The following is a 135,403-nucleotide window of genomic DNA, read 5'->3' on the forward strand; positions in this document are numbered from 1 at the left end:
TTTCAGATGTGCTTGGGAAAAAAAAACCTCTGATAAACTACAGAGGCCAGAAGAGCTCCTTCTGTAAGTGCTGCAGTTGTCCTGGTCTTCATTTGGATAGTCAGTGAGCCACAAGGATTGGCATCCCAGCCAAGGGAAGGGCTGAGGGGCAGTGGAGCTTAGTACAACGTTAGAACAGATTCACTCAGCCCCTTCAAATATTTATGACCTTGAAATCCATACACATTTTAAGCATGTTTGACATCCTCCTATTCTGCTTTTGCTTGTGGAGAGAATCTGGAGAGCATCTGCCCAGCCGTGGGGGTGGCTGCAGTGGCCAGGCATCATGGGGGGCAGGTTTATGGCTGGGATTTAGGAAGGATCCATGGAGTCTGTTCCTAGAGAGCTCCTTAGTGTGAGGAGGGGCTTTGCACGGCACTCCAGGTGCTGGTGGCTCGTGCAGCCCATGGATTGGGATGCAGGATACCTGTGGGTGCTGGCTGGGCAAGGGGGGGTTTGGCTGTGGGGGTCATCCTGTCCTTGCCCACGCAGCTGGAATTGTGGGAGGATGCACCAGAGGACCACGGGCCGTGCTGGACCTGGGGCCAGGTCAGCAGGGGTGTCTCACCTGCTCAGGAGGGACGGGAACTTATTTTCAGCAAAAGAAAGTCAGTTGTAGCAAGCCAGTTGCCTTCCTGCCGGAGGGACAATTCCTGTCAATCTGCCACGTTTTACTCTGGTGGGATAAAAATAGAGCACGATTTCCAGGCAGCAACCGCACATCCTGTGGTCGTAATGAGCTCTTAAGGTAATTACCTTTGGTGGGAAAGAGCTGGAGAGGGCGTGTTCGGCTGACACAGGGAGCGTTTGCAAGAAATGGGTCTGTGCTCCCGTGAAAGGGCAGCATCCCACAGCAGGGAAGGCGGAGACGGGTTTGGGACAAGGGCCAGGAGTGACAGGACAAAGGGCAGTGGCTTCCCACTGCCAGAGGGCAGGGTTAGGTGGGATATTGGGAAGGAATCCTTCCCGGTGAGGGTGGGGAGGCCCTTTGCCCTGTGCCAGGGCCTCACTACGCTCACAGGGTAGAGTTTGTTGTAAAAGAATGTTTTAATCCATTTAATTTCTTCAAAGCCTTATTTTGAAGTGCTGTTCCATAGCTGGGGGTTATCTTAACAGAAATGATGATCTGGGATGAGAAAGTGCCCCGTGCCACCCACTGCCAAGCTGTGCCCTACCAGAGGTTGTCCAGGAAGCCACCACTGCCCTGGGCATCCTCTCCTCGCCCCAGCTCTTGGTGCTGGGGGCTGCAGGGGCAGGTTGGACCCACCTTTTCCCCACTGAGGCTTTGCCCTCTCCAGGTCAATAAATAATCTCTTGGAGCACTGTGGTGCCTCCCAGCTCTATATATCAATTTACCCTGTTGCAGAATACCCAGTGCTTGCATGGAATGGGTAAATTACACCTCCCGCTGTTCCATCTTTGTAACGAATTCGATACCATCTTAAGAATATAAACCACGAGAGCGCTTTTGTCTGACTCAATTTGCCTTTGTGCAGCTGAGGGGCTGATCTCCCGAGCAGCGCCTTTCCTGAGCCTCTGGTAATCCTGAGGCTTTTCTTTATCGCAGTCTCCGATGTGTTTCCCCAATTACAGCCAGATTTATGTACCTGCAGCTCCCCTCCTCTGTGATGAGGTGGGATAGGACCTCTCCAGGCCCGGGGCTCCGCAGCCGCTCTCGGTGCGCTCACACCATGTCACACAGAGAGGAGCTTGTCCAGCTGTGACTCCTGCGGTGTGCAGGCAGCATTCCCTCATCCTGCTGGGTGTTTTCCAAGCCTGGCTTCAGCAGTGAAGTGCTCCTATAAACCCACCCGACTCCTGCCCCCATCAGTGGCTGTGGCTGAGAGGTTTCCATCAGACATCAGGGAATTTGCACCAGAGGAGGAGGTGTCACCTGTTCTGTGTGGCACTGCACACGCCGCTCCTTTGGGCTCGTGCCAGAGCTGGGATTTCCTGTCCTGGAATGTCAGACTGGGGAGGATTCTGCAGAACCTTCCTTAATGTAAAATTCCATGTCAGGGATCAGCGTTAACAGCCCCGATGCAGCTGGTGTTCCTTGGGAAGGGGCTGCAAGGGAGGGTAGAGTCAGGAGTGAGGACGGAGAATGGTTCTGGATCAGCAGCTCTGAGGACAAAGCCTCAGCTTTGCCATCCCTGTGGAGCAGCTGGACCCTGGCCCTGCCCTCAGCACCCACTGCAGTGGGTCTGGTGTGATGGGAGCTGTGGGATGGACAGACTGACACCCTGAGGAGCAGGGCCATGGAATGGGAGCACTGGGATGGACAGACTGACACCCTGAGGAGCAGGGTCCTGTGGCAGGGCCAGGCAGGGTCTCCTCCAGACCCACAGTGGGAGGACGAGGTGCTGTCCTGAGGCTGCTGCAGGCACCGAGCAGGGTGTAAATCTCTGGTTGGGAGCCAAGCAGTGCCTTCATGCAATTCAAGCCACTCCTGTGCAATGTAAACATCATCACTGCAATAAAGCCGAAGGTCTGGTGCTGGCAGATAACAACTTGCAGCAGGGTGTCAGCAGGAGCAGAGCCTGCACTGAAGGATGCTCGTGCTCCTCACTCCTTGGGGGACGTGGTGGTGCCTGTGCATGTTCCAGAGTGTGGGGTCACAGGCCAGGACATCAAATTTTTATCTTTTAATTGGTTAATGCCATGTTCCATCACCCTGGCTGGCGTGGGATTTTCACTGTAATTAATACTAATAAACACATTTGTTGGAGAGGGCACTGGAAAGCTTTTCATATAGTGCTGTTTTCTCCCTGAATTATCATTTTGGTTTACACCAGACCCCAAAAACACAGCCTGCCCACAGCTGTGGTGTGCAATGGCACTGGGCCAGGGGTGCTGGTGACACCCTAGAGCTTGGTGTCCCTGTGTGGGGCTGGGTTTGGAGGAGCTGTTGGGGAATGGTCTCCCTGGAGGAACATCTCTCATCGGCGGGGCAGAGTTGAGCCCCCCATCACCCAGCCCGCCCTGGCAGGAGCAGTAGAAGGAGCAGGAGCAGGAGCAGGAGCAGGAGCAGGAGCAGGATCTCACTTAGGCTGGCATTGCTGGATGACAGCCCTGCACTGCCCAGAGCAGGAAATGACCACCAGGGGCTGCCCCAAAGGTGATTGCTCTTTTCCTTCCCTCCTCATCTGAAGTGCCTCTCTGCTGCCTTGTCTGACACTGAGCCCCAGGCATTTTGCTGGAGTATTTGGTGCACTGCGCATTGCTGGGATCAGGGAGGTCCCAGGGGGCTGTGGGTGCTGTGCCCCAAAGCTGAACTGGCCCCCAGACGCTGCTGTGCCCCAGGTGCTCCCCAGGAATGCTGAACCTCAAGATTCCCTGTGGGGAGATGCCGCAGCTCTCAGGGTGCTGCTCCTCTGCTGTGCTCCTGCACCAGGCACAGTCTCGGTGCTGCCAGGCAGGCAACTGCTCTTCCCTCAGTGCTTTCCCCCATCCTCCCCCCCTTTTGCTGGCATTTGTGTCTCCATGTGCACCAAGGGATGCTGCCAAGGATGTGGTCTGTCCATGACTGAGCAGTGGTGCCCCTGGGCATGGTGAAGGGTCTGCCTTGGCACCCTGCTAAAATCTGGGGGTGTTTCTGAAGGTGGCTGAGAAATGTGGGGCTCGAATTCAATTTCTGACAGCCTAGAGCTTCTATTTCCAGTGCTAAACTGCAGGGACTCAGAGATGGACAGGGAGCAGTGGATCCTGGGCTGTTTGGGAGTGTTTCTGTATCAGGCCTGTTACAGCCACTTGCTCACAGGGAAAGGTGCAGCTGGATGCAAGGGAAGATCCCAATTCTTCCAGCTGCCAGGCAGAGCTATTTTCCCTCTCCATCTCCTCTGCATATTCCAGACATGGGATCTGCACTGACCTGCAGCCACCTGAGTTCCTCAGCAGCTCAGAGTGACAGGACCACCCTCCTCTGCCATTTATCCATCAATTTGTGCCAGGCAGGAGCCTAATGGAGCGAGTAACGCCCGAGCTGGGGCTCTGCAGGGCCACGGCACAGCGCCGTGCCTGGGGAGAGCTCAGCATTCTGAGACATTCCTGTCACCTGTGCAGGGAGGGATGGAGGGATGCATGGATGGATGCACGCATGCATGGATGGGTGGATGGGTGTGTGTCCCCAGTCCTGCCAGGGTCCTGTTCCCCAGGGATCTCTGGTGCCCCGTGCAGGGCAGGGGTTGCTGCACACTGGTTTGTTCCCTAGGGACAGGGCCTGTTGGGAGAGAACAAGCGGTGATGGTTTTAAACTGAAAGAGTGTCAGGGTACAAGAGATACAATAAGAGGGTTTTTATGATGAGGGGGGTGAGGCCCTGGCACAGGGTGCCCAGAGAAGCTGTGGCTGCCCCTGGATCCCTGCAAGTGTCCAAGGCCAGGTTGGATGGAGCTTGGAGAAACGTGGGATAGTGGAAGGTGTCTCCTTTTTTGGCCCCAGGGACTGCAGCATCAATTCCTGGCATCAATCCCAGGAGACTGCTCCAGTACAAACATCCCTGTTTCCCCCGGGAAGGGGGTCAGAACCAGGAGCTCTCTGGGTCAGAGCAGTTCTTCAGTGGGATCTTGGCTCAGCACTGGTGCCCTGGAACTCCCGTGGCCTCTCAGCCCCCAGGAGATGTTGAGTGACCCAGCACCTGCTTCCAGACACAAGGGAAGCCCAGATCTTGGCAAACCATGGGAAACCCTCTCTGGCTGAGCACTGAGCCCAGAGGAGCAACTCCTTCTGTAACTTGGCTTAGTTTGTGCTGTGCAAGCTCAGCTCTTGCGCTGGAGAAGTGACATCTCCACCCAGCACCCCCCTCTGTAGCCAAGTGAAATGTGATTGCGTCAGCTGATCAGGGACTGACACAATTTGGGAAGTCCTTGAGGGTTTTTAAAGGTCAGGGATGTGCGATACGTAACCAGCCCCGTGCGAGTCCTGCCGGCAGAGCTGCCTGTGCTGAGGAAGCTTGGTCTGTGCTCTGCCTTTCCTGCTTCTCCAGGAAAAGCAACAGCTGGGAATGGCTCTGTCTTCAAGGTGTGACTGAGGGGCAGAATCTACCTTCCAGAAGGTCACGTAGCGATAAGGCAAGGGGGATACAGGGGATGGGAACAGATGGTGCCTCTCTGCCCTGCCTCTCTCTCTGGAGCAGCACCATGAGCAATCATCACTGCAGGGGTAGGAACTGCTCACAGCTCTGGGACCTCAACATCAGAAGGATGTGGAGCTGTTGGAGCAAGTCCAGAGGAGGTCACGGACATGCTCCAAGGGCTGGAGCCGCTCTGCTCTGGAGCCAGGCTGGGAGAGCTGGGGGTGTTCACCTGGAGAAGAGATGGCTCCAGGGAGATCTTAGAGCTCCTTCCAGTGCCTAAAGGGGAGCTTTGAGCTATTTAAGCCCAAATCCTGCAGAGTTGCAGTGGGGAGGAAGAGCATCCATGCTGCAGTGCATCTCCTTCAGAGGATCACACAGAGCAGCCCGTGGTTGCAGTTTTTTCCTGCTTTGTCAGCAGTAGTGTCTCCTTGTGCAGAACTGCAGCGCCCGGGAATTTTCTGATCCTGGAGTTTAATAAAACCCCCACCAAATCCAGTGACTGTGTGGTGTGCACTGGACCTGAGGGACAGGGGCCCACGGGCCTGGTGTGGGCTTTGGTGTGGCCCTTGGCCACGGACCTGGTGTGGCCCTTGGGTCCAGGTCTGGGGCCAAAGGAGGGAAGGTGCCACCTACAGCAGCATCTCCATCTGGACCAGGCTGCACATGGGATGAGCTCCTCCATGGCACTGGTGGGGTCCTACAGGGATGGACACTGAGGAGGAGCTGGGAGCTGGGAGATCAAAGGCTCTTTTTCCAAGCACTGCCACAGGAGTCTGATGGCCCATGGTTTGTGAGCAGATCAATTACCCCCTCTGAGGTGAGGGATGAGGAACCTTCTTACCTTTATTTCCCTGTCCCGTGTGTGTGCACGTAAATCACACTGCTCTGAGCCCCTTCATGGTTCTGGTAGCACAAATAATACATCAGAGAGAGAAAATGTAGTCAGAATATTTATTTCAGGTTAAAATAATCAGAGAATCGTGGAATGGTTTGAGTTGGGAGGGCCCTTAAAGCTCACCCCTTTCCACCCCTGCCATGGGCAGGGACACCTTCCACTACCCCAGGTTGCACCCAACCCTGTCCAGCCTGGCCTTGGGCACTTCCAGGGATGGAAGTGGGCAGCCACAAACTGGTGCAACAAATCAGTGTGCACACAAATCAGTGCAACTTGCACTGATTTCTCTAAGCCCACAAGTGTCCCATAGGTTTGATTCCATTTGTCTTCCCACAGGTCTCCCGAACCATCCCTTTCCTTTAGCAGGGATGCGCTAATCCCATGTGAAACCTGCTCTGATGTGAGTAAGTGGAACAGACAGGCAGAACCTTTTCTACATTAAACTCAAGGCGTGGAGTCTTGTGCACGCACGGAGTGTTATCACAGACATGATATCCCAGCGTTACACACTCCCGGGATCCTCGGCTGCGCGTCAGGAGCAGCGCCTGGCAGTGAGGAGGATGATCTGCTGCGAGAGGCAAAGGGAGAGCTTCCCTCCCTCTGCTTTGATGTGGCCGTGGAAAAAAACACAGCCTTTTGTCTAATTTGGGTGTCTGATCTGCCCTGAGCTCTCTGGTGTAATGCAGCTCACCCAGGTGGAATTTTTAAGGTGGAATTTTGAACAGGTCCTGTTAAACCCTCGAGCTGACCTGTGGCAGTACTGGGACACCTGGGGAGGTCCCAAGGGGCTGCAGCTTGGGTGGGGCTTGTATCACCCTGTTCTACTGGAAAGTGGACCCATGGTGGGTGTGTTGAGGTGAGGGTGGTCAGGACCCCCATGCAGAGTCCCCAGCACTTCCAAACCCCAGGGGAAAGCACGTGGGAAATGGGAGCAGGGATCCTTCCCGGCTCAATGCCTATCTGGAGAGCTGATCCCATATATCCATGTACTTAGATTTGCTCCACTCTCCTTCCAGGAGATAAACACAGGTGGAAGAAAACATTTAATATGGAATTCTAGGTGTTGTTTTCTCACCTGCAGAATTCCCAGTGAAGATAAACCCAGCAAAAATGGCAGAGGACTTCTGCTCTGGCCATTAGGGCTTCCAGCTCAACTCCCCTCAGGCTTCCAGCTCAGAGTCCCTTGGCCCCTTCAGCATCCTGAGCAGCAGATCTGGGGCCACCATCCAGGACGCACCACCCCAGCTTTCCCAGCAAACCTTTAGAGGCAGGTTTTGGGAACAAAGCCTTGATGGATGCCCACAGCAGCAGCAAACCCAAGATCTCTCAGCTCTGATGTTTTCTGTAACCCCGATGGGGCTGGGGCGGGGGGTGGCTGCAGGTCCCAATGATGCCTGTTCCTGCAGGCTTGGTGAAATAGTCAATGTTTAAGAACTCTGGGCATTTTCAGGAGCTCCTGGAGGGTAAAAGGCTGTCAGCCCAGATAAATATTAGATCAGCAAAGAGAGGAAGGAGAAACCAGAGTGAGCAGGAAGAGCAAGAGAGATGAGGAGATTGCTGCAATTTGTGGGCCCTTGGGACAGTGCCTGAGAGCCGTGTTCACATCCCACCAAGCTCAACAAATACTCCTCCCGTTTCTCTGGCATCCCAGCATGGTGAAATGTTGCACTGACATGTGGTCTGGCTGCCTCCCACTGCCACAGGGCCACTGGTACCACCACTGCCACTGGGGAGATGCTGAGCTGCTCTGGGAGGCTCTGGTAGAGAGGTTTTCCCGGGATGCTTCCAGCAGCCGAGCGGGGCAGGGTCCCCCCTTGCTCCCAGCAATGCTACAGTAACCTGTGCTCCAGCCAGGGAGCACAAACCTGCTGGAAGGCTGGGCATCATCCTGTGCTCCTGGCATGGACAGGGGCATTCCCCAGCAGTGACAGCAGGGTCCCCTGGCACGGGATCTCACTGCCCCAGATGTGTTTGGAGCTCTCGCCTGGGGTCCAGCAGCCCTGCTGCAGCAGGGAACGCTCCTTCTCTGGCTTCCTTCAGAGGGACAGCACGAAATGAGGAGTTAACACAGCAATAACCTTCTCCATCACCAGCAGCAGCTTGAATCATTAAGCCTGAAATAATTTTAATTGGATCCAGGATTCACAAGAGATTTTTTTGTGCCATGGTGGAGCTGGACCAGTTTCTCCGCTACCACCAGCTATTGGAGCAGGGGAGAGGGGAGAGGCTCTGCTTGGCTTCAGGTGCCTCTGCATCATGAGGTGTTTGGTTTATCTCAGCACCAAACTGGGTTTAAAGACAGAGAGATAAATATTTTCTTTGCCTTGGAGTGGATAAGCATCCTTTGGAAAGCTCTAAGTTGTTGATTTAATTCCTTAACAGGAATTCTCCAGTTTATTGCAGTGACAGGCTCCTGACACCTGCTCCCATGGACCAAATGTGGGAATCTGGGGATGATAAACCCCCAGCTCTGTGGGGGTGGTTTGGGGGTAATAATGCAATTAATCATTCATTGTGTCCCAATTAAAAATGAGGCATTTGTCTGTGCAAATGGATGGGGGATCTGTGGCCCTCGCCCACACAGGCTTTCCAGGGAATGTGTCTTCACAGCACATGGACTCTTTCAAACGAGCCAGGAATTAATCTAACTGAGGTGATTCAGTGCAGTGACTGCACAGAGAGGCGAGGTAAAACATAAACATTAAAAATTCAATTTAAATAGAGCGGCCTGGTGGCATTTGCAGCCGGGTACATGGCAACTCCCAATCCCGTGTCCCCTGGCTAAGGAGAGCCAGGAGGCTGCTGCAGCATTTGTGGGGTTACGACAGGACAGGGAATTCCTCTGGCCACAGCCTGATGGGGCCAGGGATGGTTTGCTTCCAGCACAGCAGTAACCAGGGGCCGTTTTAAAATGTAGACAGAAAAGTCCCAGAGGGCATCAGAGATTTAACTGTGTTTGAGGAGGATTCAGGTGCACAAACAGCACTTGGTATTTGCTCCATGGTCCTACTCCTTGTTGAGATTGGATGGTGGTTATAGAATCCTGGAATCGCAGAATCCTGCAATGGTTTGGGTTGGAAGGGACCTTAAGGCCCATCTTGTTCCAGCCCCTGCCATGGGCAGGGACACCTTCCACTATCCCAGCGTGCTCCAAACCCTGTCCAGCCTGGCCTTGGACACTTTCAGGGATCCAGGGGCAGCCACAGCTTCTCTAGGAACCTGTGCCATGGCCTCACCACTCTGATGAGGAAGGATTTATGTTGTGACATAGGAGAGGTATGGCCAAAGCCCTGGAAGGTTAAAACCCGACGTGCTCTGGACCGTGTGAGGTTTTGGAGCACCGCAGGGTGGGAACAAGGAGCGATTTCAGGAGCGGGACAAGGCAGGGGGATTATGGGGAGCAGGGGCTGGAGGGGAGCTCAGGAACGGCAGGAAGGGTGGGCTGGCAGGGAGAGTGGGCTGGAGCTGCTGGCAGAGGAGCCGGGAATGAAGTCCCAGGCTGTGCGTGGTGCCGGCGCCAGCCCAGCCCTGCCCTTGGCCCCGGGCCCTCTCTGTGGGCGTCTGGCGAGCGGCTTTCGAGGAATCGCCGCCACACCTGTGGTGCCACCTGCCCGTCGTGCTCACGCCGAGGGATAAGGGGTGTGGGGAACAAGGGGCAAATGCACGGTGGGAAACTGGCGCCGTTTGTCCCCATGAGCCCCAGTGCCCAGGCACCGCACCCACCGCTCGCCAGGATTGGGCATGGGCCAGGCCATGCCAGGGCGGCAGCGCTGGCACAGCGCGGGCTGAGCTGGGCTGCCCTGGCCTCCGGGAAGGCTCGGAGGACTCTGGCTGTGGTGGTCCATCCTCCAGCCTGCTTGAGCAGTCGGGGAGCTCGGATCCCCGGCACTGAGACCAAGGACGGTTTTCAGGCAGTTGTGCAGCTGGAGAGCTGCTGCTGACGTCCTCCCTGACAGACGCCGGCGATGCCACCGGGTCACCCGCGATTTCAATGTTTAACGAGATGCTTCAATATTTAATCGCACGTTGCTGAGGGGTTGTGCACCTCGAAGACGCGGCACCGCTGGCGCGGTGGCTCAGGGATGCAGAGGTTATTCTGCTCCAGGAGTGTCCCCCGGGGGGGCACAGCTCCGTGGGCTCCCAGCTCTCTCCCAGCCCGGAGCCCTGGGCAGAGCTCGCCTGTGGGAGCCAAGGCTGCTCCTCCGTGGGAGCACGGACAGGAGTTCCATTCCTCTGCCAGGCCCCGTCTGCCGTGGAGCCTCCCGGGAGGGACTGCGCCAGGATCATCCTTCCTGCTGCAGGAGCGAGGATCCTGGCGCTGCTGGCATTTTTCCCGGCCAGTTTCTCCCCATATAAGCTGGACCCCTTGGCACAGGGAGCGCGCCGGTGCTGTTGTGGCCGGGGTTTGTTGTGGGAGCTGTGGCCACAGCTGGGCTGGCAACTGATCCCAAAAACAGGACAAAAACAGCGACCGCAGTCCAGAAAGTTGCAGATGGCCTGGAGAGGGGAATGCTGGAGAGAGGAGCTGCTCCCTGCTCGCGTCCAGCTGCAGAGAGCTCACGGCTCATTAGCGCAGCTCCGAGCCGAGCGCGTCCCGCCGCGGGGCCGGGCACGGCGGCACCCCCGGGACAGCAGCACCGCCGGGAGGTGGCACAGAACGGCACTCGGGGCACAGCGGGAAGGGGGGATGCTGCAGAACTCAGGGAAGAGAATCAAGAGGGGCTTTGAAAACCGGGGCAGCAAGGGGAAATTATATGGGGAAGGTAAACTGGAGGTCTGGGTTTGCTTCTGGAATGGGGAGGGGGAGAAGAAAAGGGCTTGGAGCGCAGGGTCCCGTTCCTGGGGATGAAGGTAGTGAATGTGTGGAGAAGAAGAAGGAAGCATTCCCTGGGTTTGCGTCCTGGATCACTTCCCAGTGCCCCCGGGATGCTGGATGTGAGCAGACTCCGGCTCAGCCTGCCAAGCAGCAGCGCCAGCCTCCAGGCCGGGCCGGGCTGCTGCGAACCCAAATCAGACCAGGAAGCCTCTTCAGCTGCCTTATTTTCCTAGGATTAGGAATCACAATCTTTATTATGAAATACTAACACTTGCAAAAAAAATTCCCAAGGCTGGACTCCTCCATTGCCAATTCCATCAGTGCCAGTGCTCCCGGCTGGCAGCTCCTGCAGAGCTGTTATCTCCAGGAGAAATCATTACACAATCCTCATTCTCATGCTGCAAACAGCTTCATTATGGAACCCGGACTTCAAAGCAGACCCAGAAACAACCAAGTTTCTGTTCAGAATCCAAGATGTTCGGGGAGGATCAGGATTTAGGCTTTGCAAACTGGTCCAGAGAGCAGGTTGGGCTCAATCCCCGAGGATGGAAAGCGGCTCTCATGGTTGTGAGGGGAGAGAAACGTGAAAATCCTTTCCCGACCCAGTAGGTGCAGGGAATTAACTGGGAGTGAATGTGAATCGTGTGGAATAAGTGAACAAGCAGTCTCCATTCTTCTGCCTGGACAGTGGGAAGGAACTGGTCCAGCAGGGCAGGATGCTAGAGTGGGATACTGGAGCAGAATGCTGGAGAGGGGTGCTGGAGCAGAATGCTGGAGCGGGAAGAGCGCTCCCTGCTTGTCTCTCCTCCCTGCATTCCTCCCTCCAACTGACCCGAGGATTCTCCCAGGGCCATTGACTTCCATGGTTCTGAGCTGGGGGAAGCTGCGGGCTGCGGCCGTGCCGGTGCCGGTGCCGGTATCGGCGGGAGGCTTTGCCAGGCTGTCCCCGAGCTGCCCCGCTGTGCTCGGGATGTGTCTCTGTGCCCCGGGGCACAGGGGACGAGGCGGATGCGCAGCGCTCATCCTGCATCATCCTGCTTTAATGAACTGCTTTCCCAGTCCATGGACAGACTAATTTGGCTCCCGTCTCCCGGGGAATGAAGCCGTGGCTCGTGACCCCGCTGGCTCTTGAGCTGCTGGGAAGTCGCTGCGGCTCGGCCGAAGTAACCGCGTTATCCCTGCGGTGCCCATTAGTCCTGATGGGAAGGAATGGCTCTGTAGCTTCCCATTAGAGCTAATGGGCATCAGCGGAGCCGCCTGCCCAGCACAGGGAAGCTGTGCCATTCCGCGCCGTGCCGTGGGAGCAGCGTGGGGAGCGGGAGCAGGAGCAGGAGCTGGAGCAGGAGCAGGAGCGGGGATAGCACTGTGGAGACCTGGTACGGGAGGGCAGGGGCTGATCCCCGCTGAGGGGGGGATGAAGGAGGGATACAGCTTCTTTGAGATGCAGGTACCAAACTCCTGGGGAGTGGGGCTGTACCAGACACTGCAGAAATGGGTCGGAGCCATCAGATCCCCACAATGAGATCCAGGGTTAAGGCACAACAATTCTAGAATTTTCAAAGCAGCTTTTAATTTTGGGGGATCCATGAAAGAAGAGCTAAGCCCACAGATCCTGCCAGGTCTGTAATCTTCGCAACAGCATCAGCACCTCAGCTGCTGGATTAACCTTTGCTTCCTGGTTTTCCCTGAGCAGCCAGTTTGCTTCCCAGCAGCAGGCAGAGATGCAGTGCAAGCACAAAATACAACTACCTGCTCTCTTTTCCTCCAAAATTCAGCATTTTTGATGAAGCAGGAGCCCAATCAAGGTCAACCTTGGCTGGTTTGAGCAAAACCATTTCCTTCAGATTTGGATGAGGCTGAGACTTTCGGAATTACACAGTGGACCCAACATAAGTATTAACAATTTGATGCGTGTTCCCTGACAGAGGGTGGGCTTAGATGGGATATTGAGAAGAAATTGTTCCTTGTGAGGGTGGGGAGGCCCTGGCACAGGTTCCCAGAGAAGCTGTGGCTGCCCCATCCCTGGGAGTGTCCAAAGCCAGGCTGGACGGGGCTTGGAGCAGGCTGGGATAGTGGGAGGTGCCCCTGCCCGTGGCAGGGGCTGGAATGAGATGGGCTTTAAGGTCCTTTCCCACCCAAATTGTTCCAGGATTCTGTGCTTACTAAGTCTCCATCATTTCCTCTCCTCCTCGATGGAGTTGCTGAAGAGAACAGAGGATGAGGGAGGGACTGTAGGTGCTGGCAAGAGGCGCTGATGCCCAAGCAGGGGCAGCTCTCGATGCCGATGTTGCCGGCTCTGCTGACCTGGGCACGGCTGTGAGGGCGAGTGGTCAGAGGACAATGCCCGTGGTGTGCACACCACAAAGGGGCTCTTCTTCCCCCAGAGCATGCCTCGCCACTTGCTTCAGCTCCTCTTTCCCCTCAACAGTGGCAGGAAAATCTTCCTTTGCGCTGGAATTCCCCATGGTCACTCTTGTTGTCTCCCACGCCAGGCAGGCCAGGACTGCACTGTCTCGGCTGAGCTCAGACCTGGGGGCTTCAAAACCTTTAAAACCCACACCAGGTGCCAAGGAGCATCTGGTGACTTTCCACACATCTCTTGGGTGCCCAGATCATGCCATTCTGTGTGTAATGATAGTAATTAACAAAATCACCTTTTCATCTTTAAGCCCATCACTGTTATCCTGATGGGCGCTCTGTGCCCCTCGCTGGATCACCCTGCGCCCAGCACAGGGAGCTGGGCTGGCATCCCACAGCTGCTGTTCCTGCTTGGTCATTCCACTCAGGAGCTCGGCTACTGCAGCCTTTGACAGTCTCCATCTTTATAGCTTATTTCATGTTTTGAAAGATTTATTTGAATAAATTGCCAGATGAAATACTGCTTTCAACTCGCTGACCTGCTGGGCTGTTGTAGCCTTCCAGCAGTGCCATCAGGGAAAATTTCCAGCCTCAGAAGTTCTCCTGGTATAAACGAATTGCCTTGGAGGTGTTTTGATGCAGAGCTGCATTAAGTAGAAAGGGGGTTTAGTGACAGCAGTTGTTGGTTAAAGAAGAAAAGAAAACTTCTGTGTGTGTTTGAAGGGCTGGGTTGTTTGCCGTGGCTGGCGTGGGCTGTTCAGGGAGTGGGAAGCTGGGAATGCTGAGGAGGGATAGCACTCATGGCAGATGCTGAATGGAAACCAGGACTGCTGCTTGGTTCCTGTGCCTGGGAGAGTCACACTGGAATGTGGTGATTGCTAGGATGGGGAGCTGCTTGGAACAGGATGAAATTTGACAGGACAAGAGGACATAGCCTGAAGCTGTGCCAGGGGAGATTCTGGTTGGGCATCAGGAGGAATTTCTTCCTGGAAAGAGTGGCTCTGCCCTGGCAGAGGTGATAAATCCCAGAATTTGTGAGCAGCCAGGCTGTACAGAGGGAAAGTGGCTGCAGAGCTGGGCTTGGCAGTCCCTGCTTCCAGCAGGCTTGGTTTGCTGATCCCTCATCCTCAGGGCTGCAGCAGCCCCTGGGATTTAAAGTGGCAGCACAAAGTGACCACAGCTCCAGCTCAGCCAGGTGGGAGGGAGTGAAATGGGGTGAAAGCATCCCCAGCTCAGCAGCAGCACAGTCCTGAGCTGAACTGGGCATGCCTTCACCCCATTTCCCTCTCCTCCCACCGGAGCCCCCACACTGGGAAGGTGCTGTGAGCGACAGACCTGCAGGGAAAATGGACAACCCCATCCAGGAACCAGCTTCCCTTCTCTGAACATGGATGGGCATGTTCAGTGCTTCAGGGTGGCACCTGTACTCCTGATCAAAGACTAAAGAGATGATGGTTTGGTGATGTTCATCCAACAAAATTAGTTCTGGAAACAGCACAGCACCATAATAAATGCCATCCAATGGCACTGTGAGTGTTGCTTCTGTGCTCAGATGTTCGGAGCTTCCAAAGTGCTGCTGAATCCTTGCCTTTGCCTGCATGGGATTGCTCTGGGCTCCCAGGACATGCTCATGTTGGAGGTCCCTAGTTTCATGCTAGATTTCAGTGGTTTTAATAGCACTGGGATGCCAAAGGGCCAGGGGATTGAATTCACTGGAGCCAGGCCTTACTGGGGCCAGCCAAAGTTTCCTTCTATACAGGAAATAATTTAACAGCACAGTAATAATATCAATGTATTTAATAGAATCATGGAATCATTTTTGTGGGAAAAGACCTCCAAGATCATTGAGTCCAACCATCTGTAAGTAGGAAAGTAATTCCAGGCTTTACTCATGTGGATATGGCGTTATCCTTGAGGGGCACTGGGTAGATTTGTGTGCACACACAGCCGTGCCCTGTCATTCATCATCATCATCATCATCCACCTCAGCTGATCCTCACCCAAGCCGCTGGAATGTGCAGCTCCGGGGCATCAGGCAGTGCCAGGACAGGGCACAACGAGATGGGGGCAACCATCGTGTGTCCCACCTATGGAAAGGTGAGGAGCATCCCCACAGCCACGGCAAGAGCTCTGGGGGCCTCTGGAACAACTGGCACAAACTGGGGCAGAATGTGTGGTTTGTCAGTGCCCTGTTATTAATACTTAATTAGCCTGCTCTGTATTTCAAAGCGTGTGGGCATGGGAGGGAATTGCCAGCAAAGCAAACCACTTAACTCGGAGTCGCGTTTCTGGCGCGGAGCCTCCGAGGAAATGCTCTCCAGGTTTTCCTGGAGAGCTCATTACAGAGACAATAAAGGCCCAGGATAAATAGGATGCAACTGTTATTAACACGCAGTCCCTAGAAACTGGGTTAAAAAATCCTCAGCACTTGGACAATAAAATTGTGTCCTTGATCCGTGTGGTAGTGTGTTCCTCCTGTTGCCATGGCGACGGCATCCTCCAGCAATGCTCCCAGCTGCTCCTCACATTAACGCTCCCTCAGATCCTGGGGCTGGGGTATTTGCATTTGAAACCATCAGCAATGCCTTCCCCGACTGCCATATTCCATCCATTTCACAAAGTATCCCCATTTATTCCTGCCTCCTTTCCCACACGTTGTGATTACTGGGAGCAGAACACCCTTCCCCAAGGCAAACCCATGCTGGCATATGCCACTGTCCTGCTGGGCATGGAGAGCTGGCTCCAGAGAGAAAATTTACTGCAAACTGCATCTTTTGGCTTTGCTTAAAAATTCGTGTCTGTGGAAATCGGTGGTGGAGAGGGCTGGGTACCAGACACCACCTCCTCATCTTTTCACCTCTTCCCCTCTTCAGCTCTTTGCACAGAAGCCACATGTGCCACCACCTGTGCCGGGGATGGTTGTGGAATCCTGGAATGGTTTGTGTGGGAAGGCACCCTAAAGCTCATCCAGTTCCACCCCCTGCCATGGGCAGGGACCCCTTCCACTATCCCAGGTTGCTCCAAGCCCTGTCCAGCCTGGCCTTGGACATGCCCAGGGATGGGGCAGCAGGTCACAATGGAAGCTCTTTCAGAGTCATGGTGCAGATCAGGATATTGAACCCAGGGCTGAGCTGCAGGGAGGTATCTCACCCTGGGACCTGTGCCATGCCAGGGACCATCCCAGTGGTGTCTGGGCTCCTGGACCCCATGCTGCTGCTCCGAGGGCTGTGGGAGCTGGCAGCAGTGTGGGGGCATCCAGGGCCGTGGCTGGAGCCCATGTTGGAGCAGAGCTCTCGACGGCACCGTGAGCTGTGGGATCCACCACCCCGGGGCAGTTTATTCCGCTACTTAATCACTCTTATTTTTAAAAACTGCATCTTGTTTCTAATCCAAGTGCGTCTGCTCCAGCCCCCGGAGGCTGGGTCTGTGCTGCCTCTCTTCACTTGATTGAAGAGCCCTTTAGTAGCTGATATTTTCTCTCTGTGAAGGCATTTAGGGATGATGGTCGTGTCACCTCTCACTCTGCTCTCTGATGGATGAGAGGCTGAGCTCCTCACACTCCCTGCCAGGCAGCTGCTTCCAGACCATTGCTGTCTCTTTGTGCCACATCCCCGGCATTTTCACCTCCCTCACTCCGATGCAGGTATCGGGGCCAGGCTGAGCCTTCCAGCATCCATCCAGGAGGGCTGTGCAGGGCAAACACCTCTGCCCAGAGCACATCCTGTATCCTGGGCTGACCCCCCAGCGTGGGCAGCAGGGGAGGGGGGATTCTGCCCCTCTGCCCTGCTCAGGTGAGACCTCACCTGCAAAGCTGCCTCCAGCCCTGGGGCCAAACATCAGCAGGACGTGGAGCTGCTGGAATGAGTCCAGAGAAGGCCATGGAGATGCTCTGAGGGCTGGATGTGTCTGTACATCCCATGTGCAGGGCTTTGACTGGGGGTTCCTTCTGGAGGGTGTTTTTCCAGTTACCAATTTTGACAGCATCTGCCTATGATTCTGCTGCCGTTTGCCATTAATGCCCATTTGTAGGAATTCCTGACTGTCTGAGTCCTTTGGTGCCTGAGGGAGCTGCCCTGGAGCCTGCCTTGAGCCTTGGAATCAATCCACTTTATTACCTGAATGACAGAGCTCAGTGTAAAGCAAAATCTTGTGGTAATATTTTTTCTGTGTTGCAGAACAGAGAGGAGCTCACAGAACCAACTCCTTCAGCACAGCACACCAAAGATTTACTTTCAAAGAAGAAAAAATAATAGATGGGGTAAATTGAACAAATGAGAAGTGAAAAGGGCAAAGGGCAGGAGCATTGCTGCTGTGGGTGTTTTCACAGCAGAAGGGACCTTAAAGCCCATCTCATTCCATCCCCTGTCATGGGCAGGGACACCTTCTGCTAGACCAGGTGGCTCCAAGCCCTGTCCTATCTAGCCTTGAACACTTCCCTGGTGCAGGGAGCGAGATGCCCTGGGTGCTGGGATGCTCCTGCAGTCGGGAAGCTGATTTCAGAGCTGGGGGCAGCACTGACAGGCTCTGCTGGATCCAGCTGTGGCCCGGTGGTGCATCCCCATGTGCCTGTGCAGGATTTTGCAGCTCCTTGCTCATCCAATGGTTTTTTGCTCAGGAAATCAGTGAAGGTGAAAATTTAAATGCAAACACAAAGAGGCTTTGGAGTGAACAAATTGGAAACCCAAGTCAGTGGAAGAAGGAGAAGAGGCCGTGACATAAAAGAGATTGTGTGGTCAGAAACAGCTCAGCCAAAAATGAGCTCATTGTGGTTTTTTACCCCAGGACAATTAATGGATGCTTAATTCTTCTATTTTTGACGGATTTCTGGGCTACTCTGCCTGTGTTGCTCCCTCTGAATCTGATTTTGAGGTTTTGATTTTAGCAAGGGGCTGCCATGGCAGATCTGGGCTGGTGCCACACCGAGGAAGAAGAGGATGGAGGGAGCAGAGTGGTGCAGATCCACTGCAAACCACCACCCTCTGCAGACCTCAGGCACCCACCAGAAAGGAGGGGACCAGAGATTTTTGGACAAACTCTGCCTCCCACACTCCCTGGCCCTGGGGGCTGTGTGGGGCCACGTGAGGCTGTTTGTGGTCCCCCTGGGCAGGGGCAGATTGCTGTTCCCTGGGAGCGGGGTGGGATCCTGCCCGGACACCGCTGTGACATGCAGCAATGTGACACTCGTGCGTGTGATGTCACACTCATGCTGGAGCACTCGTGGCTTCGTACACCGAATCTGGGGCAGCTGCTGTGCCCAGAGCGCTGCATTTCCATACTGTCATGTGCACTTCATGGCTTTATTCAGCCCAGGCCCTGTGCCCAGGAGAGGCTCCAGCTCCACAGTCATTCGTGGGCAGGCACAGCCCCTGGCTGCGGGCAGGACAAGGTCTGATGGCTCAGGGAACAACAGGATTGAGTCTGACAGTGACTTTGGACAAGGGATGGAGTGACAGGACCAGGGGCAGTGGCTTCAAACTGAACAAGGACAGGGTTAGATGGGATATTCTGGAGAAATTGTTCCCTGGGAGGTGAGGCTTTGGCACAGGATGTCCAGAGAAGCTGTGGCTGCTCCTGGATCCCTGGAAGTGTCCAAGGCCAGGTTGGACAGGACTTGGAGCAGGCTGGGATAGTGGAAGGTGTCCCTGCCCATGGTAGGGGGTGGAATGGGATGGGCCTTAAGGTCCCTTCCCACTCAACCCGACCCGTCCTGTGGTTCTGTGATTCCAACAGCAGAAGCCTTGGAGTCAAACCCCTCCCACTGGGACTCCTGCTCCCCAAGCCTCTCCTGTACCACAAGCTGCCTTCCTCTTCATTTTCCCTGCATTTGGAACATTTTGGAATGGGTGCAGTAAATAATGTGATGAGTAGGTGCTGCAAGGGTTGAGTTAATCCTTGCAGGCACCACTGGAGTGTGAAGGGGCACCATTTCCTCTCAGATGTGTCTCTGTTTCACTCTTGCAGAAGCTGAATAATTCTCTTTGACAGCTTTTTGCTTTTTATAGCAGTAATTAGTCAAAAAGCATCGGCGTGACGAGCGTTGGGAGCACTGCCCTGGCACTACTAGTTGGTGCTCCAGGCACACGGCTTGGGGAGGGCACTGCTGCAGATTTGGGGGTGGTGACAAGGCCAGGGGTGAGCAGGGTGTTGGGCTCTGATGCTAAAATGGGCAAAACCTTGCCCTTTTTTCCTACCTAAATTTGCACTTGTGTTTTAAGGCACCTGGAGGGATCTGGGACGGCTGCTGGAGCCAGGCTGTTCATCCAGCCTGGAGTGACTACTACACAAAACAACAAGAAGTAAAAAATGGAAGACTAGAGACTGTGATTTTACAAGTTCAGTTGAGGTGGAAGGAGGTAGAGGGATTTGGGGCAGAAGCCAGGTGTTAAATGTGGTTTTAATCCCAGTTAGTCCCCAAAATACCACCAGATCTGGTCACGGGGGTGACGTTGGTGTAACGTTGGCAGGATGGAGTGTTACTTTAACAGAAAGTGTTAAAGGTGTGGGAAGAATTTACTAAGGGAAAAGATGGAGGTTTTGTCTCTCTTTGTGTAATTCAAGTTCCCTAAAAGCCACGGGCCTGCTTTATCACACGCTGTTGGTAATGCACGCCTGTCATTTTGTGGGGCTTTTTGGCTTATTTTATTCAAAAGATAAAATTAGAAGTCAGAGTTATCTGGTGACTTCAAAATAGCTGAGTCTGGGTGGAATTGGAGTTGTCTGTGGCTCTTTGCAGAAAGCCAGGATAGAATTAATCAGCTTACTGCAGCCAGTTTAATGCTGTTTATACAGCGTGGAGCTCTGGAAAGGCGCAGCCATGATAATATTTCCATACAATATTCCCAGAGCAGAGAAGATGAGGAGCAGAACAGGTCCATGGCTGTTCCTACAAGCCTGCAGTTGTGATGTGAGCTGGAGGGGTTTAAAGCCATGTGGATGTGGCAGCTGGGGACATAGGCTAGTGCTGGCCTTGGCAGTGCTGGGGGAACATTTGGACACAATGATCTCAGAGGGCCTTTCAGCATAAAGGATTCTGTGATTCCATGATTCTGTGAAGTCCAAGGCAGTGTTTGCAGTGGACAAGGACACTGCCTTTGTGCCACCCTGAGGTCACAGGAGGTGATGGAGGCGCACAGCAGAGAAGCCAGGTCTGTGCTCTCCAAGAATTAACGGTGCTGGGAGCCCCAGGGTCCTTGTCACAATGTCCCAAAGTCACGGGGAAGTGGCTTTGCCACTGCAATCGGCTCCTGCCAGCGGTGTTAATGGTCCCAGGGGACCCGCCAGGACAGGCTCTGCCCCTCCCCAGCGAGGTGGGGCCGGGCAGGATTTATGGGGAGCAGCTGAGGAGCGGGAGCTCTGGGGGCAGTTGTGATTTGTGGCTGTGGGGCCGCTCCCTGTGGCCGGTGCGGTGTCTGTGGCTGCTCCAGGACGCTGCTGTGGTGAGTTCATGCTCTTGCTGTGCCGCTCGTCCTGAGCTCAGTAGGGTGGGAGCCCTTTGTCTTTCCAGGATTCTGTAGGGTATTTTTGGCCCCTCCAGCCCTTCCCCCTGGTTTGGAGTGAGGGCTTAGTGCTGGGACCTGCTCTGGGAGGGGTCCCTGGGCTCAGGGTGAGGCTGGGGCTGGTGCTGAGACAAAGATTTTGTGGAAGAGCTGAGTTTCATGGGGCTTAAGTGGGAGGAAAAAGAAGGAATGATGATTTCTGCAACTGTGGGTGTTTGTTTGGGGTCTTCATCCTTCTTCCCCTTAGCTGAAGTTCAAGCCCTTTGCCTCAATATCATGGATGAGTGTGGAGAAACCCTTGGGGGTGCAGGTGCCAGGTGATGCCTTTCTGGGAGATGGCATAAAATTAATGCTTCCTCCCAAGAAACCTGGAGCAGCTTGTTGGAGGAGCAGCCCTGGATAGAAACTGTGAGCCGAGGACTGGAGAAAAGGCACCAAGCCAAACCCCCAGACTGGTACTGGAATTTATGGGGAAAAGGTGGGTGCTGCACATGCTGCTGCTTTTCCATCTTGCACCTCCGAGGAGCATTTTCCTTTGCTGCAGTTGAAGTCCTGGCAGTGGCCTGGTGGAGGGAGGGTACACACAGCTCTCACACCTGGTGCTTGCAGGGCTCCCACAGCTCCGTGTCCAGGTTTCCCCTGCACTCCTGTCCCTCCCTGAGATGGGAGCCTCTTCCCACCTCAATGATTTGATCAGTCCTACAGGCACAGGCTCCACAGCTGCTGGGTTCCCTGGAGCTGGGGAGGGGTTTCCTCGTGCCCTCAGACTTCTTCAGGTGTGCTTTCCTCTGCTGCTGTTGAAATCTTTGCTCTAACTCTGACCAGAGGAATAATTTGTACTCCTCTCCCCAGTCTGGCACCCTGAAGCTGTAGTGAATCCCTTTTAATTGAGACAAACTGATACAGTTCGGTTTTGTTGTTTAATTTTATCACAGATGTAAATATCCTACAAGTCCAAAGCTATTGGTAACTCCTCAGAGAGCGCCAGAACTGGAATGTGGATTTAAAAACATCTAAGTCCTGATGTCGGTGGGGATGTACATGGGAAATTCATTCTGTAAAGGCAGCTTAAAGTTTTTTCTCCCCTGTCCCTGAGCAGTCGGCTCAGCCTGTGATGAGCACGGACACCTCCCTTGGCAGCATCCCTCCTCCCTCACCCCCATGGCCTGTGCTCTGTCACCACCCCTCCTGCTGTTAATTCCTTGCTCTCAGATGAGGAGCTGGGACATCTCACCTCCTGGAAATGTGCTGCAGAGCCACCTTGGCCTGAATTCCCACCATCTGGAAAGCATCCCTCTCATGAGTCCAGGTGGGATTTTTAATTTAGGGGAAGATTTGCTGTATTTGAGGGAGCAAGGAGATGGATGTACATTCTTCCCATTCCCAGGCATGTGCACTTCGCCTGGCAGAGAGAAAATCACAGAACCCAGAACGCTTTGGGTTGGAAAGGACCTTAAAGCACGCCCAGTCCCACCCCCTGCCATGGGCTGGAACACCTTCCACTATCCCAGGCTGCTCCAAGCCCCCACCATCCTGGCCTGGAATGTTCCAGGGATTGGGCAGCCACAGCTTGGATGCTGATTTTTAACTTGCATTTGATTTACAATTCCAGTTGCTCTGTACCAGTGACCTGGCGCCTTCTTGCTCCCTGTTCTCTGCCAACTGCACAGCACAGCTTTGGCTTCTTGTAGCTTTTTGCTTAAAATCTTGGGAATTGGAACTGTTTTCCCAAGGATCCCTGTTAAACCACCCAGCAGTTCCAGCATCCTAATTGTGTTGCAGTCAGCTTTTAATCCTGTTAGTGCGTGTCATGTTGCTCTTGTATCTTTCTAATTTTTAATCAAAATGTCATGCAATAACAGGTTAAGTGCCTGCCAGGGTCTAAATCTATTAAATTGGCACTGTTGCCTTTATGAACCAATTTTTAAACTCATCAAAAGCTCAAACTGATTTGACAGGGTTCATTTTTCACCAATTTTGGTGCCTGTTCTCTGCTATCAGTGGACCCTTCATTGAATCAGGGTCAAAGGATGGGGTTTGCCCATGCAGACACTCATCCTTTCTATTTATTGGCAGAATCCTGTTTTCCATCAGGTTTTTGGAGCCCTCTCCTGTAGAGGTATAATATGAGTTTCTGCATGACCCTGAAGTGCCCGAAGTCCCTGTCCCAAAGAAATTCCAATTCAAATGCTTAAACCTGGTCTTTGCTAAGAGTTTTGCCTTTCTGAATGCAAATATTTGAATCCTGCCATTGGATGCTGACTGGGAGCTGGGTCCTTGCTCCATAGGGCAGCAGAAAACTAATTAGGCACTGACTGATTATTTCAGGTTTGGCCACCTTGAAATCCACAACTGAGAGTGGGAATGGGAGGCAGGAAAGTGTTTATTTATTGTGTTGAAGGAGGTGCCAGTGTTTGGTTCTCCTGTCAGATGGAGCAGATACGAGTCAGGCACGTGGCTTTTCCTCAAAAATCTGTCAGAAGGCGCTTCCCCCCCCACCTGGGGGCTTCCAGCCTACCTGAGCCTAATTTATGATAATTATTTTTAATATTGCTTTTATGTGGCAATATATTGTTTGAATTCCATAACAATGCAGCAGCAGATATGAAGTGTTTCCAGGCTGGCTCTGGGCTCCCTGAGGCAGCATTTATTAAAATCTCCTTTTGTCCATATTTCATGTTTATTGCTGCCATCTTTAATTAAGGGAGGTAAATATTGCCGAGGGGGGCTGAGAGGCCTTTTTAACATGAATAATTGGAGATGCACTCGGAGGCACAAGATGTTGTGGGAGGGGGAAGGAGCTCCAGGGTGCTACTGCTGCCTCTTCCTACTCTGGAATGGGGCAGCTGGGTGGGGAAAGGGTCTCTGCTCCCAGGGACTGGTGATTGTTTAAAATTAACAATGAGGGAGGAGTTGAGCTTAGTTGGAACTGGATTTTTTTTTTACAGATTTCCTACAGAATGGTTTGTGTGGGAAGGGATCTTAAAGCCCATCTTGTCTGGGGCAGGGACACCTTCCACTATCCCAGGCTGCTCCAAGCCCTGTCCAGCCTGGCCTGGGACACTTCCAGGGATCCAGGGGCAGCCACAGCTGCTCTAGGCACCCTGTGCCAGGGCCTCACCACCCTCCCAGGGAACAATTCCTTCCCAATATCCCATCTATCCCTGCCCTCTGGTAGTGGGAAGCCATTCCCTGTGTCCTGTCCCTCCAGCCCTTGTCCAAAGTCCTTCTCCAGCTTTCTAAGGTCTCCCCAGAGCCTTCTCTGAACTGAATTCAGGTGTTGTCCCACTGGTTTGGCTGCTCCAGTGGGTAAAAATTCATAATCAACTGCTGGCACAGCTGCTGGTCTGAGCTCTGCAGATCCCAGCCAGGAGAGGTTTAATTCAGGAAAACATCCTCTGGGGAGGGCTCAGATGTCTCAGCTGTGAAGACATCCAGGATGGAGCCATGCTGGGAAGCTTCTGAGATACTCCTGCTTGCCTGTGCCTAAAGGAGAGGGTTTTCTTTGGTGTTTTCCCTTCGTTAGGGCTCCTGTTTCCCCCACGTCCGTCACGCTGTGGATGTGGAGCTGCTTGGTCAGAGCTGAGTCACTGCTCACTCATTCCCCTCCTTCCCGTCTCCCCTTGCTCTAGAGAAGCTCAGGCTGGAGCTCTCCTGGGAGTCCTTGTGGTGGCTGAGGCCTGGGACAGGAGGATTTTTCCCCTCTGGCAGCTCAGCCATGCTGGAGGTGCTGTCTCACTTTTCCTTGTCGCTGGCAGAGTAGATGGAGTGGGGAGCACCCTGGTTTGGGACAGAGGAGCTGGGCTGGGGCTGGCACAGCAGTCCTGGGGCTGGAGAGTCCCATGCAGCTGGCACAGTGCCCTTTGGAGAGAAACCAGAGGCTCTTTGGACTTGGTGACAGCTGGGATAGAGGAGCAGCTGGCAGCAGGGAAGCTGGAAAAAGGGCATTTCTGCAGCACGTGGGGCAGGAGCCTTGTACAGGGAGAGGGTGGCACAGGGAGAGGGGCCTCTGCCCACAGCGATGGGCTCCATCACCGGGGGAAAGGAATGTTTCTAATGGAGCTTCCATGGTGGCAGGGAGCCCAGCAGTGATGAGGGGCTGTGCTGACCCTGATGGTGCCCAGGCTGTCCTGGCAGCACTCCTGACTCACTGAGTGAAGGGAGACTTTTCCTCGGGGACTCATCTTCTGTCAGGCCTGAGATAATCCGATGTGATAGTGCAGGCACAATGACTTCATTACTGTAATTATTTTTATTGCCTCTGTAGGCTTCTGTTTTAAAATAAACTTAGGATCCAGATTATTCAATTCCATCCCAGTACTGGGGGAAGGGTTGGACTTGATGCTCTTGGAGGGCTTTTCCAACATAAATGTTTGCATGGTTCTACAGTCTCCATCTCCTTTATTTCATTGTACCTAAAGGCCTGAATGTTCAGTTATCCCCAGCGCCAGATTCACCCAGCTTTTCTTGCTCTTTCCCCTCTCCAGGTTACTGGGTGGGCCCAGGTGTTGCCACATGGGTCACACCAGGGGTTTTAAACTTGGGCTTTAAGGAAGGGAAATGTTCCCTCCGAAGCTGGGACCCATTGTGACCTTGGGACAACGGACAGTACTCACAGATGGGACACTTCAGTCCTGGTTTCTCTTGACAAGGTAAAACCTCCTGGCAAGGTCCTGCTTCCAGTCCATCTCCAGCTGCCCATCCTGGTTCTCCAGTGCTCATCCACCGTTGAGCTGCCCAGACCTTGCTGGGCTCCCACCTCATTCCAAAGGTTTTCTGTAGGGAATATTCAGTTCCCAGACATCCAAACTGGCTCCTCAGAATGTGTGCCCTGTGGATACAGGGGGAGGGTGCTCTGGGGGATAACAGAGCAGGAGAAGCTCTGTGCTCCCCGTGGAGCTGTGGCTGCTGGGTGTGCAGCGTTCCCTGTTTGGATGCCCAGCTCGCATCAGCTCCAGTCACGCGCTCCAGCAGAGCCTCCTTCCGTTAATCTGTGCCGTTCCCATCGGCTGATCCGGGCTCGGGGGAGCTTACGAGGCCATCTGGGCTTGGAACAAAGACTTTCCCCATCAACACGAGTAATCCTGTGCCAGACTCGTGTAATCAAGGTTTGCTCTGAGTCCACACCGGGCGGGGGGGGGGCTGTGTTCCCGAAGTGCTCCTGCTGGGAAGGGACAATCCCTGGAACAAGGGCCCGGTGAGGGTCAGTGGTCAGAGCGTTTGTCCTGCTCTGGGGTCATGTGGGCAGGGGGTGCTGAGGTCCCATGGGATGGGGGGCTCAGGTGGCTGCCCCCTGTCCTGGGGAGATGCAGCAGGGTCAGGAACTGCTGCTGTCAGTGGAGATCTGTCCCGAAACTCACGCTGGGAACAAGCTCAGCTGCTTCTGGGCCCCGGGAAGAGCCCTGGGCCATGTTTCTGTGGATTATTTTTATCTCTAAATATAAAATTCTCTCTAAGCAGTATTTAAAGGAGTGTCACTGCCCTGGCTGGGATGGCTGTCTGGGACACTGACACAGACGTGGAATTCAGACAGTTTCTTTTCATGTCTCTGATTTTTAGCATTGCCAGGAGTTGATTTTTAGTAGTGATAAAGGAATTTGAACTTGCTGGGGTCTGTTTAATGAGCTGGCCAAGCTTGACAGGGCTGGTGGTGTTCTGTCCGTCTGCAATTCCCACATTCTTTCCATCAGCAGAAATACTCCAACTCCTCCGGGTGGGGGGCTGCATTTTGGACCTCCCTGGAGCACTCCCAGGGATTGCCCTGTCATTCACTGATGATTTTGGGAGTGGGAATGGTTTGGATTTCAGTTTAAAATGAAAGTGCAGTGAGAGTTAAAACTCTTCTGTTTGCCCTTGGTTGTGCCCACTGGCAGCACTTCCCTGGCTGTCCCTTGGCCCCCTGCCTGCAGCAAGGACAGGTTTTGGGGGTCAGCCACACCGGGCAGGGGCTCAGACTGCTGAGCCCTGGGATGTGCCCAGCCGGATTGGTGGGGCAGAGAGGGCATCTTTAATTTGAATATAAATTGATGGGCAGCTGGCTGTGCTGATCAGGGAACAGCTGCTGCTGGAGCCTCCTGCTCTGCAGGCAGGGAATGGGCACAGGAGCCGTGTGCTGGCCCCCTGCCTTGCCCACCACCCACACTGTGCGGGGAGGGGTCGGAATGGGCTTTGTGAGCCTCCAGAGCACCAGGAACTGGTGGCTTTGTCCTCTGCAGGCCATGGGCCTGTTTTGCCACTGGAGGTTTATCCAACAGTGTGGCATTGCCCTTGGTCCCTCCTTGGCTTCAGTGTCTGTGGCAGGGATGGGTTTGGCACATGGTTATGGGGGCTCTGGTGGGTCCCCCTCCCTTGGGGACACTCCTGGTTCCTCTCTGACATGTCTGTGGAGCCGCAGCCGCCCCTCCAGCGACTCCTCTCCAGACGTGGTGCTTTGTCAAACATGTTTTTGTGGAGTGGAGCTGAAATCCTTTATTCTGTCGGGTTTGATATGGAAAGTAAACATGTTAACATCAAGGCAGCTTTCCAGCCGCATCTGGGATTTCGTTCCTGCTCTGCCGCCCTCGGAAGCCGCACGGGGTTCGGCGTTGGGGGTGCTGTTCCCGAGGAATGGGATTGCTCAGAGCGATGAAAGCTCTGCCTGCGGGGTTGGATCACTTACTCACAGAGTATAACGTGGGAAATGGCTTTGCTGATAGAAATCCAGGCTGGGCGTGTGGGCTGCTCCCCTGCTCCTCCCATTCACCACCAGGGAGGGGTGCAGGGGGTGCCAAGAGGCTCTTGTTCCCTTACCAGGCTTTTCTGTGCCTTTCCCGTGAGGTGAGGGTGCATCACTGCTGGGGGGGAAGGGGAAGCCCTGGGTGACCTGGGGCTGGACTCAGCCCTTGCAGCCCCTGCTCAGTTCTGGGCTGGGCTGGGCTGGAGCTTATACAACCGTCGGGGCTTGAAACAGCATCTTCCCACAGAACACAAGCATCCTGGTGCCTGGCAGCAGGGGACAGTCCCCAGCCCTCCAGTGTCCCCTGCCAGGGACTGTGATGCAGCCAAGGCGGGGATGTGCCAGCGCTCAGGACAGAACACAGAAATAAGGTCACTCGTTTCTGTTTGGAAAAACCAACAAAGCAAGTAATCCTGCTTCTGGCTTTTTGTGGGTGGCTGGATCCTGCTGGACAGTTTGGGAAATGGATGGAATAACAGTTTTCCTTCCACTCCTGCAAGACTTTGCCATGGAGGATGGCACATCCTTCTTGCAGATGTTACTGCAGATCCTGCCTAAATCCAGAACTTTGCCTGCCAAACTCCTCGTGTGCTCCCGTGTGGTGTGAAGGGATGGTCCCCAGCTGGGGGCTGAGCTGGGCTCAACCATGGCCTTGTGCTGCCCAGGCACCTCTGGCTGAGGAGGGGAGGTGGGGGACACCCTGGAGGTGGCACTGGGGGTAGTATTGCCTGCTCTGAGTGAAAGGCCCTGAAGTTCCGTGCCGCGTTCCCTGCAGAATCCCAGTGCTGTGTCCTGTGGGTGTTTGCAGGGAGATGTCAGCCCACATCGAATCATGGCACCCGAAGAATGCTTTGTGCTCTCTCGGGTTAATCTGAAAAGGTCGTGTGTTACACTGGCATGTGACTGGAAGGACAGAGGCCTTTTGGGGGCTTTTCTTTAAAAATAGAACAGCGGAGCGAGGCCCCATCCCTTTGCAGCCGGAATGGTCCTGCTGGCACCGGGCACTGGTCCGTGGGCTCGCTCCTCCTGGCACCCTGCCGTCCCTGTGGCCAGGGCTGTTCATCCCTCGGGGGCCTGGGGGTCCTGGGGCTGCAGGGACCAAGCAGGATGCAGGTTCAGCAGGATGGCATCTTGCAGACCCCTGTTCCTGCAGCTTGTCCCCACAACAGAGCCACCAGCTCTCCCTGGGGAGCGAGGGGGTGGTGGGGGCTGTGCAGCCCCTTTCAGCCCGGACCATTCCAGGGTTCTGTGGGTCGGCAATTACTGGCAGGGTGCTGCTTTCTTCCTGGCAAGGTCACCGGTCCTGGCCGTCTTCACAGGCTTTGACGTGCCGGAGAAGGCAGGGAGCGATAGACAAGCACGGGAAAGGTCAGTGTTCACTTCACAGTGCTTTTGTTGGGTCTCAGGTGAAACCAGACATTTGCATTTAAATGAATATGTATTTTGAGACATTAAACCCAGTGGCAAAACAAAGGCCTTGCTGAGATGACAAATACATCGCTCCTTGTGCCTGTTCCCGATATCTCCGCAGCAGCCTTTAGAAATAAACCCACGTCAGCCAAAGCAGTTTTTCTTCCTTTCCTTTCCCCAAAACCACAGCCTGCTGTAAATACTCTGTGTGGACCTGAGCGGCTGAAACCTTAAATGAGAAAAGAGCTGGTGGATTTGCAGGGTCTGTGATGTGCGGGAGAATGATCTCAGCACCGTTCTGCTGTTTCAGGTCAGCTTCTCTTTCAACCTAAATCCTCATTAAGAGAGAAAAATCTGCCCGGCAAGGGGGGGAGAACAAGTCGGCTCTGAGTCGTCTGGGAAGCAAAGTGGGGCTTTTTGGCTTGGATGCTGGAGGTTTTTTAGTCTGGCTGAGGGGTGAGCCAGGACTCCTGTGGCCCCTCGATGGAGCGAGTGGAACTGTCACTGGGGTGGGACTGAGCATGGCAGCCCTGGGGCTGTGATGCCTCGGGCTGAGGGCAGCAGGAGCCCTGGTTGGCATCTTCTGCGCTGAGTTGGCGCTGTGTCAGGGTGCTTTGGGCAACCAGGGAGATGGGAGGTGGCCTGTCACCTGTCATGCTCCTGGCGGGAGCTCCAGGCTGTGGCACAGCACGGGGAGGCAGCGGGCAGGGTCGTGTACAGCCAGAGGGATGGGCACCGTGAAACACCAGTTCCAGGCTCCGCCGCCGTTCCAGGCTCCCATCCGAGCGTGCTTCTGTCTCAGACTTGTGATGAATAAAACACAGGCTCTCTGAAGTCGACACCCAGCTGCTCAACAAGCTTGTAGTGCGTTTAGTGCAGGAGCCGGGCTATGATCAGAGCTGCTCGCTCGCTCGCTCGCTCCCGGCCCGGGCTGGCAGCCGGGAATGCTCAGCTCCCTGCTGGGCGGAGGGGATCTGTGCCGGGCAGCCCCTGCCTGCTCCCCTGGGCCACGGCTTCCCGGGAAAAGGGGCCGGGGCTGGTGGCCTTTCCCTCAGAGAGCTCTTGCTTGCCGTGGGGCCGGCCGTGCTACTGTGTCCCTGCAGGGACGTGGCCCTCGGTGCCTTGGAGGTGATCTTGGATGCAGCTCCCCCTCCGAAAGGTCTCTCCGCTTCCCTTTCCATATTCCAGCGCTGTGCAGAAGTGCCTGGGTGAGTTTCCCGGCTGCCTTTGGCCAGGCTGCCCTGGTGGTGGCGGTGGGGACGCGCTGGCAGCAGGGCACGGGCTGGGCGTGTTTCCCTCTGCCCGTCCCAATTGCCCGAGCTGAGCTCGGGAGGCAAAGCGTCCCTTCGGGGGGAAGGGGAGCCGGGAGCAACACGGCTCTTGCTGAGGGACACCGATTTCTGGGCAGCATCCCTGGCTCCCCCAGCATCCCCAGCCGGCAAGGGACTGCCCAGAGCACCCCGGAGCTGGCGCAGCCTTGCCAGCCCCGCTTTGGAAGCAGTGCAGCAGCATTTTCTCCAATATAAGGTTTTCCAGCCCTGCGAGGCTGCTCTCCCCAAGGCTGGGCTCTGCCCCTCTCACCTGTGCGGGTGTTCCCTGTGCAGTGCCCAGCGTGTTACCCAGTGACACGCCCGGGGTTGCTGATAACAGAACGTTGTTGTGATGCAGGTTTCCATCCCCCAGCGCTGTCTGTGTCTCATCTGCTGTTCAAGGCACTGTCAGATTTATTGGGAAGTTTCTGCTCTCTGCCCCTCTATTAGTGTGGATCATTTACACCTTAAAACGGCTCGCCAGCCTCTCTCTGGAAATCACCTCCTGTGAGGATGAGCCCTCTTGCAGCCCAGTGCTGTCTCTGGCTATAAAAAACCAAGTGCTCGTTGTTAATATTCAGGGAGCAGTGCCACTTCTCCCAGGACAAAGATCTTGCCGTGGCTGGGCAAATCAGAGTTCATTATCATGTTAATCTGACTGATTGCAGTCTCCCAGAAGGATTCCACATATGGTCATTCTTGTAGCACAAATAAAAGCTGTTTTGCCTCACTCACGAGGCTCAAGCTCCTCTCTTGGCACATGACGGTCTTTATTCTTGAGGTGCAGTTCTGGGAGATGGAAATACTAATTATTTTTGAACCTGTTCTTAATTTGGAGTCTGAATTGGGGTTTTGAACGTCTGCCTTGTGTTTGTAGGCAGGATTTTCCCTTGGTTTTGTTGTCTTATTTTGGCTCCGGTTTTAAATCTGGAAGTGTGAGCTGAGCACCCCACACACTCCCCCACTCCATTCAGGAGCCTGCAGGGATCCACGTCTTTTCCGGGAAATAATTTGGGGAAAGCTGTAATCCCTGGCACTGGTTCTGGTGGAGGCATGGGGTGCAGGGCACCCCTCACATGGGATTTAGCTGCTTGCCTAAGGTCTGACTGACACAGCTGGCCTAGGGCTTCAGTCTAACAGATCATACTGAACTATTCCAGTGGTTTTTGTAATACAAAAACAAGGGTTTGGGGACATTTGTGGAGTACTAGCCAATTAAATGGCTCATTCCACCCTGCTGGCACCCTGGGATGCTCAGCATCCCCTGTAGCCCCACCCCCAGGATGTGGTCCAGGGTGGTTGGTCCAGCGTGGCTGCAGGGACCCTGAGGTTGGTTTGGGGACACGTTTGTGGGAGCAGCCGTGTCCCACCCGCTGCCAGGACCGGGGAGGGCTAAGGAGGAGTTGGACTGTGGCTTCATTGGGCATCAGTGCATCCCTCACCCCCGTGCTTCTTCCAGCACCACACTTCGCTTTCATGAAAAGTAAATTTTTTATGAAGCATTTATAGTTTCTTTCTTCCCTCCCCTGAGCCCTGTGCTGCAGTCGGCCGCTGGAGGGAAGCGAACGGCTCGGCAGGAGCGCTGCCAAGAGAGCTGGGGGTGCCTGCTGCTCTGAGTGCCAGGGGCACACACAGATTTATATTTTTGTTTGGTTTATTTTCTGTTTCCTCGGCTGTGTGTACAGCAGCGCTGAGCACAGACTGCAGGGCTCGTTCCTGCATGGTCTGGAAGAGGATGCTGCTCCCACAGCACAATTCCCCCAGAACGTTGAAAACCTCTGCCCCAGAGGGCCTCCCCAGCACCTCTTGGAGCTCTCCAGGGGTTACAGGGGTGGAAAGAGAAGGTGTGAGCCTGCCCTGCCTTGCACAGCTCTCCGTGGTTGTCCTGTCTTCTGCAAGCAGCTTGCTGGTTTCAGGTCTGATCCAGCTTTGCTGGAGTGGAAGATGCTAAGCCAGGCTGGCAGCTCTGGGATCCCCCGGGAATATGGAACTCAGGTCCATGGAACAGTTACCACCTTGCACAGGCCCTGGAGCTCCTGGACAGACAGCAGGACCCCTGGGTACAAATGCAAAAGCTCAGGTACAGCACGACTTGACACCAACCCTGTGGCATAGAATTGTTAAGATTGGAAAATAACTCTGAGATCATCAAGGCCACGCTAACCCATGTCGCCAGGTGCCACATTTATAGTCCTTTAAATTGCCTTAGGGATGGGGACTCTGCCCCTGCCCTGGGCAGCTGTGCCAGGGCTGGACAGCCCTTTCCACAAAGAAATTTTCCCCAATGTCCATCCTGACCCTCCCCTGGCACAGCCTGAGGCCGTTCCCTCTCCTCCTGTCCCCATTCCCTGGGAGCAGAACCCGATCCCCTGGCTGCCCCCTCCTGTCAGGAACTTGTGCAGAGCCACAAGGTCCCCCCTGAGCTCCTTTGCTCCAGGCTGAGGCTCCCCCCCTGCTCCCTCAGCTGCTCCTGGGGCTCCAGCCCCTTCCCCAGCTCCGTACCAAAGTGTTTCTGGTTCCCACATGCTCCAGACAGCCCAGCCTGCAGGAGCAGAACCTTTCTTGCACGCAGCAGGTAGGGCTGACTTCCTGAGACAGTATTCATTGTGATGATCTCTCTGTGTATTGGCCTCTAAACGATACATACCAGAGCTGGTTGTGCGAGAGTCTTTTGCATGCTAATAGCAGGGGAGTGCCAAATTCAACAAGAGCCACATGGAGCCACTCCAGCCTGTGTGAATGAAAAAAGCGAGTTTGAGTTATTGGAAAAACCAAATTGGCTTTATGGAGAGAGACTTTCAGTGCCTCTCAATTATAGACTTATAAATTCTAAGTGTAATTCATAAAAGCTACGTGGTACCAGAATGTGAGGTGACATGTCATCAGTCACTGGGAGGGGAGGTCTGGATTGCTGGAGAGCTGTCAGGGCTTGAGAATATTCCGTGCATCCTCTGTAAGTCTCTGTGCAGGATCCAGGCTGGTGCAAGCCAGGAGCTTGTCCCGGACATGATTTGGAGATGGGGATATCCTGCCTTGCACCGATGAATGTTGGGATGGATGGAGGGGTGAGGGACCTGCTGTCCTGGGAGAGGTGGGGCTCAGCAGAGAGAGGCCTTTTGCCCAGCCAGGGTCTCTCCCAGCCCCTGGGACTGGTGCTGGGGAGGACAGGGAGCAGCTGTGCAGCATCAATCCCACCTGCTACCACCTCTGGCAAAGGTGCAGGGACAAAGTGCCCATCTGGGGAAGTGGGATGGGGGAGGATAGTGTGGCTTTGCTCTGCTCTGTTCCCAACAAGATCCTGCTCCGTGCTGGAAGATGCCAGAGCTGTGGCATTGTGCCTGGAGAGCTGCAGTGCTGCGCTGGGTAAGCTCAGGGGAAAGCACAGACTAAGTTTTCTAAAGCCCTTGGAAGCTGTCAAGAAAACTCATCAAACAAGGCGATAAAACCTCCCCAGATGCTGCTGAGAGCCTGGCAAGTGCTCTGGGCACAAGTTCCTGATCATGAATGGATTTAAAAATGTGCTCAACTGCTGTCCCACTGCAGACTTTCCTAAATGAGGATGTCAGTGGCTGAAATTCCATGATGGAGAGCCATGAAGAACCTTCTGCATACGCCAGCATGTCAAAGGTTTGAAAACCTGCAGAGGATTAAGACAGGAATTGATAATCTGGAGTTTAAGGCTCCATGGGTCCCTTCATTAGGAACTTTCCTCCTCAAAAGCTTTATAAACTTCTGGATCAAACTGCCCAGATAAGTCTTGAAGACAGAAATTACTGTGTCAGTGAGGAGGAAGGATTAGAGATAACAGGGAATTAATACTGAAGTGCATGTGCTATAAATATAACAGGATTACACTGGAGTTATGTAAAACCCCTTTTCCTTCCTCCGAGTCTCCTCGGGTAGGCAGGGCTCTGGTGGGCAGGTGGGCAATCCCCTGAAGTTCTGGCTTCACCTATGGCTCCCAGAGCATCTTTTCTTGTCATCTTAATAGGACAAGGGGGAATGGCTTCAAACTGACAGTGTTTGATGGGATATGGGGAAGGAATTGTTCCCTGGGAGGGTGTGAGGCCCTGGCACAGGTTGCCCCGAGCAGCTGTGGCTGCCCCTGCATCCCTGGAAGTGTCCAAGGCCAGGCTGAACAGGGCTTGGAGCAGCCAGGGATAATGGGAGGTGTCCCTGCCCATGGCAGGGGATGGGATGAGCTGGTCTCCGAGGTCCCTTCCCACCCAACTGCGCTCCCCTCTGTCCAGGATCTCAGGGCACCTCTCTCCTGCCCCACGTCACCAGGACATCTCGGCACCAGCCCAGGAGCAGAAGGCACAGCCTGGAGCCCTGTCCTGGCAGGGAGCGTGTCCTACCCCTTGGGGACACCTCCCCTGCACTGGGGGGAGCCTCCAGCCCTCCTGCCCCCCCACAGCCCCTCCCTGGGGATCCTGGGGAGAGGAAGTGCAGGAAGTGCATCCCTTCAGAGGCTGGAGCGCTCTGCTCCAGCCATCCTCATGGATTTCTGGGCTGCTTATTCCTTGCCTGGAAATGAATATTCTCAGGCCTATTTTTGCCCATTTCCTCCTCATTCCAGAGCTTAACAGAGGCTCTGGCTCACTGTGAGGGCTGAGAGCTGTCAGTCAGGAGGACTTGGCCCTGCCTGCAGAGCCAACATTAACTTTGTCCGAGGGATGATAAATCCTGAACTCGTACAGCACAATGCCAAACTTGGAAAATGGAGCATTTAAACCACAATATTGCAGTCAAATTGCTGGTGAAAATCTCTTCATGTTGGCAGTGGAATTGGAGGGTCTTTGATCTCTCCCAGCTCAGATGTTGCTGCCAAAGAGACTTAAGCTTAAACTTCACTTTGTAAAATAGACTTTTTTTGACAGTTTCCTTTAAAAAAATAATCTCCTCCTAAGCTCAGGAAGCAGGGACGAGTGGGCAGCCCACAAGGAGATTTCCAACCCAAATAATGCAGGAAGGAGCTGCTTTCAGCTGCTTCTGTTGCTTCTGTAAATCCTGGGCTTAATCCATGGAGTGGCTGGGGGGGAACGCAGCATTTGAGCCCCAGGAGTGCAAATGCTATGGTGGGGCTGGGGTCTGGCACCGTGGGGATGGTGAAGGGGGTGGTTGTGCTCACCCTTGTCATGGAACTGGCTGTGCTGAGCTGGTGGTGTCGTGGAGGTGGCAGGTTTGGGTGGCAGCGGTGCTCGGGCCAGGGTGGGCAGTGAAGACATTTATATGGCTTTGGGTTTGGTGCTGTGCAACACCTGACTGAGAAGCTGGAGTGAAACAACCCTGTCGTGGCGTGTGGTAAATGGTTTGAAAAATAGCCGTGCCACCAACCTCTGCAGCCAAGATTTTGGGACAGAGCCGGGGCTTATCCTGCAGTGCAGTGCTGTCCCTGCCCCCAGCGAGTTCACAGCTCCAGGGTGGGATGGGAAGGCTCCTGCCTGAATTGAGCCCTCTGTTCATTTTCAGATGAGCTGCTATTTTTAAACCTCTCCTTTTTTTTCCGTTTATTTTTCTATCTGTGGATGACCCTAATTTTGGCTGAGGAGCTTAGAAAAGCAAAGAATGCAAGGTTACTTTAATCTTCTTAAAGTTTAGAAGTCCCCTGGGACTCTGTGTTTGACAGTGCTGCGGGCGCCCATCGCCCCGCAGAGCCCTGGTTCTGTTTTGCAGCACATCAGGCAAGGCTCTTGCAGAAACTGGTGCCAAATTTCAGCATTCTGCAGGTTTGTCCTGTGGGTCTTCCCAGAGGCCGGTGCTCAGTGTGGTGAGTGCTCCGGGGTCCTTGCACTGGAAGGGGACTGGGATGCTGGTCAAGGGCCAGGTGGGTCCCAAATGGAGTTTACTGAGCTCTGTTGAAAAGCTGAGGATGCTTGAGACCCCACGTCCCTGGCACAGGGATTCCCATCACCTGCATCGTGCAGGGTGCGTTTCCTACTGGAAAATCCCAGCGGGATCTCCCTACGGCCAACAGAGCACTGCCCTGTTTCCCTCATAAAAAGGGGATCATAAAACTCTCTGGAAGAGCTCGTTCCCGAGGCCACTGGGAACCCGAGCAGGGTGCAGTAAATCTCAGGATGAAGCTGTTGCTCACAGGTTAATGCTCCTCAGGTACCTGGTGAAGGCGCTGTGGGGCCAGACCGCTCCGAAGGGCTTTGCGAAGGAGCGGGTGGTGACGGACCCTGTCCCCAGCAGTGTCCCCCTCGGCAGGGTTTGTCCCTCAGCCCCCCAGTCTCGCCACAGCAGCAGGTAGCAACAGTGACATGGGCCTGGGGCTCGGTGGCCCTGGCAGGTGCCCAGGGGCTCCACGTGTGCCACCCGGGGGTGTGGGGAGGGTGGCAGGGTGGGTGCTGTGATGCTGTGGCCACTGCCACGAGCCATATCTGAGGCAACACATCCCTCCCAACCCCAAAGCAATCTGGTCCCACAGTCTGTCCCCATCCCACATGCTGCCCTAATGAGCTCAGCCAGTCTGCAGAGGTGAACTGGGGCACTGGGATGTGCTGGGGTCTCCGGACATCCCACAGAGATGGGGAGTGCCGTGAGATCTGCTCCCAGTCAAACCCAGTGCCCTTGGCCAAGGTCGGGCGTGAGGGGGGCCGCGGGAGCTGAGCTGGGGGTCACAGCCCTGCGGGTGCTGCCCTGCAGTGCATCAGGGTGTTGGAGCTGAGAGCACAGCTCTGCAGCTTTGCAGCCGCCTGTGCCACGATGCAGCTCCTCCGGCGGCGGCACAGCCTCACTCAGCTCCCGCTGGAGCGGGGAATCAGGGGTGCTGTGAACCAGAACATTCGGGGCGGTGTGTCAGGAGTCACCGGTGATCCCAGCTGTCCCCTGCAGCCCAGCCTGCCCCTGGAACGCTCCATATCCTGCTCCACTGTGATTAATAGCAGTGACACAGCACCCTACGGCAGCCAGATGTGTCTGGCATGGTGCTTGGCTTGGCTGCACTTCCTCAAGGGCTTGTAAGTTCTAAGTCAGAATCACTGAATCCCAGACTGGTTTGGGTGGAAAAGGACCTTAAATCTCCTCCCATTCCACCCCCTGCCAGGGCAGGGACACCTTCCACTATCCCAGCCTGCTCCAAGCCCTGCCCAGCCTGGCCTTGGACACTTCCAGGGATGGAGCAGCCACGGCTTCTCTGGGCACCCTGTGCCAGGGCCTCCCCACCCTCACAGGGAACAATTCCTTCCCCATATCCCATCCAACCCTGCCCTCTGGCAGTGGGAAGCCATTCCCCCTTCTCTGTCACTACGGTTCCTGATGAAGAGTTCCTCCCTGGCTTCTTGTAGGCACCTTCAGATTCTGAAAGTCCTTGGCAGGTGTTGGCATTCGGAGCAAGCCCTCGGTGCTAGCCTGGCACGAGGCATCTCAGCATGTGCCCGTGGTCTCCCCATCAGCCTGGGCACCCCAGAAGGCTGACCTCAAAAGCCTTCAGACAGACAGGAGTCTCATTTTATAAGAACATACAAAGATCCAAACATGGAATATTTAAGCTGGTGTTATGCAATGGGAGCTCTTTTAAGTCGTGATTTGTAAAGGCAGTTCAGATAATTTCCTGAAAGACATTCTGCTAATGATTAATTTAGAATATGTTTAATTCAAGTTAGAGAGATCAAAGAGGGAGCATTTTCCCTGTAATGCCATCCGTGGTTTCACACTTTCACCAGATTCCAGGCACTAGGGGGTGTCTGGTTTGTCCTTCCCTGCAATTCCTCTGTGAAAATTGCAGAGGAAAGCATTCTGCAGGCTCCGTGCTGGTTTGGGGCAGGGCAAGGGAGCGGAGCCTCAAGCACATCCCTGTGAAATTTGCTCTGAGAGGTGTGGAGGGACAGGATACTGGGGGGGGGGGGGGGGGGGGAATCCACCCCTGCCCTCCTGCAGCAGTGGCTCCGGGTGGGTCTGATAGTCCTTCAGCTCTAGCTGGGGATGATTTAGGAGTATGTCTTGTTTATGCATTTTCTGTCGTTAGTTGTTTTAACCTCCGTGTCTGTGCCAAATGTCCCTTTAGTTCAGCCTGCAGGGTAACTTTTTGTGGGGGACGAGAACAAACCCAGCATGTATTACTGTTTTCTGTGAGGGAAGGGGTCCAGCCTTCCCAGGGCAGGTAACAGCTGGGCTGGGAAAGTGATCCCGTGCCTGACAGGTGAGCAGGGCTCCGAGTTTGTCCATCTGTTCCAAAGGAAAGTAACTTGTTCTGGCTCAGGAAAAGGGGTCTGGGTTCAGGTGTCGCTGTGCCCCTGTGCCCGGGCCGGGCAGTACTGGTGACGGTGATGGATGCTGCTCACAGAGCACCGTTTGCCATTAATAAAGCACGATGCAGGCCGTGGCTTTCCAAGTTCAGCACCTAAATCCATACTGTGGCCTGCGGGGAGCTCTGGTTGTTGACGGTCCCGGCTCTCCCAGCGCTTGTCAGGAGCGCTGCCCGCACAGCCCCGGCCCCTCTCCGGCGGTGCCGCGGCTGCAGAGCTCCCCCGCTGCCGGCGCCCTCCCCTCTGCCCAGACAGCAGCCTCGGGCTCCGCTTCCGCACCGAGGAGAGCTCCTGGAAAACCGGGCGCTAGGCTGGGGAAGAGCGTGCTCAGCCGAGCTCTGCGGATCCTCTGCAGGGCCGGGCCAGCAGCTGCAAGCGCTGCGGGCAGGAGTGGGGCTGCTCTGCCGAGGTTTAGCAGCAGCTCCAACGCCCCAGTGCTTGCTCCAAGAAAGACGTGGAGGTGCTGCACTGTGTCTAGAGAAGAGCGACGGAACTGGGCAAGAGTCTGGAGAAAAGGAGGCTCAGGGGACCCCTTTTCGCTGTCTCCAACTCCTGACAGGAGGAGGGACCCCCGAGGGGGTCGGGCTCTGCTCCCAGGGAACAAGGGACAGGATGAGAGGAAACGGCCTCAAGCTGTGCCAGAGGAGCGTCAGGTTGGATATTGGGAAAACTTCTTCGCAGAAAGGGCTGTCCAGCCCTGGCACAGCTGCCCGGGGCGGGGGTGGAGTCCCCATCCCTGGAGGGATTTAAAGCCTTGTGGATGTGGCACTTGGGGACATGGATTAGTGGTGTCCTTGGCAGTGCTGGGGGATGGTTGGACTCGATGGTCTTGGAAGGCTTTTCCACACTCAGTTTCTGAGATTTACTTCGGCACGGGCCAGGCGCCAGGCTACGAGCTCGGGCTTCTCCAGGAGAGCGCCAGGGCCCTCCCTGACTTCTCTGTGCGGTTGCTCCCTCTCCCGGTGCCGCTGCCGAGCCGGGAGAGCAGGACGGGCTGTCCCCGGGCAGGGTTTGCACCCGGGTCCGGCACAGCCCCGGCACGGCCGGGTCTCCGCATCGCACGCCCTTGGTGTTGCCAGCCCGGGCCCCGAGGGCACGGCGTGTCAGCGGCAGCATCGCTGCCGGTGTGAAACCCTCTTTATTTACAACACAAACACATTTCTCATGCGGCACCAAGCCCCAGGAACGGGTTAATGCCGTCCCGTGGGGATCCCCCTCTGCAGTCTGTGTCTGCAGAGAGACTGTTTGATCAGATAATGCACTTATTTGATCAGATAACGCATGTGTTCCATGTATTTGTCAGGAAGCAATGTATTCACGGTGTTTGTGGGAAGGAAGGAGGCAGCGCGGGTGTCACGAGCAGCCTTTGATCCGCGGAGATGCGCGAAGTGCAGCAGGAACCCGATCCTGCCAAGCGCAGCAGCTCCTCAAAGATCCGGGGCTGCCGGCGGTGCGAATCACATGGGCATTCTGGCTGTGGGAGAACTGAAATGCTAAGCGTTGATGACTCAAACGATGGGCCATTTGCAAAGCATCAGGGGCTTTGCAACCCCCAGTCGAAGGGGAGGAAGAGGAGAGTTTTTGGGGCTGCGGTGGCCGAATGTTTGCATAAGAGCAGCCCAGGGGCAGAGGGGACGAGCGCCCACCGCCGGGGGATTGGCCGCATAAACTGACCTTTGTTTAGCAACAAGCTGGGTTTGGAGACAGATAAGGAAAGAGGCCGATAAGAAGCAGATCCTGCAGGCGGGATAATGGTTTTTTATCGATGTCCTCCCTTACACAGCTGGCTCAGGTGTGAAACTTCTCCCCGGGGAGGTATCGGGGCATTCCCACGTAGGCCTGGAGGTTTTCATCCCTTCTTATGGGGCGTAACTGACTCAACTGCCCCTCAGGTGGGATGAGAGATGGTTCCTGAGCTGAAAATGTCACGCAGGGAGGTGTTTGGGGCTTGTACTGGCCTCGGTGTCACTTCTCAAGCTCCAGGCCCCTCACACACACATCCCCCAAGCTCTGCCCCACCAGCCCCCTCCTGTGCTGTCACTGAGTCTCTTTGTCCTGCAGAGAGATGCCAAGGGCCAGTACCTGTTTGACCTTCTCTGCCACCACCTGAACCTGCTGGAGAAGGATTACTTCGGCATCCGGTTTGTGGATCCCGACAAGCAAAGGGTGAGAGAGAGCCCCTCCTGCCCGGGCTGGGGGAGCGGGGGTCAGGCTTGTCCTTGCAGCTGAAAAACAGAATATGAGGCAGAGATCTGGAATAAAATCACATTTAGACAGTGGCGAGGGGCTCTTCCCCTGCAGCTCTGCCCCGCCCTGCTGCTGGGCGAGGGGGCTCTGGGTGCTCCGACGGGGTCGTTCCTTTGCCCAGGGGACAGGCAATGAGCACGCTGGGACCCCGCCAGGGAGGGGTCTGGGATCCACCCAGGCTCTGGCAGCAGCAGCCCCGGTGTCCCGGCTCCCTGCGTCCCCGGCGTTGGTCGGGATGTGTGCACCAGAGGGGCTCTCCCGGCTCTCGGGACCCTGCGCAGGGCTAAAGCATCCCGGACATCGCAGAGTGAGAGAACGTGATGCTGTTGTGGAGCGAGGTCCCGGGTGTGCAGGACCATCTAGCATAGATTCGCGTTTTAACACCGAGATTAGGCCATTTGACAGCTCTGTGCAAGGATCCAAACGCTTGAGTGTTGCCTCGGGCAATGGGGAGTGAGACGAGCGGGAGTGCAGGAGCCAGAGCCAGGCAGGACCTGGCCTGACCCAGCTCCCGCACGGATCCGTGTCCTGCTGATCCCGCGCAGCTGCAGCAGGGCCAGGGGATGGGGCACAGACCCACGGTCCCAGCAGGATGGATTCCCACGCCAAGGCTGTATGAGTGAGTCCTGCCACTTCCCTGGGGTTAAACAGGGCTGGTGCAGAGCGAGCTCTGCCCAGTGTCTGTTCAGTCCCTCCTTGCCATTAGAGCCCTGAGGCTGTGAGTAAGAATCACTGCGGGCTCCTGGGCACAGCTATTGATAACAGCCTCGTGTTGTGCTCCCCACTGATCAATATAAGCCACAGAACAACCAATTCCTGCTCCCAGGGCTCTTCTGCCACGGCTGTAACAGGGAGCAGCTGATGCTGAAGCAGAAGCTGGGCATGGAGCTGCTCCCTCACTGTGGATGGGACTGGTCTGAGCCTCCTGCTCACCCCAGCTCCCTTCCAGGGGCACTCACTGACACACAGGTGGCTTTTCTCACCCAGAGCAGAACCCTCCTCTTCCTCATCCTCCCCACCTGATCAAGTCATGGCTGTCAGGCTTTAATCACCTTCTTTTCCTTTCAGCATTGGCTGGAGTTTACCAAGTCAGTTGTGAAGCAGATGCGGGGTGAGTGTTGCAGGTGGTCTGGGCAGACTGTGCTCCTTCCATCTTAAATGTATTCCCATTTCCTCCAGCCTGTCCCCTCTGGGGACAATTCCCAGCCCCTCTCCCAGGAACAGGTTCCCCCAAAAGCTGTGTTGGTGGGTTAAGAGCAGGATTATCCCCCACCAGCCCCACGGCAGCTGCAGCCAGCACAGGGCACAGGGCACCAGCCTCTATGGAGACCTGGACAGGATGATGGGGGTGAGATTTGGGAGCAGGAAGTGGTTTGGGTGGCGGGTAGATAGAGCCACTGGCACTTCCCCACAGCTTTATCAGGGACATCTGCCCTTGCCATGGCCACTGCAGTGAGGAGTGTGTCCATGCCTGTCTGCCCCCTCTTTACCAAGGGCAGTTTGGGGGGCAGAGGGCAGACAGGTGAGACCCCGAGTAGGACCTGACTCAAGCGGGGTGGTTCAGGGATGACGGGGACAAGCCCAGGCCTTTGGTGACACAGCGTCCCCGCTCTCCGCAGCCCAGCCTCCCTTCACCATGTGCTTCCGTGTCAAGTTTTACCCCACGGACCCCGCAGCGCTGAAGGAGGAGATCACCAGGTGAGGATGGGCACTGCGGGGGGGGACTGGCTGGCCCCGGCAGCAGGGGCTTGGCCGAGGCAGGAGTACACAGACAAGCTTGTTTTGCAGTCAGGAAAGAGCAACAGCCATTGGGATTTCCCAACCAGCCAGGATGCTTTGGGGATTGTTCCTGCTGTGGGGAAACAGCACAGGAATCCCCACCTGTGCTGAGTCAGCACCTGGAGCCACCATACTTGGGGAGCACAGGCTGAGGGTGCTGAGGCCCTGGCACGGGTTGCCCAGAGGAGCTGTGGCTGCCCCTGGATCCCTGGAAGTGTCCAAGGCCAGGCTGGATGGGGCTTGGAGCAGCCTGGGATAGTGGAAGGTGTCCCTGCTGTGGCAGGAGGTGGCACTGGATGGGATATGAGGTCCTTTCCTGCCTGAACCATTCCTGGGTTCTATGATTAAAGCCCCTGGCTTGGTCTTTGGGTTCAGTCAGTTCCAAACCCACATTCCAGGGCAGAGCACTCCGAGCATGGCACCAGCTCCATAACACAACCGCTGCTGCTCAGACTCCTCCACTTCAGAATCAGCCATTGGTGCAGTGCCCGAGCACGTCCCTCGTGCAGGGCGTCCTTATTGCGCTCGGTCTGTCGGGAAGGGTTTGAGCATCTCCAGGTCTCTTGACATTCCCTGGAAGCAGCCAGCCGTGTCCCTCTGACGTAAGGAGCACGGACGCTCTGGGAGCGCTGGGTGAGGAACTGCGCTCAGAACCTGACAGCGCCTCTCCCAAGTTTCTATCTTTAGGGGCTCTTCATGCTGCTCTTCCTGCCAGGAGGAAGGACATGAGGAGTCCGCACAGAGCAATTGCAGCAGTTTTGGAAAATGAGCCGTGGTTGTGGATTTCCAAGAGCCCTGGCCCCCGGGTCAGGTCTGCCCAGGGCAGCTGGGCTGGAGCCTCCACTGAGGGGTTCTGAGCTGGCACCTTCTGTACAGGGACATCTGAGAGCCCCCTCCAGGGCCTAAAGGGGCCCTTTCCACGAGATCTGGAGAGGGACTTAGGCAAGAGTCTGCAGTGACAGGCCAAGGGGGAATGGCTTCCCACTGCCAGAGAGCAGGGTGAGATGGGATATGGGGAAGAAATTCTCCTCTGTGAGGGTGGTGAGGCCCTGGCACTGGAGCAACCTGGTCTAGTGTGTCTCTGCCCATGACAGGGGGTGGAATACAGAGAAGAATTTCCTCCCAAAACCTTATCTAACTGCCTTCTTTCACCCCCCACAGGTCCAGGTTGAGGTCCCCACGCAGGTGAGCTGCCCCTGCTTGCTGCCCTTTGAGGTGTGCCTGCAGCTGCAGCTGGAACCCAGGCTTAAAATTCACTTTTCCCTGGACTGAGTCCACTTTAATACCAGGATTTCTCTTTAATGTATTTTATCTGTGAAAATTAATGGTTTACCTCATCATAAACTCAGATTTGAGCAATGAGGCATGACCGAGGACTGCAGAGTGCGAGTCTGGTATTTAAATTAATTTCTGAGCACTCCATTTTGCTCCTTCACTCTGTGACTTACGTTTTACCAGCTAAAGGTTTTCCCAAATGCCACATGACTCAGCCCAAAATGTTACTTAGGTTTAAGTTTATTGGAATATGTCATTTTTCCAACATAGTTTGTCTTTTCACTGGACACAGAGACAGGTATGGGGAGCACAGGACGCAGCTCGCCCTGGGTGATGCAGGGGTGGTCATGGCGAGCACGGAGGAGGGAAGTGGGTGCATACGCCAAGACCTGGAAGGACACAGAAAGTTTGGGAAGGAGAAAATCACGTTATGGGGAAGCTGAACATCCAGGGAAAATGCAGCAGGCACTGGTGGGCTCTAGATCATGAGACCCCCTTCAGAGCATCGGGCACCTCGGCTGGGCTGGGGTTTGCAGTTGTGTGAAGAAACACAATGGATATCCAGGTTGATGGAAATCTCCACCAGCCCTCGGGTCATGTGCTGGCCCCAGAGCAGGCACAGTGTACCTGGAACACCATGGGCTGGAAAGGGGCTGGATGTGTGGACCTGAGCCCCAGTCCTTGCCAGGATCAGCCCAGCAAGTGTCATGTTTGGTAAATGGGCTGCTGGGAGAGAGATGCCAGAGCAAGTGTCTGGTGGCAGATATTCCATGTCTAAATTGCTGTTTGGGTCATTTAAATTGCACTTAATAAACGGACTCTCCTCCTGTCCCCAGGTACTTGGTCTTCCTGCAGATCAAAAGGGATCTGTACCACGGGCGGCTCCTCTGCAAGACGTCGGACGCCGCATTGCTGGCTGCCTACATCCTGCAGGGTAATGCTTTGTGACAGGAGAAATTTGCTTTTCCTGCTGAGCACTGCTTCCGTTGTTGCACTTACAGCAGGTCACTGCACCTGCAACACCAAAGGCACCCACCAGTGCTGGGCTGGGCTGGGGGAGAGTGAGGATGGGTGCTGCACTCTCACCTGCGAGACCACACCAGTGCTGGGGGCACGGTGTCCCCAAGAGCAGCTTCTGGGCTCATCCAGTCCCTGCCCTCCTGCCCATTCTCCTGCCTGCTCCTGCAGCTTGAGGAATTAATAAATTTGGGACAGTGACCATCTGCTGCCAGGTGATTGCCACACAAGCAGCAAAGTTAATTGGATGCAGTTAATGCCTGATAAATGATCCCTCCCAGTGGGAAGCACAGTGGGGTCAGAGCAGATTCCCAGGGTGTGCTAAGCCCTGTGTAGGTGCTGCCGGGATGGGGATGCATGCTGTGCTCTGGTTGTGCTGCTCTTCCCAACTGGATCTGTCTCCCCCAGCTGAGATTGGGGACTACGACCCAGGGAAGCACCCAGAAGGCTACAGCTCCAAGTTCCAGTTCTTCCCCAAACACTCAGAGAAGCTGGAGAGGAAAATTGCGGAGATCCACAAGTCGGAGCTGAGGTACGGGAGCTGCGGGGGTTGGTAATGCCAGAGCACTTTTGTCCCTCTTTGGGATTTTCACTCAGACCATGGGCTGAGTCCTCACCCCTCGTGTCAGGTCCAGCTGGGACCCTTCTGCTGCCTCAGCCGGCACAGCCCAGAAGATCTTTGGATGGGGACCAACACCCTCATAAACCCCCTCCTGCCTTCACCCCTCTCCAGGGACATGAGGTGTAGAGACCATCAGCAATCCCCATTATCCCGGTGTCTCTGGAGCTGTTTCCTGAAGGGACTAAGGGTGCCCAGGGAGGGAAGTGGGTTTAACTTCCCAAAAACCCATCAGAGCTCTGTCCTTCAGTGCTGGGGGCTGCTGCCTAATGGCGCCAAACTCCCCTTTCCCCCCGATGAAATGCATGTGCTGCAAGTAGGGAATTCATCCCTAAATTTGGCAGATGCCTTTTGACCCTTCCTAGTGCTGCCAGTTCAGTGGGGCTCCTGTGGATGTAGCTGGCAGGAGAGGATGGGCTAGGCTTCAGTGCTGGGCTCCTGCTGATCCCATAAAAATCTAATGGGAACGTGCTGTGGCTGATGCTTCATCATTAATAGAATCACTGTAGCTGCCTTTCACCTTCCTGTCCTCCATGGGATATTCTTTTTTCCCCGGTTTTTCCCTCCTGCAGTGGGCAGACACCAGCTACTTCAGAGCTGAATTTTCTCAGGAAAGCCCAGACTCTGGAGACCTACGGGGTTGACCCACACCCGTGCAAGGTAAAACAGTTGCTAAACCAATTCCTTAGGCTGTTGCTGGGGTTGGATTCCTCTCTGCAGCCAGCGATGATCCACCAGGGACTGTCCCAAGTGCATTTGTCACCTGCCAGTGGCCCTGGGGCTGTGGTCAGGGGGATATGCTGAGGCCATTAGCCTTGTCCAGCCTTGGCCCATTCCTGGCCAGTGTGAGTGCATGGAGGGGAGTGGGGAGGGTGAGTACTCTGAAACCCTTCCAGGGGTATCAGGGAAGCCGTAGGAAAGCATTTTCAGTGCAGTGACAGGGTGGTCGATCCTCTCCGGCAGAAGCAGGGCTTTGGAGGCAAGAACAAGGTCACTGACGTGGCTGAGGAGCCACCAGACATTAATCTGTCTGGGACAGTCCATCCCTCTGCCCTGCCCAGCCCATAATCCAGTTTGCTGTTGGAAATGCTCTTTATTGACTGAGGATGTCACTGCGTGTGGCTCTCTGGTCCCTGGTAATCCCATCACATGCAGATGGATGTGGGATACAAAGCAGACAGAAAATTCTCCTCTCAGGCAGTGCCTGTGCTGGGGTTCCCTGGAGCTTTTCCCTGAACTGTGCCACATAAACACACAGTTGCAGTAAACTGGGGGGGTTCCCCATTTATGGGCAATTTCTGAGTAGCCAAGAGGTTGCTTTGCTCTGAATTTCCTCTAAACCAGTGGTCTTGCCAGCAGCCACCCGTTTGTGACCTTTGCTGCTAGAGTCAGGTAATTCCCTTCCTTTTACTCCAAGAACCTTTTGAACATATTTGAGTTACACTGATTAATGTTCTTATAACAGCTAAGGACAAACATACACACTTGTAGGCCTATCAGCAGAATTGTGCCTAATTCATCAAGAGCTGCTGTTAATATGCTTAAAGGATCTGGAAACCAAAGTTAAATGAAGCTGATTCTGTTCTCTCTTCTCCAGTGGATTGTAGCAAAGTTTGGATGAGGGGTTGTTTCCTCTCACCAGCCATCCTCAGCTCAGTGTACCTTGACTCAATCCTGTCTGAAGTTTTCATGGTACTCTCATAGTCGTTTTCTCCCCAAAAAAACAAACACAGAGAAAGATCTTCCTTTCTTAAGCAGGGCTTACCTGAGTCCTGGGCTGTCCTTGGTACTTGTTTTATATGTAAATCCCTGTAGGAATGTGTGTGCTTGTGTGTGTGAGAATAGCAGGGATCCCTCTGTTTCTCTTTCACATGATGGACAGAACTTCTGGCCTGGCCAAGGAGAACCATGGAATGGTTTGGGTTGGAAAAGCCCTCGAAGACCCTCGGGTCCAACCATTCCCCAGCACTGCCAAAGCCACCACTAACCATGTCCCTGAGTGCCACATCCACACATTTTTTTGAGCCCACATAGGGTTCTGTGCCCCATTTAGCACCCCTGGCCCTTCCCAAGCCTCTGCACCCCCAGAAGAATACATCCTTCTTCCAAGACTCTGCTTCCTTTCCTGGAGGTTTTCCCAGATTTGGGAAAGAGCCAAAGCACTTTGGGCAGCCTCTGGCCTGAGCTGTGGCTGGTTTGTGTACAGATACAGAGGAATGTCCCTCCTGTGCCAGCCGGGGCTGTGGCGTCCCTGGGGGGATGAGTTTCAGCTTCCCCCATTGCAGCGTGCAGGTGTTGGGTTGAGGGTCAGCACTCTCTGCCTTTGGCCTTTCAGCCTTGACAGCTGAGATGGACTTTTGCTCCAAGCATCCCTTAAAAGCCCTCTGGGTATCTGCTGGCCAAAAAACCCCCAGGATTAATCCAGCCATTAGTGCTGACCCACAGCTGATGTACGCTTTTACAATTCAGCCTGTCCCTGGTTTTCCCTGTGCACAGTGCGGTCACCAAGCCGAGTCCTTGGGATTGGGTTAAAGTGCTGACACTAATTAGTGGGTTTGGACTGGCTCAGTGCCACCCAGGGCACCGGCTGGGCAGGGCTCCGAGGGAGGGAAGTACAGCTGGGGGTTATCTTGTTCTGGGTTAATTGCTATATATAATATATATATATTTAGGACTCGGACGTCAGTGATCCTTGTGGGTCCTTTCCGACTCAGGATATTCTATGATAATATAAAAAATAACCATATTTAACTATATATATAATAGTAATTATATATACTAAATAAATAGTGTATCTCTATATAATAACTATATCTAGTTACATGGAGTAATATAGCTACAATATATACTATATAAATAAACATGATATTATATTAATAACATAAATTCTATATGTGTCAATATGACATTTAGTATAGATGACAACAGATAACTGCAATGTCCTGCAGGCAGCACTGGCACACAGGGTGGTGCAGTGCCCCAGGCCTGGGGCTGAGGGGGCAGGAGCTGTCCCAGCTGTGCTGAGGGGCAGCAGCTGCACGAGCCCTCGCTGTTGCCTTGCAGGACGTGTCCGGGAACGCGGCGTTCCTGGCCTTCACTCCCTTCGGCTTCGTCGTTCTGCAGGGAAACAAGAGAGTTCACTTCATCAAGTGGTGAGTTCCCACCGTGGCTCCCGTCGCTCCATGGGTACTCCCAGGGTGTCCAAGGGGTGTCCGGGTATGTGGGCACTGGACAGTGCTCAGTGCACCCAGAGCTCTGCTGCCCCAGGGTCATTATTATCTACATTTGTCCTCATTAAACTTCATTGTCCCCATGTCAGCCACATCCCAAATCCCCCCAGCCACTGTGAGCCTTTCTCAGCTGTTCCTGGGTCACTGCAGGATGTCCAGTTTTGGCCGGTGTGTCCCTGGCAGCTGGCATTGCCACCGGCTGGTGTCCATGGGACAAGGCCCTGCTGACCCTCAGCTTCACCCCAGGTTGTCCCCCATTCCAGCTACGGGTCTCTGAGCCAGGGCTGCTCTCACCACCCTGTGGCACCTCCTGGGATGGAAAACAGGGTCTGGAAGCTGCCCTGCTGCCATTCCCACCACCGGCTCTGACTGGCACGGTGCCAGGAGCTGGCTGGGCTGAGTGGGCTCCGGGCTGCGGCGGGCTCTGCACAGCTCCCACCTGCCTGTCCTTGTCCCTCCAGGAATGAGGTGACCAAGATGAAATTCGAAGGGAAGACTTTCTATCTGTATGTAAGTCAGAAGGAGGTGAGTTCTTCCCCTTCCCGTGGGACTTCCTGGGCACAGTGTGGTCATTCCTTCAGTGGGTTCTCCAGGAACGTGGCAGCAGCATCACCCTGGCCTTGCAGGGCAGGGACATGGGGACGGTGACAGCAGCTGCAGCTCTGTGGCAGTGCTGGAGTCACCCGCCTGCTCCTGCTGGTGCCCAGATCTGGGCATTGGGGCCCCACAGCCCCCCTTAGCCCCAGGCCAGGCCCCACTGGGGCCTCTGCCGGGACCACCCACAGCTCCTGGCCATGCCTTCCCTCGGGGTCATTCCCAAGCTGCTTATTCATTGCCATCATCCCTCAAAGTCAGCCAGAACACCTCTGGCTGGAGTTGGCTCCCACAGGAGCCATCAGCAGGAATTTTTTTTAAAAACTGTGTTTCTGGCTGTTCCCAAAGGCTGGGAGCAGAGGGGGAGGTGTGGGCACTGGAACACATCTGCCCATCCCTCATGCCAGGTGCTGCACCAGGCTGATCCCTGCATCCCAAATGGCTCCGGACCAGGATTGTCCATTCCGGTGCCACTTTCCAGTTCTGTCTACTCCATTCTTCATCCGTGGGATGAGCACCACTCCCTGTTCTCCCCCCTCGATTCCCTGTCTTTCTCCTTTAGGAGAAGAAAATTGTTCTCACCTATTTTGCCCCGACACCAGAAGCTTGCAAACACCTCTGGAAGTGTGGGATCGAGAACCAGGCTTTCTACAAGTAAGTGCTGGTTTGTGGGGTGCCCTGCAGCCCCCATGGGTTGGTGCCCACCTGTGGGCTCCATCCAGGCTCTGGGGTCAGTCACTGGCCATGTGGCACTTTGTTCCAGTGGCTCTGACAGAGCCACCAGCCACCAAAAGCACTGGTGCCCCTGGATAGGGGTCTCTGCCCTGTGGGGTCCCTCGTTTTCCAGCCCCTCTGTGCTCATCTCTCCTCAGCAAACTTCCGTCAGGAAATTATAACAAATTATTTGGGATGAAGCCTGGAATGCCAAGCAGCACCATCCTGTTCATGCCATACTTAACCCAGCCCACTTTGTGCTTTGTAATGAGTTTTATTTTAATCAGCAAGCCGCGAGACAGAGCATGCGATGCATTCCCACTGGGAATTCTGCAATCAGCGGCTGCAATCAGCAGGTTTCACTCCTCATTACATGAACATGAAATGAAATTGCAATATTGCTTTACAAATCTCTCTGTGATTAATTGTGGCAGTGAATCACCACTGGGCTGTGCACTCGGCGGGTGGACCGTGGGCTGGGCTGAGGTGCTGCTGGGCAATCCCGGGGTGAGGGGTCAGCTCCTGTAGGATGGGGAGGAGATGGGATGGTCCCTCTGGGTGGCTTCACCCATCCTGGCGAGTGCCCACCTGCCCAGGAGGGGCCAAGTCTGTCACCCTGCAATTCCCAGGCCATGGTGGGCTTTCAGCCCCCTGGAGAGCGTCAGTCCCTGCACATGGGTGTCACTGCTGGCCCTGGGGTCCCAGCGGGAGCTGTGGCCCCAAGCTCCCTCCAGACTCCTTGGCAATGGGTCCCTCCTGGACATGCCCCCGCTGCCAGCAGGGATGAGCTCTGCTGACAGAGACGGCTTCAGGTGCTCGTGTCCCACCGGCCAGTGCCACCCACCACTGCCAGCAGTGGGTTCATTCCTGGTGACATTCCACATCTCCAGGGCTCTGCTCCTGTCACCTGGCCTCGCTGCCGTTGGCTCCCAGTGCTTGGCCAGCAGTGTGGGACTCTCACACCACTCCTGGTGCTGTTACAGGTTGGAGAAGTCGAGCCAGGTGCGGACGGTGTCCAGCAGCAACCTGTTCTTCAAGGGCAGCCGGTTCCGGTACAGGTGAGTACTGACAGCAGGAGCAGCTGCTGGATGTATTATTGGATGCTCCTTTGGAGGCACTTTGGGGAGCTGTTTGGGGCTGTGGCAGCCCGGGGACATCTCAGGGTTTTCCAGAGATCCCCCATTGCAGCACTGACCCCCACCAGGCCACCTCTGCTGCTGTCTCTGTGTCACAGGTGCCACCCCCCTCCCCAGCCTCACAGGAGAAGTTTTGGAGGGACAGGAGTGGAGGATGGGAGAGGATGGGGGATTTGGGGGTTGAGAACAACAAGGTGTGAAACAAATCACCACTACCCACAAATTCCTGCACTGAGTTGCCGGAGCGAGAGCCTGGACCTGGGACCTCATATCTGTGGGATGAGACATGCCAGTGTGTCCCAGCATTGAGGTGCACAGTGCTGGCACCCTCCTCGCTGGCATGGGAGGCTCTGGATGCCTGTGTTGTGTCCATCTCGGCTGAGGGGAGGTGACCCCCTAGTGTCCAGCATCCCATGCCAGAAGAAGCAGCAAAATATGGTGGCAGAGGTGTCAGCCCAGCCTTTCCGAGCTTCTCCATTGCCCCCATTCCCAACAAATATTTCTGCTTTCCCCTGGAGCTGCGGGCAGAGCTCCCCTCCCTGGAGAGCTGTGTGGGGAGGGGCCAGGCTGTGCACAGTGTGACCGCGTGGCTGCCAGGGCTGTGCTCTTGTCCTCACCTCTGCTGGTCTTGACCCACCTGCAGTGGCCGCGTCGCCAAGGAGGTGATGGAGTCCAGCGCCAAGATCAAGAGGGAGCCCCCCGAGATTCACCGGTAAGAGCCCAGCAGCAGCTGCCAGGGGTGGGTGCCCGGGAGGTGAGCATAGCCAGAGCGCTGCCATGTGCCCGGGGCGCTGGCTCCATCCTGGCTCTGATCCTGACCCCACTCCTGTCCCCAGGGCCGGGCTGGTGCCGAGCCGGAGCTGCCCCTCCATCACACACGGCCCCCGGCTGAGCAGCGTGCCCCGCACCCGGCGGAGAGCCGTCCACATCTCCATCATGGAAGGTAGGACACAAGGCAGCACTGCCGGACACGCTGGGGCGCAGGAGTGGGGACACACACACCTGTGCACCCACAGACAGGGGCACACAGACACAGACACACACAGACGTGCACGCAGACACAAGTACACAGATAGACACAGACACGTACACACAAACACATACACAGACACGCAGAGGGAGACACAGACGTGTGCACACAGACAGACACGCACACAGACGTGTATGCACAGACATAGGTACACAGACACACAGAGACATGGGCACAAACACGTGTACACAGACACACAGGGGCACACAGACACACACACAGGGGCACACAGACGTGCACACAGACACAGGGACACAGAGACACACATACACACACACATACACACGTACAAACACATGTACCCATGAGCACACAGACACACACACGTGCACACAGACACACACACGTACACACGTGGACACACACACAGGTGCACGCATGTCAGCTGAGGCTGCAGCCCCAGTGGCTTGTCCTCAGAAAGGCTGGTGTTTCACCAGGCTGGAGCGGGGCGGCTGCTTCTCCCCATCCTGGGGCTGTGTCAGAGTAGGATGCTGTGGGAAGATGGTCTGGCAAAAGGCAAAACACTGGGAGCAGCTGTGGAGCTGCCCCACAGGGCTGGGGACATGCTGGGGGCTGTGGCTGTGCTGCTGGTGGTGGCTCTTTTACCTGCTGGTGACAGCAGTGTCCAACTCCCAGTGACATGGCTGTTCCCTGCTCCTGGATGGGCTGCGGGGCCAACCCTGCCCCAGTACAGCCACTCCGATCCTGGACCCGGAATTCAGGCAGGGACGGCGACTGCCTGCCCCAAGGGCCAGGATTTAATTCCACCAAGGGATCCCAGGGTTGGTGTCTGTGCCAGTTTTGGGGATGGAAGCAGGGTCACCTCTGCCACCCAGTTACATGTGACAGTCTCTCCCCCACATGCCATTGTGAAGCAGCCAGAGCATTAAATCACCTCCCACCATAAATCACCCCGAGCTGGTACCACCCCTTTGCTTTTCCTCACGCTCACTTCAGCTCAGTCTCATGGGAATGCGGGTGCCCAAAATAGTGCTGACCCCAGGGCCAGCAGCAGCGCCACTTGCAGAGCTGTCCCCGGACTCCTTGTGTCCCTGTGCCACGGGCTACCATGGTGAAGTGCCTCGTAAAGATTAAAACCAGGGTCAGCGTCCACCTGTGGCTCATCAACCACTGCTGCCGGGAGGTGCGGGTCCGGGTGCTGGCCCTGGGGCCACGGCTGCTGTCCCGGGCCCTGGGGATTCTGCCACTGATCCCGGCTGTCCCCAGCCTTGGCCACGATGCTCCGTACGGCCGTGGGGACCCACCTGAGCCAGGTAACACTGCGCCGCGGGGTCTGGGCTCTTCTGAAGTGTCCACGGGGATCCCCATGGACTGTGGTCCCCGTAGTCAGCTGGTGACCACAGCCCCGGGAGCAGGTGGAATGCAGGAACGTGGGATGCAGGATATGTGTGGCAGGGAGTGGGCTGGGGTCTCCCATGCCAGCTGGACTCCAGGTTGTTACTACCACAAAGCAGCTCTGGTGCTGGGGCTGGACTCAGATTTCTCAGGATTTTCTAGCTTCTGATGCCAGCCCCGTGGAAGGAGATGGCAGAAGGGTTTGGGTTTGGGGAGCTAGCACTGCTCTCATTGTGGTGATGAGCAGGGGAACCCCCTCAGAGGGTGTCCCCCATGTCGGGGACGCAGTGGGTGCCGCAGGGAATGTTCCCATGAGAGGGGAGAGCACAGAGCTGGCAGGGTGAGAGTGTGTTCCCTCCTCACCACCCCGGAGCCCTGGCACTGCTGTGGCACTCGTGCTACACCAGGCTGAGCTGGAGGCATCCAGGCAGTGTTCACAAACGAGAGGCTGCAAATCCCCGGGAATGCAGCCGGATGAGCTCTGAGTGCTGCCCTTCACCCTTTGGCAGCACAGGGCCAGGACATGAGGTGACAACATGTCAAGGTGCTTTGGTGCACTGTGCTCTTCCCGCGCCCACAGGTCCAGCCCCGTCCCTCTCCAACCGCCTGCAGGGTGGCCCTGGGGACCAGCTGGTCCCAACCATGACCTTCAGACGCCCTCCCTGGACCTGGGGCCACTGCAATGGCAGAGTTCCTAGCCCCTCCCCGGCTGCCAAAACTACCTGAAACAAGTCCCATATGTGTGTGGTTTCTTGGAATTTGGGGGTTTGGAGGAGGTGGTGGTAGGGGTAGGCGTTCCTCAGCACAAAGGACCAAAGCTCAGCCTGGTAACGGGGCTGGGAGCTGGCACAGGTCCCCAGCTCATTCCTGCCTGTGTCGCCGTGTCCTGGGCAGCTGCCCGTGGTGCCGCAGTGCTACGGCTGGCATTGCCAGCGGCAGAGGGGCCCCAAGCACTGTGAGCAGCTGCCAGGGTGACTGTCACCGTCACCTCAGGGCAGCGACAGCCCACGGGTGCGTGTGATTGACTGCAGATGAGCTCGGACCCTGCTGCGGTCCCGGCTGGAAGCCAGCGGCTGGCGGTGACGGTGACAAGTCAGGCAGGTGTCGAAGTGCCACTGCCACAGTCACGAATTGCGTTGAAGGGGCTGCAGGTCCCGAAGGACCAACAACAACAACCAGCAACCCAGGGCAACCTCACCCTGTCCCCGCGGGGGACACCGGGGTCGGGCAGTGCGGGAGGCTCCGGCTGTGGAGAGGGACCCCCCTGCACCCCGCTGAGCATCCCCCTTTCCCCTCCCCTGTCTCCCCAGGCCTGGAGTCCCTCCGTGACAGCGCCCACTCGACCCCGGTACGCTCGGCCTCCCACGGCGACGCCTTCGCAGGCCCCGGCCGAAGCGGCCGCGCCGAGAGCAGCGAGCGGGTGGCCGTGATCGCCGATGAGAGCTACAGCCCCGCAGACAGCGTGCTGCCCACGCCTGTGGCCGAGCACAGCCTGGAGCTGATGCTGCTGTCGCGCCAGGCCAACGGGGCCCCGTGCAGCATCGAGGAGGAGAAGGAGTCGGAGGCAGGCACACCGGCGGCGGAAGTGGAGGGCGAGCTGCGGGCACTGTGCCCGGGCGCCAGTGGCCTGGGGCCAGCACAGGCCCAACAGGTGAATAAGTTTGTTTTAAGTGTCCTCCGTTTGCTCCTTGTGACAGTTGGACTCCTCTTTGTTTTGCTCCTCCTCCTGATCGTCCTTACCGAGTCCGACCTTGACACTGCCTTTTTCCGTGATATCCGCCAGACCCCAGAGTTCGAGCAGTTCCATTACCAATACTTTTGTCCCCTCAGGCGATGGTTTGCCTGCAAGCTCCGCGCCGTGGTAAACCTGCTCATTGACACCTGAAGGCAGGAGCCACCACGGGGGCCTGGACCTGCCGCCGTCCCCACGCGGGACCCGCCGGGGCACTCACTAACCCTCCCCTCCCGACCCAGAGCCCGGCCGGCCGAGGAGGTGGCTTTCCGGGAGGAAGAGGAGGGCGGGCGCAGCCCCCGGAGCCCTCTCCTCCCCGTGCCCAGCCGCACTGCTCCCACCCCCGGAGCCCGCACAACACCTCCCATCCCGATCTCATGCGCACGACTTGGGAAGCACCAAGCAGAGGGGAATTCATTGCTCTGCCACCCCCGCGCCCGTGCAGCAGCTGGGGCTGGTGGGGCCATTCTGCAGGAGCTTTAGCAATGGTGCTACTGAGGTTTAATTTAACACTCGTGTACTGTTACGGTATTAAATCCACACTGTGCCCGCCACCACCGCCCTCCACGAACCGCTTGGCAGAGCCCTCCCTGCTCACCGGAGCCTCCTACGAGGTGACACAGCCGCAATGCTCTCGGGGACGCCCCGGTGCCCCCCCCTCCCCACAGCGCAGCGATCCGGAGCCCTCGCCCTGCTGCGGACTCGGCCCTTTGCCACTTTTTTAAGCCTTGAAGCATCGGTGCTCCCGAGGGCAGGGGAGCATGGAAGCCAGGGGAGGCTGGGCACGTGTGGCCAAACCTGGCATGGAGCTGTAGTGACTGTGTCAGATTTATTGGGATGACCTTTACCCTCTGCCAGTTGTACCCGTTTTGTAAAAAAAAACCAAGCAAAAAGAACAAAAAAAAAAAAAAAAAAGAGACATTTCAAGGTCTATTTTAACAAGGAAATGCTATTTTGTTATCAAATCTAATCCAGTCTTTTTTTACTTTACGGATGGGGTGACCGTGGGTGCCGGTACTGAGAGGTTCCCAGTGAGCAATGGTTTAAGAGTAAACGCCGGGAGCCCAACGCCATCTGAGCCCTGCTGGGCTTGGGACAGAGAAGGAGCTCTGGTTTTGGAACTCTTCCCAAGAGGACACAAGTTCTGAAGCGCAGGTGACACTGAAGAAGTCAATGGACATCTTTAGCCCCAACTGTTGTTAAGTGCAAGTCAATAAACCCGACCCATCGTGCTGGTGACGACCCCCAGGACTGTTGGTCACCAGGAGCAGCAGCCCATCCACAGGGAGCAATAACAGCCAGTTCTGGTTAGGTTTGGGTGAGAAGTTGGACATATCAGCAAAAAAAAAAACAAACAAGGTAAAAACAGCTGAGCAAGTTTAATTTCATCTCAGGGAGAGATTTTGCCGTAAGCTGGGGCCATAACTGCAGTTTTACAAAGCCTGATGTCCGTGTTGTCTTTGAGCATCCACCACCCACCGCTGGGCTGGACGGTGACACTGGGCCAGACGGGCTCCTTGTCACTGCAATAAGGGGAGAGGTCCCACTGGGGGGTACAGCCCCCCTGCCCAGCTCACAGCTGCGGCCACCCGCTCACAGCACGAGGCCCGAGGAGGGGGTGGGGTCCAGCCCTGGCTCCAGAGCAAGGCAGGAGCCCTCTGGGAAGGCTCCAGGAGGCGGAGGAGTGATTTTTTTTACATGATAATCCTGTTTTATGCAACATAGCAAAATTAATTCTTAGTGTAGTGTTCCTACCTCAGCCCATAGCGCTGATGTTTCTATGCAGTTGTGCTCGTCCTGACGCTGACATTTTTTACCCCCGGGTTAACGCTGCAGTGTCGTCCTTCCTCCTCCTCCTCCTCCTCCTCCTCCTCTCCTCACTGCAATGTTCTGTGTGACGTGTGACAGCACAGCTCCATCCCATGCTCCATCCTTTTCGGACACATCCTCCAAATCCCCACCTGGGACCTTCCACCTTGGCTTTCCTTGGATAATGCTCTGTGCCAGCCCCAGGTCACCTCTGCCGTTGTCACCCAGCATTCTACTGCAAAACCACGAGAATTGGTGATTTTCCGTTGTACGTTTTTCCCATCTGTCCCAGATCCTGTCGTGTGTTTCAGGCCCTGTTAGTTTTACCCGTCTTTCTATCAAAATGTTGTTTGCATAGGTTCTGAGATCAGAAACCCATAAATCTCGTCCTAGCATACTGCATCTTTCAGCAGTAGACAGTAAAATACCTGAAAATGTGAATTTCTTAGTTTTCATAAAGAAAACCTAGAGATTAACCTTTCATGTGCCAAATACTGTAAGTTACATCTTTTTTTCCTTCAAAATGTACCTTTTTCTACATATCCAATACCTTAGTTAGCATAAAATCATTGGTGCCATGAAAAGTATTTTTAAATTTAAATAAATATTTAAATATCATGAAAAGCAGAGTTGGCATGAGCTTTGTTCAGTGACTGATTTTTCTTTACTCAAGTGAAAACAGCTCAAAAACTGTGGGAAATTTGGTCTTTTAGCAGCTTCTCACTGGAGTGAGGAGCAGCTTCAGGCCACACGAGTTCCAGAGCTGCAGGTGAGTCCCTTGCACATCTCTACACTCCGGGAGCACAATTTTACAAATGCACCTGGGAGTTCTGGGCCCCTCACCATAAGGAAGATACTGAGGGCTGGAGCACCAGGAGCACCTGAGGGAGCTGGGGGACTCAAGGATCAATTTTATTTCCATGGAAGACACGGGTGCCAAAGATAGTTTAAACGATTTATTTTAAGACTTTCAAAGTACATTTCTGTCCTGAGAATCAACAGTCAGCTTCGGAACTGCTTAACACAGAATAAACAAAGTCAAAGCAGAAAAGTTATAAAATACAGATCTAAGGCACTTCTAGTCTTTGAACACGTGAAGGCGGCCACTGGAGTTGCCCCCCACCAGGATGTTCTGGCTGGGGTGGACGACGTTAATGGAGCACACGGAGCTGAGGCAGTCCACATTGCAGAAGGAGTGCAGCAACTTCCCGGTGTCCTGGAAGACCTGGATCTGCCTGGGCTGTGCCATGCTGCCCACCACGAAGCAGTGCTCCTGCTTGGGGTCCCAGATGGCCCTGAAGCGGCTCAGCCAGTGGCCCGTGTTGTTGTTGTGTCTGCAAGGGAAGAGGAACATTCTTCCTCATGAATGCAGCATTTTAAATTGTCATTTATGTCCCATTTGCTCCCTGGCCTTCTAAATCTTCACCACTCACTCTGGAGTGCTCAGATCCCTGCAGTGGATCCCTGTCCTGGGATGAGCAGGATGGGACAAGAATACCAGAATGGTTTGGGCTGGGGGAGACCTTAGAGACCATCCAGCGCCACCTCCTGCCACAGCACTTCCACTATCCCAGGCTGCTCCAAGCCCTATCCAACCTGGCCTTGGACACTTCCAGGGATTCAGGGGCAGCCACAGCTTCTCTGGGCAACCTGTGCCAGGGCCTCACCCTGCCTCACAGAGAGGAATTTCTCCCCAAAATCTCATCTAACCCTGCCCTCCAGCAGTGGGAAGCCATTCCCTGTGTCCTGTCCCTTCAGGCCCATAGGAGCAGCCATGGTGCTGCCCTCGGCCCAGGTGTGCTCTCCTTACCTGATGGAGCTGAGCAATGTGACAGTCGATGACAAGGATGTGGTGTCGTAGACCCTGAGCACAGAACAGCACATTAATACCATGGACCTGGGCAAAACCAGAGCCCTTCCTTCCCCCACACAGCAGGATCAGCTCCTGGGGCCACCCAGGAGCAGCAAAGACACCAGCTTGGCCATAGGCACCAGCATCCCAGCTGGAATCACGAGATGTGCTTGGCAAAGTGGATTTGCTTTCAGCTGGAACTGCAGCCTACCCTTTCTGGCAGCTGAGGGTAGAGGAGGGGCTGGAGAGGCCAAAGGCCAGCCCAGCATCCCACCTGCTCCTTCACCCCCATGAACTTGGGGGATCCCACCCCTCGGGGCTAAAACTGCCCAGCCCAAAAAAACCCAGGTAATTACAGAAATTATGGTCACAAAGTAACCAGGAGAAAAAGAACCTCTAACACAGGCAACTCACAGCAGCTTAAATTATGAAATGGTAGGCTATTTACGGAAGAGCTGATATCATTATTTCAAGTACCAGCTACAAACAAATTTAGTTTCTGAGCATTTTGTGTTTGTGTTCACCAGCCAGGTTTTGGCTGGCTGTTTTCGTGGGTTTTGATTTTGTTTGATTGCTTTTTAAAGGTTAACAGTACCTGTACATTTTTACTGTTAAATATCCTGTGGGAAAATGAGAATTAAATAAAAAACCAACCAAACCAAAAAATCATTAAAAACGACATTAAAAATGTTAGTGCAAGTAAATCTTTTATCATTTTCTAAAATGATAAAGACAGAAGGTTCTCAATGATGGGTCATGTGGAGAAGTAATAATAATAATGACAATAAACTGCCCAAACAGTCAGTATTTTCCATGAGGATTCTTCCTTCCACAGCCTTACCTCAGCTTGTCATCTGCACACACTGTCACCACCCTGCTCCCAGTGACAGGGGAGAAATAGGCCGAGGCCACGCTTTTGGTGTGTCCTGTGAGAGAGCTCAGGGGCTTGTTCCCCTTGGCCTTCAGGTACCGAACATCGAAAACACAAACATCCCTGCAACAGGTACCACACACACTTCAGTAATTATCCTTCATTTATCAAAAAAGCTCCAGAGCACAGCAGGCTGTATGGGAGCTGGTTCAGAGCTTCAATACCCACTCAAATGGTGGCTCCAAGGGAATTTGGGAGCACCGAAACCACCCCAACCAGCCCTCCATGAAGTCCCTCTATGCCAAAGTCCACTAGGGCCCATCTGTCCCCACTTCCAAAAGGTGAAGGGAAATCAAACCAAATCCCACCTTAAATCCTGCTAAGGAGACTGAAAACTTGTTTTGTAAAAGGACCAAGACAGCTTTGACTGTACATTGAGACTGACAAACTCCTCAGCCCCAGCTCTCCCTAGCACAGAGACCACCGAAAAAACAACTGGTTCAATGTGGGCTACGTACACTGAGCCAGCAGCCAGGAAATACTGTTTGTTCACAGGGTGCACGTGGACTGTCCGTATCCTCCTGAAGCCAGTGTCCGCAGAGAGCTCCGACGACATCCCTGGGGTCCGTCTGTCCACAACAGCCACGCCCCCGTCCCAGTGACCCACTATGGCAGTGGAGGCATTGTCTTCCAGGAAGTCAAAGGAGGAGAAGTTTTCCTCACTCCTGCAGATCTGAGCCCAGGAAAGGTCAAATGTCACCAGAACTAAAGGAAACACCCAGTTGTTCTAACACCCAAACACTCCCTGGGCTATGGGTTTCATCCTTTCCCTTTTTAATTCACTAAAAACACTAGTGCAGCCCATGTGACAGCCTTACCCAGCCATGCAGGTAACCCTTCTGCGAAACAGCTTTCCACAGGGGAAACAATTAGGAGATAATTAACCATCTAAACCAGACCAGCAACAGCACACTCCAAATTCCCTGTCAAGAGCTCCTGCAAGGCAGTCACCTCTATGTTCCAGCAATCAAAGGGCTGTTGGCCTTGAGCACACACTGACCAAGGATTAAGGATATCTTTCCCTTCTTCAGTGCTGCAGAAACTTTTAATCACGTGCAGAAATGTAAACTTGGAAATTGGGAGAATGCAGGCTGTCACTGGGTTTGGTGAGTAGAAAACATCTCCCTGTTTCTGTGATGTTAACTAAGGTTAATTCACGTGTCCTTGTGGAAATGCAACTTGAACTTTCTTGTTAATAAAACAATTAAATAATGACTTTGTACAAGCAGACTGAACGTTCCTAGCAGTGCCTCACCTCATCAAAGACAGCCCTGGTGACATCCCCACAGCGCAGAGTGTCACTGCTGAGGGACAGCAAGTGAGCAGGGTTGCAGGGAGAGAAGTGCATGCAGCTGACCTGGAAGCTGTGGGGGATGAAGATGTGGGCTCCTTCCTCAGACCTGCAGCTCTGCAAAATGACAGATCCCACAGACACAGGTGCTGGTCACTAAAGTTATTTCTTTTAACTACTACAACTCTTGAAGCCAAACCTCTGGTTTTTGAATCTTTTTTGGAGGAGGCAGAGGGTGCTGGGTGAGAGGAGATACCAGCACAGGTAATATGGACAGTGAGGCTGCTTCTGGCCCCTAATTACAGAAAGCTGCAACTTCCTGCTGCAATTAGTGCCACTGCAGCCACAAGCCCTGGATCTGGATGGCAGCACCTGGCTCATTTTCACCCACAGAGCCAGTTTCAGTTACCACATGTGCCTTTTACATCAAAATACGGACACACTGCATTACTGAGAGTTTAAGCTGAATTAGTGACCCAAACTGCACTAAAGCAGAATCTCCTGTGTCTTCTCTTCTAAATTCTGCATCACTTTGTTATTTTAAAAGAAACTGAACAGGTCATTGTGGACCCATTCCACAAAGATGACTCAGCTCTCAAATTTCAGAAAAAAAACAAGGGAGAGCAAAAAAGGAAAGCCATTCTGGCAACTCTAAATTGGACAATCATCCTGGTATTATCCCTAAGAACGGAGAAAACCTACAACATCCTCATGAGCCTGACAAAATGCCACCCCAGGCTGTGCCCCACGTGCACCTGTCCTGAACCACACACCTGTTCAGATGAGGAGCACATCAACCACTCACCACGTTCCAGAGGCCAACGTGCCCCCACTTGTCTCCAGCTGCCACAAGGATGGTGCTTTCGGAAGGGTGGATGGCCATGGAACACACCCGGGTTTTCACCACCTTCCTGATGTTCTCCTCACTCAGCACCATGCTGCTCAGGCTCTCCTGGTACCTGGAAAACCAAAATAACAACCATCACCAAAACCTTCATTAGAGAAGGAACGGGGACCAGACAACACCCAGTTTTTGCTGCTGTTTTCACGCTACCTCTTTATGTCAGGTGTGCCCCGGTCAGCATCATCTGCTTTCAGCTACAGACAGAAAGGAGATATTTATCAGAATCAGAGCCCAAGTGAAACTACATTATCCAAAAATAACTAATTCAACTAATAATACCTCACTTATCCTCATCCACGTGCTCAGCAAGGCCTCTGTCCATTTACTGTTCTCTGCCTGATCCTCTGGAACCATGGGCAAAGGTCCAACTGGAACCTGAGGCTGGGATGACATTGGCAATTTTTGTAGCTCAAACCAACTAAAACCATGAACAAGGTGAATTGGTACTTTCCCCACACCAAACATTCTGAGAACATGCCTACAACAGGACAGTAAATAAATAGTGAAAACAGAAGGTGATATCATAATCTTACTAAAAAGATAAAGAGAATTTCACTGGCAGCACAGACAAACTGCTTCCCTGTGTTTCTTCCTCTCCTGATACTCCAGAAAGACCTTTATAACAGATTCAAATCTATTCTACAGCTCCGTGGAAGATTTAAATTCCCATCTCTCAGAACAGCATACCTTTTACTTGCTCCATTACTGCTTCAGAGAGATGGTAAATATTATCCAGGAAAATAAAACCACATCAGAAGTTACAGTGAAATAAAAACCAGAGTAATAAACGTTTGAATTCAAGGCTGCTCAGCTCCATGGGCTGTTGATGTGGAATGTTTTACCTCAGGACCCTTCTGTGGATCCCCAACTGCATCACATCATCAGCCTGGGCCACAGAGCACTGCCTGGCTTGTGGCGAGACCGTGGCACCTGCTCAGGGTGACAGAACTGACTCTTCCTTACTGTCCCTGTGTCACCATCTCCCGAATGCCTCAGGGTTTGCAATGCCCAGTGCCACCCACCAGTGTCACCAGCACTGGTTTTAGAAAGCTGCTGTGCACACACCCCTCCCCTCCAGCCCTTCCCCATCTCACATATTCCTCTGCTCCTGGCCGGGCAGGTGACTCCAACAATGGAATGTCCAGTGGCTCCACTCGGAGCAGGCGCATGGATCGCCGCCGGGCTGTTTCATCCTCCACCTTTTTAGGCTTGCGCCTGGAACAAGGAGAACATCTCAGTTACAGAACAGAGTCCCTGCATTCAGGGACAGACCCAAGGGCACAGATGGGACACAGACTGACATCAGCCCCTCCTGGCCCGCTGCAGGAGGGATGGGGTTGCTTTTCCTGTCAGTGATAGTGAGGAACAACACCACGAGCACTTTGCAATGCACACACAGGTCCTGCACCACTGTTTTCCTTATGATACTGCCGCTTCCCCTCCCAGCTCTCCTTGTTCATTATCCATCCTGCCATTCACCCACCAAGCTGGCCTTTCCCACCTTCTCCCATCACACAGCTTACTCTTTACTCGGGCTTCAGCTCATTTTCTGCTGGATCTGGTACTGTTTTGGAACTGCCAAATGTCTTCTCCTCTACATTTACCCTCTCCCTTGCACCTTGGTCACGCCTCTCTTTCTCTTCCCACACCTTTTCCTAACATTTGTTTTCATCCCACAATGAAGAATCAAGGATATAAATCTCACCTACTGTTATTTTACCTTTTGGTGACATGAGATTGCCTTTTAGTTGCAATTTGGTTAAGTCTTGCAGCTGACTTAAAGAGAAAAGAGATTAATTATACATATAATGAGCATAAAGAATTAACCTGTATAAAATACAATTATCTCAAGGCTGCAATGAACTTATTGCAATTATTTATAATAATAAGAAAGAGAAAAGGTGTGGTTGCCCCATGCCTGTAAGCGTTCCAGGCCAGGTTGCACAGGGCTTGGAGCACCCTGGGATAGTGGAAGGTGTCCCTGCCTATGGCAGGAGGTGGAATGAGAGGGGCTTTAAGGTCCCTTCCAAACATTCCAGGATTCTATGATTTTCATGGCTTTCCTTATACAACTGCCCCAGTGAGGAAAGGGTTTCACACCAGGAGGGATAACAGTGCAATTATGACACTTGGAAAGAGTATTTTGATGCTATTTACACCCTATACAGACCTCATGCAGCTTTAGAGCAGCAAAGAATTTAGCATTTTCTGTAATGTTCTTTAGTCTTTTCCTTTCGTAGGCTGATAGGTGGGAGTATCCATCCTACAGAAAGAAAAGCCATCATACAGTTACATGGCTGCAAGAGAGGTTTCAGGCTCACGGAAGTGAGCCCCTAAACTGATTAAATGACTTTAAAGTGGTTTGATGTATTTGTAACAATCATAAGACCATACAAATTGGGGTGGTCATGTATCAACATCAAAATCTGTCCATACAGGTAAAGCTTGCTTTACAAAACTTACACTGGCATTAATTCTATGAAGAGAACAGTGCATCAATATTTGTTTTTATAATGAAAACAATCATGAAGACACTCAGTAAAGAACTTGAAACTTTAGTGAAAGGATAAAACGAAGTGGAACACTGCCAGCCAGAGGTTAAAAGAGGGGGAAAAACTACGTACAGAGGAAAAGCACTTTAAAACTTTACTTTTATGAAGATAATAACCGGGGGCCGGGTACTCACCGGAGCCGCGTCTCCCCCGTCGCTGCCGTCACTGTCCGCATCCCACAGCCCATCCTGGCCGCGGGCAGCCGAGCTGGGGCCGGGCGGGGAGCCGGGGGGAGCTCTGGGGCCGGTGTCGGGCTCCGGGCACAGCCTCTTGCCGGCCGGGGCGCGGGTCCCCGCGGGGCTCAGCAGCCGCTTTTGGGAGCGCGGCCAGGCCGCCGCGGGCAGCGGCGTCAGCAGCACCCGCAGCTGCCGCCCCAGGCCCGGGGCCGCGCTCGGCCGGCGCTCGGCGGAGTCCGCCGGGGGGGGCTCCTGCGGGGGCGAACGGGGCTCGGCGGCGTCTGCCGGGGGGGGGCTCCTGTGGGGGCGAACGGGGCTCGGCGGCTTCCGCCGGGGGGGACTCCTGCGGGGGCGAACGGGGCTCGGCGTGGCCCGACGGGACGGACTCCTGCGGGGGCGAACGAGGCTCGGTGGGGACCCTCGGCAGGATCCTCGGCACCGCCGGGCCCTGAACCCTGCCCGCCCCGCTCCTTACCTCCCCCGGTTTCTCCCCTCACAACCCAGCTCATGTCGGGTCCCCTCTCCTGCCAGACCCCGGGTCCCCTCCCATCTCAGTCCCCGTCTCCCCCGTCCCCTCTCCTCCCAGCTCCGGCAGTCCCCGCGGCCCCGGACCTGCAGCTGCTGCCGGGTGTGCGGTGACGGCTCCTCGGGCTCCTGCGGCCCGGGCTGGGACAGCGCCATGGCGCGCGCGGGGCGGAGCGGCCGCTTCCCGCCCGCAGAGGGGCGGCCCGGGCGGGTTCCCGCCCTCAGCGCCCTCAGCGCCGTCCCGCTCGCGGCACCGCCCGGGCACCGGGAGCGGTGTGATGCTTCCGCAGGGCAGGGATACCGGGGATAGTGCGGAGAAATTCCTCCCTGTGAGGACGGTGAGGCCTACTGCCCAGAGAAGCCGTGGCTGCCCCTGGATCCAGCTTGGACAGGGCTTGGAGCAGCCTGGGAGAGTGGAAGGTGTCCCTGCCCATGGCAGGGGGTGGAACGGGATAAGCTTTAAGGTCCCTCCCACCCCCAACCATGCGGACTCGTTGCCCAGAAACAGCGGATGAAATCCTCGACTCCAGCCAAGCAGGGGAAGGGCCCGTCCCTGCTCTGCCCGGTGCTCCGTGCACAGCCCTGCAGGCACAGCTGCCTCTCACACCCCGCACCTGACACCGCCGAGGCCTGGGCGAGGCAGGACAGCGGAGCCAAGGGCAGCTCCGGGCCCCGTGCCATGGCACTGACAAGATCATGGTTTAAAGAGAAAAAAACCAATAACTGAAAAAAAGCACACCCAAGGCAGGGTTGGGCACTCCCAGTTCCAGGATCTGGGGAATCAAATGGGAAACTTAACAACATTCATTACCTTTTTCCTTCCCAACCTGCCCTTTCCAGAGAAGCAGCCCAGCTTTCCAGCTCTGAAGCACTGAGGCAGGAGCAAGGGAGGACAGAGGCAGCCACAGCTTGGGGACCACCAGCATTTGTGGTCCTGAGCACGTCCCTGAGGGGGCTGTAAAGCAGAATCACAGGGAGGAGTGTCACCCATCGGGGAGAGTTTCCAGAACCACTCAGAAGTAGAAAGGCCCAAATAAACTGACAAGTAAAAAAAATATTTATTTAATGTGAGCTTTTGCACTTGACAAAGACACAAGTCCCAGAAGGTTCAGCAGCAGCAAACGAAACAAAAATTTAATAAACGATGATTCCATCTTGGGGAAAATTCATCCAGTAATTGCATTTCCCAGTTACAATATGGAATACGAAGGCTGAAGGAAGCTCCTGAATTTGGGTTTGGGCAGTGCCATCATGCCCAGCTTCCCAGCAGCTCCTTGCATGCTACCAATGCTCCGGGACACAGAGCTGGCACTGGAGGAAGCTGGAGCCTTCGAGCTCGGCAGCTTCTTGGTCCTTCTGCACCTGCTGTAGCCACTGCAAAAATCAGAGAGAAGGTGTATGTGAGACATCTGTGTCACCTGCCCTGTCCCCTGCACCAGCCTGCACTCACATGGGCACCACCACTGCATTTTCTAGAGGACTACACACTCATTTTGTAAATTTTTTTTTTTTTTTTAATACACATGGCTGCAAACTACCTCTGAAATGCAAACAGTACAGCTGTTGCTCTGGGATGTACCCAAGGGTGAGCAGCAACAACAAGTGACACTTCAGAGGCAGCAGCAGTTAATGACAGCTATTCCAGTAGATGGGAAAGTGCCAAGGGTGGGACAAAATCTGCTGAGCTGGGAAAACCCATTTGCTACAAAAACCCAGGAGCAGAATGATGAAAAATGGGGCAGGGAAGGGGAAATCCTTGGGAAGTGGCAGATCTGCCCTAGAAGCTCAAGACCAACCAACAGCAGATGCATGATACAATCAGAGGGAGAATCTCAATTAACAAGGGGCAGAAGTTCAAATATTCCATCAAAATGTTCAAAGTTTTAAGACCTCTTTACAATTTCAAGCAAGGAACCCGGTCAGCCTGCCAATGCTGGCTATGGCAGAACACTGAAATTTAGTGTCCCTGCTTAGCTTGTGGCAGGCAAGTGTGAGGACAGCTGTTAAATATCCTTCCTCACCAGCTTTTTAAACCAAACATGCAGAAAAGCACAGCAGAGCAGTTCTTACCAGGCACCCAGGTAATTTTAACACCATTATTTAAGCCCATACTCAAGAAACTGCAGGGGAATAACTGCAGTTAAGGGATCATCACTATGCTGATGAGGGCAAAGAGAAGTGACAAGTGACCGCAGGCACATACCCTCTGGAGTGGGACTGCTGGCTGCCACCAGCACTCATCTTTTTCCTCTTGGAATCCCTGGAGTTCAGCGGCCGTTTCCTTTTCCTCCTTTGGTTTGTGTTATTGCCAAAATAGCTGGAGGTTGTACCTGCATCCTCTGCTTCTCCATCGCTCCCCAGGGAGCCAGTGCTCCCCGTGGCTGTGTCCGCACCTGGGCAGGCAGCATCTTCTACACACAGGCAGGGAGGTAAAACTAACTAAGCCAAGGTGTCACCTGGGCCAGTCAGTCACCAGAACACACTGATGGTATCAAAACATCTGTCCTGGCTGTTCCTCACCTCCTCTGCACTGCCCCGTCCCTAGTCTTTCAGAGATACCCTGAATTCAGCTAGCGGGAAGGCAGCAAAGAGTTTGGTATGTTCTGAAAGTGATTGCTCCCTTTTGGAATTATTAAACTGTAAGAATTAGTTATTTGTGATTAAAACAAGGTAACTTTTGAATCAAACATCTGCTAGAGGAGGAGAGAAAGGCACTGAACAGGAAGTACATGTTGAGGTACAAAGCATACCTGGAATGGAGCATTCTGAGTACTTATCCATCACTTTAATTATTTCTGCACCGTATTTCTCCAGTTTGTCTTCTGTGACACCATCGATCTGCAGCAAAACCTCCATGTCTGAGGACAAAGTTTCTGTAACACAATGGAAGCACCCCTCAGACATGTCATACAACTTTTTATAAAGATACTCTGAAGGAAATTAATTCCTTTCCACGCCCCTCTATGCAGAAGCCCCAAAGGACTTCTGAGAAACCTGACCTTACCTGCTATTTTCTTTAGGGTGGAAGTACTGAAAATATTGAAGTAATGCACATCAAAGACTTTGCCCAGCGTTTTGCACGTGTCTGTAAGTTCACTGAGGCACTGTTTAACCACCTCTTCCCGCTGGGACATCTTTGTCATGGAAGCCCTTTGCCTTCTGATGGCACTGGCACTCTCTGTCTCGTGGAACTCCACCTGTTAAAACGAGCCATCTGTAACTCCTGCCAGGGAGTTCCTGCACACCTTGACTGATAACACAGGAACACAGCACAGGAAACAGAAAGTATACTCTGATGGACCAAAAAAAGCTGTTTAGCCAGTATACATTTTTTTAATAATTTTTTACAGGCTACTCAACCACACCCAAGTTTCTTCTACAAAGAGCTGGCAGAGTTTAGAGAGAGGGAACACCTCCCAAGAGCCCAGTTCCCAGCTGGCTTCAAACAGAGGTCACTGGGGTAATGCTGAGGGCTCTGTCCTGCTCCAAACACAGCACTAAAGCAGAGGAGGTGTTGCCTCAAGAAACCTGGGACTGTTCCGTGACCTTAATGAAGTGCATCTTCCATCAGATCCCACCAATGACTAGGGAAAAATAGAGTAGAAAATGAAGAAGGGAGTGCTGGTCCTTCTTCCCTTCTTAGCCATCTTTCTCTGGGGGTCAGAATTCTCCTTCACTGTCCAGCAGGAATCAGATGGGTGGGGGAGAAGAGAAAGATTTAAACCTCTTCAAGCCTCTCAAACTCACTTTTTGCCCCACAACATTATTACTGGAATACTGGACTAAGAATCGCATGTGTTGGATTCTGTTCCTTGTGTCTAGACGTTAGTTCGGCTGGAGGCAAACTGTGTTTAAGCTACCTGAGGGGATATGCTAAAGGAAAACTGCAGCGCCTTCCTTGAAACAATGCCTTCAAGAAACTAAATAGTTACACACCTGTAGTGACCCATCCAGCACAGCCTGAGCTCTCTCTCCCAGAATGACATATGCTACTGCCTGGTCATTAGCTGTGATGTACAAATCCTCATCCAGGATCTTGTCCAGGACCAGTTTTCTAAACAGCCTTTCAGCATTGTGCCTGGAATAGGCAGCCCCCTTCCCAAATATTCCAGACTGAATCTTGGCACTCGTTGAACCTGTGCAACAGAAAGCATAGGATGAGCCCCTGATCACAAAGCCCATGTACATGTGCATTCACAGATCTGTGGGAGATTCCCAAGGCAGTCAAAAAAGCCTTTGAACACTGGAAAACCAATATTATCACTATAGCAACCTGAAATGGATTAAATCTTCAGTTTCATTTATTTTGGATCACTTACCACCAAGTGATTCTTGGGAAGATTAATTTTGCAAAATACACATTCTTTTAAATGCCTGCTGGCATTGCACAACACTCTTGATTCCTGGTCAGGGATTTGTGCACCATCTTATTCAGGAGTTTCTGGGAGAACGGACTCACCTAAGAAAATGTCCACCATCATGTTCAGGGTGTACCTGCCAGAGCCTGGATTCCTCTTCCCATTCATCCGCCCCGCTTGCCCGCAGTGCTCTCGTACAAACCGCACAATGTTCTTCACATCCTCCGTCACATCCCTTGATTTATAATCCTGTTAAATCAGACTTGATTAGGACATGCTATTACGTGTTTCTGCCCTAATCCGAGTTGTTACTGACAACCTCAGTTTTCATTATCAAGCTTTTCTCAGCTGTGAATTGAGTTTGTTCCAAATAAAGAAACAGTGATTTTCTAGTTAGTAACCTACAGTGATACAGTCACAGGGATTCTGGATGTGATAATACAAAACCAGTCCTACTGATTGTATATAATCTCCGTGGGGTTATTTGTGCAGAGTGAGGTGCAAGATTGCTGGGTAAGTACTGGAAATCAAGGCAAATCATTTGGAAAGCATTCTTGTAATTATCCCGCCATGCTCTAGAACTTACACTTCCAAAATGCATTAAAATGAGACTGAATATGCATTATCCTGGTCAAATTTGTTTCTAATCACAGTTATATAAGGGAATGCTTTGAACACAGAGCTGAGAAGCAATACCCACAGGTGCAAAACAAAACAGGATCCCTTCCCTGCCTGCCTCCACAGTTGCCTTCCCTTTCTGCTCCTGCTCCTGCCACTAAGTTTGCATAACCCCAAACGTTTGGACCACCTTCAGCACAAGCACGACATAATGTGGCCCTCATGCTGCTCTGGCAGCACAAAGCTGCCCTGAAAACATCAGGACAGGAACTGAAGGGATTTCCCCACAGCCATTGCAGCGGATCTGATATTAGCTCCTGCCTCCCACAAGGAACATCCTTATGCCTCTGACAGGAACAGGAGTATCACGCGTCCATGGTTAAACCCTGAAAATAACTGGAAGCATCACAAAAATACAGGACTTTTATTCCTTTTCTCCGTTTGCCTTCCCAAAGGTCGTGTAACCACTTTTTGATGCAACTAAATACAAAATCAGTTTAACACCACTAAAAATAAAACCTGTGGGGTTTACCTTCTTTCTACTGCAGTTATCACAAATCACTTCTGGGTGATCTTTGCAGAAGGTGGGGTTGAAATTGGTTTCCCCGAAGTAGGCGAGCAGCTGGACGCGGCGGCACTCGACCACGTTCTCACAGTAGTGCACCATGCTGTACAGGTTGTTGAAGTGGGTCTGCCTCGTGTGGCTGTTCCCATCCTTCTCCACTGAAACACAGCAAATTCAATGCTGTTTGTTAAAGCTGCACCTCTGCGTTTTCATGGGCTGTCAGCCAAAACACAATATTGGCTTTGCTTAAAAAAAATGAGTGGGTTAGTACAGAACTGATGTAGGACAGATTTTATCTCTGATGTTTTAGAGAACGGAGAAGGGAAATAAGCCTAGAATGACAAAAGTCAAGAGAAGGATGTGACAGGATGAGAGGAAGTGGCCTCAAGTTGTGTCAGGAGAGGTTTAGATTCGATATCAAGAACAGTTTCTTCATAGAAAGGGTAGCAAATCCCTGGCACAGGATGCCCTGAATGGAGTCACTATCCTTGGAAGTGCTCAAAAAACATGTGGATGTGGCACCTGAGGACATGTTTTAGTGGTGAACAGTGGGGTGGAGTTGGTCTGATAGTAGGACTTGATGATCTTAAAGGTTTTCACAACCTTAACAATTCCATTATTCTGTGAAGCAAAGTGGTTTTGACTAAAATTAAGTCCAAGTGACAAAAATCCTGCTCCTGACACCTGAATGAAAACCATCCAGGTAAGGATTCACAGTTCTCCCCTCCTTGCAATACTAAACTATCCACAGCACTTGTAAAAGAGAAATAACATGGGCTAAATGAGACCAGTGACAATGTGACTGCTCTAATGCTGTCTCCAAGTTCCCAGAGGAGAACTTACTCAGAATGAGCCTCCTCAGCCTGGTCACATCACTGTAGCTGTAGAAGAGCAGGCAGTGAGACATCTCTCCATCCCGCCCAGCTCTGCCAGACTCCTGGTAATAACCTTCTATGGATTTGGGAAGGGACGCGTGGATAACGTAGCGCACGTCGGGTTTGTCAATGCCCATTCCAAAGGCAATTGTTGCACATATCACCTGGGAAGAAGATTATAATGTTCTAGACATACATTATGGAAATTACTCCTGCAACACTGCATGGAAAGCAGACAAGTGACCTGGATTAGGGAACCTGGAGGACCCAGAATGTCAGTTGTAACAGTGCAGAACAAGTACAAAACAGCAACACTTCCCCTCCTGTCAGCACAGCCACTCCAGACACAGGAAAAACCCCAAATTCCAGAGTGTGCCAGGAGCTGTTTCTGAAGCCCTGCACTGCTCAGGTCCTCCCTGCTGGAGTAACACACCTTGGTGCAGTGCTGCAACCTTTTATTCACAAAATTCCCAGTGAAAGGTGGCTGCTGTGCCCCAGCAGGTCTGTTGGGATCAGTTATTCAATACTGCAGACATTTGGTGATAACACTGCACAACTTCCCTTCCATTTCCCAGGCCAAGAGGGATAAAAGTGCCCAAATTTTCTTCCCTTTTCCTCCTGGTTTTTCTTCACCTGGCATCCTTCCTGATTAACCCACTTCTGCTGCACAAGATCCCTGTTGGAATCGGTGAGGCCGGCGTGGTAGGCCAGGGCAGCCAGCCCCTCCTTCTGCAGGATGGCTGCTGTGGTGTCACATTCATGCCGGGAAAGGCAATAGATTATCCCAGAGTCATCTGCAAATAGATAGGAAAAGAAATTTGGCCTACAATACGGTTTTATTCTCTTTCCCTGCTCAACAGTCAAACCTGCCAAGCAGATACCAACCTCTCCCCATTGGAATAAAGATAAGAGTAAAGATATTAACTGCTTCACTATAGAACTTATTTTATTAGTATCAGATAGTCTTCATGGTTTTTCTTACCCAATCTTTAGGGGCTTTTGGTGAGATGGAAAAAAGAAATGTTTTCCTCATCAGCATTGTGCAATCTCAGGATTTAGAATACGTGAACAAAACCTATATAATTCAAGGGTTAGAGCAGTTCAATCAATGCTCTCTGAGGGTGCAGTACAGGAGAAGCTCTGAGGGAGCTTGGTGTAATCAAGTTCCAGCAGCAGGAGCTGCAGGACTCCAAAGCGAGCCTAGAAAGATGGGAATCTCTGAAGGCAACTTGAAGGGGAACTGCAGATAAGCAGACCAACACAATTAAACAATTAAGATATTGGGTGACCTTCATGCTCTGAAGACATGATGCTAAAAGCTCTGTCAGGCTCCAGAAAGGTTATTCAAGAGCATCACCAAAATTTACTTTCCATCTTAACTTAAATTCTCAACTTGAGAATGCACATAAACCCGATTCCCATTTTCATTAACATCACTTTACCTCGATCTTGCTTTTCTGGTAAATATATCATTATTACAGCATTATAAAAGCTTTTGCTGCCTTGAGAAGTGGTTCACGAAAAGGCCTGTGGGCACCATGCTGCTCAGTACTCACAGGGGTGATATTTTTTAATCCATTCCAAGCAATCCATCGCCACCTTCTTCGGCTTCTTGGGCAACACATCATATTTCAAGTTATGCCTGTTGAAGCTCATTGTAAACCTGAAATGTGACAGTTCATGGTGCTTGTCAGCCTTATGGGTATAGTTACATTGTGTTAAACAGCTTCCTTCACCATGCAAGGAAGGGCTTGGCAAGTTTTTTATTTCTTATGTTAATATTTTGCATCTACCTCCTATTAAATTCCATGCATGCATTTCATTTCATCAGATAGAGCTACACAAGGATTTCAGATGGGCCTGTGATGCTTTTTTTACTTTACTAAGTTTTCCACTCAAAATTTCTGTGACACCAACAAACAGTTTCAGAAACCTGCCGAGCAACTCACACTTGTGGTTTCAGCATCTCGAGCTGATTCTGGATGTCCTTCTGCACGCGGGGGTTGGCAGTGGCAGTGAGGGCCATCATGGGCACAGAGTGGAACTTTTTGCGGAGCATGTTCAGGCGCTTGTAGTCTTGTCGGAAGTCATGGCCCCACTGGTTGAAAAACAAAATTTAAGTATAACAGAGTAAAATGCTCCAACTGAGTCTTTTGGCATTCCTAAAAACAAGTGGAGGTTTTACCTGGCTGACACAGTGAGCCTCGTCAATGACAAAACGTGCCAAGAGTTTCCTGTCATAGAGGTTCTCCAGGGCGGACATCAGGCGGCTGCTGGCACACACCTGGGACACACCAGCAGTGGCAATGGAAAGCAAAAGACCTGGGCTAAAAGGGTCAGCTGCCCTGACTGAGAATACAGAAACAACTGTCCTACGCTCCAGAATTAACCTGCACTGCACAGGCAAACCTTCAAGGCACAGAGATGATGCCGGTCAGCTGCGTTTCAACCAAGCAGCTGGTCTGGGATTCCCACGAGGTTCTGGGATCACCTATCCCAAGGCCCCTCACCCTGATGAAATTTCAGTAAATTTAAATTACTAATGTCAGGAAACACAGAGAAAAATAATGCTGAAGAGAGAAACACAACCAGCACACTAACCAGCCCCCTCTTACAAAGCTTTTGTGCAATAACATATTTTTAAGGCAGCATACAATGCAGCCCAAGGTAAGCTCTGGCAATCGCCTATCACCCTGACAGTGCTGTATTTTTCCTGTATTACCCTATTCAGAGCAGTCTGGATTTAGTAGCTACTGGACAGTGATTAACACTAATATGTAGCAAGATAGATTGAAAGAGGTGGGCATGGGAGTTTGTTTTAAGAATTTAAATTTTACGGACATACTCAGTTCTTATTCTTGGCTAATTACTGATTGAAATTAGCTACATCCGTATAGATTTCTTAATGAATTATTTAACACCTGTCCAACATTTTTTCCCCAGAAGCCTACTCTGAGTGCAGTCTTTCAGCACCTCACAGCAATCCCCCCCTTGTAGCCCCTATGGTTTTACAACTGAAGATGAAGTACAGACCTTCTCGGGGGTGACATACAGCAGCTTTATGACAGGGTCTTTCTTTGACAACTGCATGTAGATTTTTGAGGCATCGGCATCTGTTCTGTCACCAGTCAGGTATGTTGCAGCAATCTATATCAAAAATATATAAATATATATATTGACAATGTAGCCTACCTCTCATTACAAACCCGTTCCTAAGCAGTCAGCCTTGGGAACACACATTTGGGAACACACATCTGAGCACCCTGGGCTAGGGGAAGGTGTCGCCGCCTGTGGCGAGGGTGAAACAAGATGGACTTTAAGAGTCCTTCCAACCCAATCCATTCCGGAACCCTGTAGTCTCCTGCACCTGCATTTCTGCTCTGTGTATCATGTTTCCAAAGATGTTTAGCACCTCCAGAACCCCCCTAACTCAGGAACTCTTAGTGCTCATTCTCACTGCAGTCAGGCTGCTCCTGTGTATATGAGTAACTACAATTCTCAGTATCTCAGAACCAGCATCTGCTCTGGAAAACACAGCTCTAACACCCAACACAGGAGCAGCAATAAATCCAGCGATCATGCTGCCAAGATATTCGACTTCATCCAATTTAGCTCTTCCCAGGCAACTTTCTGTGCCATTCACAGTGTCCATCTAATCAATTTATGCAGTTTATATTCAAGAGACAAGATTTGCTGTAAAATTTCAGATTTCTAATCCAGTTACCTGCAGTTTCACTCAATAAAGCTGCTGGAACTTACATCTAAAGTCTTCAGCTTCTGAACCTGATCAATGATCAGTGACCTCAGTGGAGAAATAACGATAGTGACCCCGGCAGAGACACAGGCTGGTAACTGGTAGCACAAGCTCTTCCCACCTCCTGTGAGGATGAGACAGAACACAATGTCGGGTATCAAGAGAAAAAGGATGGAGACCTATTTCTTATTTCCCATTTTACAGCACTTTTGGAAGCAATAAATTTCTACCAATGCCTGCCACAAAGTGCCACCTGTAGGATAAGAAAGAGTTACTTTGTGAATTATTAAGGAAGGCAGAAATTCAATCCCCTCACTCAAAATACCCCAGTGCAAAAATACTCCTGAAATCCTGTGGCCACAGAATTCCAGCAGCACAAAGGCACAGGGGAAGAGAAAAGCTTGTCCCAAAGCTTGCAAAAGGAGCTGCAGGTCTGTAGCCTGTGCTGTGGGGGCACATACCTGTGGGCATGAGGATGAAACAATCCTCCCCCAGCAGAGCAGCATTGATGGCCTCCAGCTGGTTTGTCCGGAAACAGTGCAATCCAAACTTCTTGTGAAATATATTCATCATTTCTTCAGAATGGGGAAATTTCATACCCTTGAAACGCTCCAGTGCAGGGTTATGAACCACTGGATCTAGGAGCCAAAAATATGTAATTAGAGTAAGTTATGACATCAAGTTATGGAAGAACTTCTTCCCTGTGAGGGGGGTGAGGCCCTGGTACAGATTTCCCAGAAAAGCTGTGGCTGCTCCTGGATCCCTGGCAGTGTCCAAGGCCAGCCTGGATGGGGCTTGGAGCAACCTGGGATAGTGGAAGCTGTCCCTGACATGGCAGGGGGTGGAATGAGATGGTTTTTAAGATCTCTTCCACCCCAAACCATTCTGTGACTCTGATTTTCACCTCCCCTTTTGCCAGCCTGTCCCTACATTAACCCGAAATGGGCCCCAGGGGGATCGAGTTTGCTTCCACAAACCCATTTTGGAACATTATGCAGCGAAAACCATTGTACAGCCCTGAATCAAAAACTGCAGAATCATTATTTAACTAAAACACAGAAACACCCTCATTTCCAATTTTAGCAGCTTCATCTTCCAGCAGCTTGAAACCTGCACAGGAAGGGAATAATCTAGTTCAGCATCATTTGGAGGGAAAAAAGTTCCAAGATGACTTTGCAAAAAAGGAACCAAAAGAAACTTCCACAGAAACAAAAGGCAATGATGTGATCTGTAGTAAACTCGGTCTTAGGTTTAAAAAGAAATAAATAAGAATTTAAAAATTGAAAAACCCAATAATCCTCATGAATATAATTTACCTGGATGGTTCTTTGTTGCCATCAGGAAGCCTGGCTTTGGAGCAGCAGGACTGGATCCCACAGTTGACCCTTTGGCTCTGGACATAATCTTGGACAAGAGGGATTTGGCAGGTGGCCCTTCCCTGACAGGCTGACACAACAGCGTCGATGGTGCCTCAGGTGCTGAAACAGACACCGAGCTCTCCCAGTCCTCATCAAAGTCATCAATGTCAAAGTGATCCAGGTCGAAGTCGAGATCATTTGTACCCAAGCTGTTCCCTACAGGACTGGCAGCTGTGCTCCGAGCCTTCAGGGTTGTGCTGGTCAGGGGCTGGTTCCCATTCCTCATTCCCGGACTTTTGTCCCAGCTACTGTCACAGGACTGGAGGCTGAGCCTGAGGGAACCTCCCTCCCTGCCACTTCCCTTGGGAAAAGGCAGCTCTGCAGTTCCTGGGCAGGGGATCTCCTCAGCACTTTGCTTTGAAGCACAAGAGGTGTCCAAGGTTTGTTTTGTTTTGGCAGAAAAGTTGCTGGAATGAACAGAAAGCACCGATGGGAGGTTTGTGGATTTGGGGGAGTTTCTGTCAGAACTGAAGCTCCAGCTTGGGCCAGAACCTGGACCAGTGTCAGGACACACACGAGGGCCCTGCTCCATGGGAGACTTCCAGCTTCTAGGAAAAGTGGTGTTTATGCCATTTTGGTTCAAACTGACAGAATTGGCCAGCAATTTTCTCCTGGGAGAGATGACAAGGGAAGGAAGACGGAAAAAAAAATATATTTAGTCACAAGCAATGATTTACCAAGTTCTACAACATTCATTAAACAGTTTTGTCTCACTGCTATTAAACATATTAACATATGGTGGTTCCATCGTGTTGAGTCAGCATGTTTGAAAATGATTTCAAACAAATCTAGGGAAGAGAGAACACCACCAGAAGAAACGAATGACAAAATTATGACATCATCTCTACAGACATAAAATAAAAGAATTCCAAAAAGCAAGAAACAGATCCAGGCAAGGTAGAACATAAAAAAAATAAATCCTTAGAGGCAAAACCTGAAGTTAAAAGTATGCCTGAACCAAATTATGCTTTTAAGTACTTTCTAAAGACTATGTCCAACTACAGCAATGAGAAATAAAAGAAGTTGTTGTACTGAGAACATTTACAGAAGCTCATAGTCCCAGCCCAGGAAAAACCTAACCAAAATCCCAATACTTTGTCCATGTAGTGTGCCATCAGATGATGCAGGAGACAAAGCAGCAGGTTGTGGTAGCAATAATTACACGGGAAGACAACAAGTTCAGGGATATTAGGAGGAATCACCATCTCCGTAGTCAGCAAGAGGGGAGACAATACCAACCGAATGCCTGTGGCACAAGAACTGAGGAGGACACCTGGTGGGTCACATCACACCACACCACATCACCTGTTTCTCCAGAAGCACCTGGTGCCAGGCATCTCCTCAGACTGACTGAAGCACTGTGGCACTTCCATCTGGCAGAACACAGGGACCACTAACACTTGCAGCAGTTTGGGGTACTTTGTCCCTTCCCTCAGTCAGTAATTTCAAGCTTTTTAAAGCCCCTCCTGCCTCGTTCTCCAGTGTACTGGGGACACCTGCAGGCAGCTCCCTGCTGCACACAGAGCTGTTCCAGCTCACCTGAGGTCCCTGTGCTGGAGCAGGGCTCTGGCGCAGCCCAGGGCCTGCAGCTCCTGCAGGGGGATGGCATCCACCAGCTCACAGATGGCCTCCATGACTCCGTACAGCTGCCGGGCCACGGGCACAGCCTCACCTGGCACAGGGAGTGAGTTCAGCAGTCATTTTCATTACAAGAGGTGTCAAGAGGATACCACTCTCCCAGAGGTCAGTACATTGCAGTAAATCAGTCTAAACAATTTACTTCCAATGTATTTTTAGTCCATTTGCATAAAGAAACTGTTTCTGTGTGCAGGAACTCAACAAATCTACAAATTCTTGCCTTCAACTTTTATTATCTGTTTATTATCCAACTATTTATGTCAATTCTCCATCTATAGATGTTAATTCCCCATCTGTTAATTAATGCTCTTGGATTACACAGGATAATAAATAGTTGCAAACTATCCCCAAAATCAGAGATATGAAATTCCAAAACATTTTGTGTACCTGAATCCCCTGCACTGGGATCACCTCCAGGATGTGTTGTGGGAGCCTTCTCCTGCTTGGCCTCGGAGCTGCCAGCTGTGCATCTTCCACCAGTGGGAGAGTCTCTGAAAATACTGCTAACACCAAAAGAAAAAGCTACTAAAATACAGAGATCTGTAAATTGAGGCATTTCCATAGAACAACAGAATTTAAGATGTGTGAAAAAGATAAATTCCTGAAGGCCCAGCTAGAACCCAAGAGCTGAGCAGTCACTCATCCTGCGTACCAACGTGTCGAATCTTGCCCCAGAAATTTTCTCCCATCCCACTACAAAAGTAACTCTGCTTTTTTCTGAAATGAAAAACCTAAAATATCTGCCATAAAATTAGTATTTGATAAAACATTAATTGCAGCTGCCAACCATTAACCCACCGAGCAAAGAGACACAAACTCAATCTGTACCTTCTTAACAAGCAGGAGTTTTGGGTCTTTTTTGGTACTTTTCTAATCATGCAACAGACAGATGGTTTTAGCAGTGATTACCTGACACTTTGTACAGAAGGGGAGAAGGGAGGCAGCTCCTCCTCAGGGGAGGGAGGGATGACATCCAGGTCATCCTCCTCGAGCTCAGCACCTGCCAACGGCCAGGTCACCTCATCCAGGGTTGAGGGGCTGTTCCCAGACCTCTGTGGCTCCTGGCCCTGACCACCTTCAGCAGTAGCAGCTGCAAGAGAAGTGGATTAATATTGCTGGGTAACGCTGTACACTCAGCCTGCCACAAACAGAGGAGGGGAAAAATTAGCAGCCAGATTTCAAAACACTTGTTTGATACAGTTTCTGACTTTTAAAGGATAAAACTTACTGCTCCCTTTTCTCCCCCATTATCATTAACTTATAAAAATTAATTTCACAGAGAAAGGAAAAGACAACAAAATATTAAGAACAGAAATACAGTTCACAAATCTTTTCATCACTCAGTGTAAGGGAAGCATCCCAGAACACTCTTTGATGTTGTTCAGTTGTGTAAACATGTTAATTTCCCAAATAAAGGTCCAAAGTTTTAAAACACAACAGGTAAGGAATCTAAAATAGAGCAGTTCTGTGGGACAGAGCTGCCAAAGCAATGACAGGCAGGAATTTTGTGATCATAATTGAAGGCTGGAGTTCTTTTGTGGTGTTTATTATGTTTGTGTTAAAAATAGAGAGAGACCACTTTTTCTGGTTTAATATTTCATTTAAGTATATGATTTTATGTCTCTCCCGTATGAATTTTATAAGTCCTTTTCTCTCTGTAACATCCCTATAGGTTATCGACCATTTCAGGAATGCCATGTGGGAAGTCTTGTAACTCCAGTACATGAGCAGCTGCTTCTGCTGCACCGGCAGAACGCCGCACTGCTTCCAGGCTGCGGGTACCCAAACCGAAATCCAGGAACCTAAATGAAATCCAGGGCTGCTTGTCAGTCACGAGCACACAGCTCCCTCTGATGACTGACCAGTCAAGCCAAGCCCTCTGGGTGCAAACACAGATTTCCTTCCAGCTCAGTAGTACCTTCAAACACCCCCTTACCTGGGCGAGCCCCTGCCCTGTCCGCATCCAGAAGGGGGTCAGCAGGTGACTCCTCCCGAAGGCCGTCCCCCGCAGCCGTGCTCCCGCTGCAGGGAACCAAGTCCTCGAGGCAGATCAGGGACTGCTGTGAGCAGGGTCGCTGCTCGGACTCGGGCGCTGCCTCCCCGCCGCGGCTGCCGGGCCCCGCGTCCTCCCCCGCGCGCCCGGGAGAGCCGGGCGAGGCCAGGCGGGGGCTCGGCCGCGGGGGATCCTTGCGGGGGGCTCGCAGCCCCTTGGGGGACAGGACGGACGGCCGAGAGAACTTCTTTTCGATTCCCGACAGGTCAAAATCGTCGATATCATCCCACTCATCGCCGATGATGATAAAGGGGCCAGCAGCAGAACCGGGACCGGCCTTCCCGGCGGGAACAGCGCTCCCCGCCCTCGCCCCGGGAACCGCGGGGCCCTCGGACGCCTCGGGGGCCGCGGCGGGACCCCGGAGGGCACAGGCCGGCTGGGGACCGGGGCCGCGGGAGGGAACAGAGCTCCACGCCGGCGCTTTTCTGTCCGGCACGGCCGAGGCGGGCAGAGTCAGGGAGGTGTTCACGTCCTTGTCCCTCAGCACCGAGGCGGCGGCGAGGCCCCGAGACGCCTTCTTGAAGGTGAAGCCCCTGCAACGAGACGAGCGCCCGTCACTTCCCGGCCGCTGCAGCCGCCCTGCCCCGCTCCCCACCCCCGGTACTCACGGCGGGCGGTCCCGCGGCGGCGCCGGGGCGCGGAGGGCTCCGCGGGCCGAGTGCCGCAGCAGCTGCTCCCGCAGGTTGTTCTGCGGCACCGCCGCCATCGCGGGGCCGCCCCGCCGCCAGGGGACGCTCTGCGCGCGGGCCGCCTCCCTCCGGAACCGCGCGCGCTTCGCATTCGGCGCCAAAACGGCCCCCGCGCCGCCATTGGGTGGGGGCGGCAGGACGGAAGCGGCGCGTGAAGGGGCGGGCACCATGGCGGGGCCAGGCGCGCGCTCCGCCCCGCCCCGCCCCGGAAATGGCGGCACCGCCCTCAGGCCGGGAGGGGCGGAGAGGCCCCGGCCCCCGCCCCGGCTGAGCCCCGCCGCAGAGCTCCGCTCCGTACTCCCGAGAAGGAGGTGACGCTTCGCACCGTCTTAGGGCACGCTGGAACGCGTGGGGAGGCCGGAGCCCCTCGGCCTCCCCACCCCCCCCCGCTCAGAGCTCACAGCACAGCGCTCCGGTGACGAGGCAGCTTTATTGTCGGTGGCAGATTTCAGCGTGAAGTAACACAGACGTGTCCCTGCTCACACGCGGTTTCATTTCCCCAGCGCCTGTTCAGAATCGGCACCGAGGTTCTCGCGTCTTCACTGATGGGTTAAAGAAAAGTCACCCGTTTCTTCTCTATGTGCATTAAAATACCCTATTTTTAATACAAAAAAATAGCAGACATTTCATGAAAATAGATAAAGCGTACAAATTACAGCATTCACTCATCCTTCCTTTAGAGGACAGGGAAATTGCCTTCAAAGAAAATTTAAAAATCGCTAAAATTTACACCTGGTGATTGCAAAAAAGCCACCCGAAGGACGGGGGGAGCTCTGTGTGCCCTAAATCTGTACTTGTGTGGTTTCTCAGCACCCAAGTGGCCCCTGCTGCCCCTCCAGGTGTCCCGGGTCGGGACAGGTGGATGGAGGCACGCCTGGGAACACAGGCTGGGAGCAGGAGGAGGGAACCTGGCACCAGCACAGGAGCACGCGTGGGTTTGGCTGAAGAGAGGAGGCACAGCTCTTGCTGCTGCAGGAGGTGTGTGCAAGCCAAGGAACCTGCCTGCAGGTAACACCTTTCAGCAGGCAGGCGTTGCACCTTGTTCTCCCTTTCATCATTTCAGCACTCGGAAATTGGAAGACGATCAATCACTCCAGCCCTGTCCCCTGTCCCCAGCCTGCACTGCCCTCCTACACCTGAGGAACAGGGTAGGAGGCACAAGCAGCGAGACCACACATGTTCTTGCCTCGTTCAATAAGGAAATACCTAAAAAAGAGAGAAATGGGTGTGAGTGAGCGTTCCCTCCTACGGCAGAGCCAGCATGGCAGGTAAGGGTGGGGAGGCCCTGGCACAGGGTGCCCAGAGAAGCTGTGGCTGCCCCATCCCTGAAGTGTCCTCGTCCAGGCTGGATGGGGTTTGGAGCACGCTGGGATAGTGGAAGGTGTCCCTGCCCACGGCAGGGGGTGGAACAGAATGGGCTTTAAGGCACCTTCCAACTCAGACCAGCCTGGGACTCTGTGAAGGTGACTGCTCTCTCTGTGCCAGCCCCTTCCTCATCCCAGCCCAAGGAGCAGATACCTGTGACAGGGCTGGAACTGCCCGCAGCTCTCCAGGCAATGCCATTCCCTGCCCCCTTACACCCTGCAGAATTAGCACCTGGGTCCCAAGAAGTTCACCTGCAGCTGGAAACAATTGTGAAGCTGGAAACTCGCTCCTGGCACAACCTGTTCTCCCCCAGCCATGAGACCAGGAGAGAGGAGCCAGGTGAACCATTGGCTCTGGACAGGTTGGCTGAGCCCTAGGGACCACAGCAGCTCCACTGATCCAAGGCTCTGCTTGACCAGTCACCCCAGGACTGGCTTTGTGAGCCATGTCACCACCCAGACTGGGATGAGTCTCCGTGTGTCTTCCCACCTGCTGAATTTCAGCTGGAGAGTGTAAGGGTGGCCTGGGGCTGAGGGTGAGTGGAATGCCAGCACGTGGTGTCTTTCACCAGGTACAGGCAGAGCATGGTGGGCACCAGGACCCCCTTACCCCTCCATGCCCCACAGCCGGCCCCAGGAGTTCTTGACGATCCAGTAAGGAGTCCCATTCTCCTCTCCATAGCCCACGGCCAGGACGGCGTGGTTCACCTTGTCAGGGGTGTGCTCACAGCGTGGGCTGCAGGGAAAATAACACAGATGTGTTGTGTGAAAAGCATCCTGTAATTAGTCAGGGATTAGTCAAGCCAGAAGTCTTGACTACACTCTGCAAACAGAACTATGGGATGCTCTGAACTCCCAGCTGTGGAGAGTAGGGAGGGAAGCCAAGGAAAGGAGACACTGCTCTGTTTCTCCACTCTGAAATTACCAGCCATATATGGAGTTAGGGAATCCATGGACTTTTGAGCTCCCAGCCCACCAAGACAAACTACAGGGCAAAGGAATTTTCCCAATGGAAACCAGCAGCTCTTAGTGCCTCCCAGTGCTGGTTTGTGCTGCCCTGAAGTTCAAGGGCACTGTTTCATGTTTTGCACAGGAACAGCAAGCTCTTGGGTCTAAATACATGTTTCCTCTACATTTTCAACCTTTAAACTGCACTTGCTGAAAGCTGCTGCCTGTGGCATGAAACAAGACAGCTCATGGTACAGGCTCCCACCTCAAGAGCATCTATTTTTAAACATTTTCAAACTGCAGCACAGGAAAAGATCAATAATCTCCACCTCAGATTTTCTTTTTTTGATCTGTTAACAGCTGCTCTGGGCTGAAAGCACTGGAGCATCAATTTTGCATCATATGCACTATGACTTTAAATCCACCTTAGACTGTAAATCCACAGGATAACTGCTCCTGGCATGTTCCTCAGACCATGTCCCTGCTCTCACAGCCCACACCTGCCCAGGCTGGCAGTTACCTCTGGCATCACTTTGGTCCAGCAAAGCCACTGGAACCACCATCTGCTCCTTCCGGAGAGCTCCCTGGGGCAGATCCCTCAGGCTCAGACTCTCATTTTCCCTGCAGTTCTACGTCACTGAGGGTTCCTTACTCCAAAGTGTTTTTCTATTTCTCCAAACATGCACTTTCCCCCTTGCTAGGCTACTAACAGCATCTGTCCTGCACAGTCAGCTCTCATCTTTCCAATGTATATTGATCAGCCTTTCAAGTGCCTTTTTGCCCTGGCCATGGAGCCAACACCACACTCGAGACTTGCTGGGTCATTTAATATCCCAAACTTTTTTTTCTCTCTGCTGTTCCTCCTACCTGTCCAGGAGAGCACCACGTGACAGGACTGAGGTGAGGTGCTGCAGAACCTGCCCTGTGGAGAGCAGCGATGCCGGACCCTGCCTAAAAGCACAACCTGCAGAGGTGCCAGCTCAGGCGTAGGGAAAGGGCAGCCACACTTCTCACCACCACCCCTCTGAGCTCTGGCACTGCAGGAGCTCCCCTGATACCATGGAAAATCCACTTTGGTTGGGGCTTACCCTAAGCAACCAGATGTGTTCAGCTGCCACAGCTGGGCTGACCCTCTCACTGTCCCAGCTCAGACACAGATCAGCCCTGGGACAGGCCCCCCCAGCCCTGTGGTGAGCTGCAGAAAGTCTCTCAAGCTCCCAGACTTGCTGACCTTCATTCCACCACAATCTGGTCTCCAGGCTGGACAGGTTCCTAGCAAACAGCCCTCCCCCCTGTGCTGCACTCTCATCCCCTCAGGAACCAGTAAATCAAGGCTCCATTTACTAATTTTTTTCTGTTTTAACTTAAAAGGAAGTGTGAGAATGCAGTGCAGTGTTCCTGCATCCAGCAGGAGAAACAGGGACGCATGTGATTCCAGCCCTACACGTTCCCCTTGCCCTCACCCCACCAAATGAGGTTCACACACTCACTTGGAATACACTCCTTTCCTGTAGTGCATGAAGTTACTCGTCACCTCAAAGGCAAAGCTCACTGGGTTGTGCTTCCCCACAGCTTCCACCATGCCGTCCTCGTCATACTGCAAGAAAGGATCCAGGGTCATCCATCATCTGCTGGCTGTGCTGGGACCAGTCCAGGTCCAGCAGCCAGGGCACGGGGGGATGGATAACCCCAGCTTCCTGCATTTAGACAAGGAATCAAGTGCTGAGTTTTAAGATGAGAACTGGGACTTCGTCCCAGCCTGGAGGTGCACCCACTGTGGGAAGCAGGCAGGAACCCAGTGCCTGTATTTTGGCTCCAGCACTTCCTTGGTGCCACCTTCCAAAAGGTGCGCAGGAGAGCAGAAGTGTGCACAGCAGCTCGCTCTCTGCTAGGAGCACACAGGCTGCAGCTCCAGCTGCAGAGCCCGGCACGCCTTGGGGCATCCCAGCACCTTCTTGGCACAGCCTTGGAAGTTTGGAAACGCAGCCCTCAGGGCCTCACCTGAGTGATATTGATAACATCCTTGACAAAGGCAATGGCCTTCTCGGGCTGGAACTTGCAGGTGCCGTTCTGTGGGGACAGAGAGGAGTTGTTGGAGCCTGTGCCGGGCCCTGCTCCACCGCAATGGCCTGGGCTGCGCTGGGAATACCTTGGCTCGGTACGGGTAACTGTCCTCCCCCATGAGCCCTTTGTTGTACAGGATGTACTCAAAGGCTTGGCTTGGCAGGCCCCTGCGAGACAACACAGCTCAGTTAGGATGGTAACAATTAATTAGGATGGTAATGATGAATTTGCATTCTTATGTTCTTATTTGGATGCTTATACAGAGCAAGGCCATCAACATTCCCTGCTCTGCAGATCACTCCCACCAGCCAGGGAGACAGGGGAGGGCAGCATCTATCCCAGAGCCTCCCGAGGCACAAACTCCAGTCTGTTCCTGCAGCATCTCCCTGCTTGGGATTCCTGGCCTGGCCCACCACACTGTCTGGCCTGGTCAGATCTCATTCTCCAGGTACCAGATCCCTGAAGAACACCAGGAGCCCTGACAGCATGAGGTCAGCCGGCCCACACAGCACCAGCCTCATGTGCTGAAAGGTGTTTCTTGGTGCCCTCTGCCCAGCCTGGGTGGGGGATGATGAGAGACCCACATCTCCAGCAACCAGCTGCTCCCTTCCCTGGCCACCTTCCAGATGCACATCTCAGGAGGGAAGACAAGAGAGCATGATCAGGGAGTGCTGATGTGGAAATGCCTAGGGAGGAGTCACAAGAAAAATAAAAAGCACCAAGAGTGGCTTTGCTCAGCTCTGAGCGTCCCTCTGGGACCGCTTATCTCACAGAAAACAGAAGTTGTCAGAAAGCTCTATTCTCTGCCTTCTCTAGCAAAGCCACGAGGAACTTCCCAAAGGGGAAGCTAAGGTTTCTGTGGGTTCTTCACGGTGCCATGAGACGCACGTGACCCAGGGGCAGAACAACAGCCAGAACTCCCCTTGCTCTCCCAGAGCCCAGCCTATGGCTGCCCTGTCGGAAGACACGTGAAAAACATCTCAGATAAAAACTAACAAATGAGGAACAGCAGAGGTTGGGAAATGCTGGAGATTTAGTGAAACATCCTAACCTCTAGGAAGGGTGAAATTAAAATAAGCAACCAAATCCAAAATTGCTTCCCCTGACACACTGCAGCCAAGGGAAGACAAAAGCCATTCTATGATGTGGAAGGATCCTGACACTAGATCTTGAGGAAAGCTGTCAATCACAGGATATAAGATATTCTAATTTCTGTTCTTTCTGACCCTCCCTGACTTACCCACTGCAGCCGTGGTTGTTGAAGGCCTGGGCACAATCAACCAACTGCTGCTCCGCCTGTGGAGAAGGGTTCTGAGTCAGTGATTATTCCACATCTGTGTTCAGAGTAAGTGACACAAAAAGCAAGTGCACAGCAGGAACTGAGAGCTGGTTTATCTGTGCACCTGGCTGTAACAACAACCACAGTACTGGTTTACCCATGCATCTGCCTGTTCACCCACTGGGAGTCACCTGGAAATGGCTCCATGTCCCAGGGAGGTGGACAAGGAAGACCTGGAGCCAGCAGCCTGGGATGCCATGGCTGCCAGAGGCATTCCTCCTTATGCCTGCCGGGAATCCGTCCCCCCACAGAAGGGCTGGCTGAGATTTCAGTCAAAGGTCAGGTTTGTTTTTAACACACCCAACCCTCAGTTATTCTGGTAAGTTGTGTAAGTGGCTACTGTCTTTCTGGTTCTTCACGAATATAAATCCTCTGGGAGCTGAAAAACCAACATGTCCCAATGTGCTGCCTGCAGTGAGGGGTCCCAAGCCAGCTGGCAAGGCCAGGCACAGCTTCTTTCCCCATGCCTGCTCCCAGCAGCCTCCAGCCCCTCCGGCTTCGTCCTGCTCCAAAAATGGCTCTGCCCAAGTCCAGGAAAATCTCTTACCAGAGAGAGCAGCTTTCCTGTGGCAATGGCAATAGCAGACTCCAAACAGCCTGTGGTGGAAAAGGTCCAGCAGCTCCCACAGGCACCCTACATTAGGAACAGGAGAGGAACTGCTCTGGAATGTGCTGCAGGCTCACCAGCCTCCCCAAAACACGGGGGCAGAGGGGCACGGCAGGGGTGCAGAGCCTCCACTCCCAGCTGGGCTTGGCCTTCTGCTCAGCCCCTGCCCAGAGTGCACCGCAGGCACGGAGTGGCTCCGGGGGAGTTCCCCTGTGGCACAGGCACCCAGCACTGTTCCTCAGCTACGGCCCGCAGCCATCAGCCCCTCTCTGGGCATGTCACACACTCCTCACCTGGTTTTTCACGGGTGTCACAAAATTTCCCTTCTTCCTCCAGTCGATAGAGTCGGGATATGGCCCAGAGCTGCGCAGGAAGTTCCCCTTGGTGGCTGAGCAGTTCTGCAAGCGAGGCAGGAGGGCTGTGGTGAGCTGCCAGGCCAGTGGCCCAGGACAGCTCCCCTCCCTGGGGTGGAGGGATTGATTACCAGCCCCCACACACTGGCCACTACAGCAGGGAGCCCCAGGCCAGCCCCAGAGGGCACCACCAGCCTGCACCCCTGGCTGCTCAGGGAGCTGACAGCAGAAGTAACAGCTCGGCTGGAGCCAGGGTCGAGGCAGCTGAAAGCCATGAAGATGGGAAAGAGGGTTCACCTTGCTCTTACCCCAGTGCTGGTGGCACAAGACGTGACCTTATCAAAGTGGATTGCAGGCAGCACAGTGATGGGTGCTGGCCCAGCAGCGGGTGCAGGTCACTGCAGAAGCCCCACACACGGGGTCCACCTGGACCCCCTCCTTCCCTGCCAACCCGCACTCCCAGGATTTACCTGGGGCTCACTCCACAGGTACAGCTTTTTAAACTCTGCGAAGGTCAGATCCGAGAACTGGTTCAGACCCACTAGAAGGGGGAGAAAGGGGACACTTTGCTCAGCGAGGCTTGGCGCTCAGAGCCGGCACGGGCCGTGGCCAGGCAGGGGCCGGAGCTCATACTCTGGAAGCTGTGGTTGCCAGCATTGTGCTCCTCGATGTGCCGTTTGTTGCCCAGGAAGATGCGCAGCCTGCGCGGGTACTCGTCGGGGCCGTACCGCCGGGTGTTCTGCGGGGACATCGCACGTCAGGGCACCCCAAACTCCCACCGCTCCAGGGACCCCCGGCCCGGCCCTCCCCGCGCGGCGCAGCTGCCCCGAGCCTCACCTGCAGCATCCAGGCCTTGAACAGCTGCTCCTCTGCGGGAGAGAACGGGGGCGTCAGCGGCGGCACCGGCGCGGCTCTGCCGCCGCCTCCCCCCGCACCGGGGAGCGCCCGGGGGGCCGGGCCGGGCCGAGCCCGAACCGAGCGGGACCGAACCGAGCCGTGCCGGCCCAGGCCAGGCCCTACCAGGTCGCCTCCTGCCCTCCCGGTGCCCCTGTACCTTCGGCCGAGGGCTCCCAGGCGGCGGCGGGGGCCAGCAGCGCGGCCACGGCCAGTAGCACGGGCCAGCCCATGGCCGCCCCGAGCCGAACCGGGAAGGACGGGACCGAGCAGAACCGACCCGCGCCAAGCCGAGCCGAACGGGGTCGAAATGGGCCGGGCCGCTGCCAGGAGGCGGGACAACGGGCGGGGTGGGCGGGGCACCGGCACTGGGCGGGGCACTGGGACCGGGCGGGGCACTGGGACCGGGCGGGGCACCGGCACTGGGAGGGGCACCGGCACTGGGCGGGGCACTGGAACTGGGCGGGGCACCGGCACTGGGCGGGGCGCTGGGACGGGGCGGGGCGCTGGGACGGGGCGGGGCACCGGGACCGGGCGGGGCACCGGGACCGGGCGGGGCACTGAGTGAGGCTGTCCCCTCCCAGCGGTGGGCGGAGCCCGCGCCCCGGCGGGTCCGGCGTTATCCCGCCCGTAAAACTATCACAAACCCCGGTTCACCCTGAGATAGAATAGATTTATTAGCAAGAGGTAATCAGGAAACATATATTTTTACAAAAAAAATGGAAATATTTTTCCCAAACAAGCTGTAAGTTGAAATAGTTTTAGGGTTTGAAAGAGAATTCCCATACCACGAGGTATTGCTTACAGCAAGTGTGTGAGTGGAGCATGCCTGCCACTGCCGGGGAACCGTGTCAGGGACTGTACAATGTAAAAAACCCAGGTACTATTCACAGAATAAGCACTACATTACTATATCCTGCTAGCGGGTGGTTAGCCAGGATTACAGTAGATGTAATAAAAACACTCGTCATCTCTAACTCTACGTCATGGTACTCAGAGTGGGCACAAGGGTACGGATCTACAGCATATCAACAGGAGCTGGATGCAGCGAGGAGAGGCAAGGGGATGCTTCCATCTTCCCAACTTTGGAGGGACCAGGGCAGCAGCCAGGGCCCCCCGTGCCTGGCCAGCACGAGGGTGGCACACACAGAGAGGGCAGCTCACACCGAGGGACAACCTTTAATGTGTTCCCTTCTCCCACCTTACAGAGTTTGCCGTGGGATGTAACCGCCAGCACTGTCCGAGTGAGAGCTGCTCTGTGCTGCCCAGAGCCCCGTGGGGACGCAGGGCTTACCAGCCCCGTGGGGACACAGGGCTCACCTGCCCCACAGGGACACAGGGACTCACCTGCCCGACCACCAGCCCCCCCAGGAGGAACAAATGACAAAAGTAACATCATCGAAAAGAACCCGGGACTCCAGCGAAGTGTCGATGCGTTAAACCTTAACCAGGGCGGGAAATCCTACGTGAGGTCTAGTGCGGCCTGGGGCGGGGGCGGATTGCTCGGAGAAGCACAGACGTGGGAGTCACTCCAGGGCGTCCATGGAACGAACGGGTATGTACAGTATGGTATAGCGAGTGTACACGGGCGGCCGCCGCCGCGCTCAGGAAGGCAGTTTGGGCTCTATTCGCAGAGAAGCTTCGTAAAGGGTTTCCTCATCCATCACAAATGACTGATCCAACAGGTACTGCGTCACCTGGGAAATGGAGCGGAGCCCTTAACGGGCTGGGAGAGCACAAACCCCTGAGAACTGAAGCACCCAAACCCTGGTAAATGAGGCACCTGCTGCAGAGGTTGGCTGAGACCTTTCAGCTCATCACATGTTGGGGCCACCACGAGGCAGAAGCCAGCTGGTGCTGGCAGTGGGGGTGGCGGGACACACTCTGCTCCCTGGGGAGGGGGTGCTGCCCCTAAATAGCTCTTTCTTGGCGTGTCCAGGGTGCAACCCCCAGAGCCCTCTGAGCCTGGCCTGACGGCTGTCCTGTCCATCAAAGCTGCCCTCTGCAGCAAGTCCTCTGCTGCAACTGCCTGGGGGTCGACAGGGGAGTCTGTTGGAGCCCCCGCAGCCTACCTCCATCCCCTGTCCCCCCGCCAACACACTCCAGCATAGAGCTGCCTGGTACTGAAGGCTTAGATGCTGTGATGGAAGCGGGAGATGAGGAGCAGAGCATGCCTGCAGCTCTGGGGACAAGGCTGTACCTTCGGCTGGTGCTCGATCTTGTAGGAGGTTTGCTGGAACTGGCGGATCTCCCTTATGATGTGTGAGATCTGTTCAGGGATAAAGCACAGAAGGTGTTCATGGCTCAGCCATCAGCTGGGGAACCCATCCCAGTGCCTGGGAGGGCAGAAGCACCCAGCACAGCACAATGCAAAGGGCCTTTTTGTCTCTTCCAGACAGTAGGAACAACCCCAGGTGTGTGCAGGGGACACATGTGGCTGCCTGGTGCTGTGCAGGTGAAGGCTGAGGGGACACAGACCTGGCCACAACCACATCACCCCAGCCTGGCCCCGTACACCCATGCCAGTGGGCTGGAGCACTCACCATCCTCATTTTGGAGAAGTTCACCAGGCCATCCTCAGTGTAGTTCGGGGTGCCCTCCTCGATGAATGCCAGGTCAGTCAGGTACATGCCCAGGTAGGGGACACACGGAGGATCACAACTTCGGGAGTAAACCAGAAAGAAATGAGGGAGGAAAGTACCATATTTTGGAGCTTGGGGCAGGATAGGGGAGAAGGGGGCAACTCCACAGTCAGCAGAACTGGAAGGATTCTCTCTAATATAGGAAAGCTCTCCCAGGGAAGGCTGCTGGTCTCCTGGGCCTCGTCCCCACCAGCTCAGCAGGACAAGCAAGACCTGTGGCTGTGCCCCTCACAAAGCCATGGGATGCAGGAGGTGAGCTGAGGGCAGCTTTTACAGAGGGTCAGGAAGACCTTTAGAAGCTTCCATGGGCAACATGGTCTAGTGGAAGGGGGCCCTGCCCAGAGAGGGGTATGAAACAAGATGAGATTTAAGGTCCCTTCCAACCCAAACCATTCTGGGATTTGAAGATTCTATGACAGTGATGGGGAAAATTTTTCTCTGGTGTCTGGCAGTGATTTTTCCCTTTGCAGTCCCTTTCATTCCCATCTTTCCACACGCTGCACAAAGGAGCAGCTCAGTCCTGGGGATCACTTTGCCAGCCACTGTTCTGGCTCAACAGGACACCCTTTAGTGCTGGCTCCAAATGATCCTGGGAGCAGACCTCCAGGTCCCCCCCTACTGCAGACCCCACAACAGCCAGCAGCAGCCACAGGAGAGGAGGAGAAGCACCATTCACTCACTTTTTCAGTGCCTCCCTCAGGTTCTTGAACCTGCCTTCTGACGACACCAGCTTCTGGAGCTTGTCAATCAGAGCCTTCGTCTGCAAGAAACCAAAGTGCTGCTCTGTGGGGGCCTGGAAGAACCCCCGCTCCCTGCGGCCAGGGGGTGAAGCCTGTGGAGCCACAGGGTCACTTCCTTCCTACCCTGCCCAGGGCACTTCACCCCATCAGCTGCTCCTACACTTCCACAGGTACAACTGTGCCCTGGCCATCACACCTGGCTACTGGTTAGCAGGCTGTGCACTCGCTTCCTCCCCCTGCTCCCACCTCTGCCCTCATCAGCACTTGTTTTCATTCACAGATTTATCATTTTATAGGAAAAAATGACTGCTCCTGGCTGATAGGAGCCCACAGTGGTGCTGGTTCAGCTGTGTCTGGCTCCACACCAGTAAGTGCCAGCTACTCCTGTACCACATACCTCAAACAGGAATTCATTCTGCTCATCCATAACTGGTCTGAGGAGCCCAGAAAACCAGTTAAAGAGAGTCTCTCTGTGTGTGCAGGGGCTCTCTGGGAAAGGTTTAACTGCACGTCTGACTTGCAGGGTGGGGCTAGTCTCTTCTCACAGGTAACAAGTGACAAGGGGAAAGGAGTTGTGACAGGAGAGGTTTAGACTGGATACAGGGAAAATTTCTTAATGGCTGTCCAGCCCTGGCACAGCTGCCAAGGAGGGATTTAACAGATATGTGGATGTGGCACTTGGGGACATGGGTTAGTGGTGGCCTTGGCAGTGCTGAGGGAACAGTTGGACTTGCATGGTCTCAGAGAGCTTTTCTAATCCAAAAAATCCTGTGATTCCATGAATAAACGCAACTCCAAGGCAGGATCTGGCTGCCCACACACCACCTCCCTCCTGAGAACAACCTGAAACACCTTTCTCTGTTTTCTAACTCTTTTTCGATGCCTGTCTCATCCTGCCCCAACACCATCCCACTCATCTCACCAAACCCCCCACCTCCCCAGGAGGGGGTCACCCCTACCTGCTTGGAGACCTTGAGCCAGGTTTTCTTGAGGCGGAAGATGGCACTGCGGTTGAGGGAGGAGGTGATCTCCAGCACAGCGTTGTAGTTGTGCAGGCAGCGGCAGATGTCAGCCACTGCCACCCACTTCTCGATGGCGCTGACCCGCGCGTTGATCTCCTCGTTCCGGATGATCTCTGACGCGATCAGGTTACTGACCTTGGGGAGACATGGCGCCCAGCCCGAGCCTTAGCATGATTTTGGGCACAGCTCTGTGTCCTCCAGCCTCACAGCAGTTTTCAGATTTCCCTGCGCTGCAGCAGCCCCAGAAGGAGCAACTGCACCAGGAGATGCTCCACCTGCACTGGGTCCCCGAGGCAGGTAAGGCCCGTGGGGCAGGTGACCCTCACACACCCCAGGCCCTGGGGCAGGGGGGCTGAGCTGCCTCCCCTGTGCCCATCCCCCTGTGCCCTGCGGCTGCACCTACATCATTGAAGTGCTTTGTATTCTTCATGATGTATGGAGTCCTCTCATTCTTCTCCAGCTTCATCCAGCCTTGCCCGAAGAACTCTCTGCAAACCACAGTGGCCAGGTCAACTCTTATTTCCCAATTTTATGGGATGCTCAAGCCCTGCAAGCTCCACTGCATCCACACAGGATGGAGATCCCAGGGTCTTTGCCCCCCACGCTTCTGGAAAGGGACCACATGGATGTGGTTGAAAATGTGATGGTTGTGGGAGGGTCTTCCTGAGCCGATTACCTTGGGGATGCCGGCAGAGAAGCCACAGGGTCAGGACTCAAATCTGCACTTGGGCCAAGTCTGGGCTACTGGCAAAGCCCAGGGAGGCTTTGCACTCTCTGGGGTCAGCCCAGCCAGGCTGCCTGTGAGCCTCTGGGTGACCAGAGCCACCTTTCCTGACCAATGGGGATCACTCACTCATATGGGATCTTCTTGAAGACCAGGTGATCCAGCAGTGTCAGCTGTTCTGCGATCTCCAGGGCTGAATGGTTTTCAAATGGTTCTGCTTTGACTCCCTCAGCCTGCAGGACAGAGGGACAATGGGGCTCACTAGGCAGGAGCACAGTGAGAACTTCCACGTGTCATGAACGCAAACCCAAAGCCAAGGTCGGGCTCCCAAACCAAGGCTTTTCCCCAGCGGAGCCGGGGTATGCGGTGCTGTGCTGGTCCAGAAGCAGCGCAGGCCACAACACATCTGTGCCACGCAGTGCCAGCTCCTCCCAGCCTTGCAAACCCCACGGATTTACTCACACAGCCTTTTGGCTGCTTAATTAACAAAGCACCCAGGGATCCCAGCAGGAGCACCACTGCCTCTGCCTGCCTGCTCCTGCCCAGTAGGGGCAAGATGGCTCTTCCAAGGGATTTCCAGAAAAGCAGGGGAACAGGGATAACCCATGTCCCCAGTGCCTGGCTCTGGCCAAGCAGCACTCGCAGACACGGGTGGGGCTCAGGGTGCCCCCCACATGGAGCCACCCTGGGGGTGACAGCCGAAGCCTGAGGTCCAGACCTGCGTGGAGTCACTGAGTGGTGACTGTCCTCAAACTAATCACAAAGACATCACTGAGACCCGATCCTCAGTCACAGCTCAGGCCAGCACCCAACATGCCCCCACAACCACCCCCACACAACAGCACTAGGACGAGGCTGGTGCCACTCCCTGCAGCACTTCCATCCCTGCTGCCTTCAGGGAAAAGATCAGCCACCAAAAAAAAACAAACCCCACAGACATCCCGCCCAAATAAACCCCAAACAGCCCTGATGACACAGAAGAACCCCCCAAGGTCAACACACATGCACACAAGGGCCCAGCACGAGGCAACAGCGCATTGCACAATCTCTGGGGACAGGGGTTGTGAAAGCTGTGGCAAACAAATACCAGCCAGGTTCCTCCACAGCTCCAGGGCCCCTGGAGAGGCTGCAGGGGCACTTGGGGGTGCAGCTGAGGGGCACACCCCACCAGAGCCCAGGGGGGCAGGTGGTACCGGTGGCACCTGCGCAGGGCAGGGGGCTGCGGGCACCCCAGAGGTACCTGCTGAGGGTCAGCACAACACACACCCTCTGCTCATGGTGTGCTCCCCAAAACCCAGGGCACCCTCCCGTTTCCACCATGCCTTTGACTGCAGATCGCTGCTGCTCAGCCTGAGGAGCAGAGCGAAGCCCCCAGGGCTTGTTTGTTCTCTTCAGAGGAAGTTCCCAGAACACACAGTTATGGGCAACAGCTCAAACAAAGCCCAGGAGGGACTGCCCCCCCCCGCCCCCGAAGCCACCGGCAGAGCCAGAGGACAGAATCTTGTGTGTTTCGGGTGCACCAGGCCAGCTTCAAGTGGCTCTTGTGTTCTTCTGGGAACAGATTTGGTTGGGGTTTTTTTCAATGCAGAAAGGTAGGAAGTGCTCTGCAGCCACCCTGGGGGTTCTAAATCCATGGCACATTCCCAGGGCTCTCCTCCCGGGAAGCAGCACTGATGGCTGAGCCAGAGCCCATCACTTGGAACTGGAGCAGGTTTGGGGACACAGAGGACACGATGGGAACCCCCGGGGCTTTCCCATATGCCTCCAGCAGGCAGAGGCAGCAGCAGGCAGGTGTCTCCGTGCCCTCTCCAGCCATTCTACTGACTGCAGGGGGAATAATGTGCCTGTGGGCTGGTTAGTGTTGCCTCTGCCTGTAACAGATCCAGCTGTGCTCACAGCTGGCCCCTCTCCAGAAAGCCTTTCCCTGCTTTGCAGCTGCAGCCTGACATGGGGCTTGGAGACTCACTCTTCCCCAAGCTGGGTGTGCCGGAGCATCAGGACCTTTGGCTGCTCCCCTTCCACCACCCCAAGCCACCAGGGGCAGGGAGGGAGGAAAGGACTATTTACCATCTGCACAACCTCCTCCAGGGTTATCTGGTTGTCTCCTGGATCCTCCTGCGTCAAGGTCCTATGGCATGGAAAGAAAGGATTACTGCAGCTGGGAAACCACCAGACCCACACAGCTCCAACAGGGCAGCATGGCTCCAAGGACTTGCATGGATCAAACACTTGGCCTGTGTTTCATGAGAACCCTTCGGTCCCATTTCTCATTTTAAAGAGAAAAACGCTCCTGAGCCAAGGCCACGCGGTCCCACGTGTCAGCCCTGCTGCAAGATGAGTGCCCTGCCCTCAGCATGGGGTGGGCACACACTGAGTGCCAGAGCCGCCCTGCTCAGCACAGCCCCTGACCATGGGAGCCACGGTGTCACACCAGCACCCAACAGCAGCAAGGGCCACGCACCCACTGGGTTCAACACTGAACCTCGGCCACGCACCAAGGGGGTCATGGTCACACCCACCACGTCCTGATGGCTGAATGCATCCAGCACCACCCATCCACCTCCTCATCTTCCTCCATGGCACCTCCCAAGCCCCTGGCACAGTCCCTCCTGGAGCCCTCATGCCTGCTGTGATCCCAGGTGAGAGCAGAAACAGCCAGCAGCTGGCACAGTGTCAGGAAAAGCCACCGCCTGCTCACAGACGTTCACCTTATGATGTTGGCAGCCGCTTTCCTCTCCTGGGTCAGGAGCTCGGGGTCATGGATGACCTCCTCCAGGAAGCCGATCACCCGGAACTTCAGCTCCTCATTGGTCTCAAAGTCCTGCCAAAGCCGACACAGCCATGGAATTACTATGCTGGGAGTGACATTGATCCCAGCAGGACTGCTCCTGTCACCCAGCTGGGACAGGGACTGCCTCTTCCTTGGAAAAATCCCAGCACAGGAAGGCACCAGGCTCACTCAGTTCCATTGCATCGGCATCACCAGGCCTGGGAGAGCTGCGTGACTTCCCAGTGACAACCAGTACAGCACCGCTCCCACTGCCCCCAGTCACCAGTGCAGGGAGGGACAGGACAGCAGGGAAATCTCCCAGTGCCCGAGCCCTGACCCCATCCTGAGCATCCCAACTGGCACCAAACCCAGAGACTCCCCTTCCTCTGCACCCAGCTGGGGGGTGATGGCAGATCCAGCTCCCCTCCTCTGCACTCCAACTGTGCCAACACTGGGAGGTGACCCCTGTTCCCCTGCTGGGGGATCCCAGCTGCTCGCTCCTCGCCATCTACACTCCTTTGCTTCATTAAAACCTCAGTGCCAAATTGCCTTCTCAGCTGAACCTTGGCTGAGCTACCCGGCATGCAGCTGAATTCCTGGTGGCAGGGTGGGAGGGAAAGAGGGAAGGAGCCCCCACCACCCACCTGTGAGTGTTTGGACACCCAGTGCCGCAGCACATTGAGGACACGGTTGGTGGCCGCTCTCCGGATCACGAACTCCTTGTCTCCGTTCCGCTGGTCCGTCGGGAAGCCTGAAACTGCCAGTGAGCCCTTAGCACAGCACAGCTCCCTGAGGAAGCACTCACAGCTGCTGTAGGGCTGCCGAAGGAGCACCCCCCTTCCTGAGCACCCCTGAGCTGCTGCATCAGGAGGCAGTGGGACACCTGGGGCCACCTGTAACCTGCACATCCCTTGGGCAGCACCATGCCCAGACTCCCGGGACATGGCCTGGAGCAGGCACTGAGCTCTGGGGGCTCTGGGGGCTCTGGGCTCCCCCAACAGGGCTCTTCCTGGCCACAGTGGGCCTGGAGGGAAACGCATCTGGGAATGGTGGAAATGGGCAGCCCAAAGGCACTCCCTCAGGGGCAGGTACCTGCACTGGCGAGGGACATCCTGCGGTATTTCTCCTTGGTGGGAGTCCCCTCGTTGGCCCCCGCCGTGGCGATGGCGAAGGCGGAGGTAGCGGACAGGGCGCTGCGGGTGCTGTCCAGGTCCCGGCAGGACGTCATGACCACGCCGTTGTTGTAGGAAAACAGTGAGAAATCTGCGGGAGAAGAAATCCAACAGCCTTGTGGGCACCGCTGCTCCCCACATGTGCCAGCCCCCCACCACACAGGCACCCCCAGACCTGGACCTTGGCTCACTCATTACCTGATGAATTTTTGCACTTGATGGACTTGGGAGTTGTTGGAGATTTCGTTGGGGAAGTTTCAGCTTCTGCTTCATCGCTGTGGTTGGGATCCGTGTCCGACTCTTCCCTGACAGACACCTCTGAGCCTGGGGGGAACAGGGAACCCCTTTACACCCACTGCACACAAATACAGCCACGTTTTAGTTCTTCCCAATTTTCCTGAAGTCTAACCCATTCCAGCTTTGGATGCGGCCACCATGTATAGAAAAGGTACAGAGTTCTGCCGTTTCTGTGGGATATTTTGGAACAGGTTTTTTGTTTGAGGTGGGGGAATTTGGGTGGTTTTTTTGCTCTTGTTATTAAAAGTTACTGAGGTTTCAGGAGGCAGGAGCTCTCTGTGCGTGCACCTAAACTGGCCCCTCTGCGCCAGAGCCCCCCATCCCCAAACCCGCAGGGACTCACTTTGCTTGCCTGGCAGCGACTCCTCTTGCTTTTCTGAGGTCGCTTCTCCTTCATCAGGGATTTTATTGGGATAGCTACTGGACACGTACAGCTTGTTGATGTCCAGAGTGGTCTTGCTGAAGGGGGCCATGGAGGAGTACACACCGGCGTAGCCGTTGGAGGAGCAGCTCAGCGCCGCCAGGTCCAGCGCCTTCCCCCCCGTGATGATGGGGATGTTGAGGGACAGCTTCCTCCGGCGGCTGGGGGACGAGGACTTGGTGATGGAGAGTGGCGGCGGTGATGAGAACTTGCGGTTGGCTCTAGGGGACTTGGGAGGCTCCCCATAGAGCAGCTTGTTGTTCTGGCTGTTTGCAAACAGGAGCTCCAGGGACCTTGGAGAGACAGGGAGAGGCTGAGCTGGCACTTGCCCTACCCAGGAGATTGTGGGGATCCCCCCATGGCACTGGGATCCCGGGACATCCCCCCAGGTACAGCAGAGCCAACAAGAGCCCCATCACCCCGCGGCCACCACTTGGCCCTCCCAGGAGTGGGGACATCTGCAGAGCTTAGATTCATCTCCTTGCCCTGTTTGGGGGTGTCACAGCCCATGAGGAGCAGGTGACACAGTCCCAGGGTGGCACCAGGGCTGGGCAGGTTTGGGGCACCGAAACAGCAGGCAGGGGATGGAGGAGTGGTGGCACAGTCCCCCCAGATGCCATAGGTCCTCGGGAGACAGGACAGGTCCCAGGGCAGCATCGGGGCCAGGCAGGGTGGGGGTACAGAGACTGGGGACAGAGAGGGGATGAAGAGCAGTGGCAGGGTCCCCCCACCAGGGACAGGAGAGGTCCCAGGGAGCGCTGCAGCCTCACCGTGCAGGGATGGCACTGATCGGCTTCTTGTAGATGGTGATGAGCTTGTCGAGGACGACGAGGGCGGTGGTGAAGACGCGGTAGGAGTGCAGGAACGTGTTGAGGAAGTCGATGCTCAGGAAGCGCAGGTCCGTCAGCCTCTCCAGCAGCCGCTCCACACTGGCATAGCGGATCTGCAGGACCTTGCAGGAATTCATCGTTTTACTGAACCTAATGTCAACATCATCACAATACAAGCTGGCATCAGACCTGCAGAGAAACAAGATATCTGTGGTTCCAGCCTGGAACGAAACCAAGAGACCATGGAAAGCGGTGCAGGAACGAGCCTTGTTCATATGGGGTGTCCCCATGAAAAACGCAGCTGGGAATGCTCCCAGGGGAAAACCTGGAAGCCCACACCCTGGAATGGGTGGAGTGCTCAGCAGGCAGAAAGATGTGGATGGGCCATCCCCGGGTGCACACAAACCAAGCCCCTTCCCCTGCCTGGCAGCAGGGAATGGGGCAGGAACACCCCTGTGCTGCCCCATCCCACCAGCTGGGACCAGCCCGCCTTGTCCCACACGTGTCCCAGCACAGCCTTTGCACCCCAGTGCCTACAGGGATGATAGCCCCCGGGCCCCTCCCTTCTGGCACTTTTACCCCCTCCTTACTACTGTTATTTTCCTCTAAACTCTCCACTTTGACATTCCCACCTCCCCAGGCACATCCCACACAAATCCCTCAACAGCTTATTAACGCTCCTAATCACCACACTGGAACAGCCCACAGAGCACACAGGGAGGCTGCAGGGGTCCCAGGGAGGTCCCAAGGCTCCTGGCAACATTTGGCTGCCACAGGAGCTGTGTCCCAGCCCTCTCCACACTCACTTGATCATCTGGGGCACGGTGACCTTGGAGTTCTCCTCGAAGGCGTTCATCATCAGGCCGTTGCAGCGGATGTTGTCCACGCACTGGAAGAGACACGGGTGGGAGGGGAACAAAGTCAGGGTTTGGCTTTATCCAGACCAGACACATCCCTGCTCACTGCATCCCACCTCCAACACGAGAGCAGGCAAGGCCATGGCCCAGCAGAGGCGGCAGGGAGCAATCCCTACTGAACTGGGAGCTCTGCCACTTCCTCCCACCTGGGAGAAACGTTTTCAGGGTCATTTGCAGAAAGCAAATGAAGAGCAGGTGGAAACTGTACCATGTGTCGGAGTCAGAGGAGGAACCCACATCCCAGACCAAGGTGTGCAGGAGGGCAGTGACGGGACAGACCCCACTGCAGCTGTGTCACCTTCCTCCTCCACCTCCTCCTCCTTGAGCCACCAGACACCTCAGTGGCAATGGCCGGGCTCTGGGTGCACCCTGGCTCCCAGTCAGCCCCAAGGAACCCCTCTGCTCCCCCTGGGTGGATACCCAGGGCTCAGTGTTCCACCTAAGCAAAACCTCAGCCTGCAGCAGATCCCGACACCCCAACAGCACCAGGAAAGCTCCACAGGGCTCACAGTGGGGCCACAGTCACACAGCAAACCAGGAGTTAACCTGGGTGCCCAAACCGATGCCACAGCCCAGCAGGGATCAGCCCAGCAGGGATCCCATGGCAGCTCCTCATCCTGATATCTCCACACACAACACCCCCTCCCTGCTGGGTCCTACCTGGCTGATGTCACTGGTCCATGCAGCCTTCTCCTGCCTGGACGAGGCCACGAGGATAACGGTGAAAGATGAGGAATCTTTTGGCTCCACCACGATTTTGAAGTCAAGGTGGTCAATGTCTTGTCCTGATGTTTTGGCTTTGGAACAGAAAACCCCACAGAGTGATTGGGAAAGCCTTTCCCATCCCCTCTCTCCCAGCAAGGGCTTTAGTCAGATTCTAAGGTGGGTTTATTCAGGTTTTTGTGGGTTGTTGGCTGCCCCAGGAAGGTCAGGTCTGTCTAAGTGTGGGTCTGCTTGGTTGTCAGTAAATAATTAACCTAATTAAATCTCAATTGTGGATTCCTTGTATCTATTGGCACCTGAATTCGATCCACCCCCCACCCACCTCCCCACCACGTACCGTCCTCATCGGTGCTCTCGGGCTCCTCCACCAGCGTGCAGTCGATGAGTGAGATCACTCCATTCTGCAAGGGGGGCAAGATGGGCTCAGCAGAGGGACCCTGGGGGCTGGGGATCCCCCGGCCCCCCATTACAGCCCCCACCCAGGGCGGGAGTCATGGTTCAGCAGTGGGACCCCCCCAGGGGCTGGAGGTTCCTCTATCCTCGGCCCCCACCCCAGGGATAGGGACAGGTCGATGCCCCCAGGGAGGGCACTCACAGCCCAGGGGACGGGGGGGACACACAGCCCATGCCCAGCACAGAGCCTGCTTTCACTGGGAAAAAAAATCTGTGCCCGCTGGGATCTCTGGGTTTTCCTTGTCGAACTGATCAACTAATTTGTTTATAAATTATTTAATAGGAGCTTTAAATTTAATTTTCCCGAAGTCTGTTGTTGCAATTATCAGCTCTTTGCCACGGACTGTAATTCTTCAAACTGATAATTTAATGCCAGTAACAAGCAATTTCTGTAAGATTCTTGCTCAATTAACTGCCAAACTTCCCCAAATAAACACAGGAGCCCAGGGAGCAAGCAGAGGAGCCGGGAGCACTACAGACAGTTTGGGCTGTGATTCCAGTTTCTTCCAGAATAGACTGTCAGCGTTTCTGCTGCAGATCAGGGTAAATTCTTTTATCAAGATCTTGTAGTTTCTCATCTCTCCCGTGACTCAGCTCCGATAAGGACCACGTGAAATAAATCCGTGTGGCCGAAGGCTCCCAGCCCAGCACTCCTGGGGCTGCGCCAGGGGAGGGTGAGGTGGTCCCTGGACCCCTCTGTCACCAAGAGCCCGGCCAGCTCAGAGCACAGCTGGGCCACCCTCTGCCCCCTCCCCAGGGCCGGGGAGCAGCAGCAGCCACCCACCCCTTGCCGGGTCCCCCTGGCGCCCTCACCTTGGTGAGGTGCAGCTTTCCCCCGGAGCCGCGGGTGCAGATGATGAGGTGCTTGGAGAAGAGGAAGCACTGCCGCTCACCCTCCTTCCTGAGCGACAGCGAGCCCAGCCGGCCCCGCGTGATCTTCCCCTTCTCCGACATCGGCACCTGGATGAGGGACCCTGCGGGGGCAGCTGCCGTCAGCCCCGGCACCGGGGCAGCGCTGCGGGGCACGGGCCCACGCGGGACAGCACCGAGCGTGTCCCCGAGTGCCAGGGCTGGGAGCAGCCCCCCAGGTTAGGGTCACCCAGCAGCTGAGAGGCACCAACCATGGCCCCCAGCCCACCCTGTACCCACATCCCAGGGCACCCCACCGGCACTGGGAGCTCAGCGTGGTCCTGCTGCTTCCCTGGGTGGGGAAACAGCCAAAATGCACCTCCTGCGCCACGATGTGGAAAAACACAGTGACAAAACTGCCTAGAAGTGCCAGAACTGCCTGAACGTGATGTGCTTCTGATCAGTGAAAACTAAGAAATTAGTTATGTTTTTAAATTTCACAGGCCAGCAGAGCACACAGGACAGGGACAGGGACAGGGACAGGGAGATGGGGCTCGTGGTCACCGCAGAGGGGAGGGAGGTTGGCACCGACACAGACCTTGTCTGACGAAGGTCTGGCTGGTGTCCAGCAGGATCTCACACCCCTCGATGATCATCCTCTCTATTGCCAGGTTTTTCCGAATATTTTCAGTCTCACTCACTTCATCATGCATTATCCTGAAGGAGGGAGAGGAGGAAATTGGAGCTGGGATGGGATCTGCACAAGTTTTCCCAACCCCTTTGGACACATGGTTGGGCTGCACCAGGTAAAACCAAAACTGAAGGAATATCAAGGGAATTACAGCAGTATCCACCCAGAGAGAGTCAGGAGCTGTACATCTGCCTGGACTGTACCTCCAGGCTGATAAATATTGAAATCTGAGTGCTTGGAAAACACAAAATTCAGATTTAGGGCAGACAGATCCCCCCATCGCCAGCCCCCTCTGATATTCCTGCTCCTTGAGGAGTGGGAAAAGGGATGGAAACTCTTTACAGAACTTAAAGTGCACTGGTGGGTTTGGCACTGACACCCAGAACACTCCAATCCATGGGCTGGGGGGGGAAGAGGACAAAAACCAGGGAATTATGGCCCATTCCCAAGTGCTCATGTGGAGATCTCGGAGTCACTTGGTGCTGTCCCGTGGGGCAGCCCCACCAGTCCTGCCAGCCCTCAACAGAGGACAGAACCAGACACTGAGCCATCCCAGTCCTCCAAAGCCCTCATTTCATCATCCAGGAGCCCTGGGAAACACTGCCCCCGGCCAGAAACAGCCAGGACCCGTCCCACACCCCAGGGATGGATCAGCAGCTCTCACCTGGACAGCTCTTCCAGCTTGGACTTGGCATAATCCAGGCTGTTCCTCTCCACGTGTTCGTGGGGGGTGTGAGCCAGCAGCTCGTGCAGTGTCAGGATGTACCTGGGGATCTGCAGCACGAGGGAGCAGAGCAGAGGTCAATGGGGGGCACTGGGGCCAGCAGGGGCCCACCCTGGGCTGCTCCTGCCATGGCTGGGGACACCCTGGCCAGGGACACCCTGACCTGAGAGGTTAAAGCTTCAAAGCTGCTTGTGCCAAAGCTGAATGAAGAGGGGGAACAATGTGGGGCTGTGCCCTGCTGTTCCCTGTCCAAGTCCCAGAGGTGTGGGGTAACCATGGAGCCAGCAGCACCCAGAGTCCTCCCGCAGTGATGGCCCAAGCAGGTCCCAGGAACCATGTGGGACCACCAGGGTCCAGCCCTGGGCCACCTTCACCCAGGCTTTGCCTCCCCACCATACGATGCCAGCTGTGGGGATGGGGTTTGCATTGCCTATTCCATCTCCCTCAGCATCCTTGGGGCCAATCCTGGCTCCAGTGGTCACCTGGAACATGGGGTAGGTGAGGAAGGTCTCCAGGGTCCTCTCCTCGCAGTCAGGCTTGGCCTCGTAGTGCTTGAGCAGCTTGTCAAAGTCCCGGTTCTGCTTGCAGTGGGCCAGGATCTGCAGGCTGTACTGGTGGTTCCGCACGAACTCCTGGTAGATGTTCAGCATGGGCAGCAGGATGTCGAACAGGTCGGCTGCAGGCAGAGCAGGGCAGGTGGGTGGGATGCACCGGCCCACGCCTGCAGCCCGACACAGTCCCCTGATCCCCTCACCCACCCAGAGCAACCCTGAGCTCTCCTGCTCCTTGTGTCCCCCCAGCTCTGCCCAGTTTGAGTTGGAAGAGGATCTAGTGGGACACAGTGATGCTCTCCAGCATCAGCCTCCTTGTGCACAGTCCAGTCCCACCTCCCACCTCCCGGCAGAACCAGGAACACCAGAATTTGGCTGCCCTGGGGTTTTTTACTCTGTGGCTGACATGACCAAGTGAGGACATGGTGTGTGGTGTGTTTTGCTGCTGGTTGGCAAATGCCTGTGGAGCTGCAGAAGGAGAAGGAGCAGCAGGAGGAGGAGGCAGCAGCACTCACCCAGCACCAGTGTGGGCCAGCTGGAGATCCGTGCCTTCAGGCCTTGGTAGAAAATTTGGTGCAAAAACATGATTGTTTCACTGGAAGAGGAACCAAGACAGGACTAAGCCAAACCAAGAACAGACAGATGAACAAGAGGTAAATAATAAGGAATTAGACAAAATCCTCAGCCCAGGGGGAGCGGGGCAACCCTTGAGCTGGCTGGGAGACAGCTGCTCAAGGCAGTGCAGAGGGTTCCTGGAGGCACAGGGAGAGAGGGAGCTGCAGGCTCCCAGGGAGCCCTGGCGCTGAGCACCCAGGGCCCAGGGAGGGCAGCAGGTGTCCAGAGCTGCTGGGATGCCCCAGAGCTCCTGGAGCCCAGGATGGAGCTCACCTGTTGAGGAAAATGCTGCTGACATCATCATGTGTGATGGGCGGCTTCTTGGAGCTGGCAGCCATCCGCAGCGGCCGCAGGAAGTTGTTGACGAGGATGTGGAGCTGCTGGACATACTCGGCCTCAGCCTCCAGCATGCTGAACACCACCTGGTTCCTCTTGCGCATGCTGTCAGCATGGGGGGACCTGATGTAGTCCTGAATGATGGTCTTCCACTTCCTCCGGCACAGCCAGCCCCGCAGGAAGCTCTGCACCTGAGGGAGCAGCAGCTGGGAGTTAGGGACAGGACTGGGGGCCAGGCAGGCACCCTCGCTCGGCACGGGGCAGCCGGGAGGTTCCCTGGCTCTGTACCGAGCTGCTGCCTCTTCCTGGTGCTGCTCTGAACTCTCCAGGCTGGGAATCCAATGGCTCATTTGAATACCTGTCACAGGGTGCCCAGAGAAGCCGTGGCCGCCCCATCCCTGAAGTGTTCAAGGCCAGGTTGGATGGGGCTTGGAGCAACCTGGGATAGTGGAAGGTGTCCCAGCCCACGGCAGGGGGTGGAACAAGATGAGGTTTAAGATCCCTTCCTTGTGTAACTGGGCACCTGCAGCATGTCCCGCTCTGTGCCCAGCGCTCCGGCCCCCAGTAAAGGGGGTGCCTGGGCCGGTCTATTGCTCCCTGTGGGAATGCTGCTGGGGTGATGGCTTTTCCTTTGCCAAAATAAAAGCTGTGACAACCATGGGAACAGAAGTCAGAGGGGCTGGTGGTGCAGGAGCCAGCACTGGCCAGGACACCTCGTGCCCTGCTAACAGACGGGCTCCCACTTGGGCAGAACACATTTTCCTCCTAAAAACCCTGCTGACCGAAGCACCTGCTCAGACACCCCCTTCAGCCCCCCAGGGAGCGTGTCTGCTGTGCCTGCTGGGACCCCCCGGGTGCCAACCCTCACCACCACCCACCTTCTTGATCTTCTTGATGTCGCTGTCGTCATCACTGGGCACGCTGCTCTGGCTGGCCTGGATGCGCTCGTGGTCCTTGAGCAGGGATGCGATCTGTGGGCACAGAGGTGAGCAGCTGCCTGGTGCCACCCAGGGGCCGAGGGCATGCCAGGGGCCGAGGGCATCCTGGGCACCGAGGGCATCCCAGGGGCTGAGGGCATCCCAGGGGCTGCCCCTGTGTAGGGGAACGGTGTGAGCCTCCGGTTTAACAACAGACACGGACACATCATGCTGGGTCTGCCTTAACGGGCATCACAGACTCACAGAACCACAGGCCCACAGAGTATTTCAGACTGGAAAAGCCCTCTGACATCATGAAGTCCACCTGATCACAACACTGCCAAAGCCACCACTAAGCCACCATTGTCCTCAAGTGCCACATCCGCATGGCTTTTAAATCCCTCCAGGGATGGGGACTCAATTGGTGGATGAAGCAGATGAAGAAACCTGCCAGAGCTATCAGGGCTCCTCAAACTGTCCCCAACACCTCAGTTGAGGAGTACTCCTGAACACACTGCCAGCACCGGGACCTGGAAATCCTGCCAGGTGCCCAATCCAAACCCCATCCCTGTTCCCCAAAAAAGCCTTCACAGCGAGTCAAGAAACACAACTTGGAGAGAAAATGGCAGAAAAACCTCGAGCATTTGGACCCCAAAATGTGCAGGCGGGGAGCAGCCCCCCCAGCCGTGCTTCCCGCACATGTGGGATCACAGCCATCAGCTCCCGGGTGTTGGTTTCGCTGTTTCTCCCTGTACTTTCTCTCCCTCCTCTGCTCATCGTGTGTCCCGGCCCCCACGGCCAAAACCACTTGGAAAGTGACAGGAAAAGGCAAGAAAGCAGCACATGTGCCATCCAGAATGTGGGAAATTGGGAAAATGTGATCTGGATTTTGATTTTATAGAAGAGAACAGAAGAAAACAACTTGGAAAGAGGACTCTCTTGTGGGGGGAAGATGTCCCATTTTGGACAGAAAGGAAAAAAGGTGGAGTTTGGTGTCTGGACTGTTTGGAAAAAGCAAGAACACGCCAGAGCTGGTGGCCACAGGCTCATGGTCACCGAGCCAGCTTCTACACATCTGTTTCACCACATTTCATTATATGGATCAGATGTTAGAGGAGATTTTAGAGCTTTTTGCTTTCTATGTGCTCTCCCAGGGAGCCCTGAGTCCTCAGGACCCGCTCCACACCCCCTGCACTGAAGGTTTTGTGGGCACCAAAGCCACCCCCTGCCAGGATGGAGGGACCCACAGAAGGGGGTTGACAGTGCCATGGTTTTATTCTGGTTTCTTTTTTTTTTTTAAATTGAGTGAGCAAAATTTCCACATTACAGTAGGAGCTGATAATTTGATCCCTGCTTCAAAGTATGGGGAAGAGTGAAAACCCCCACACCAACCAAGGTGACAGCAGTGTGTCTGAGCCTGGGGAGGAGATGCTGCAGCTGTGCTCAGCTCGTTCCAGGGATCACAACATCTCCCACCTCCCTGGATCCAGCTCCTGGGGGTGCTCATTGTCCTGCCTTGGTCCCTCAGGGGGTTGGGGATCACCCTGACTTGGAGGCTGGACCAGACCTGGGGAGCAGGATCAAGGTCCCAGGAGAACACCCCCCAAATGGGGGGCACAGTCTGCAACCAGGGCAGTTTTAGGGCTGATCTGTTCTGCTGGAGAGCAGAAAGAGCACAAAGCCAGCACTCCTGGGAAGGGTTTGTGGCACCTCAGCCCTGCAAGACTAAAAGAACCTTCAGCACACCCCAGCACATGGTCAGGGATTGCTATTGACCAGCCCATTTGAACCCAAAAATTCAAAATTTAAGGAAAAGCCCACCATTAGGACAGGTGAAACCACCCCTGCCCTCACTGTCTCTTCAGATACCTCTTCTGGGGCAATTTTGAGGTTTTGAGTGATTTGGCATCGAGGTCTCAGCCCTGCCAACCCACTCGTGGCTGCCCCCACCCCGATGCCACTGCCCACCCCCCTGCCAGGCAAGAGGAGGGAGCTGGCAGCAGCACCGGCTCTGGGGTGTGCCAGGGTGCCCCACGCTCACTGTCGCCACTGCCCACCCACCGCAGCAGCAGTGCCAGCAGCACCCGCAGGCAGAGCCCAGGCGGTGAGGGGCACCCGGGGGGCACAGTGCTGCAGGGCAGAGCCAGGCAGCACGGGGGTGGCCAGGAAACAGGGGATACCCCACTGCCGAGCATCCCCTCTGCCAGCGAGCATCTCCCACAGCACCAGGCAGCCCTGTTACCACCGAGGGTTCTCCCTCTGCCGAGCATCCCCAGTGCCACAGAGCAGACCCCCACCGAGGAGCATCGCCCCCAGTGCCAGGCATCTCCTGAGCCTCCTCCTCCCAGGTGCCCCAGGGACACGCGTGTCCCTCGGCACCGTCTGCTGAGTCATCTGTGCACCTTGCTGCTGTCTGCCATATCCGGCCTCGTGTCACCCTTCCCACACCCGGCAGGGAACTGCTGCCAGAGCTCCCGGGGCACGCTGCAGGCAGGGGCTCCCCGGGCTAATCCCACAGGATTGCACAGAGCAGCATCCGTGTGGTCACAGCGCCGAGCACAGCGAATCCCTGGGGTTCCGGGGAGCACGAGACACCCTCTGCCCCGCTCAGGTGTGCCCCACTGCAGAGCTGCCTCCTGCTCTGGGATCCCAGCATCAAAGGGACGTGGAGCTGCTGGAATGATTCCAGAGGAGGACACGGAGAGGGTGGAATAGGAGGGTCTGTAAGATCCCTTCCAGCCCAAACTGTTCTGGCATTCTAGGACACAGCGACTGTTTTCTTCGCTTACAAGAGGCAAGGACCAGCCCCGGTGCTCCTTGCTGGTGTGAACTCTTCCCTATTCCAACAGCTTCCTGGCTCCAGGGATCATCTCAAGCCCCCCACACGCACAGTGCTGGGATGGCACAGCTCACAGCCACTTGCTTCATCACTCCTGCCAGAAAAATCCCCAAGGGGGGGGCGATGCCCTCACCCCTCCTGCAGGAGAAGGGCCAGCCCGGTGTCACTAAAAGAAGCAGAACCACACCAGCGGTGCCACCCCCAGCCCCTGCCCACACGGGGATGCCACCCGCCCTCCCACGGGTCACCCCAGGAGCGTCAGTGCATCCACAGGGCAGCACCAGGCGCTTCACCTCGGCCTTGAGGCGCTCGATCTCGATCTCCCCGTCCTCGATCTGCTGCCGGAGTTGCTTGGCAACGGTCTTCTCCGTCTCCACGATCTGCAGGAGATGGAGGTACTTCTGCATCAGCGCCTCGTGCTCTGTCGCCAGGTTCCTGTAGCTGCAGCAGACACGGCCGTGAGCATCCCTCCCCTGCAGACCCTGCCCCGCGGCCCCGGCATGCGACCCCAGCATCAGGGGCTGCGGTTTGGCAAGGGCTCCTCCTTCCCAGGGCCTCTGGCTCACACCCCAGCAGGGGGAACAAAGCAGGGGGCAGTTCCCACAGCTGGGAATGCTGCTGCTCAGAAAGGGCCCATCTGGTGAGGATACGGGTTCCCACAAGGGGCAAACGGAAAGGACAGAGCAAACTTTAATGAAATCAGAGGAGACAAAAAAGATCCCCAAACACCCATGGACGAACCTGTCACCTGCCACATTCCAAGAGTTTAAGAAGAAGAAGACCACATGTGGCGCAAGCACCTACAAAGTCCTACTCTTGGCAGGGGCTGCAGGGGATGGTGTTTCTCCCATTCCCTGCACACAGCTCCCACCTGATCCCACACCTCGCTGCCAGCCCAGCACTTCCTTCCCCCGAGGGGCATCTGCACTGTGCTGGCTCCTGACTGCTCTCCATGGCAGGTGGACTGTGCCAGCACTCCCATGGCACAGACAGGATCCTGGACAAACCCCTTCCTGACCAGGTTTGCTATCCCAGGTGAATCCCTTCCAGATGGGCTTAGAGCCTGAGGGTGAATCAGGCATCCCTCTGGCACCAGGCTGGGACAGGCAGTGCCAGCCTGCCAGGGTGACCAGTTGCATGGGACAGGGATGGGAATGGGGACCGGGGAACAATTGAACACAGCCCCCACTCAGCATGAGGGTCCCCACCATGGGGCTGGGAGGCAGAAGTGTCCTGCTCTGCCTGCTGGCAGTGTCCAGCTCTTCCTGCCCCCCCCAGCCACCCTCAGCACGGCTTCACCTCGATCCCTCCCCACACACACACAGGCACAGGGCACACCTGGCGTGAGCTATGGCTGCCACCCACTCGTCGCAGTCCTTGGCATCCTCGGTCCTCAGCTCCAGGGTCTTCTGGTTCTCATGGTTGAAGTTAACAGTGAAGTAGTGCTGCGGGGGCGAGCACAGGGGTTACGGTTATGCCCCACACAGGGCTGGCAGAAAGCACTTCCTGACCCACCACAGGTTGGGTCATTGAAAAAAAACATGTTTGGAAACACCAGGAGCCCGGCCACAACGTGCTGCCCTCAGCACAGCCATGCCACTGGCGAGGAAAATCCAAGAGGAAATCCTGCTGGGCAAAGACCCAGCTTCAGGAAAACCTAAATCTACCAAACCCACTTAAGTCCAGGGGGCTGCAGTCCTGAATATGTGGCAACCACCCTGCGGACACCCTCACCTGGGGAACGGGCAGAGGAGCAAGGATGCTGAGCTGGAGCTGCATCCACACCTGCATCCACAGGTTAATGCTTGGACTCAATGGTCTTAGAGGTCTTTTCCAACCTTAATGATTCCTTGATCCTACGATCCCTGCCTGCATCCCTGCCTGTGTGGACAGCGAGCCCCTCGGGCACACGCTGGAGCCCCGCAGCCGCCCGGGAGGTGATGCCGAGCAGAGCCCGGGTCCCTCGTGTTGTGCTCCCCGGGGCTCCGGGGGGTGGCCACAGTGTGGGGCTATTTTTAGCCTCCCTTGACATTTCCAGTGTTTGTGCTAATTGTGTGCGGTGCCGCCGCCGCCGGGTTTGTGCCGCTCCTCTGCTTCCCTGCAGTCTCCAAGGAAACAGGTACCACGCTGCAGTGCTGGATACTGCCTGGAATAACTGGGCTAAACCAAACCCACTGGAACGAGCTCATCCTGACATCATCTGCTCCTCTGTTGGGTTTCATGAGGGACCTGAATTCACAGGTAAAAACTGCCTCAAACCCAAGGAGCAGCAGCCTCGTGGGACACAGGCAGCCACCAGCTGTGCCATGTGTGCCATGAAAACACCGATGGGCACCACAACGCTCTACCCTTCCCATCCCTGATCAGGCCCAGGGTGTTGGGGAGAAGGACCCCTGGAGGGCACAGGAGGCTCTGAGTGAGCCCAGGACGATGGGGAGACAGGGCATGGCTGGCGCAGCAGCACAGACAGACCCAGCGCCCACAGCCCATGCCCACCCAGGGCCTCAGGTCTCAGGGTGATACCCTTGGAGCTCACCCAGCCCCTCCAGGTCCGGCAGAGGAGGAGAGGGGGCCGGGAGCCCACGCTGCCCATGGGCACAGCAGAGCCCGCCTTCAGAAGCAGCTTTCACCTTTGGGGAGAAGCTGCAGGGCCCTGGTGAAGATGCAGCTCCTTCACTTCTGCCGCAGATCCTTTAAGTGCAGATCTTTTACTGCTGATCCTGTGGACAAACTTCCTCCTTATGGCGCCATTCCCATGACAAAACACCATCATCCATCACACACCCCAATGTCAAACACCATCATCCATCGCCCACCCCTTCCCTGGCCCACCATGCTCAGGCTGCCCAGAGCTCTGTGTCTGCCTGCAGGACACCTCTGGAGCTGCAGCAGCTCCCCAGCCTTTCACATCCCACCCCCTTTCCCTCCCTCCCACTCCCAAAGGCTTTTTCTGGCAAACAGACAGCTCCAAGGGAAAATTCACCAAAAATTTGTGGTCCTTATGGGTGTTGTTGTGTACCCCAGCTTTACACCCACCTCACATCCCTTCCCTTGTAACTGCATCAAGAAGAGCTCATCAGGTTGGCAAGGCTGGAAATGCCCCTCTAAACACCAGCGAGGTGTGGGGGAGCCCCTTCTAGGCCCTGGTGCCCCCAGCAGTTCCTGGTGCCACAGGAACAAACCCCCCCGACAGCACAGTGTGTGCACATTCCCACTCCACGATCCAACACCAACAGCCCGTGCTCGGCTGAGTCCCCATGGGACCGGAAACATGGGGAGACACTTCCAGGGGTCCCCCAAACCAGTCCCTGCCTGCCAGGAGGGCATGAGATAGCGAGCCCTGGGTTGTCCTTCCAGACACCTGTGTGTGCTCCCAGGGTCCTGTGGGGATGGCACCGTGCTGCTTTGTGCTGCTGCAGGTGAGTGCACCCACTCAGAGCCCCGCATCCACAGCACAGCCTGGGTTAGCATCCTGACCTTCCCTGTGCCCTGGGAAAGCAGCAGATTCAGGGCTTGCCAGAGGTTAAAACTAAGGGGTGCACAGCCCAGGACAGGAACGGGGGCAGGGACTGGGGCAGGGATCTGGAGCAGGTACCCTGGACAGGTGCCCACCCTGCCCCACTGCCTCTGCCCATCTTCACCCACTCGAGGCACCTCCCAGCACATCAGCACCTGACAGGCAGGTTTTGTCAGACAGTTCTGGCTCATCCAATTTATACCCAAAAACTCCCGAAGGTTTTGTCAATGGCAGTTGCAAGGCTGTTGGCAGCAGAGCTGATGGCGAGGGGTGAAAGCCCCCCACTGCAGAGCTGCAGCCAGGACCCCTCGATCCCCCGCCTGTGATCCAAACCTGGCCCCTGTGAGCACACGCACCCCACTCCATGTGTTGCTCCAGTTTATCCCCACACAATTCCCAGGAAGTGCAGCGTGCTGGGAAGGAGGAAGTTATTTTCTATTTGAAAAATAAAACTCCCACCACCTTTTATCTCCGCCTAAAAGATGATTCCTCTCTGTCATCACAGTGACACATCGCACCAACAGCCTGGGAGCGCTTCCTGCGGCACTTGCTGGGTCAGGGACTGAGGATCAGATCCGTGGACAGGACCAGACCCGTGGATGGGACCAGACCCATGGGCAGAACCAGCACAGGACCAGCCACTCTTGGCACGAGGCAGAGTGCTGGGAGCATCAGGATGAGCCCCCAGCTCCATCGCGGCCTCAGCCCAGCATCCCTGGAGCAGTTTGTGCTGCCCAGGGCAGGGCACCAGTTACCCACAGCGTCACTTTGCTTCCCCTTACACCCAATTTTTGTTCATTTATGACCTCACCAACTCCCAGCCCTGGGACTGGACCCCCCTCATCCCAACCCCTTCCCTCTGCTCTTGCCAAAGCAAGCAGATGCGATTCCTTGAGGAAGTCCCTCATTCCGGGGTGTTTTCCAGCCTCCCCTATTTCCATGGTGCCTTCTGAGCCCCCGCTGTGGGAGGCACATCGCCCGGCCCCCGGCGCTGTGGGATGCGTGGCCGTCTGGCACCGCAGGATACACAGCCCCTGGACCCCGCCTCCGTGGGATGCCCAGATACCCGGACCTCAGGGATTTCCCTCAGGAAGCCCCAGGGACACGGCAATTCTGCCCGAAATAATGACGCGGGAGCGTTTCAGGTCACCAAGGGAAACATTAAAGCACCTCCAGGCGCCCCCACAGCCCCGTGACCCCGCCGGGCCACAGTCACCCGGCTCCCCGCGGGCCACCCAAAGCCCCGTGACCATCACCCGGCTCCCCGCAGGCCCTGCCTGCTGCGGGGGGGATGGGGGGGGAGGGGGGCGGCATTACCGAGGCCCTTGATGTGCAGAAAGACTCAGAAATAAATTCAAATAATCTCTAAAGCGACACATTATTTCCAAAATAGAAAATCAACCTTTCACAGAATTTTTTAGAATTTGCAGAAGGGCGTTTTTCAGCCTGAACAACCCACCAGACCCCTTGGGATGTTGTGGTTGGGGGTGGGTGCTCTCCCAGCACCCCCACGCTGGTCACCGCATGTGTGAGAGTGGGGGGACCACGAGAGAACCCCCCAGTGACACCAAAGCAGTGACTGTCATCCTTTCCTGCGTTTTTGTTGTGCCATCATAGGGGTCTTTTCCCCCCACCTGGATGCCCTCCCATCATCCCTCGAACTGCCTGCCCTCCATCCTCCCGGAGTGGGCAGATCCACATCTGCTGGTTTGTGAAGCTGATGGTTATTCCAGCTGACACAAAGGGCAAGAGGAGGAGAATTTTCCTGCTCTGGATGGATGAGTCTAAAAATCCACAGCCAGCCATGGCAGCTTTTAACATCCCTGACCTACATACTATGTGCTCTGGGAAAACAGGACCTCGGAGTTGGATGCTCCAGCAGCTCATTTCCGTGCTGACAATAAGAAAAAATATCCCAGTGGCTGCAATTTCCTTCCTTTGTTTCGGTATGGGCTGTCAGGATATTCGGAAATGGATACTAGAGGTGAGCATCACCTGTGTGGAGCAGGCTCTGGAGTCATGCACAGAAATATTCATAACATAATTAAAATAAGTCAGTTTTCCCTTGATTTTATCTGGTGCTGCTGGCAGGCGGGCATGCAGACATCGCTGGGACCAACACCATGAGCATCCCCCTCATTCAAAAATCTCCACATGGCATCACACAATATGCTAATTAATTAAAAACCCGTTATCCCAATGCTGATGAATAGTTCAGGTTTAAGTCCACAAATTATGATTTACAGTCCCAAAAAAATCAGATTGCATGGAATTACATTCAGGTAGAAGAATTTTCACTGCTCCAGATGGCTGATGCCCATGGACCTGCAGCCAATGCTGGGATCTGGGGATGAAGTGCCTGGGACATCAATCCTAAAGTTTGGAATAGCTTGGGAACTGCCCTGCTCAGGATGTCCATGCGTGACCTGCTCAGCCCTGCTCCACTGATGGGATCTGTCCCCTCTGACCATTCTCCACAGCCCTTTTGGGGGTACCCAGGTGAACCCCCATGCAGGGACGGGCATGGCTGGACCCCCATGGCCCCACTGCTGCACCTTCAGAGAGCTGCCCAAGCTCTCCCACTGCCAGGAGTGGCTCCACCAGCAGGGCCTGGGGCTTGGCTCTGGGAGAGCTGGAGCTGCTGGGCTGGCAGGGGCTGCTGCAGGTCCTCAAGGCATCCAAATATTCCGAGCTCCACTCCCCCCCAGCACTCCCAGTGTCTCAGGAATGGGGGCCACAGGACAAGGTGCCCTCGGTGTTCCATGGCCCCGTCCCTGGAAAACACTCTGGAGATGGGGAAGGAAATCCCCATCCATGGGCAGTGCGTGCTCAGGAGCAGCCCCAGCTGGGGGAACACAGCTCAGCTCCGGGGCTGCGGAGCCTGGAGCCAAGGGCTCTGCATGGGGCCACTGCCTGACTCAGCACCACACTGGCTCTGTCTGAGGGCTCCTGCTTAGGAACAACCCATGGCACAGGTCTGGAAACTGGCCCAGGCTGCCCAGGGCAGTGGTGGAGTCCCCGTCCCTGGGAATGTTCAAAAGTTGTGTGGATGCAGCACTTGGGGACATGGAGCAGTGGCAGCCTTGGCAGTGCTGGGGGAAGGGTTGGACTGAATGGCCTCAGAGGGCTTTTCCAACCTTCGTGATTCTGTGATTCTAAATCCAACTCCAGCCTGGATCCACGGAGCAAACCCAGCTGTGATTCCTGCTGCCCAACCGATGTGCGAAGGAGAGCCCTCACCCGACGCTGGGGCCTTCCCCGTCTTTGAGGTTGGGGTCAGATCAGCTCTGGACCTTGCACCTGCCCAGCTCCTCTACTGGGATCTCACCTTGGCCCACCTGGGGCACCCCACAGCCTGCCCACCCCTCCGAGCACACAGGGACAGGGAGGGGAGATGTGATCATGTGAAGCACATCTCAGCACTGTCACCCTCGGGGGGCCGGGAACAGCAGGGCTGTGGTGTGGCACGGCCCAGATACCACAGCAGGGTAAAAAGGGGCTTCAGCCCCACCCCGGCTCATCCCAGCACCGCTGGCACTGCTGCCCTGAGCAGCTGGGTCACAGCCTCCCCAGCCCCAGTCCAACCTCACGGACTCTTCCCCAGGCCACAGCCTGACCTCACCCCACAGGAAATTATCTTCCCCATCCAACTGGTTGGAAGGAAAATTCATTTGTGGAAAAACATAACAAGAGCAGAAAACAAAGTTTCCAGAGGCAGCAAATACATCTTTGGTGTTCCAGTTTTCCACACATCTTTGCTCCCTTATTCTCACATATACCGGCACTAAAATTCACTGTGTTCCAGGAAAAATATCCCCCCAAAACAAAATGTGTGTACACTAAAAGAGGGGGTTTGAAAGCCCCACCTCTTGAAATTTCTCCTTTGCAGAGAGTTGGGAACCTTTCAGGCTCCTCTCCAGCAAGGAAGGAATCCAAACCCGGAGCTCCTCTGATGCAAGGAACACTGTCCTCAGAGCTCCAGCTGGAACTGCACAGATAGATAAATACCCTCAGAATGTAATTAATTGGGATCACAGGCAATACTAGAAATTTCCTCAGCACCTTCCCTTTAGAGGATGCTGGGCACGGCTGGGTTTCAGGTGAGCCTGAAGCCGAGGTTTTCCCTGGAGTGGGGAACACAGACCCTGCCCGGAGCACGGCCTGCCCTGTGTGCCACCCGCTCCTCCCGCCCCGGCCAGGCTGCGGATCTGCACCATCAATATTCGCCGCTTATCTCATCCCTGGGCCATTAATTAGCTTGCAGAGCAGCGGGCGTCCAGCGCTCCGTCTTCCAGTCCCATTTGGCCTAAGGAATTACACAGAATTACAAGCCAGGCGCTGGACCGCGGCAAATCCACGCGGAGCAGCAGCAGGGGATGTATTTGCTTGCCATGGCAGGAGCTGCCTGTGACAGCAGCCCCTCACTTGCAGCAAGGATCAACACCCTGGGTGCATTTTGAACCGGAAAGGGGATGTGACATCTTCCCCATAGTGTTTGCATGGTGGAAAATCCCTCCTGCACAAACACGAGGACCTAGAGCCTCGATTCCAAGCTTGATTCCAACCTGGCCAGGAAGGCTGATTGCAACCTGGCTGGTAAACTTCATGGAAGCTGAACTGGGAACACACATCTGTTACTGAAGGGACAGCAGTGGCAACCACAGCAGTGTGACCCCTTGCAACTACAGACCCCCCTCACTGCCACAGCCCCCGAGGTGCTGCACCCCACGGCTGGGCTGCAAGGAGCCCCCGCTGGGCAAAAAACACAGTATGTTCCTCTTGACAGGGAAATATTCCTGTGCTCCAAGCCAGGAGGGAGGGGATGTGCCAGGGAGCAGTGGTGCTGCATGCCTGGTTCTCTTGGCAGGGTTTTCCAAGTGCCAGGAATAGCCAGAATTAAGGGGCTGATTTCCTCGCAGGCTGCCCCATGCCCTGGGGTGCCCGGCAGGTGCCCCGGGTCCCATCCTGCAGTCTGCCGGCAGCACTCCCAGCGCCTCCCCAGAGCCTGCTCAGGCAGGAATTATGCAAGCCCTGCAGAGCTGGACGCAAAACGCGAGGTGCCTCCCGCAAGTGCCCAGCCCGGGATGGTGGTGCCGGGACCCTCTCCCACTGCTCCCACTGAGGGGCCCCGGTGCCGCTGTGCCGCGGGCACCCACAGGGCACACGTCCGCGCTCCACACACCACCAGCGGGTCAGAGGGTGAATCCAGCTAGCTCCTGTCCACGCTAATGAATCTGGAGGTGGCTCTGGAAGCGGTGGATGGGGATTTGCCCCCGCAGCTGGAAGCCAGCCCTTCTCCCCCCTTCCTGGCACCATCCCATCTCTCCTGGCTGCTACGGCGCATCCCAGCTCCAGCAAACCACCCCAGACAAACATGCCAGGGGCTGCCAACGTCCATGCCGTGCTGCTCCAGGATACCCTGCCCAGTCGAGAAAGGCACAGCTGGTGGGCCACCCACCTCCGAGGCCCGCCAGGGGCTGTGGTCCTCACGGCTGGGACCACAGCAGCCCTGGGGCTGGGGGACACCTGGATCTTCCCAGGGCCTCGCAAGGGCTTTCGTGTTTCCTCGCTGATCACCCGCAGACATCAGCAGTGGCAAAGGGCACTGGAGCCCAGCGCCAGCACGGGGGTCTCAGGGGACCCGCACTCTGCTTGTCCCCCCGCCAGGGGTGGAGATTGAGGTGCAAACCGCACACGTGGCGAGCGGGAACAGGGTGAAATCTGCCTGAAAACAAGGCCCTGAGCTGCCCCCGCCGAGCACCACGCACCCATCGCAGGCTGCTCACACCGCTGGGCTGGGGGAGTTGCCAAGCAAACCACGGGGGCACAGAAGGGAGCAGGCGGGGTGTGGGAAACAGCGAGGCCGCGTAGCTGGGGCCGCCCCACGGGAGCCCCGGGGTCCCCCCGCCAGGACCCCAAAACCCCGCCGGGCCGGGGGGGGGGGGGGGGGGGGGGGGCGCGGGGCTCTGCAGCGCCAAGCGCGGCCGCTGGGAGGCGCCCCGCAGCCCCGCGCTAATTACTGGCGGTTAATTAGATGGGAGAGGGAGTGGGGGTGCTCCGGACAGAGCCCGACACCCCCACAATGAACCCACCCGCTGCTCCCGCACTGCAGCCTCGGGAATCATCCCCCTTCCCCTGCACAGACCGGCCTCATCCTCACCTCCCCACCCTGGTCACGCGTGGGGCAGGTCACGGGCACCGGAAGCTTCCGGGGGTGCGGGCCCTGGACCCCCGCGGGCCATCCTCCCTCCCCCTCCGCGGGGCCCCCCTGTCGCCCACCTGCTTCTCCAGAGAGTCCTTAGCCGAGAGGGGGGGCTTGGGAGAGGGCGCGCGGTCGCAGACGCAGCCCTCGAGCAGGTAGAGCCCCGAGGGCCGGGAGCTGGAGTCGGTCTCGAAGTAGAAGAGCATGTTCTGGAGCAGCGCGAACCACTTGGTGTGCCATTTCGTGTTGTCGGCGCTCCGCTTGCTCAGGTATCCGCGCCGGGCCCCGTCCTTCTTCGCCAGCAGCCCCAGGTGGGCGACGTGCCCGTCATTGAGCCGCATCCCCTTCTGCATCCTGCCGGCACCGCGCTCACATGGCCCCCGCCGCGGGCGGGGCCGCGCCGAGCCACCCCCGCCGCCCCCGCAGACCCCGCGGTCCCCGCAGCATCAGCGGCCCCCGCTGCCCCCGGAGAGCCGCCGGGCGCTCATCCCGCGGCCTGGCCCCGCTGAGCCCCCGGCCCCGGCTGTGTCGGTGAGCGCCGCGTCCCGCACCCGCCGCGCGGAACCGCGGACGGGCGGGGCGAGTGACGGCGGCGGCACCGGGGACCGTCAGCGCCGAGCGGAGTCGCGCCGAGCCGAGCGGAGCCGCGGCCCTCCTTCCCTGCCTCTTTCCCGTGCCTCCTTCCCTGCCTCCTTCCTTGCCGCCGGCTGCGGGGGTGGTCGCGCCGCGCTGCGCTCGCCGGGGCCGCCCCCGGGCCGCGGGATGCCGGGGCCGCCGCCAGCACCGTCACCGTCAGCACCGCCAGCGCTCCGCTCCGCACCGCGAGGGAACTCCGCACCGAGAGAGACCCCCAGCGCGAGAGGGAACCCCAGGCGTGTGGGACCCTCGGGCCGGCACGGAATCCTACCCACAGCTGGAGCCCCGGGCCGAGAGAGACCCCCCCAGGCACAGCCAAAGCTAAGAGACACCTCCAGCCACACAGAACCCCGAGACCGAGAGGGATCCCTGGGCAAATGGGACCCCTGGGAACAGCCAGAGCCTCAGGCCAGGAGGGACCTTAGACCAGATGGGAGCCCTGGGAAAGTGGACCCCAGGCCAAAAGGGACCCTTAGGCAGGGGAGGACCTTGAGACAAGTGGCACCACCACGCAGAGCAGAGGGACTAGTTCTCCATTCATTTCCGTTTGTCTCACTCTTGATCCCTCTTCTCCATCCCGGCCCTTTCTCTGCCGAGCAGGACAAAACTGGGAAAACCGGGCACTTGGAAAACTGAGCGCTGGCTGCAGCTGAAGCTGTGCAGGGAAGAGAGTGCCCCGCTGCCCCTTGTATTTCAGGGGCTGCTACAGCCAGGAGTGCTGGGTCAGGCAGATGCCACAGTGATGGGCACCAAGCGTGAGACCTGCAATGTGGCACGTCAGTCCTGCGGCAGAGGAGCCAGCCCTGACCTGAGCCCCAGGTGTGACAGACCCACTACAGACAGGGAGGACAGCAGGACAACCCTGGTCATTGGCTTTATTTCTGCTGAAAATGCTGGCAGAGCTCCAAGGAACCCAGTGAGGTCACAGGTTGCCATGGGAACAGGAGGGAACAGGCTGGAATTGGGAAGGGTGCTGGCACTGCCAGGATGGAGCTACTTGGCCTGGGTTCTGCTGGAACACGTGCCCATTGCCACCTCAAGGGACACGGCCTGAGGCCTGCTGTCACCGGGTCAGCGTCAGAGAGGGGCAGAGTGGGAATGCGGCCACCCACTGCCCTGGCCCCCGTGCCCCTCCCACTTCTGTCCCCAGCTGAGTGTGCCCCTGTCCCCAGCTGCAGGCAGATTTGTAGCTCCAGGGCTTTCCCACCAGCATGGCCAGCTCCCCTCCATCGCCAGGGCTCCCTCCTTTTCCATTTCTCCAGCCTCATCAGTGAGGTCCTACATCCCTTTTCATTGCTGCAGCCTCTGCTTGGGTGAGAGATGGGTCCCAGCATGGGGCAGAAGGTGCTCCTTGGGAAAAACCTATCCCGTACGGAACAGTGCAGTGGCACAGAAAGAGACCCTTTGTGGAAGCCTGCAAAATCCTGGTTGAAATATTAGCTGGGAAGCTGGCATTGCCAATTATTCCCATACTGGATAGAAGCTGCCTGACACCCTGGAGCTGCCAAGCCCCCTGGCCAGCCATGGGGCTGTGTCTGGAGGTGCAGTGTGCTGGGGGATGTGGTGTACCTGGGCATGAAGTGTGCCCAGTGTGCCCGCTGCTCACAGGTGAGGGTCCCACTGTCCTAAGGACAGCAGCACTGCTGGCACTGGGGACAGGCAGCACTGGGCTGTGCTGGGGTTGGTAGCAGGCACAGCCTCTGGACTTCCCAGTAGTGTTGGCTCAGTTCAGACTCCCTTTGGAAGATACAGAGGGTGATGGAAACATTGCTGAGAGCTTCCAAGGCTCAAGCCTTGGAAAGTTTGATTCCTGGAACAAAGGGAGGTTTGTTTCCTGCAAGTGACGTGGCATCGATCAATGGGGAGGTGTTTGCAGTGTGACCCTCCTGGTCCAGCTGCGAAGCGTTCCTCACACCTCTGAGAGCCAGCAGAGTCAGCCTTGGCATGCTGGCCGTGGGACAGGGAGTTTGTCCAGAGTAAAGATTGCCAGGGTTTCCAAGTGCTTTAATTGCTGTGGTTTCTTTGCTCCTCGCTGAAGTGTTAAACAAATACAACAGTGGTTCCTGTGGGCTTCCATCCCATGCACAACCTGAACAGATCCACAGGCAGTGGGAGCAGGAACTGCAGCAGCACCCGAGGGCACAGGGCTGCTGGCATGGGAGAACAAGGGGCCCGGGATGCTGCTCTGGACAGGGGAGGCTGTGGGGGAGCTCTGGGAGTGGGACAGTCACCTCAGAGACCTCTGAGCACTCAGTGATGGGGTGTAGGGGACCAGAGCAGAGCAACCGCTGAACCAGGAGGGAGGAGGTGAAGGAGCAGGGAGACGACACCCACAGCGTCTTAGGGTCTCAGTCAGGATCCACTGCCCTGATCCCCCAGTGTGGCACAGGACAAGTCTCTTGGTGCTCTCACCCAAAGCACTCTCTCATCTTGGGGCTAAAACAAAATCTGGCGGTGCAGCCAGGGCAGGGTGGGGGACACCCGCTGCAGTTGGTGGCTGCATCCTTGCCATGCCAGGCTGGACAAGTGCCACCAGCCTCACCACCAGCATGTGGTGTGTCACTTCCCATCCCTCAAGTGCCACTGGAGCTGAGCAGGTTCAGTGCCATTTGCATGCGGTGCTGGGGGGCATGGGGATGTCAAACTGAGGGCTCCTCACAGCACAAGGAGCCCGTGAGTTCATTAGGCCAATTTATCACTTAGCACCAAACCCTGGTGCTAAGTGATAAATTGGGCTGGCCCCAGGAAGGGTCAGCTGTGACCACTCCCTGGGGCCACGGGCGGCCCCACTACAGAAACCACCTCACTGTTGACATTTTTTAACATCAGAGCTCTGGGACTGTGATCATGCAATGCAAAATTGTCTCAGCAGCCCTTTGAACCACTAAGCTGTTCCCTGGGAATCTCAGCACCAGGGATGACAGCCTGGTAATTTATGCCAGCAGCTCTCATTCACTCCTGAGCCCATGAAGAGGGCTCTGGCACCACTCCTAACTCCTGACTGGGGTGCTGGCTTCCTCACCTGAGAGATGGAGGGGAAGAATTGCCTCCCCACATTGCATCAAACCAGGGCTTGCTGGCATCCTTCACCCCAGCAGGGGTGTGGGACAGTGTGAGGGTGCACTCAGCACTCAGGGTGTCAGACCTGCCTTTCCATGGCACAGGGGTGACCCCTGCCTGCTTCAGGCAGAGCATCCCCAAGCAGCCCTGACCATGATGGGCAGCTTCTCTTCCCATGGGGGCAGCCTGTCTCCTGGGGTCACCAGTGCTGTGGGTCTCTGGTGGGTCTGTGCATCCCAGCTGGCCACAGCTGTCCCTATGCCACCTTGCTCCACTGGGACAGTGACACAGCATGTGCCCAGCCCAGCAACAGCACCCAGTACCTGGGCACAGAGAACAGTCATCTCCATTCTGGGACAGGGGCAGGTGGAGGGGAAAGACACCAAGCACCCCGCTGTGGACTTCAAGCCCCTTGGGGTGACACAAGGCCCTGTGTCACCCCAAGCACTGCCCCAGGGCTGCAGGAGGATGCCCATGGCCAGGTTGGCCATGACCTCATGCGAATTGTTGCTATCTCCACGGAGAGCTCCTGGGGGAGCACAGGCCATCACCGCGGGCTGTGTCCTGCTCAGGACTGGGGCTGCCCCACACAGAGCCCTGGCCAGCACTGAGGGCTGGTGCTGGGCACCGAGCGGGGACAGTGAGGGCACTGGGGGCACAGGGGAGCAAGGATAGGGCTGGGAACTCCACCAGTGCAGGTGGTGTGTTCAGAGCACCCCCACGCTGGGCCACCCAAGTACCACAGACACCTTGCAAGTGCACCCACAGCAGGAATTTGGCAACTGGGTATTTTTAGGCACTGCTGTGTTTCGCAAGCCCTCAGAAGGTGTTGTAGCTAAGAGGGGTGTTCTGTAACCGTGTGATGCTGCACTCTACAGGCCAAGGTCCCTGCTATTACATATGGGATTTGCCACCTGACAGACAGAACAGCACTGAACCCGCCCGGATGCCAAAGCTTCGGGATTTTAGAGATCCTTCCTGTCCCTACAGGTACAAGATATCATCAGGCACACCCATCCCCACTCCCCATGTCTGGCTGTATCACCTGGCTCCAAGCTGGAGCCCAAGTGGAAGGTGCTGGTGGCATGGCTGGATCACCTTGGACAATATGTCCTGGGGCTGGACACACCATGTCCAAGCAGGTAATCCCCAGGCCCACCAGGATTAGCTGCAGGGAGCAAGGCCAGCACTGCAACTGCTGCCAGCACTCCTGGGAAGAGCCCTGCTGGGTTCTTGCACACCAAAGTCTATTGCTAATTAAGGATTTAATATCCAAATCTCTAGAACTGACTCATTCCTTATTGTCACCAAGAAATCCTTTCCCCCTGTCTCTCTACCAGCCAGTTGGGAAGACAACAAAACACTGGGGTTCCTGCTATGAGGTGATGGCTTAAGGAGCTGCAGAAGCCGTAGGACTTGGTTTGGGGGTGAAACAGGCCCTGATTGCAGATGGCACTCAGCACACTGGGTGACGCAGGAGGCCGTGGGCAGCACAGGGTGTCACTCACTGAACCAGTTCTTGCCCCACTTGCTGCAGGGCAAAGGCTCCGCAGTCACTCCCAGCGTGAGCTGCTTACAGGACACTGGGATTATCTGCCCCAAGGGCACGGTGGGGACGCCCATGGCCACAACAGGGTCATCCCACATCCCTTGGACCCCGGGCCACAATCAGGGCTTCCAGGCAGGAACCACAGCCCCATGGAGGTGGTTTGCCTGGCAGCTGTCCCAGGAGCAACCAGACAGGGTGGTAACACTTACAGGGCTCTGCTGCAGCATCTGGCTGCACCTGGGGAGGAGCCAGGGGAGCCCCTGAAATCCTGAGAATGCAGCCCCAGAGATCATAGAATCACCAAGTGATTTGGATCAGACGACCTTAAAGACCATCCAGTTCCAATCCCCTGCCAGGGAGGGTCCCAACAGCCGGGGACACACCCCAGGGTCAGGCAGCATCACCTTCATCATCACCCACAGTGAGTGGGGAGCTCAGCAAGCTGCAGGAGTTCCCGCTCCCTCCCTGATAGGGAATAAATTTGGGTAATTCCACTTCCCCCATCCAGAAACATCCCCTGCCTAGGCAGGATCCCCTCAGCCTCAGGGGCTCAGGATCAGACCCCAGGCAGCTCTCCTGCCCACAGCACACGGTGCCATGGCTGCAGACAGGGCAGTGACAGTGCCCACATCCCCCAGCACCCTCAGCCCATGGGGAACGATGACCCTGCTGGCCCACGCTGGCTCTGGCCCCAGACACACGTGGCTGCTGCTGTACCTGCCTGTGCAACGCACCAGCAACGCACTGCTCTGCTCCTGGGATCCACGTGGGATGGGCTCGGTGCCTCCCTGGGTACCTGGCACCTGGGCACCTGCGGGCCCTGGCACCCCTGGCACTGTGAGAGGAAAAGGACTCGCAGGGTTGCAAAGGCTCACCACTGTGCTGGGAAGAGGAATTTGAGCCTTTTCTGGGAACTTGCCAGATCCCCAATGCATCTATACCAGCCTAACCCACCTCACCCCTCAGAGGCAGGGAGAGCACCCCAGCTCTCATGGGCAGGACCCCCAAAGTAGCACCTCCCAAGGGGTTGCAGCAGGAGTGGAGGTGCCCCCCTGAACCAAGACCTTTCATTGCCCCTGTTTCCTGGAATGGAGGCAACTGCTAAAGTCTCTCCATCACTCATTAACTTGTTTAATTACAGGGGGGCCAAAGACACCACCCTATTTCCCAGTTCACCTTTCCAGGAAGAAAACGTTGTCCCCACGGCCCCGTTTGCACTTTACCCCTTGTTACTGCCCCTTGTTTCCCTGGAGGAAGTTCTACACATTTTTATGGTCCCTCAGAGAATTTTTGGGGGTTTTTGTGGACATAGTTGGTCACTCAGGGATGTGGGACACCCTTCTCATTTGTTTTCCATGGAGAGCTTTGGGTGACACAGCTCCTCACCCTCGCAATGACAGCGCACAGACAGCAGGAATTTGCCCGAGGTCACACAGCTCATCCCTGTCAGAGCAAGGAGAGGCCCCAGGTTCCTTTGTCCCCGCTGGGTGTTACCTGTGGCTGTGTCAGGAAACGGGCGCAAACACGGGCAGGGAGTGGCGAGTTCCAGAGCTGCCCCAGACCCACAGCAGAGGGACCCAAGCCCTTCTCTGGAGCCCAGAGGGAAGAAAGTGCTGAAGTTTGGCAGCCATGGCCGGGTTCCACGTTGCAGTGGGATTTGCTGTAACAGATTTCCATCAGTCACAGGAGAGTGATGGATTTATTTTTAAACAGATTAAGCATCTGCTGCTGACAGAGCACATCTCGGCACCGGCCAGGCAGCAAGCAGTGCCCGTGGGGAAAAGGCAGTGGGAAAACCCCGGGAAGGCAGTGGCCGAGCTTGGCTGGCTCAGAAATATGTTTTAAGATCATTTGAAGCCAGATGTGAGTGTCTTGTCTGGGCTCAGTGACACCGGGACTCCCAGGGGTCTTACTGGCAGGGCTGGCATGGCCATGGGTGCAGCTGCTGGGCACTGAGGGATGTTTTCCTGTCCACTATAGAAACAAACAAAACAAAACATTTGCTAATTCAGGGAGATTCTTCTGGATAAGGCAAATTAATCAGCTGTGATTCATTCTCCTGCTCTCTCTGGGACAGAGGCAGGTTGGGGATTAGGGAGCCAATGGGAACACTGTGGCCATGGGAATGGGCGCTGCAGAAGGCTCAGCCCCTTGGGTCCGCCAAGAGCCACAGGCTGCAGCACTTGGGGCAGCAGAGGATCAGTCACAGCCTCCTTCAAGCATTCTGATGATCCCAGAACCAGCCGAGAAACACTTAGGAGATGGTTTGTTTAGTTCCTGTTCCCAGGCACAGGGCCTCTCCAATGCCTCCCATGCAGCTCGAAGGGAGATGGAGTATTTTTCCTGTGTTACTGCTGGATCCATCATTCACTAAAAATAAAGCTGACTTTCCTGCAGCGGGTAAAAACCAGTGATAAAAATCCCCATGAATACTTCATCGGGCTGCCTGCTTTCCCATGGATTTTCTGTCGCCAGGAGAGCGTTTCCAGCAGCCGTTGATGCCTGGAAACCAGGACTGGGGGGAATCCAAATCAATCACGTCTGAAAGAGGGAATTTTCTACTAAAGTCTACTGCTCCCAGTGACATTATCGATGTAAGAGCTCTGGTAGCAGCTGGAGAGAGGGTTTTACCCCAAGACAGAAAGTGGGGGGTCAGGGAACAGGGCTGGGGCATGCCAGAACCTTCACCTCCCCATCTGGAGGAGGGAGGATGTGCTGGAGACATAGGGCAAGGAAAAGCAGCAAGGCAATGAAAATTTGGCAGGGAAGATCCAGCTCCAAAGGTACAGGAAGCTGTCAGAGCTGCAGGGACGCTGGAGGCCTTGCAGAGCATTGACCAAAAAGGTTTGGAGAGCTGATCCTGCCATGGGGTCAGCGCATTCTCCCCTTTCTGACAAGCTGCGCCTCGCGGTCCCAGCTCAGGGGAGCCACTGGACCCTGTCCAGTGTCCTGGGGTTTTCCATTTCACCACATCGTTGGGGACACCCAGCACAGAAGGAAAAGGCTCCCCCTAAAATGAGGCTTGAAGACCAACATCCTCATTGCCTCGTGTCTGCCTGAGCAGACACTGAATCATCCCGCAAGCTGGTATTTAAAATAGCAGAACTCCTGTTTTTAGCAAGAGTATTGCTCAGCCCTAAGAGGAGGAAGAGGCTGTAGGGGATCTGCTCGCTGCCTCACTGTGCACGGCCGGGCACCACGGAGGCAGCAAAGGTTTTGCCGAAGGGTCCCCGAGGGCTTTGCCGCACGGCTCCCGCACAGCGCAGGCAGCTGCCCGCAGCCTCCGGCCCCGCTCCGGTGCTGTCTCACGGCTGCTGCAGCTCACAGGGGCCACCAGAACCCTTCCCTTGGCGGTGTCCCGGTGGCAGCGCTGTGCTGGGGGCAGCCGTCTGCTGGTGCCGTGCCGAGCGCTGCCGCAGGGACAGGTACGGCTCGTCCTGCCTGACCTAGTTAGCACTCGCGGCAGGGAAATGCGGCTCTGGGAGAGCAGAGCCTGCTCAAATCCAACAGAACCAGCGGCATTCCTCCCTCCCTGCTTCTCTCCCCCAGGCAGCCCCTGCAGGAGTCCCATTTCATCTCCCTCAGTGCCAGCGCGATGGGGCCGGAGGATTCCATGCGTCTGTCCTGAGACCCTTCCTGCACTCAGGCATCCTTCCCAAGGCAAGGGCACACAAAGCCAGACCTACTTTCCATCAGCAGGCCAGGTCCTGCCCCAGCTTGGCCACGCTTCTCACACACACAGAGCAGCATTAGCTCTTATCAGCCACAGCATCCAGAGTGGTTCCAGGTTTGCCATTCCCTGCTAAGGGATGATTTCCAGTGCCTCCTGCTACCAGGCAGCTTTGTTTCATATAATCACAGAATGGTTTATGTGGGAAGGGACATTGAAGCCCATCTCATTCCACCCCCTGCCACAGGCACGGACACCTTCCTCTATCCCAGGTTGCTCCAAGCCCTATCCAGCCTGGGCTTGAACAGTTCTGGGATGGGGCAGCCACAGCTTCTCTGGGCACCCTGTGCTAGTGTCTCACCAACCTCACAGGGAAGAATTTCTTCCTCATATCTCACCTCAACTGACCTGTTTCCAGGTCCCTGCCTTCATACTTCTCCAAACCACATGTTCAGACAAGCCAGGCTCTTGCACAACCTGGGTCACTCCACCAGTGTTTATGTAACCCGGGAGCCTCAGCAGCAGTGACCTGTTTCCCTTCAACTTGCTTATCAAAAAGCCAAAACAGGACAGCAGTAGGTGCCACCGGGATATCGGCTCAGGGCAGGTGCTGGCATCACCTGGGAGCACATTTCAGCTGCCCCAGCACATCTGTCACGCCCAGCACAAGCATCCTCTGCAGCACACTCAGTGCAGAGCTCACCTGGCCCCAGACAGGCTGTGGTGGAGATCACCTCCGAGAGGAATCCACCAGTGTTCCTGATCATCTTCCATGCACAGCTAGAGCTGCAGAGAGAGATTCCCCTGGGAATTCCCTGCTCTTGGCCCAGGTGGTGCCTGTGCAGCAGCATCACCTGCCCTCAAGCCTGTCCCAGGACCCACAGACCCCACTGCATACACTGGGCAGCGTTTGCCCCTTTTATACCTGAAAATGACCCAGAAATACCCACAGCAATGCTGCCTGTGCCTGGTGTATTGCCCCTCATGCACCTGGGAGTCCATTGCTAATGAGCCTTCAGCTCTCACCAGGTGGCTTCCTGGCTTGGAGCTGTTCTACTCACTGATCCCCCATTCCAGAGTTTCCCACTGGTACCATCAGCCTCATGCAGACCTGGCAGGACCTGTCTCAGTCCCTGGAGAAGAAACCCAGGCAAAGTGGCTGGAGAGTGGAGCCAGCAGCAGGGCAGGATGCTGGAAAGGGTTGCAGAGTGCACACTGCATCCCTCCTGCTGCATCCCTCCTACATCCCTTCTGCATCTCTCCCTCCTGCTGCATCCCTCCTACATCTCTTCCACTGCATTCCTCCCCCACCGCATCCTTCCTGCCTCACTCCCACTGTCCCAGGCTGAACCCATGAGAGGCAACTCCTGTGCCAGCAGGAAGGGACCCGAGGGAGTGAGTGTCCCTGGCTGCTGGGTTTGAAGCAGGGGGGCAAATCTCTGTCCCCTCCAGCAGCAGGTTCTGGGGAGCAGAAGCAGTGCAGAAGGGTGGGAGCATGTACAGGGGAGAGTTTCTTCCCGCCTGTGGCAGCACCTCAGGGATTGTTGTTTAGTTTAGGAATTAATCCTGAAAAGCCGAACATCAAACAATCCTTTAAAATCTCACTTACCCGGTGTTTTTGTGTTCAGAACAGTGACACAATGACTGCAGCCCTGGTATCCAAGAGCTCCCCAGAGCCTGGCACCACATGGACAAGCCAGATTTCTGCTATTCCAAAGCCAATTTTATCATCACAGCAGAATTTTATTTTTTTCCTGAGCTGGTGTGTTCATAATGGTGTGAAACCAGAAAAAGCAGGAATTCTTGCACTGAGGAACAGCAGGAAAAATACAGTGCAAAGGCCCTAGGTTTTGCCTGGCAGTGGAATGAGGGAGTTTCAAATGTCAAACCTGCTGAGCTTTGCTGCAGCTGAAGGAGCCCGTCCAAGCTGTTGGAGGTGTCACCGCGTTGGATTTGGTCTCTCTGTTCCAACTGACTTCAGTAAATGGCAAAAATACGCCTTTAAACCCCAGCCGTTGGCAGCGTCGGCTGCACAAATAAATACTCTTGTCATCGCCTGATTTTTTTCCCATTTTCCAAGTTAAAAATGTTCTGGATGCCAAATGCCACCCGTTGGACCCATCCCTGGGTGTGCACACAATTAGCAGGAACACCAGGCCAGGAACAGGACTGGGGGAGGTGTAAATCTGACCTCAGCATCACTGCACCTTGGCTAACTAAAATGCCGTTTAGAAAAAAGGGAGGTTTTTTTAAACCCCAACTAATTAATCTGCCCAAGAGTGAAGCAAATTAAATATCCACTGGAAAAGTCAGTGTGGGACAAGGGCAGCTGTGCCGCTGGTCACACCGTTAGCAGCACGCGGTGACAGGACCCTACAACATCCTGCACGTGCCCGTGGTGGATGGAGCCAGCCCCAGCTCCCGTGGGAGGAGGATGCTTCCGGGAGTGTCCGTCGCCCCCGGCCACTGCTCTTCCCGGGATGCGCTGGGGGCACAAACACAGGGACTGCTTGGCATCCCTGGCACCGCAGGGCACCGACTTCCTCTGTGGTCCCAAACACACAGGGAGGGGTCCTGAGCTCTGAGAGGGGCTCAAAGGAGCTGCCAGAGGACGGGCGCCGCCCCCATGGCGAGCCAAATCCCAGCAGCTGCGCCAGAGGGAGAGCGGCCGGGGCAGGATGCGCTGCTCGGATGTGCTGCATCCTTCTCCTGTCGATGCCCGGAGAAGGGGGCAGCTCACCACCTCACGGGTAAACACAGGCAGATCTGCTGGCACATCTGGTCCAAGTTCAGCCCATCCAGGAGCAGGGATTTGGGGAGCTGAGTGATGCCTCCCCACCCAGTGGGAGCGGCTGTCTGGGACTCCCGGCCGTGCCGTAGCTGCCCCGGGAAGGAGCAGCGGGAAAGTGCCAGGACACGGCATCGGTGGGATTCGGTCCATGGTGGGCTGGAGAGCACCAAAGCCGATGCACGCCCCCGGCCTCTCGCTGAGGCGACCATATATAGCTTGTCCCCGTCACCACAAGGCTGCCATGGATCCAGATTTGGATCTGGGTTCAGATCCGTGTTTCGATCCCGGCACCACTGCGGATTCAGCGGCGGCTGTCAGCGCTCATCCCGGCTCTTGGCTGCTGGGGGAAGCTCGTTAGCAAGTTGTCAGAGCAGGGAGCACTGGTGGATCTGAATACCAGATCAGGTGTAGGAGCTGTTTGTTTTGGGGATGGATTTGGGAATCAGGAGCCGTGTCTGTAATGAGCAGCGTGCGATGTCGGCCGTGAAGTTCAGGCAATTACAGCTCATGATTTGACAAAGCTGTTCCTGCTCCAGCCCTTGCACTGGATTCCTTCAGCCAGGGCAGGGTCACTGCGGAGCAGCGGATCGCTCCTGGCTCAGTTAGGAAACAGTGGGAAAGGTGAACTGCGGGTAAAGGCTCTTCCCACCGGCTGTGGATGGCAGTGCCGGAACGCTCCGACTCCTCGCAGGGACGTTCCAGCCCTGCTGCCATTACTGGGTCCCGCAGTACTGGATGGGCAGCCCCAGTGGGCTCCTGCTCCATCCCTTCTCCATCCCTGCTCCTCCCCACTTCCTAACGTCAGTGGTGAATATAAAACAGCAGCAGCAGCAACCGCCAGCCTGTGATCTCGTTTGCAGCCGTCAGTGACAGCACTGAATTAGCCAAAAAAGGGGAAAGTGGTTTTAATTAAAACTAGTGCTGGAAGAGAATTGTGATTAACTGATGTCATGCACTAAAATTACAAATCCTGGGAGCATAAGTGACAGATAAAATAGCACAAATTGTTTACAATTTCATTTACTTAAAAAAACCCAAACAAACAAACAGCTGGAAACAAACACATGACTTATTATAACAAATTAATTAGTTGTGAAGGGGGGTTCATGCAGAGGTGACACAGTGCCAGCTGAGGTGCCCAACGTGTCTGTGCATGGCTGTGCCCTCACTGGAGCTGAAAATGTAAGGCTCGTGTCCATGTGCTGGTGAGGAGCTGGTGGCTGCCCAGCTGGTCTGGAGGGACTGGGATCTACTCATGGATGCTCTGGGGGCCACGAGATGCCCCCAGCGACAGCATGATTTGGAGCTGGTGGTGGCACCACTACCACAGCACGGGGAGGCTGCCGACATGCTGCTGTCAGGAGCAGCCCCATGAAGCTGCAATGTTTGCCCACACCACGCTGGGTTTCTATTTTTTGTAATTCCCCTCGTTTGACACATTTTGATGATGTTTCCATCCCAGTTGCCATGGTGACTCGCGTCCACTTCCCCACTGCTCTGTACATCCTTCTCTCCCAAGTGCTGGCACAGGAGACACAAAAGTCCCATTTGTGTCCCCAGCAGCCTGGTGGGGCCAGGAATGGCTTTTCTCCTTCAGCTGCCCCCAGCCTTTCCACCCCCAGGTTCCAGTAGTAATGCTTGGGAAGTTTCATCGATTCTCAGATTGGTTTGGGTTGAAAGGGACCTTAAAGCCCATCCAGTGCCACCCCTGCCATGGGCAGGGACACCTTCCACTATCCCAGGCTGCTCCAAGCCCCGCTGTCCAGCCTGGCCTTGGACAGTTCCAGGGATCCAGGGGCAGCCACAGCTTCTCTGTTGTGGATGAAAACTCACACCATGTGTCTGAACAAGGACTGCAGCTAAACCCTGAGCAATTCTGCTGGGACAGTGCCCAGGCTCCCAGGCCAGGATTGTCCCTGATCCCTGATTGTCCCAGAATCACTCGCCAAGGAGCCCAGGGACACTTTGGAGCAGTCCCTGGCAACCCAGCCCTGCAGGCATGGCTGCTTGCCCGCTGCCTATCTCACTGCCTGTCTCACTACCAGCCCCCTGCCAGCCCACTCCCCCAGCATCCTCTGGAGACAGGAAGCCGTGACCCAGATAAGCCCAGTGGGTCCATCCATCAACACCCACCCACCCTGCAGTACAGGGCAAGGCTCGCCTGGGACCCTTCGGTCTCTGCGGGGTAGTTGGGGCAGCAGCTGGGGCAGCCCCCGTGGTCAGAGAACCCTGTGTTTGTGCGCTCTGGGTTCAGCCCCGGCAGTGCCCCACCTGCTTTTGGGGGTGAAGGAGCCGGGACGGGGCCCGCCTGGAGCCCTACCCCGGGAGCTCGGAGCAGAGAGCGTTGCTGGCCCTTGCCCCGGACACGGGAGGGCAGCCGGGCACCGCGCACGGAGCCTCACCCGCACCCCGCCACCTTTGGGGTGCCCCGCGGGGCTGGTCCCGCCCGGGCACTGAGCTCTGGCTGAGCTCTGGCTGACGGCGATTCCAGCTGGCTGAGCACATTCTGGTGCAGATTACATCGATGTTCCCAGGAAGATGGGCTGTCACATCTCATCTCATTCTGCATTCCTGCTGTGCTCTCCCCACAACCTGCCCTGCCATGGCAGCACGTGGGGTGCCAGAACTGCCTGGCTGCACGGGCTGTGGGAAAGGGTTAATGGACCCTGCGGTTAGTGCACCTTGGGGGGCACCCCAAAGCCACTGCTGTGCCCATGGTCCCACCAAAGTCACCGTGAGGCTCAGGGTCCCACCAAAGCCACTACAGCACCCACGGTGCCAGCACCCAGGTTTGGCAGGCAGACACAGGTCTGGGAGCTGCCTCAATCCCAGGACCACAGCCAACAGCAAAAAGAGGGACAAAGTTCTCCCAAAACAGAAGGTGAATACGTAGCTGGAGGTGCCAGGGCAGGAGAAGAGCAGTTTAGGGCACAGGCATACCATGCACAGCCACTGCTCTCCGAACATCCACGGACTGGGAAAGTACAAGAGAGCTGGAGAGAGACTGTTTACAAGGGCCTGGGGTACCAGGACAAGGGGAAATGGCTTCCCATTCCCAGAGGGCAGTGTTAGATGGAATACTGGGAAGAAATTTTTCCCTGTGAGGGAAGTGAGGCCCTGGCACAGGTTGCCTAGAGCAGCTGTGGCTGCCCCTGGATCCCTGGAAGTGTTCAAGGGCAGGCTGGACAGGGCTTGGAGCAACCTGGTCTACTGGAACGTGTCCCTGCCCATGGCAGGGGGTGGGATGAGATGAGCTTTAAGGTTTTTTCCAGTCCAAACTATTCTGGGATTCAGAGTTTTATTCACCTGCAGAGCCACTTTGTACACAATCCAGGGACAATGACAGGGCTCTGTCACTTCTTTGCCCTTTTGCCCAAAACAGGGCACTGCTGATCCACAAAATACTCGCTCTCACCACCTAGAGCAGCTGACTCTGAAACGGGTCTTTAATCAGAATCTTCCCTGCCCATCCATTTACAAACTTCTCTGGCACACATGGATTCTTACAGTGACCAAAAGGTCCCAGCCTTCATATCACTCTAAGGAAATTTCTCCACCCTCCTCAGCCCCCTGGGATGGGACCCACTCTCCCTCCGGACATGGAACTGTCAGTGCAGGTGGAGCAGGGAGAAAAATGGATGCACCTTCCCGCTCTGTTCCCAGAGCAATTCCAAGATTCATCCTTCCCTGGCTGGCTCTGCTCATGAATAAACACCACCACTAACAACCCTTTACCTAGGCCCCGGGGAGGCATTTTTGCAATTTCTTGCTAGAATCCCTCTAAATGCATCACTTCCCTGATCCCCCGTGGAGATGTTTCCACAAGCAGAAACTGCTGGGCTGTGGCATGTGAATGTCACCGAGTGAATTGGTTAAAAATTCCATCTCGCTCACCTTCCCACGGCGCGCGGCAGCGGGAGCTCGGCGCCAGGCACCAGCTGTGCTGCAGCCCGCAAAATGGCTCTGGCTCCCGGCGTCCGTCCTGGGAGCAGCGCTCAGCCTCAGCCTGTCAAAGGAGCAGCAGCAACAGGGAAAAGATAAAGAGACAAGTGGCATCATCTCTGTGCTGCTGCCAGTGGGAAACAACACTGGCATCTGAGATGCTGCTCCTGCACGGTGGCAGCGGGAAGGCTCTGGGAAATACGGTTCACCTACCCAGCCCACAGTGTGGGCAGCAATCCTGGGGCAGCAGGAGCCCTCTTCCCACTCTGCCATCCTGGTTGAACCCCCAGCCCTTGGCCTGTCACCACCGTGATGCACTGGGTAGCCTGGCGCAGGCCAAAACCCAGTGGGAGTGTCTCACTGCCACCCCCTCAGCCAGGCGGGATGTGCCTGGGTACCAGGGTGCCCTCAGGTACCAGGAAGTGCCTGGGTACGGGGATGTCCTTGGGTACCACGATGGGCTCAGTTACCCTCATGCTTGGAAACTGCACCCTGGTAAGGGAGGGTGGTGCAGAGCCCAGCCCCTGGGAGCCCCCTTTCCCCGTGGGTCAGGCTGGGATTCAGGGGTCCATGGGGGATGGGGGTGAGTGCCCGTGGTTCCCTCCCCACTCCCACAGCCAGCATGTTTCCCATGCACTCCTGTGCCCCTGGGTGTGCGGGAGCTTGGCTGCAGTGTGTTCAACAAGGAGCCTGGATCTGCGGATAACCAATCTGTCAGGCTTCTTCACCAGCGTTTTTTGGAAAACCCTGCAGGCAGGTGCAGGTGCCACATCAATATGTCAGTGCTCTGATGATGAGTTCATAATATTTTCTGCTTGCATTCCACTGTCTCCGTGTATTAGCAAACAGGCGTCTCCCAGCACTGCTCGCCAGAGCCAGGGGTTGCGGATTTAATAACAAAACCATCATGGTAAATCATTAGTTGGTGATTCAGCATGGAAATGCCTCATTAGCACTTCAGCATGTGCAGTGTGTGACTTATGAAAACCTCTGAATTATGACTAATTAAGTGCAGGCCAAAAAAAAAATCCCAGATCAGAACAATAGTCAGGATAAAATAAAACAAAATGAAGGAAAAGAAAAGAAAAGAAAAGAAAAGAAAAGAAAAGAAAAGAAAAGAAAAGAAAAGAAAA

General features: G+C 55.2%; 5 protein-coding genes across 8 annotated transcripts; 1 reads left to right on the plus strand and 4 right to left on the minus strand.

The window, feature by feature from the left end:
• The first annotated feature begins 40,286 nt into the window (after positions 1–40,286).
• Positions 40,287–57,526, plus strand: FRMD5 (FERM domain containing 5). 2 transcript variants are annotated; one of them, XM_042039313.1, is made up of 14 exons: positions 40,287–40,530; positions 41,680–41,722; positions 42,231–42,309; positions 44,502–44,599; positions 45,091–45,214; positions 45,874–45,961; positions 48,365–48,453; positions 48,993–49,056; positions 49,688–49,779; positions 50,823–50,897; positions 51,619–51,687; positions 51,812–51,918; positions 54,672–55,012; positions 55,192–57,526. In XM_042039313.1, the coding sequence occupies exons 2-14, from the start codon at positions 41,716–41,718 to the stop codon at positions 55,237–55,239; spliced, it is 1,281 nt and encodes a 426-aa protein (XP_041895247.1). In that variant the 5' UTR covers positions 40,287–40,530; positions 41,680–41,715; the 3' UTR covers positions 55,240–57,526. The 2 variants fall into 2 exon arrangements, with proteins under 2 accessions (XP_041895247.1, XP_041895246.1); XM_042039312.1 differs by having other exon boundaries at positions 54,672–57,526.
• A 319-nt stretch (positions 57,527–57,845) lies between these two features.
• Positions 57,846–65,814, minus strand: WDR76 (WD repeat domain 76). Its single transcript, XM_042039595.1, has 14 exons — positions 65,748–65,814; positions 65,221–65,353; positions 64,567–64,996; positions 64,051–64,143; positions 63,601–63,656; positions 62,975–63,095; positions 62,160–62,261; positions 62,031–62,074; positions 61,782–61,935; positions 60,941–61,093; positions 60,144–60,358; positions 59,596–59,748; positions 58,713–58,766; positions 57,846–58,236 (listed from the first exon to the last, which is right to left on the minus strand). Exons 1-14 carry the CDS (start codon positions 65,812–65,814, stop codon positions 57,981–57,983), a joined length of 2,031 nt encoding a protein of 676 aa, XP_041895529.1. The 3' UTR covers positions 57,846–57,980.
• Positions 65,815–66,167: 353 nt separating this feature from the next.
• BLM (BLM RecQ like helicase) lies at positions 66,168–81,268 on the minus strand. 2 transcript variants are annotated; one of them, XM_042039305.1, is made up of 21 exons: positions 81,021–81,268; positions 80,296–80,945; positions 79,269–79,449; positions 78,747–78,859; positions 78,261–78,393; positions 76,620–77,332; positions 75,765–75,941; positions 75,309–75,427; positions 74,583–74,696; positions 73,735–73,833; positions 73,499–73,647; positions 73,106–73,212; positions 72,183–72,343; positions 71,518–71,713; positions 70,642–70,832; positions 69,593–69,740; positions 69,070–69,269; positions 68,138–68,330; positions 67,884–68,006; positions 67,337–67,544; positions 66,168–66,507 (listed from the first exon to the last, which is right to left on the minus strand). In XM_042039305.1, exons 1-21 carry the CDS (start codon positions 81,116–81,118, stop codon positions 66,324–66,326), a joined length of 4,257 nt encoding a protein of 1,418 aa, XP_041895239.1. In that variant the 5' UTR covers positions 81,119–81,268; the 3' UTR covers positions 66,168–66,323. The 2 variants fall into 2 exon arrangements, with proteins under 2 accessions (XP_041895239.1, XP_041895238.1); XM_042039304.1 differs by having other exon boundaries at positions 78,747–78,862.
• A 244-nt stretch (positions 81,269–81,512) lies between these two features.
• On the minus strand, positions 81,513–89,008 carry CTSH (cathepsin H). Its single transcript, XM_042039307.1, has 12 exons — positions 88,831–89,008; positions 88,614–88,645; positions 88,410–88,515; positions 88,247–88,317; positions 87,717–87,821; positions 87,364–87,450; positions 86,718–86,773; positions 85,563–85,644; positions 85,415–85,483; positions 84,904–85,010; positions 83,076–83,201; positions 81,513–82,307 (listed from the first exon to the last, which is right to left on the minus strand). The coding sequence occupies exons 1-12, from the start codon at positions 88,901–88,903 to the stop codon at positions 82,232–82,234; spliced, it is 990 nt and encodes a 329-aa protein (XP_041895241.1). The 5' UTR covers positions 88,904–89,008; the 3' UTR covers positions 81,513–82,231.
• Positions 89,009–89,322: 314 nt separating this feature from the next.
• RASGRF1 (Ras protein specific guanine nucleotide releasing factor 1) lies at positions 89,323–119,286 on the minus strand. Of its 2 annotated transcripts, none has more exons than XM_042039335.1 (27): positions 118,700–119,286; positions 110,242–110,348; positions 109,197–109,344; positions 106,026–106,118; positions 105,085–105,338; positions 104,712–104,791; positions 104,128–104,321; positions 103,586–103,695; positions 102,829–102,947; positions 102,195–102,355; positions 101,266–101,329; positions 100,866–101,002; positions 100,095–100,177; positions 99,229–99,438; positions 98,381–98,751; positions 97,939–98,064; positions 97,661–97,831; positions 97,213–97,325; positions 96,507–96,619; positions 95,866–95,926; positions 93,928–94,031; positions 93,478–93,562; positions 93,012–93,209; positions 91,993–92,072; positions 91,214–91,331; positions 90,871–90,939; positions 89,323–90,367 (listed from the first exon to the last, which is right to left on the minus strand). In XM_042039335.1, exons 1-27 carry the CDS (start codon positions 118,973–118,975, stop codon positions 90,275–90,277), a joined length of 3,738 nt encoding a protein of 1,245 aa, XP_041895269.1. In that variant the 5' UTR covers positions 118,976–119,286; the 3' UTR covers positions 89,323–90,274. The 2 variants fall into 2 exon arrangements, with proteins under 2 accessions (XP_041895269.1, XP_041895268.1); XM_042039334.1 differs by having other exon boundaries at positions 99,229–99,477.
• Positions 119,287–135,403: the final 16,117 nt, after the last annotated feature.

Source organism: Corvus kubaryi, unplaced genomic scaffold, assembly GCF_017639235.1.
Source record: "Corvus kubaryi isolate FWS band 111438036 unplaced genomic scaffold, C.kubaryi_AGA036_p1.0 37394, whole genome shotgun sequence".
Taxonomy (NCBI): domain Eukaryota; kingdom Metazoa; phylum Chordata; class Aves; order Passeriformes; family Corvidae; genus Corvus; species Corvus kubaryi.

Bases quoted from the DNA above. Each gene is read 5' to 3' on its own strand.
- FRMD5 (XM_042039312.1), top strand. The intron at 44,600-45,090 runs GTAATGCTTTGT...TGTCTCCCCCAG, and splicing joins GGCTGCCTACATCCTGCAGG to CTGAGATTGGGGACTACGAC. The intron at 49,057-49,687 runs GTGAGTTCTTCC...TTTCTCCTTTAG, and splicing joins TGTATGTAAGTCAGAAGGAG to GAGAAGAAAATTGTTCTCAC.
- WDR76 (XM_042039595.1), bottom strand. From the start codon at position 65,814: ATGGCACGGGGCCCGGAGCTGCCCTTGGCTCCGCTGTCCTGCCTCGCC. The intron at 63,657-64,050 runs GTCTGTATAGGG...TTTCTCTTTAAG, and splicing joins CTGCTCTAAAGCTGCATGAG to TCAGCTGCAAGACTTAACCA. The intron at 63,096-63,600 runs GTAAAATAACAG...TCCTTGTTCCAG, and splicing joins CAATCTCATGTCACCAAAAG to GCGCAAGCCTAAAAAGGTGG.
- BLM (XM_042039304.1), bottom strand. From the start codon at position 81,118: ATGGCGGCGGTGCCGCAGAACAACCTGCGGGAGCAGCTGCTGCGGCAC. The intron at 75,428-75,764 runs GTATGTGCCCCC...TCATCCTCACAG, and splicing joins TTTCATCCTCATGCCCACAG to GAGGTGGGAAGAGCTTGTGC. The intron at 71,714-72,182 runs GTGAAGAAAAAC...TCTTCTTCCCAG, and splicing joins TTAATCAGGAAGGATGCCAG to GTGATATGTGCAACAATTGC.
- CTSH (XM_042039307.1), bottom strand. From the start codon at position 88,903: ATGGGCTGGCCCGTGCTACTGGCCGTGGCCGCGCTGCTGGCCCCCGCC. The intron at 85,011-85,414 runs GTGAGGCCCTGA...CCTTTCTTGCAG, and splicing joins ATGTTATCAATATCACTCAG to TATGACGAGGACGGCATGGT. The intron at 83,202-84,903 runs GTGAGTGTGTGA...TTTTCCCTGCAG, and splicing joins AGGAAAGGAGTGTATTCCAA to CCCACGCTGTGAGCACACCC.
- RASGRF1 (XM_042039334.1), bottom strand. From the start codon at position 118,975: ATGCAGAAGGGGATGCGGCTCAATGACGGGCACGTCGCCCACCTGGGG. The intron at 105,339-106,025 runs GTGGGTGGTGGT...CTGCTCCCTCAG, and splicing joins ACATCAAGAAGATCAAGAAG to GTGCAGAGCTTCCTGCGGGG. The intron at 98,065-98,380 runs GTGAGTCCCTGC...TGTTCCCCCCAG, and splicing joins GTCGCTGCCAGGCAAGCAAA to GCTCAGAGGTGTCTGTCAGG.